We start from the raw sequence: 108,143 nt of genomic DNA on the forward strand, positions 1-108,143 counted from the left end.
ACCAGCCAAAAAAAAAAATGAGTTACCCTGAAAGAGAGAGAGAGAGAGAGAGAGAGAGAGAGAGAGAGAGAGAGAGAGAGAGAGAGAGAGAGAGAGAGAGAGAGAGAGAGAGTCAAAAGTATAAGGGAATCACCAAGAAAGAGAAGAATGATGGTATCCAGCTCAGGACCCTGGGTGTGTCAAGCCCATACTCACCAGATGTGAGCGCCTGAGGTTAATGCACAAAAATTATTTCAAGATGTCTCATGAATAATTTGGAATTTTAAGATGAACAACAAGGGGTTAGAAAAGAAAGAGCATGCACTCAGTGATCACTGAATTATGACCACCCCATCCGTTATACTGCCAGCTATGCCGCATAGACTATGCGGCATAGCTGGCAGTATAAAAAGCTGAACAGATACGTAGTAGTAGTGGTATGTGATGCAAGAAAGCAAATTTATGAGCTTATGCAGCATCAGCCAAAAAAAATAAAAAATATAAAACAATTTCCTCTAAATGTTTGTCCAGTTCCTCCTTAAATTTATTTAACCTGTCAACTTCCACAACGACCGATGGAAGTTTGTTGCAGCAATTAACCACCCGCTGGCTAAAGGCCAATTTCCGAACTCATACGTACTCATAGAAGTAGAAATTTGTATGTGGTCGTGCAAGTCAAGGTGATAATGATGTCCGTCTTTATCACCTACCTGGGAGCGGGATTGCAGGCACTCGCCAGTATTGCACTACCTCTGGCGGGTACGAGATTTTCGGTGGTTCTCACACCGGTACAGGATGACTGTTGACCCAGGCCCCGTGCTAGGGATGGGTACCAGGCAGCAGCTGCCCATACGTTGGCTGCACCCTAGTGGCATAATAGCCTGACACAAACAAAACAATACACATTAATATTGCACACATACACTGACACTTTTCAGACCCATTATGCAGAGTTTCTGCACCGTAACAGAGTACAAAGATGGGGATGGGCTAAGGCCTAGGAGCCATCCTGATATAAGAACACACCCACAGTACCTTGATTACCATTATATAGAATGGATATATATATATATATATATATATATATATATATATATCCTAAGTTTGCAGATGTGGGGCGTAGTAAAGATATCACGAAGTTTATATATATATATATATATATATATCCATAGGTTTGCAGATGTGAGGCGTAGTAAAGATATCATGAAGTTTCAAAAGGGCATAATCGGAGAAGCTCGTACGTAGGATGCTTCCATGTCGGAAACGGTATGTCTGGTTCCACAGCAGACGATCCAAGAGACACTCTCTTCTCTTCGCTGATTATTTGTCGACGGCGAACGACGCGGTGTCAAAAAGACGCTGGTCGGACACTGAATGACTGGAAACGGGTGTACTAGTCGGATGAATCCAATATCTGGTGCCACGCGCCGATAGACGCCTTCATGTGTGCTGAAAGCAATACGAGTCGGATAGCGGGCACCATCGTGCATAGTGCCCACTGTCCAAGCAGGTGGCTGGGGTTGCTTAACATGGTGAATGTTTTGCTGGCAAGAACTAGAACCCCCTGTTCCGTATGGACCAACGTTTCACTGGTGAGGTCTAGCGGCAGCTCTTAGGAGTCCATGTGCATCCTACCCTGTTGAATTTTTTTCCCAGGCAGAAACGGGATCTTCCAGGACGATAATGCTCTGTGTCATCCGGCCCGCACTGTGCACGAGTGGTTCGAGGGACACAGTGAGATGTTACTCATCTTGGTTGGCGTCCAAATTCACCTGACTTTAATCCAACTGATTGCCTGTGGCATGTTTTGGAACAGGAGGTGTGGCGTATGGACACACAACCTTTTTTTTTTTTACATTGTAGAAAGCTTTGGAGGCAGCATGGCTGCAGATCTCTATACATGTCTTTAAACATCTGACGCTGTTATTCATGTAAATGGCGGCCCAACAGGGTAATAGGTGAGTGATCATAAATCAATGATCATTGAGTGTATTGTGAAACAAATTATAGAAAAGAACTGAATTTGATGCTCTAGGGTTCCAGTGCTATCTGATAAGAGTAAGATTGGAAGGTATATTAAATGCATTAGAAAGAAAAAATATACCAAAAAAACACGCCCATGGACATGGGCGTGTACACTGGAAGGACAGAATTCATGGGGCATCCTAGTTCCTGGGCAACGCGACGCTGTCACCCCTCTTGCTAGTGGAGGAACCCACCTCTTGGCAGGTATATAGGTAGACTGCATCACTGCATTTACGTAGACGGTAATTCGAAGGCAGTGGGAATAAACGTCGTGAGTTAACCGACTTTGAAATAGGGATGATAGTGGGTGCCCGAGGCATGGGTCACTCTATCGCAGAGGTGATACAGAAATTGCACTATCCCCGTTCGTCAGTATCAAGAATGTATTGAGAATACGCCATTTCCGGATTAACATCTAATCGTGGACAGCACTATGGGGGGAGAAAGATAATGGATGAACGTGGTTGTTGACACCTGTCTCGCAATGTTTCAGCCAACTGGAGAGCGACAGTGGCAGAAATCACCACCGCTTTCAGTATTACAGAACCAAGAGGACCGTATACTGGAGGAGGAGGGTAGTTACAGGGCACTAACAAAATATGCACAGGACCTCTTTTACAGAAGATGAACCTTCCCTGTGCCACAATCCCAGCAACCACAACCAAAGTAAACCCTAGCTAATTCCCTCAATGAAACCACCAAAGATCACCGGAATCTACCAAAACAACCAGGAATAACCTGGCCATGTAAACCACTACACAATTTCCATGGATGGACACTCAGCCAAATGAACCAAACTACTTAGGATAGGACCACATCCCATTAAAGATAAACACTGATTGGGCTGGACCAGACCCTGGATGTGACAACCACAAGCAAGACCCATGGATTCGACCCAAGGAACTGACCAAAAGCAGACATATTGCTACTACGTGACAATCACGGACTGGACCAAACACCTCGATGCGGTAACCATGGACTTGACCCACGGACTCGACCCAACGATTTGACCAAATAACAAGTATATTGTCACCGAGCCTTATTGGCGATCTGTGCCAGTTCCCTTGCCTGGCCCACTTTAGCCTCCCTGGCGATGGAGAGGTTGACAGGCCTCCTGTCCCCTACTCGCCACTTCTTTTTCTCTCCGTTGGGACATGGGCATGCCCCACTGACATCTGATTGGGGTCGTCTTCACTATTGACCCCATCTTTCTGCCTTTACTCCCCAGCCTTCAGTCTCCCTCCCCTCTCTATCTACATGCTAGCGTACGCCCCACATGTCAAAATCTAACTTTGTCCAAATTACTTTTTGCTCACCTTTTGGCCTCTCAGAATTCAAGCACTCACCCCACGTAATCGATTATTATATTAAATAATCACTATATGTATATATAGATTTATTTTTTTTATTTATTATATATATAGTTTTTCTTTTATTTATTTATTTTATTTTATTATTTTATTTATTTATTTTATTTTATTATTTTATTTATTTTTATTTTTTTATTATTTTTTTTTCAAGGTCCTAGCCACTGAAATCTCAGGAAATTAGGTGGCAGGACCTGCCAAAGTAAATACAAACTATTAGGTACCTGGTCTGCCTCCACGGGGCGAAGTGCGGGCAACGTCGGGCCTCAGTAGAGGTCTGGCGGCTAAATGGCCATAAGAACAACGGTACATGACACCCCACATTCCAAGATCCACACATTTTTAAATCTCTGGCCTTTACAGCGAATTGAATCACACGACAATGTAAACTACGCGGAGATGGGGAAAGCCCCTGGTGCCGTCTGACCCTAAATACACTTTACACCGCTTTCAATGAGGGAGGTGCCAGAAACGTCTCCACCAAGGCCATAAGGTGATCATTAACTGCAATAGGTTATGGGAGCCGCCAACCCACCAGAATCGCTTTGATAACACCATGATACAGGACTATAGGTCTCAATTGGGCGAAAGAACAACTGCACTGGACCTTGGATGATTGGACCAGTCATGTAAACATGGAACTGTTCAGGCAGGTGGGCGGTCGGTAATGGTCTGGGGCGTGTTCAACTGGCACACGTGGGAACTCTGGTCCGTCTAGATGCATCTCTGAACGGTCCAGATTACGTGTCCATCCTTGCAGACCATCTGTATCCGTTCATGGTCATTGTGCAGCTACAGGACAATGAATCTCCCCGCAGAGCCGTGCTGACAAGAACATGGTTCGAAGACCATTCTGCTGATCTTGCCACCATGTAATGGCCTCCTCGTTCATCGGATATGAACCGCGTGGAGCATCTTTGGGATGCTGTGGAAAGGTCCGTTCGAGCTTTGGATTCTCCCCGAGAAATTATTAGTATTATATTAGGGTTATCCGTAATTGACTACATAAACCCGTATTTGTATCTGTAAATTATGTGTGTTCTCTGGTCCATTTGATTGCTTTGCTGGAGGACAAAAAAACCCAGTATTTGGGGGGCGGGGAGGATGAACCTTGCTATCTATACCTGAGATCGACTAACTCAGCCACGGTGTGAAAAAAACTATTAAAATTCCTCGCGTCATCGACGGGATTTGAACCGGGGCCTTTTCCATCTGCTGTAGGGAGAACGGTGACGATACCACTGTGTTATCGCGCAGACACTCCTCCACCGAAGAATGAGACGGAATTATGGACAGCGGTGCAGCAGGCAAGGATGGAAATACCCATTGAACGCTTTCTTGAACCTATGGAGTCAATGCCTCGCCATGTTACTGTCCTTATCCGGGCGAAAGTTGGGCTATCCGTTACTAGGTAGGTATTCGATGATTTCTGTCTGCTTAGTGTATAATACAGTTAGGAAAGGACGTTGTATTGTCTCTGTCCATACGGTAAATTTATACTATATATATTTCATAGTATGAAGAACATATATTTTCTAATCCTGTTGAACCTACAGTATACACGAGAAGTGAATTCGACGAAATGGAGAAGAAATGTAGCGATATATGTTATTATGAAGTGACCAAGTAAGATATGAAAACGGGATAGATAGTTGGCAAAAACTTGAAATAAGAAATGAAAAGGCGGCCCAAAATAAGAATACATTGTAGTGTTTTTCACAATTTCAGTGTCTTCGTCAGAGGTCATCCACCAAAATTGTGAGAAAGACCGCAATGTATTTGCTTCTGATTCAGACACGTTCTTTATACTAAGGAGCACTTGTGCTGTAGACAAGTGTTACGCACGAAATTCAAAATTTTCTGGCTACAGCACACGGGCTCCTTAACATACAGAACATGTCGGAAACAGAAGCACATGATGTTTATGTAGAGTGGTAGAGTGTAGAGTGTGTTTAGTGTCAAAAGGCACCGGAGGGTTCCCCGATTTCCGCGTAGTATACATTGTGGGTGTGAAACAGAACACTGTCAGTGCCAGAGGTTTAAAAGTTCATGGATTACGTATATGTGTAGTGTCGTGTACCGTTGTTCCTCTGGTCATTTAGCCGCTGGGCTCCTAATGGGACCCAACGTTGGCCACACTCTTCCCCCTGGAGGCAGACCATCCAGTAGTTTCGATATTGTTTACTCTGGCAGGTCCTGCCACCTAGTTTCCTGAGATTTCAGTGGCTACGACCTTAAAATTAAAAAAAAAATTTAAATAATAAATAATAATTTTTTTAAAAATAATAAAATAAAATAAAAAATGATTAAATAATAAATAATAATTTTTTTAAAAAATAATAAAATAAAATAAAAAATGATTAAATAAAATAAAATAAAAATAATAAAACAAAATAAAAGATAATTAAATAAATAAAATAAAAATAAATAGAATATAAAATAAAATAAAAAGGGGGTAAACGCTAGAATCGGTAGCCAAAAGTCGTGCCATGTTCAATTTTGCATGATTCAATTTTGATGTTTAGGGCATACTCTGGTGTATAGGTAGAGTGGGGGAGGGAGACTGAAGACTGGGGGGAGGTACAAGAATCGGGATGATAGAGAAGACAACCCCAGTGGTCAGTGGGGCCTACCCAGGCCGCACCAGAGGAAAGAGGGGGTGGACACGGAGAACCGTCTCCCTCCCCGCCAGGGAGGAGGGTATAAAGTAAATCGTGACAGGGAGCTCGATTTAGATCACCAATAAGGCACTTTTCAGCAGAGCTGCACTGTCAAATCCAGTGGTATCCATGTAGCCTCCACAGAGATCTGATCAGGTAGTTGTCGTTCATGAGATTCAGGTCCCGTCCATTCTGTATTGATTGTAGTCTTTGCAAATAGTAGTCACGTCCAGTGTTTGTCGCGTTTTCATCACTCTTTTCTGGGAAGTGGAGTTTACTGGATCTGTTGGTCATCCAGTAGTCGTGTTTCAGTTAGTCACATTTCATGATGACTTGTGGGGGAAGTGGAGACCTCTCCAGGCGTCGTTGCGTTCTGTGGTCAGTCGCCTCCGAATTTGAATCACATCCGGTGATGGATATGTCTTAATCTGGTTTGCTCTGATTTTCTTGAGGGCATCATCCTATCCTATTGTGGTTAGGTGCCTCTGTCCAGGCAACAAGTCATTGCTGCTTGGGTTTGTTGCACTGTAGTTTTCATGATAGCGGGTTGCTGTCTAACCGAGTGGGTTTGGTGGTTGCGGCAGGATCGACCTCTTGTGAAGAGACTTTGGGCATATTTGGAGAATGCTGTGTAGGTGATGTCACTCTCTAGGATGTGGTGCTCTCTGTCTTTAAGGATAAACTGTAGCTCAGTGATGAATAGACCCCGAAGGTCCTCATAGAGTCGGCAGTCATACATCAAGTGGTCCCAGGTCTCCTGTGATCCACATGCGCAAAATGGATTGTTAGCTATTCCAACTGTTAGCTTGCTGCGTATAGCACCGTGTCCTGTTAATAAGTAAATGCAATAGAGTCCCGGGGAGAACCACGAAGGCGATTTTGGATATGTTGTTTGTACGTCTTGAATGAACTTGCGAGTTACCCCACCCTCCTTTTGTGGACTCCATCCAACGTTGTTGCCATACGGATTGGAGGTAGTTTTCTAGTCGTTTCTTTTCTGGAGATCAATTCCCAGCGGGGTCAGTGATGTTTTCCCTGTATGTCGTGCTCTTTCCTCGTCCAAGCTGGTACAGCATGCCTGTGCGTATCACCTCCAGGTCAAGAGGCAAGGTCTTAGTGATCACCTGCAGGGCGTGGGTGGAGACGGTGTTACAGGCACGCATCATGGTAAGAAGAACTTGTCGGTGAATAATATTGAGTTTCCTGCTATTTTCCACTTTTGTAGCCTTGTTAAACCACACACCTCAGGCGTATGTACCTGTTGAAATGAAGACTGCTTTGTAGAGGAGGGCGAGTGTGTGCCTCTTTAGGCCCCACTCCCGGCAGACGAACTTTGCCACCATTGCTGCGTATTTCTTCATCTTTGTTTGGAAGTACTTCAGATGTAGTAGAAAAGATAGTTTACTGTCGAGAACGATTCCCAGGTGCTTTAGTTCGATGACTATGTTTTATGGTTTTGTTGTCAATTTTATTTTGTGTAGCACTTGTGGGTGTTAGGTATCCTTTGAAGAGAATGGATTGAGTCTTGGTTGGAGATATTGGTAAGTGGTGCTTTCTGGTCCATTCTTGAAGGACGGATAGGGCTCCATTCGCTATTGTTTCCATCTGAGCCCTTGAGTCAGCTTGCAAGATTAGGGTTAGGTCGTCCGCAAAAGCCAGTGCCTGGTCGTTCCCACGGTCCATGGAGAGGAACTCATCCAATACATAGTTCCAAAGTAGCGGTCCAAGCACAGAGCCCCGCAGGCATCCTCTGTAGATCTGTCTTTCAACTATAGAGTAAGGTGCCTGGATCACCACTCTTCTCTCGGTGAGATAACTCTGCATTCAGTTGTACAGGTTCGTGGGAAGTTTTGAGCACCTCAGTCGCGTAAGGACGCTCGGCCACCAGAGGATGTCGAACGCTCCAGCAAAATCGACTAAGGTGACGAGGAGATATTTTCTTTGGCAGTTTTCAGCTGCGGTGATGATTCTTTCAAGTGCATCAGTGGTGGATCGGTCTCTCCTAAATCCAAATTGGTTCTGTGCTGAAGCTGTGCTGAGTTGTAGAAGGTTTTTGTCCTTTGACATAGGAGCTGCTCAAAGACTTTGCTTAGTAGAGAGAAAAGAGCGATTGGACGGTAAGAACCAGGCGTGTGTTGTGGCTTGGTCGGGCTTTTCACAATTAGTTTAATTTTGGCAGTTTTTCAGTCTGTGGGGAAGGCGGCTGCTTTGGAGACAGTGGTTGTATTGGTTCAGGAGAAGATTTGGGGCACGCTCTGCCACCTTCTTGACTATTTCAGGTTCTATCATATTCATTCCCGGAGATTTCTTGTTTCTCAGTTTGGCGACTGCGGATATTAGGTCCAGCTGCGTGAAGGGTGCCTCTGTGAGGATGGTGCATTATGTGTCATTCTCCTGGCAGATTTGCTCTTGCTCAGGGGAGTTTTGGCTGTTTACGGTTTTGAATATGGTGTTTAGGATGTTGTTGACCGATTCATTCCAATTTTTCGTCATGCTTCCTTTGGGCGTCCTGGTAGAGGGTGTGACCTCACGTCTGGGCAGTTTGTTCATTGTGATTTTATAGACTATGCCGTAGGGTTCTGAGTTTCCCACGGTGGAGACCAGGTGCTCCCAAGACAGCTTTTTCCGCTGCCTAATCATTGCAATGTAGGCATTCCTGGTTTCCCAGTATTGTTGTAGGGCCTCCACCTCTGGGGAGGCAGGAACGCCTGGCTCTTTGGAATGCTCGTCTGTTTTGGTTGAGTTCCCTGCGCAGGTCATCCAGTTCCCTAGACCACCAGGGAACGGCCCCTGGTCGTGAGGAATTTCTCTTAATGGCCTGGTTTTCGGCGTCGACAATTGCGTTGGTGACTGCACGCTGGTGGAGGTCAGGGGTTTGGGTCTGGTAGTGTTCAGTCCACAGTCTCTGTGCGTTTGTAATGATCGCTTTCTCAAACACATTCTACTCTGCCTTTTCCACAGCGTATCTCTGGAGATTATAGCTGGTGATGGGCTCTAGATGTATTGTTCTGTGCATGCTGACAGTGGCACGGTGGTCGGATGTGGGCCAACCCTCCTAGACCTTCCAGTCCGTTATATAGTGGGTGAGAGATTTTGTTGATAGGGTAACATCCAGAGTTGCCTCCCAGAGTGTAGAGGCAAAGCTTGGAAGGTTGTTTGGACAGTTTAATACAACAATGCCACTGTTTGCCACGAATTCCTTCATTTTTTGTCTGTTCCTGGATCCTCTGTGCTCTGGGGTGGCACTCTGTCAGAGGGGGAGCGACAGTTTACATCAGCAGAGATTAGAATTCTGGAGCCTGGAAGCTTTGCCAGAACTTGATTCAGGTATTGTGTTGCCGGGAGAATGTAGGGAGATATGACATAGAAATCTCCAAGGGCAGAGATGATGTGCGCACAGGAGGCCCACGCCGAGCATAACTGTGAGATCTTTGTGACCGTTAGGTTCGAGTTCCTAACTAGAATGGCTGTCCAGGGTGTTTCGCCGTCCATCTAGACGGTTTTATAGGATGCCAGGTATCTCTGCACTTCGTTAGCTACCGCACAGGGTTCTTGTATGAGTATGATATTGCAATTTTCTTCATTTGCCTTTTTCGTATCTGGTCTACCACAGCTTTGGTCCGTTCTGCATTGATCTGCACGAACTTGATGCACTTCAGGTTATATTATTTAGGCAGAATCCCCATATTCAATTCTTTGCTGGTGGGTAATCGTGGCTTTAAGGTATACTGGGCATTTACTGTCACGAAAGGAATGAGTGTGTGGGAGTTTCAGGCTTTTGCAGTTTTAGCACGTTGGTTCTTGTTCCTTGTTGGGACAGTTTGCAAAGTTGTGCCCTTTCTCTGCGCAATGGCCGCAGGTCAAGATTTGAGCACGCGTGTGGGCTGTGTGTCCAAAGCGACAGCAGCGGAAGCACTTGGGTATTGCTACATGCTCTCTGTACCGGTGCGATCCCCAGTTTATGAATATTCTTGTCTGCCGTGTGAGAGTCTTCCATGCGTCTGGAGTAAGCTGTACAACCCAGTTTATGGAGTTACCATACCTGCTTCTTGTCTGATATTAAGGGATAATAACACTCGCCGGGTCTTGGTTAGGTAGGTCTTGTTGTAGGTTGCGTCTGTATATTTCATCGCAGATTGTGGCTAGACTAAGGTCTTTGCCTACGTCATAGATGGCTATGGAGGGTTCTTTCTTCCTGGGTTGTTCTGCTATGAGGCCAAGTGTTGGGATCTTAGTATTACTCAAGACAAGGTTGACATTATGGCTGGATTCAGTTTCAGTGATCACCCCGGTGGTGCGAGTTTTCCGTATCGATTTTATTTTGGCCGTCCTAAAGTCCTCGGTCACGGAGTCCAACACTGTCTTTTTTACTTCCTCGCTGGTGTGGTGTCCGTCCAGAGTAGTGGGTTTAAGAAACTCTAGGTGAGGTTTGCAGGTGGTAGACTTCATAGTGTCCAGCACATGGATGACTGGATCCAGGGTATCTCAGCAGAACATCCCCTAAATCATGACATCCCGCCACCGGCTTGTTTTCGTTCCAATGTACACCCAGGCGCCATCACTTCCCCAGGTAAACGCCGCGCATGTACCGGCCGTCCACATGGTGCAACAGAAAAGATGATTAATCGGACCAGACGACCTTCTTCCAATCACTTAAGGTCCAGTTTCGATTCTTGCGTGTCCATTGTAGGCGCTGTCGCTGGTGAACCGTGGTCAGCATAGGCACTCAGAGCGGCCTGCGGCTACTCAGCCCCATTTTCAGTGGGGTTTGATGTATTGTGTGTTGTGACACTACTCCCATCACCAGTGTTCCAATTACCGGCGAGTTGCGCCACAGTCACCCTTCTGTTGCCCCGTACCATACAGAGAGCCTTCGCCCACCTCCAGCATCGATGAGCCATGGTCGTCCAACACCTCTCTGGCAGTTCGTGGGTTTTCCCTCATTGGACCACTTTCGGTAGGTACTAACCCTGCCTGACCATGGTTAGTACCACGGTCAGGCGGGGTTTAGTACCACGGCCAGCAGTGCCGTTTCGGAAATGATCTGACCCAATCGTCTGGCCATTACAATTTGTCCTTTGTCAAACTCGCTTAAGTCCGCTGCCGTTCCCATCTAAAGAACAAAAGCAACACTGATTAACGGAGGTCAGTATCAGATGTTTTTTATACCGTGTCCCGACCCGCGCACTCGCCGTAGTTTATTTGCAGTTTCTTCGATTTGCATAGCGACTCGCTGGTCATAATGTTCTGGCTCATCGGTGTATAATTACTGAACTCCGCACACTGAGTGAAAAAGATCTGAATTGGAAAATAGTCGATGACACCAGGAATTCTATTTTTTTTACAAAGTATGGTTTTTGTTTTTGCGCAGCTGAATAGACAGTCTCAAAAACACTTTTGGTTTTTTCCCTTGGAAACTAACGTTTTCTGTCCAGCTAACCTTGAAAATTGACCAGAGAACACACAATTTACAGTCATAATATATATATGGTGCAATATTGTCTAAGTCGTTGATGCACTTAAAAACACTACAACAATAACAATAACTTGAAAAATAAATCCGAAAACATAATTTTGACGAATTACATGAACTGCTTTCGTCTGATGATGTCGAACAAATCCTTGCGTTTCAAGAAGTGAGCACAATGGACGAGGTTTAATGAAACGATTGGTGACTTATTTTGTATTGTATGTCAATTGAGGTTCTGTGGCAAACTGTGATTTGTTGCAAGTTAACCTGTGGCTCCGCAAAAAATAGTAACGTATGAAACACCCATTTATCTGCAATCAGTTTGAATTAGTGCCATTGAAGAGAAGTTTCATATGTTTCGTCACATTTTAAAATGAGTAATTTTACTAATAGTGAATTTGTGTTAAATTTTGTTTCCAATTAAGTAAAGTGTAACCGAAACCTACGAAATGCTAAAAATAGTGCCAAAGAAAATAGAACATAGGGATGTAGTTATCGAGGCAGTGCAATGTCCCACAAATCTTCTCGAAGCACATGTGAAAAAAGTATGAGCATTGCTAAACCAGTTTTGGCTTCGGTGGATACTGGAAAGCAGCCTTCTAGTGATTGTTGCTTTCTAGTTGCAAAGAAGCAAGAAACAAGAAAACTACACAACGCACACTTTGAACAAAGAGTGTGATTTTGTAAATGACTAAAAATGTTAAGAATTTTTTTTCCCCCTCTCTCAGTATGTTAACAAATGATCTACTCATAGGACATGGATCTATGAGCTCTAACTTGTTTGGCTATGAAAATACTGACAAATGCTATTCGTTGAAAAGAAGAGTGGCAGTATAATTTCTATTTCTGCTCATCATACGAAGACCTTGAGAACAATACTTACAACGTACCAAGGTCCATTAAATCATGTTTTTCTTTTGAATAGCAACTTCTTTTCTACACTTCAAAAAATTTATACCAGGACTAAACGCCTTCTCTCGCCTCTCCTAAGAACTTAGAAACACTATAAAACAAAAATAAATTATTTTATTTGAACTTTGTATTATGCTTTTGTAAAACCATCCAGCCATCAGAGATCTTTCAACATTCATTATTGGACTTACTTTTTCACTCATCTAAACATGAAAACTTTGATAAGGACAATATTACTCAGCCTAGGCACAGTGGCGTAGCCAGGGTTGGGTCTCAGCAGATACATTGTATCCCTGACACCGAAATCTGGTTTTGTGGCACTTTTTAGCATTAGACAATTGACTCCTTTTTTTGTGACTGTACCTGTTGACAAAAAATCCTAGCTACGCCACTGCTTAGGCCTTTGACCTAACCGAACCCACATACCTAGGGCATACGTGATTTGGCCACTGCTGTGGTCTCAACATGTTCCAGTCTTGACTGTCGCTTTGACTGGGGAAGGTTCGCAAATTGACCGAAGGCTTTTGTGTGTGTCTGATTTAATATATGTTTTTCCAGTTGTTGAACTTGTTATATTTGTTCTGTCTCCATTTCGCTCTGTGTCCGCTGTGATCCAATAGTAATAATAAATCCAGAGCGCACAGGCCTCTTAAATCATAATATTATTCCTCTTCACTGTTTCTTTTTATTAACATTACTCTCCATAGTATACTTTGTTTTGGCATACTGTACAGTATTGATAAGGGGCATAAATTTGAAATAACACAAGACAGCAAAAATTAAGAGCAACACAACCATTGTTTGTAACGTCGACGTGGTAACTGCTTTATGTTATGAGTCAGTGAGATGCTCTCCATTGAGACGCTGCTTGAACGAGCAAACGCACACAATATAGTATGCAAAGCTATACAATACTACAGTAGTATGTTTTTAGCTACACGGCTTGAAATGCCATATTTATGAATGTTTAGCATGTATTTATTGCAATAAATGTTCATATTTTCGATTTTGTTGATACTTGATCTTGAAAAAATAACTCATAAACCTGGGAACTCGTAAAGTGGGGGAACTGCTTGTATTTATCAATGATATTGGTGAAAGTATATCAGGCTTAATGTCAAAGTTTGTAGATAATACTAAGGTTGGCAGGGTTGTTAATGACAGTATGCTACTGCAACTGGAACTAGAAAATTTGGGCAGATGGGCTGAGAAATGGCAAATGAAGTTTAACATGGACAAATGCAAAGTACTGCATATGGGTAGAAGTAACCCCAGAGAAATGTATAAACTGTGTGGTACTATACTTAGGGTGGTAGAAAATAAAAGAGACTCAGTCAGATATGAAGTTTTCTGAGCAGTGCAGACAGGCTGCCAGTGATAGGGTATTGTAAATGATATACAGGAATTTTGCTATTAGGAAAAAGGAGGTGATTGTCCATTTGTGTAAGGTAATGGGTAGGCCATGTCTTGAGTACTGCATACAGGTCTGGAGGCCTCATTTTAGGAAGGATGTAGAGTTGCTTGAATAAGTACAGAGAAAGGCAACGAAATTGGTGAGGAGAATGTATGATATTTTTTTATCAAGAAAGGCTTAAGTTCCTCAAATTGCAGCATCTGGAGATTAGGCACCTACTAGGTGGTCTCATTGAGGTGCATAAGGCCTGGAATGGTTTGAGCAGGCTCAGTGCTGATGGGATTCTTCCTATTGCTCAGATTACGAACCTGAGGGGAAATAAACTCAAAGTGAGGAAAGAGAGTTGTAGAATGGATGTGCGGAAATTTAACTTTAGCCAGCGTGTAGTTGATCTGGAACAAACTTCTATCTGTTGTTGTGGAAGTTGGCAGCTTAAATTCAAGGTAGAACTGGATAAACTTTTAGAGTGAATGGATGGGTAAAATGGGAAGTTTTTTTTTTTTTTTTTTTGGCTGATGCTGTATAAGCTTGCTTTCTTGCATCATATGCTGCTGCTAATGATAAACTTGTTGCTTTATCCACCTGACTGAGCCTTATACACTCAGTGAGATTTCATTTGACAATGACAGCATGTCAGTGTTTTTAAATTTTTACAACATTAATTTATATACATATATATATATGCATATATGTATATATATATATATATGTGTGTGTTGGTGAAACAGACCCATCCCTTGTTGTGGAAGTTGATAGCCTAAATAAATTTAAGGCTCAGTTGGACAGGTATTTCAAACGAATGGAGGGGTGAAATCGGAGTGGGTTTTTTCTGGCTGATGCTGCATAAACTTGCTTTCTTGCATCATTGCCTCTACTAATGTTAATGCTAAAAAGATAATAACTACTTGTAGGGTTTTTTGGCAACTTAAGTTTTACAAGTCTCTTCATGAACATCAATTGGATATACTGTTCCGGTGCATCATGTGGAACATTTTCCCCTTTGATGAACTTTGAAAGAGTTTCAGTAAATTATATCCTGTGTGCTTCTCCCATTCCTCTTTTACCTCCCACAATCCCCTCTCATATTCTTTTATTACTTGTCCTGCTGGTTGGGTCCCAATAGCATAAGAATTTCTACCACACACAGCACTATTACCTATTGCTGCGGAATTAAGTATATTAAGGACAGTATGCGAACAGTTGAGGCCTGCCTCCTCGGGGCGTGGATGGCTATTGAGAAGTAGCCTTTCTAGTGACCGTTACTTCCTGTAAGTTGCCAGAACAACATATCAAAGCACACAATGCACAAATATAGCACCACACTCATTTCTGGCAATTTTATAGAGTTATGCATCATTTCAGTATATTACAGAAGAGTTGAACTAGCGTTTAGGAGCCAACATACATAAGACACAACACATGTCCATGTAAATGCAAAGTTGTTTAAATTTAATCTCTCTAACACCAATCTCTGTTTATATGGAGTGCCGAAAATCTTTTCATATATTCTACAATAATCCGTACGATAATTTGCGGCCGGGACAGAGCAGTTAGTATAATCGCCATCCTCCCTTCACCGGGTGGAAATATATATATATATCTATATATAGACTAAAAAAAATTTAAAGAAGAATAAAAATAAAGCAATACAGAAATAGAAAGATGATGGCAAAGGTAAGTGGCTGTATATGCAATATCCATATATCCATGATATATGGATATATGGGTTGTGTTAGGGTGGCTAAGAGGAAGAGCAGGTGCATGTATACTTGCGTGTACACCAATGCTAGGAGTTTAGTAAATAAATTTGATGAATTTGAGGTATTGCTCAAAACATCAAAGGCAGATATTGTTGGGATTTCAGAGACGTGGTGTCACACAGATATAAGGAATGCAGAACTGGAATTTGGGGAGTACAATGCTTACAGAAAGTATAGACAGGATAGGAAGGAGGAGGGGTTATGCTATTAGTTAAGAAACACATAAAAACCAAGGAAGTGAAGCCAGTCGACATCGCTGGACAGAGCAGTGTTGAGTCAGTTTGGTGTGACATAAGCATTGGGAGATCAAAATTGAGAGTAGGAGTGTGCTATAGGCCTAATGACTCTGATGAGTATAATAAGAAACTGTACAGAGAAATAGAGTGGGCCAGTAAATCAGAGAGTCTTATAATGGGGGATTTTAATTTCCGAGATATTGACTGGAATTTGGGGGCTGGTCACTTACACACTAGCAAGGCTTTTGTGGATTTATTGGATGATTGTTTTCTACATCAGCATGTTCGGGAGGCAACTAGAGAGAGTAATACTCTTGATTTGATTATCAGTAGTGATTCTTCATGAATTCAGAATCTGCAGATAAATGAACCACTAGGTAGCAGTGATCACAGTGTTCTGAAGTGGGAGTTACTCAAAGAAGTAACTACCATTAGGGGTAAAGGAAAGGGGTGTTGCTTTCGTAAAGGCGACTACGATGGACTGAGACAGTATTTAAATTCTATACAGTGGGATCAACTGATGATGTTACCAACAGCAAATTCAAAATGGGAAGCATTCAAAGAACTTATCTTGGAAGCTACTAGGCTTTACATACCAACTAAGAAATATTGTTCAAGGTTCAGGCCTAAATGGATGTCAGATGAACTAATGAGGCATATGGCAGAGAAGAAAAATGCATGGGATACATACAAATTAACACGTGACACAGAAGCCTATGATAGCATTAGCATTAGCATTAGTAGAGGCATTTGATGCAAGAAAGCAAGCTTATGCAGCATCAGCCAAAAAAAAAAAAAAAAAAAAAAGCCCACTTCCACTTCACCCCTCTGTTCGTTCAAAATACCTGTCCAGCTGAGCCTTAAACTTATTTAGGCTATCAACCTCCACCACAAGAGATGGAAGTCTGTTCCACCAACCAACCACCCGCTGGCTAAAGGCAAATTTCCGCACGTCTATCCTACATCTGTCTTTCCTCAATTTGAATTTATGCCCTCTCAGGTGATTTTTCTGAGCTAGAGGAAGAATCCCATCAGCATTGAGCATGCTTAAACCATTCAAGGCTTTATACACCTCTATCAGATCACCTCGCTGGTGCCTAGTCTCCAGACACTGTAATTTGCAAAACTTCAGCCTTTCTTCGTAAGAGCACCCCTTTGTTCCATTCACTAATCTTGTTGCCCTTCTCTGTACTCGTTCCAGCAGCTCTACATCCTTCTTGAAATGAGGCCTCCAGACCTGTATACAGTACTCTAGGTGTGGCCTGACCATCGCCTTATACAATGGAATAATCACCTCCCTATCCCTGCTGGAAAAATTCCTGTATATCATTGACAATACTCCATGAGCTACTCTTGCAGCCCGGCTGCACTGCTCAGAGATAGATACAAGTTGATCTATAACCAAGTTACAAAGGAGGTTAGGCAGGCGAAGGCAGATTACGAGAGATCCTTGGCAAGGGATGCGAAGAAAAACAGCAAAGAGTTCTTTACTTATGTAAACTCTAGAAGGAAGGGGATGAATCAGATTGGTCCACTTGATATCGATGGGTCAACTGTTGATGACCCTGCTCAGGTAGCTAACAAACTAATGAATATTTTGCATCGACATTCACACATGAGGAGTTATTCAGCGAGGGGAATGCCAGAGGTGTATTCAACTCTAGCAGTAAGCTAGAGAATCTTGTAATAACTGAGAATAAAGTGGAGGAGAAATTGTTGAAGATAAACACAAGAAAGGCACCTGGGGTGGATGGGATCTATCCAGTTATATTAAAGGAGGCAGCAAAGGAAGTAAGCAAACCCTTAGCCATAATTATTAGAGCTTCATTGGACTCAGGGGAGGTACCCATGGACTGGAGATGTGCAAATGTGACCCCAATTCACAAGGGAGGATCAAAGGCTAACACAAGTAATTATAGACCTGTGAGTTTAACTTCTGTTCCCGGAAAATTAATGGAGGCACTGCTTAAAGAAGCACTGCAGGATCATCTAGGCAAGGCTTCAGTTATAGCTCAGACACAGCATGGTTTTGTTAAGGGGAAGTCTTGCCTGACCAATTTGATTGGATACGATGATGCAGTCACAAAAGAACTGGATGCAGGGAATAACTTTGATATTATATACTTGTATCTTAGGAAGGCTTTTGATACTGTTGCACATGGAAGACTGCTGCACAAATTGGAGCAGTGTGGCATTGGAGGCAAATTGCTGCTATGGATAAAGGGGTGGTTGAGGGGTAGAAGACAGAGAGTGGTAATCAATGGACTGCTCATCGTGGACTAATGCTATTAGTGGAGTCCCTCAGGGTTCAGTATTGGGTCCTTTATTGTTTTCTGTATTTATAAATGATATTGATGATGGTATATCAAGCTTAATGTCCAAGTTTGCCGACGATACGAAGGTTGGCAGAGTTATCGAGGACACTACTGACACTATGCTGCTGCAACAGGATCCGGAAAGGTTGAGCAGATGGGCTGAGAGGTGGCAAATGAAGTTTAACATTGAGAAATGTAAATTACTACATATGGGAAACAGCAACCCCAGAGCAACGTATCTACTCTGTGGTACTACACTGACAGTGGTAGAGAATGAAAGGGACCTTGGGGTGGTTGTGCAGGCAGATATGAAGTTCTCTGAGCAGTGCAGACCGGGCTGCAAGAGTAGCTCATGGTGTATTGTCAATGATATATAGGAATTTTTCTAGCAGGGATAAGGAGGTGATTATTCCCTTGTATAAGGCAATGGTCAGGCCACACCTAGAGTACTGTATACAGGCCTGGAGGCCTCATTTCAAGAAGGATGTAGAGCTGCTGGAACGAGTACAGAGGAGGGCAACAAGATTAGTGAACGGAACAAAGGGGTGCTCTTACGAAGAAAGGCTTAAGTTTTGCAAATTACAGTGTCTGGAGACTAGGCACCAGCGAGGTGATCTGATAGAGGTGTACAAAGCCTTGAATGGTTTGAGCATGCTCAATGCTGATGGGATTCTCCCTCTTGCTCAGAATAATCACCTGAGAGGGCATAAATTCAAATTGAGGAAAGATAGATGTAGGATAGATGTGCGGAAATTTGCCTTTAGCCAGCGGGTGGTTGGTAGGTGGAACAGACTTCCATCCCTTGTCGTGGAAGTTGATAGTCTAAATAAGTTTAAGGCTCAGCTGGACAGGAATTTCGAACGAACAGAGGGGTGAAGTGGAAGTGGTTATTTGTTATTTATTTATTTTATTTATTTTATTTTTTTGGCTGATGCTGCATAAGCTTGCTTTCTTGCATCAAATGCCTCTACTAATGCTAATGGATCCATATATCAATATCCATATACAGTATACGTGAGCTTGGTAGTTTATGTGCATATACTTATTTTGTCTACGTGTGTGTTGCGTTGTTGTCACAGGCAATGTATATATAAAATATTTTGTCTAATATTTTGGTAGGTGGTGTATATTTCGCCCTTTATAACTGTTGTTAAATAATAAATGTATTATTTATTTATTTATTTATTGTTTTTTCACCTAGTTTTGATTTTAATGTAAATTATTATATACAGGAAATGGTCTACAATTAAGAATTCTGTTATTAAGTTTCACTTTTATGTTTTAGGTGGCAGTTTTGTGCAGAATTTCCGGTAGCTTTCTCCATTACATTTGTAGAAGGTAGGGCTTGGTTAGGACCAGATGGGGGAATGTGTAGAATATGTGTTATGACGTGACACTGGTGTTATTTGTTTACTGGTTTGCGTGAATATTAAATATTGTTAAGAATAATTAGTTTTCATTGGATGTCTTATTTTCGTTATTTTGACTATATGTGGGTATAAAGACAAGATGAATAGATCAGAAGGACTTGTTTTGCGAAAGAATGCTACTGCAATTAACTCTGAAAGAAATCAACCAAGAGATGAAGAAGACGAACCTAGACGACCAGATGAAAATGACGAGGAAGATGTTGATTCCAAAGAAACACGCTTAACTTTAATGGAAGAAGTTTTGCTCCTTGGTTTGAAGGACAAAGAAGTAAGTGTGAGCATAAATAAATAATCATGTCGTTTTTAGCATTCGTACCAATGTATGATGTAAAGTGAAGCCCCAGCAGTGTAGGCGTATACGTGGATATGATTAAATTGAAATAGTTAAGGGTTTCGTGTTATATGTTTCATCCACACGCTGGTGACGTGTGTTCATCAAGTTAACGTGTATTCCAAATAAGTTGCAGTGCGGAAACATTGAGTAACAAATTTCGGAGTATTTTAATAAATAACAGTTGCAGTTGTAACATCCAGTTGCGCAATATGTACGGTGTACAGTATTGTATAAAATACATATCGTATAAAATACAAAATAAATATCGGTGTATCATCAATTTGTGGATAAAAATTAATTCTTTGAGGTTAATTTATGGTTATACAAAATATGCATATTTTGAATATGAAGGCAAGAGCCAAAGCATTAACTAATTAGAAAAAAAAAAAAAAAAGTTCCGTGAATGGCAAAATTATGCCCCTGGAAGTATTAACCAAAACAAATGGAGAAAAGTATACTTTCTGTTAATGTTCAGTTGTAAACAATAATTGCACTTTTTTGATTTGTGAATAAGAAGATATATGGTAATAGTTGTAATGTTTAAAATTCAGGAAAAATTTATTCTTAAATATAACTTTTCCCATTTGATATATCCATGAAAAAAACCATATGACAGTTATGCCCACCGTCTTTCCTGTTATGGTGTATGTGTAACTATTTCATTATTTTGACTATATGTGGAAAAAAAGACAAGATGAATACATTAGTTGGACTTGTTTTGTGAAAGAATGCTACTGTAATAAACTCTGAATGAAAAAAAAAATATAATATATTTTATTTTGAAATTGTTACAAATTATTTATTTATTTATTTTGTAACAGTTCATTGATTTCAGATTATCTTTATAACTAAATTAAGTTCATTTGAATATTTTAAAAACCAATACACTGTTACAAAAAAATGGTTGTAATTTACTTTATGGTGCTTACCTATGGATCTTTGCGACAAGGGGTAAAGAACTGGCCTAGCTCTGCCCACTGATTTGCAGTGATTGGATGATCTATTCCTTTGCATATCTTTATTTCCCAATTTAAAGCAGCACCAAAGGGGAGACCCCCCCAAACTACTCCTCTCCCATGGCACTAGTTGAAATTGGAAAAGATTCTTCTCCTTTTTGCACCGATTTGAAATCTGGAAATGATTTTCCCCTTTACAGCTGGTCTTAAATTAGGAATAGATTGCCCAATCACTGCGAACCAGTGGGCAGAGCTAGGCCAGCTCTTCACTCTGTGTTGCAAAGATCCATGGGTAAGCACCATAAAGTAAATTTCAACCCAAAAAATAAATAGCAATGTCAAATTAATCACAACACTTGCAATGGATAAAAATTACCCAGTGAATCTTGAAAATAGTATTCTTAGAAACTTTGAAACATGTGGACACAATCTTCCCCACTCTTCAGTTCTTTTCAAGAATACAGTGGACCCCTGCTTTACAGTTGGCTCACTATATGATCAAATCACTTTATGATGAACTCTCCATGATAAAATACCATTCACTATACAATATGTGGTAAGTGCCGATCATTGTGATCACGTTTCCAAATCATATTTTAATTCCATTAAATGGCAATTCTATAAAGTGAAAATAGGAGGAATATTATCCACAGGCTATAAAAGTAAAGATCACAAATTTACACTTTATTACATACCAATTTACAAAATTAATTACGTGAAAATCGGAAGAGTATTTTACACGGGTTAGCAAAATAAAAATAAATTTACTTTTATACATAGCTTAATTATTATGTACATATTAAATAGTTGATATTTCAGTTCACTTACATTTTGGGGGGGGGGATTGTAAAATTTAAAACAGTAAAAAAGATAAGCAATCAATAACAAAGAACACGCCATGCACAAATGGCAACTAATATGATACATACAAGTGAGATAGGGAGTTAACAAGTTTACACAACTCAAAAAAATAGGAATGAAGAGATGATTCTGAAAGTTTGTTTTTTATATGATTGAAAAGGAAGGGGAAACACATTTCACCACAATAATATTAAAAATCACAGAATTCCAGCTATCTGTATTATCACAAATGAAATAAGATCGAGTTTACTACCCATTTATAATAGATTGCACTAACAGAAAAGCCCAATGAATTGGAAACTGCAAATTGTTTTTATTGTTTTATGGTAGTGACATTTTAGAAAAATAACACAAAAGCTTTCAAAATTGATTATTCTAACCAAACATATGATAATGATGAAAGTGTAGTGCATTTTAACGATTTGAATTGGTTTTTTGAAATTAAAGTGGCTGATTCCACTAACCAGTGATCATGTTAACCGGTGCATACTTATTTCACTTTAAGATGGGATGGGCTTATGACTGTCTCCGAACGGACCACGTGGACCTTCCTGTAAGCTGTGTGTTGGCTGTGTGTTTTGTTTTTGCATCCTTTAGTTGAAGTGATTTTTTGTGTTATGCTTTAACCAATATATTAGTTTTAATAAATTTTTTTAAGTGCCTAAGTACAATTTCCATTATAAAAATTACCTTTTAGAAAGATAAATAGCTTAGTTGTACAGTATAGCGAAAATTTCAGCTTCTGATGTCTTGGAACAAATTACCAAAAAATGTGTTATTGGGTTCACATTATGATATTTGCACAATACGATGGTGTCTCTGGAATGGATTAATATCGTAAAGTGCGGGGGGGGGGGGCACTGTATTTCTGTATTTCTTTCTATAACATTGTGAGAGTGGTTTCTTGAGTTACAATAAGAATAAACACCGTTTGATTTATGCCTGTTTGCCACACATATATTGATGTTTCCAATATTTCAATTAAACGAAGTGGGGAAAATACATCTAAACTGAGATAGTGCTTGAAAATGATTTGTAAAGACATTCTGCCATATAAATAAACTGAGATGTACATCCAAGTTTGTTTATTGCAAGTATTTTTTGATTGTTTGTAATGTTCTGTTGCCTTTTGCACGCATCAGTTTATTCCTTCCTATTCCATGGATATATTTTGTAATTTACAACTTCCTGACATACTGATAAATACATTTTATGTTTTGGATAAATTTTTTTACTACAGGCATTTGTTACAATCTCATGGTATGTAAATTATCAGACTACTGGTAGCTAATAAACTAAGGCAGTTGTCCTCCCCACTATGCCCCTTTTTACTCTCTATTGAAAGAAAAGATATTTTAGAAACTATCGTAGACTGCCAAGTAAGAGCTACCTTGATTTCCTTAGGTTCGTGGAACATTTGTGGCCGAATAAATAAGTGGCTAATGTACAGACTGATAATGAAATCCTACTTTGAAATGTTAAAAGATGAAATGTATTGTTCACTTTATGTTTATGAAGAAAGAACAAGCAAAGCATAAATTGGCATGTGGCTATTTTTATGTGACTAATATCTAAGGCTTTTCTAAGACTAATTTGTAATTTAAACCATTTCAAGTTATTTGACAGTAATTTCTTCATAGCTACACTATGACAGTTCATTTCCTTTTATTTTTTATGGAATAAAATTTTTACAATTTCACAGTTGTTTTTGGAGAAGCCACTTGTATCTTTTCCAAGGAAGGTGTGTTCTAAATTCCAGATTATCTATCGTGAACTAATGTTATTAGTAGTGTCCCCCAGGGGTCCGTGTTGGGCCCATTGTTTTCTGTATTTATCAGTGATATTGATGAAGGTATATCAGGCTTATTGTCCAAGTTTGTAGAAGATAGGAAGGTGGGTAGAGTTGTTAATGACAGTATGCTACTGCAGCAGTATATAGAAAAGTTGAGCAGATGGGCTGAGAGGTGGCAACTGAAGTTTAACATTGATAAATGCAAAGTACTGTATATGGGTAGTAACGTACCAACTGTGCCGTACAACATTCAGGATAGTGGAGAATGAAAAAGACCTGGGGATAATTGTGCAGTCAGGTATGAAATTTTCCGAGAGTGCAGACAAGCTGCAAGAATAGCTCATGGGTCTTGTCAATGATATATAGGAATTTTGCTAGCAGGGATAAGGAGGTAATTATCCCCTTGAATAAGGCAATGATCAGTCTACACCTTGAGTAGTGCATACATGTGGCCCCGAGTGCCAAGCGTTTCTAGTGATCAGGCAATTTCTCTGCGATTATAAAGCGATTTCTCTGTGATTACAAGATGAATTATAGAGTCTAAAGCGGATTCTCTACTGTATGTATAAATATATATAAGTGCCTAAAAAGTATTAGCACAAAAGTTCCTAAGAAGGGAAAGACACCTTTCTTTTATTTATATTTTAACTGTACTAACTACCAATCTATTTTCACTTGGTCACTAGGTGGCACTGCTCCTGCCTCCCCATGGTGGGGCCTTAAACCTTGGTGGAAAAGCTCTCATTCCCACGGCTAAAAGGAGCAAACATGAGTGATCCAAACATCATAACCACAGATCCTAAAGATCTGAATCCTTTGAGTCGAAAAAATATGGACAATGAGACTATTGTAACTAAAAGGCAAAAAAAGGACATGACATCACTTCATGCACCTACTTTTATTATCTTTCTTTCTATGACAGAACAGCCATTAGGAAAACTGTTGCCATTTGTCATCCAGAAATGCTTAGAAAGTGTGGCTGGAACACCTAAAAATGTCATGCGACTAAAATCAGCCGACATTCTATTTGAGACAGCAAATGCCAAACATGCTGAAAGACTGCTTCAAATGAAAACATTTGGTAGGATCCCAGTAAAGGTCTCTCCCCATTATACACTAAATACATCAAAAGGAGTAATTTCTGAATGGGACCTTATCAGCGTCTCAAATTAAGAAATTAAAATTAAAATTGAACTGGAAGATCAAGGCATCATAGTTGTGAGCAGGATAAAAGGTACTAGAGATGGGACACTTACCACAACCAGAAATCTCATACTGATGTTTAACACTCCTATACTGCCTACATCTGTGAAGGCTGGATATCTAAATTGCAACATCAGACCATATATCCTGAATCCTCTCTGCTGCTTTAAATGCCAAAAGTATGGTTACTCACAAATGGCATGCTGTGGTGTTGCTATCTGTTCCAACTGCTGGTCTCAGGAACGCAGCAATCAGAACTGTTCAGCTGAGAAACCGAAATGTCCAAACTGCAAGGGTGGGGGGACCATTCCGCCTATTCCAAGAACTGTGAATATTGGAATAGAGAAAAGTAGATTGAATGATATAAAGTAGAACATTCTGTTACACACCAAGATGCTAAGAGAACTGTACTCCCGACTATCTTAAACAGACCTTCCTATGTGCAGGTCATAACGAATCGGCGTATAATCAAAGCCCAAACAGACTTTACAATTCCTCCAAAGAAGTCCATCTCAGACTGTGCACGAGCACTACTTTCAACAAAAGCCAAAACATCAAAACAAACTCGCTAACACACCACTATCCGGAGCTCCCAATGCAAAAAACTCAGAAACGAACGTCCCTCAAGGAAAACGTAATGTCATAAGCCAGAAATCGACCGAACAAAGGGAGACAGAAACGACCAACCAAGCAGATGAATCAGTACTAGAGATTTTCATGGAAGAAGAGATGGACACTGGTAAACCATATTTTCCAAAGGAAAAACTTAAGTTCGAAAAGCATAAAGCACCGTCTAGGAAACAATCTGAAACCTTATCCAAAATCAAATAACGAGAACTATAATCCAGTGGAACTGTAGAGGATTCTACACTAACATAGGTGACATATACGATCTGATTGCACAGTATGCTCCACTATGTCTTTGCTTACAAGAAACCTACTTCAGACCTCAAGACTCTACCTTAATAAAGAACTATACAGCATATCGAAAGGACAGAGTAACAGGTGGCACAACTCCTGGTGGTGTGCCAATACTAGTAAATTCTTGCATTCCTTCTCAGATTGTCCTGCTAAGCACGACCCTTGAAGCGCTTGCAGTTCTCATAGCCACTGGATCCCTCATGACAGTAATAACAATTTATGTTCCACCAAGATTTATTACAACACGATTTAGAAGACATAGTAATGCAGTTAACTATCCCCTTCTGTATACTAGGCAACCTCAATGGACATAGCCCTGTGTGGGGTAACACAACCACAGATCAGAGAGGAAAACAAATTGAAAAATGGATAGATGAGAATGATTTTTAACTTTGTTGAACGATGGCACACATACATATACACATCTCCCAACAGGAAATAGCAACGCTATCGACCTGTTTTTATGTTTTCCAAGACTATTTCCAATACTTGACTGGTCAGTGCACAGTGATCCTCTCAGTAGTGATCACTATCCAGTAATCATCACGATGGCATTAGGAACCACATGCAAGTTACATAAAACTGCTAGATGGAAAATAAATTAAGCAGATTGGGAAACATAAATCTGTTGCAAAACTAAATGTTGATACTATCAAGGAAAAACCGTTAGATTCAGCAGTACAATAATAAAATAATTCAAGCCGCTGATCTGACTATTCCAAAAACATCAACACATCCAAAATTCTGGTGGAATGAAGAATGTGCACAGGCTAAAAAAGAGCAAAACAAAACCTGGAATGTTTTTTGAAGGTATCCAACTATAGAGAGCCTCATATTGTTCAAGAAAGCATGGGCAAGAGCCAGATATATTAGGCGAGCCAGTAGGAAAGCATCCTGGATAAAATTTGTATCTACATTAACAAGTTCTACACCATCTAAAATTGTTTGGAATAAAATTAACAAAATGAATGGCAGATACCAGTTTATTCCAACTCCGATCCTAAACTGGAATGGACAAGTCACTGCAGTCTTCAGAAATAGCCAATGCACTGGGCAAAACCTTTGTCAAAATATCAGTGTTCACATCATATATTTCCAGTTTTCAAATATACATAGCAAGAATAGAAAGACAAACTGAATTTTTCCATAAGAAATGATGAAGAGTACAACATACCTTTAACATTCCATGAATTGAGACATGCTCTATCACAGACAAAGCAAAATGCTGTAGGACCACACCAAATTCACTATATGGTGTTAAAGCAACTCGATGATCAGTCCCAAATGGTATTACTAGAACTATGTAACAGAATCTTCCTAGAAAACCAATTTCCAGACAGTTGGCATCATGCAATGATTCTCTCTTTCCCAAATCTGGGGAAAGATCTCTCAACTATCATCCAATAGCTGTAACAAGTTGCCTGGGAAAAGCTATGGAGAAAATTATCAGTGCTTGTCTAACATGGTTTTTGAACAGAAATAACTGTCTCGATCCAGCGCAGTGTGGCTTCAGGAAAAACATTCAACACTAGATTTACTTATCAGATTATAAAACAGTGTGCAGAATGCCTTTATCCAAAAAGAGCACCACGTAATGATCTGTTTTGATATAGAAAAAGCTTATGATACGGCATGGTGTTATGGAATTATTCAAAACCTACATCACCTTGTCTTACGTGGACATCTTCCTAAATATATTCAAAATTTCTTACACCACAGGTCATTTCAAGTTAGGTCGCAGAATGCTCTTTCCGAAGTCTTCACCCAAGAAGAGGGCATGCCCCACGGGTTTGTGCTTAGCACTACCCTCTTTGCTGTCAAAATAAACTCCATAACTGAACATATACCAAAACCTATAGATACCACTTTATATGTTGACGATTTCAGTATTTCCTATCACTCTCAGAATATGTGAAATATAGAACGGCAGCTACAAGGAGCAATAAATAAAATAAGCAAATGGGTGCAAACAAATGGCTTCTGGTTTTCCACACACAAAAAACTGCATGTATATACTTCTGTAGGAAATGAAACCCACACTCTGATTGTGAACTTAAACTGGACAGATATATGATCCTGGTTGTACCAAGCATAAGATCCTTAGGATCATGGAGCACCTGTTTATGACTCCTCAAGACCAAGTGCACTGAGATGGTTAGATCCCATACACCACAGTGCGCTCTGTATAGAACTTCTATCTTTTCTCACTTTATCTGCACAAAGCCTATATGGAGAAGCCTGTGAACCTTCACTACAACTTAGACGACAGAACTTAGTATTACACTATGCCGTCAAGATAAAATCCATCACTAATCATCCAAATAGAGAAGTTCTGTTTTTATCTTACTGGGAAAACTTATACCATGCCCACCCACAAATGAACCGATGGCGCCTCCATAGCCAGGTGGGAAGGAGCAGCAGTGCGTAGCACACGCTTGTTGATTAGACCGGGGTTCGAGCCCGTCACCACCAAATACGGAGGATGCGGAAAGGTCAGGGAATGACCACTGCATATCCCGGAACAATATGGCCTTAGTTGCTAATGCTCCTAAAAACCAAATAACAACAACAACAACAAATGAACCGACCTGCCAACATCTGTCTAAAAGATTTACTGTTAAGCTGAGAGTGTAATTACGACAGCATAACATAACTACTATGGCTGCACAGATCATTCCACCGTGGATTATAAATTCAACCTGCATTTTCAATCCTTGGGGGAAAACAACTCTCCCGAGAACAAACTAGTAGCTACGTGCAGCATACAAAGAACAATATGAACATCACACTTTCATATACACAGATGGGTCAAAAACAGACTTGTGTAGGAGCTGCAGTTCACTTTCAAGACTGTACTCTCTCATCCAACAACTCCCAAAAGAATGCTGTCTTTATGGCTGAATTATAAGCCATTTTGATGGCCATAAACAAAATTAAACATAAACGGATAGCAGACAGCATAAATTTTCATCAACTTGCTTAGCTCTGTCATTGTCTTGCTGAATGCCAATACCAAAACACACCCAGTTTTACAACAGGTCCAATATTCAGTATCAAAGCTGTTACAAAGAAATGACAAGATCAGATTTTGCTGGATCTCATGCCACACAGGAATAACTGGAAATGAAAGAGCAGATAAAGTGGCAAGAGAAGCTGCTACCTCTGACTAAGCCTTTTGCTCAATACCATATGCCGATTTACAATTCATTAATCCACCAAAGCAGTTCAAAACAATAGCAACAACGCTGGCAAGATCAAACTAACAACAAACTTCCTGTAATTAAACAAACACTTTGACCATGGACTACTAGCTGCCGATTCAACAGACACAAAGAAGTGACCCTTGCTCAATTGCAAATCAGGCATACACACATGACTCATTCTTACCTACTCAGAGGTGAAGACCCTCCTCAATGCCATAACTGTCAGGTTCCACTCACTGTACATCACTTCATGGTGAACTGTCCAAGATTTAATAGAGAACGTATAAGAGCCTTTCAAACGATAATGAATGCACAAAACAACCTAATGCTTAAAACAATTTTAGATGACTGGCCAAATATTAACAACGTTTTCTTTTTCCTTAAGTTAATCGGATACTAACAAAACATATAAAAATTAATAGTATAACATTTACGAAAAAGCTACATAATTATAAAACAAAATCTTGGCTTCCTTCTAAACAACAAGAAAATTGTCAAAATATGAAACTCTCTAACCTAGATTTGGCGCGTTATAGCTTAACCTGCTCTTGCGCCAATAGCTCTCAAAGAACAACAACAGCATACAGGTCTGGAGGTCTTATTTTAGGAAAGATATAGAGCTGCTAGAACAAGTACAGAGAAGGGCACTGAGATTAGTGAGTGAAACAAATTGTTACTGTTACCAAGAAAGGCTTAATTTCTACAAATTACAGCATCTGGAGACTGGGTATCTGCGAGGTGATCTGATTGAGGTGTATAAGCCCTTGAATGGTTTGAGCAAGCCCAAATTCAGTCTGAGGAAGAACCTTGTCAGCATTCAGCTTGCTTAGTTCATTCAAAGCCTTGAAACATCTGAATCAGATCACCTTGCAGATACCTGTTCTCCAAATGCTGCAGTTTGCAGAACTAAAGCCTTTCGTGGAAAGAGCACGCTTCTGTTCCTTTCACTAATCTCATTTCTCTTCTCGGCACCTGGTCCGACAGATCCACATTCTTCCTAAGATGAGGCTCCCAGACCTGTATATGGTACTCATGATGTGGCCTGACCATTGCATTATACAGTAGGATAATCACTTCTTATCCCTGATAGCAAAATTCCTGTATATCATTGACAAAACCATATCAGCTAGCCTAGTAGCCTTTCTGTACTACTCTGAGAACTTCATATCTGATTGCACAATTACCCCTAGGTCTTTTTCGTTTTCAACTACCCTGAGTGTGGTACCACACAGTTGGTATGTTAATCTTGGATTGCTACTACTACCACCCATATGTCGTACCTTACTTTTGTCACTGTTAAAACTTCAGCTGCCATTTCTCAGCCCAACCCTGGGGGCTCACATCTGTTGAGTATGGGCTTGGCAAACCCAGGGTCCTGAGCTGGATATCATCATTCTTCTCTTTCTTGGTGATGCCTTTCTACTTCTCTCTCTCTCTCTCTCCCCCTCTCTCTCTCACACACACACACACAGGGGGGTAACTCGGGAATTTTTTTTTTTTTTTTGGCTGGCGCAGCATAAGCCTCAAGCTTCCTTGTACCATATGGCTAATAATAATAATAATAAAAAAAAATATATGCCTAATTTTTCTAGATCTTGTTGCAGTAGCTTACCTTGATTACTGTCATTAACCACCCTTTCAAGCTTGGTTTCATTTGCAAATTTAGACATGAAGCTTGATATACCTTCAATATCAGTAATAAATATATAAAACAACAATTGGCCCAGAACTGAACTCTGGGGGACTCCACTAGTAACATTAGTGCACAAAGAGCAGTATCCATTAATAACCACTCTCTGCCTTCTCCAACTCAACCATCCCTTTATCCCAATATCCCAAACCCACTAATCCAATTTGTACAGCAGTCTTTTATGCACGACAGTCTGAAGAGCTTTCCAGAAATCCAAGTATGTGATACCAAAATTATTTTTGCATCTGGATCCTTCGTTACTCAATGATAGTACAGCAGACTTTCGAAATAACGGCATCTTCCAGGTTTCAAGGTGCCATTATTTCAATTTTTCCATTATCTAGAAAGTTTTTTTTTTTTTAATGTATTTAATGCAGAAATAATGAGGCCAAATTAGAAATAGAGAGATTACGATTGCCATTTTATTAACTGCACATAAAAAAAAACAAACATGTTGATGATCCAGTGTTATATTCTGCCATTAATACACTTCTGCTTCTTTCTATTTTCTTTATTTTTATTTTTATTATTATAGTGGTATTGTCACCGTCCTCCCCACATTGGGTGGAAAAGGCCTGGGTTCAAATCCCATCAATGGCACGAGGAACTTTTATGGGCATTTTTCTCTCCGTGGCTGGGTTAGTGGGTCTCAGGCATAGATAGCAGGGTTTTTCATCAGAAAAACAGGCAAATCGAGCAAAGAACACGCAGTTTACAGATACAATACACATCGGTATATGAATTAACATTCCGGGTGACCCTAATGTAATAGTTTGGATTGTTATTATTAGCCACGTGGTGCAAGGAAGACTGAGGCTTATGCTACTCCAGCCAAAAATAAAATTTCTGAATTACCCTGGGAGAGAGAGTCAGAAGTAGAAGAGAAGCCCATACTCGCCAGATGTGAGCCCCTGGGGTTCAGGTTTGTCACTAAGCTTTAATGTTGTTCTTCTTTTCTTCTCTATATGAGGTTTATTAACTTTAGGAGCCATGGTGAGAGGTTTTTAATTTAAAATAAATGTAAAATAATGGTATAATCTGTGATATCAGTACATAATTCGCTTTGAAAATGGCAACTGCAAGACATCTGCTCTGTATGTATACATCTGATCTCAATGTGCTGTTATTTTGAGTGTGCCGTTATTTGGGGTGCCGTTGTTTCAACAGTCTACTGTATGCAGTCTGATATACAATCAGTTTAGTCGGACAAGATTTCCCCTTTACTTCTTAATTAGTGATTAAGAAGTCAAGAAGGTTTGCTTACCTCTTTTAATATAATCAGATAGATCCCACTACCCCAGGTGCTTTTTTTTTTTTTTATGTTTAGCTTTAACAGTTTCTCTTCTATGTTCGTCTCAGTTATAACAAAATCATTTAACTACCTGTTAGAATTTTATATACATCTACCCTGATCCTTAAAAAATTCCTCATGGCTGAATATAGATGCAAAATGTCTATTTAGTTTGTCAGCAACCAGAGCAGGATATTCACTAGTTAAACCATTCATATCTAGCAGACATATGATTCATCCCCTTCATTCTAGTGTTTTCATAAGTTATAAATAAGTACATCATATATTTTCAGAAATTACTTACTATTTTCACTTATTTGAGCCCCTTTTTCTCTCTCTCTTTTCTTTTTTTTTTTAATATAACTAAAAGTTAAATTGAGTTCACAAATTTTTTGTAAGATATCCAAAAAGGTAAAAAGTAATAAAAAAGGGCATTCTGAAATGAGCTGAATAAATAATTAGCATCTGCACTTACATATAAAGTTTTTAGACTTTAGGATACTGTCTAGTTAAAATAATACTGACTGAGAGTTAAATGGTGACTGAAAAGGATAGAAAAAGAAATTACTATGGTTAAAAATGAACAAGTCTCCATGAATCTGTCTTGATTCCTATTAGTCACAGGCGTTTTCTGCACTGCTAAGAAAAATATTAATCAACATTGATAAATAATGAAAAATAGAAAGGAAGATAAAGTACATTAGAAAATAGACTAATTATATGCTTCCCTCCTCACATAGATCTCTCTCTCTCTCTCCAGTTGATCTTTAATTACCGTATTTCCCCATGTATAAGATGCACCTTAATTTTGGGGCCCAAAATTTGAAAAAAAAATGTATTAAATAAAGTTATTGAACTCAAGTTTTATTCATCATAAAATTTATACAACTCCTCATCACTGTCAAAACTCCCATCCATTAGCTTGTCCTCATCTGTGTCTGATGGCGAATTACTGTCTTCATAAGCCGACCGGGCTAGCCGAGTGGGTAAAAGTACCTGCCCGGCAACCCAAAGGTCGCGGGTTCGATTCCCGCCTCGGGCTTGGTTCAAAGTACTGCAAAAACCTTGGGAGGTGCAATATGGCCACAGAAGCCGATGTGCCAACAACTACCAAATCAAAAAAAAAAAAAAAAAAAAAACTGTCTTCATATATTGCCTCGTCCTCAGTTCCATTTATGGCATTTGAAATGCCACACTTCTTAAATGACTTTACAACGATCTCAATCTTGATACTATCCCAGGATCTTTTCACCTAGGTACAAACTTCTCCTATAGTTGGTTTCTTCACTCTTCCTGCTGGTGTTAATTATTGTCCCCAGAAGACTTCATCCATTGGTTCCATTCGTCTCTCATGGCAGCTTTGAAGGGTTTGTTAATGCTGACATCAAGTGGTTGGAACTGGGATTTCAAGCCTCCAGGTATGACTGCAAGTTTTGATTTTTGCTCTGCAGCAATCTTCTTTGTGTTTTTTGTTATGTGTGCCCTGAACTGATCAAGCACCAATAGGGCAGGTTTGCGTAAGAGCCCACCTGGTTCCCTCCTCCAAACTTTCTCATACCAGATCTTCATCCTATCCTGATCCATCCAACCATTGTCACGAACATGGACAATCACTCCTTGAGGAATGTCTTCTTTTGGCATTGTTTTGCATTTGAAAATTAGCATGGGAGGCAGCTTGGTTCCGTCGGCACAACAAGCTAGAACAACTATATAATGGCTCTTTTCATGTCCACTTGTCTTCACAGTTACAGTTTTCACCCCCTTCTTATCAACAGTTCTGTTACTTGGGACATCAAATTGAAGGGGGACTTCGTCCATATTTGCAATCTGTCCCAACTCAAACTGATGTCTTCCGACATTGAATGACAAAATGATGAAATTCAAAGACCTTCTGCTCATAGCTTTCAGGCATCTTTTGGGCAAGTCTGGTGCATGTACGCATGCTTAGTCCATTCCGTTTCATGAACCTGAAGCACCAATTGTGTCCTCCTTTGAAATCAGTAACTTCTTTTTCATCAGCAATTCTTCTTGCCTCATGCTGAACCATCTTTGTGGACACAGGAATTCCAATTGCCCTTTTCTCTTCAATCCATATATTCAATTCCCTCTCTAAATCAGGCTATTTTTCTGACTTGCTTCTCATGGCCTTCTTCTGCAGTGGTGTTTTCAGTAGGGTTTCTTCTTCCCGTAGCCAGTCTCGGATTGTTTTCTCAGTTGGAGGAGGACCAAACTTTACGTTCAGCAGCACGATTTCCATTCACTTTTGCTAACTGGATCACTTTTAACTTGAATTCAGCACTGTATGAAAATCCTTTCTGAGCTATTTCTGGGCAGAACGTGGCAAAACGTAACCTAATATACCGGTAACAAGTGCAAAACAATGAGGGCAAAGACAACAAGCGCGAAAAAGCGGGAAATGCAAGTAAAAAAATCTACGACCACTGCATAAGACGCACCCAGTTTTTAGACCCCAAATTTTTTGATAAAAGGTATGTCTTATAGATGGGGAAATACGGTACTTCAAACTGTCACCCTCACTTTCCATCAGAAGTAACTTGTTCCAATAATAAACAACTTGCTAACTAAAAGAAAACTTACTATAATACAGTCTAAATCTCTTCCCCCACAACTTGAATTTATGGCCCCTATGAATTAGTGTTCAGAAATCCTTTATAATAGTGAAAATTTCTCCTTCATTTATTTTACTATCCCTCTCCCAGAGCATTACAGACCTAAATCAGATCTTCTGTTAAGTTGCCAGGCTGGTGCAGGTCATAATCGAAATCTTTTCTCATATGGTTGCTTTTTTTCAGATCTCACCATGTCTGTTACCTGCCTATGGACCCTTTCAAGAAGCTTGATGTCTTTTTTTTAGATGATTTTCTATATTTGTCCACAGTATTCTAGATGCAATTTTACAATTGCTTTATACAGTGGGATTATGACTTCCGTATCGCCTACAGGCTATATTGTTTGATAAATCAGTGATAAGTCACTTTGGGCTTTCTGGCCATCTGTTTTCGCTGCTCAGAGAACTTCACATCTACCCATATCACAACTCCCAGATCCCTCTCTTCCTCTACTGTTTTTAATTCAAAGCTATCAAGTGTATATGTTATTTTAGAGCTGTTATTCCTCAGTTGTAAGGCTTTTCATTTTGATGCATTAAGACATAGCTGCCACTTTTCTGACTTTCCTTGAAGCCTGTCCAAGTCATCTTGAAGGCGCACTGCTTGGCACAGATAAATAAAGGCTCTCCCAATCTTTACATCATCTGCAAAATTTCACATCACATCATCTATACCCTTATCGATATCATTTATGAAAATTGGAAACAACAATGGTCCAAAAACCAATCCTTGGGGCACCCCCACATATGGTAATCTGAATAATATACATTAATCACAACCCTCTATGTCCTGACCTGCAGCCACCCTATGATCCATCTTAGAATCTTGCCTGTAATCCCAACATATTCCAACTTAAATAGTAACCTCTCAGGAGGGACTGAGTCAAATGCCTTTGCTAAAATCCAAATAAACTATGTTGAAATTATTTCCCTACATCCAGCTTATGATTAACTGTGCCAAAATAGCTAACCAGGTTAGTTAAACATGATTTTTCTCTTTAAAAAAAACCAGAATGTCTGTTCCTGACAGGGACATTTGTTTGGAATGTCCCTGAAATGCACCCTTAAATCATTGCCTTCAAAATTTTCCAATCACTGAAGTCAGTTCTAAGAGCAGAGTTGGTAATTCTAGTTACCGACTTTGCTCTTAGAACTACCTTTATGCATTGGTGTTATGTTGGCATTTATCTAAGGAAAATTATGGATTCTGTAGTGACGGATGTAATATGAGGTATGGCTATTTAAATAATGAGACTGCACGCACAGCCACTATACACCACACGCCACCTATGAAACAAAGATACATCAGTTGACCTTGAACCGTTCCTTAGTTGTTGCCATTCACATTCCAACACATTCATTCTCTTTGGAATGAGACAGGTTTTCATTACCTTGTGCGTTTGCAGTTTGCTGGGACGATTGCAGACAAAAGAATCGAACAATGAATCAACCTCAATTTTTTTTAATAAAACTAAAGAACACACCAGCTGAAAGTTGAGTTGTTACATCAAGTTTATGCAGAAGATAGTATGTCAAGAGCTTGTGTTTGAATAGTGTCAAATTTTTTTTAGAAGGAAGTGAGAATGCAGATGATGAATGACAAGGCCATCCAGTATCCATGAAACTGATGAAAGTGTGGACTCTGATTAGAAGTGATAGTTATTTAAGCATTACAATGGTTGAATCAGAAACAGTTAGACAAATTTTAATTGAAAATTTAGACATGATAAAATTGTGTACCAAGATGGTGCCAGAAATTTTGGATGAAAATCAAAGAATGAGAAGATTCCAAGTTTGTGAAGATGTTTTGAAAAAAAAATTGAAGATCAACACTTTCTGAGTACGGTAATTACTTGTGATGAAAGTTGGCTGTTTCAGTATGACCCACAAACTAAAGGACAGTCAATGAAGTGGAAGACAAAATAACCCCCCCCCCCAAAGACCAAAAGGTGAGGAATTTATCTTAATTTAACACTTTCACTGCTGCCTTTTCTGTCAACCTTTTTTAACCCAAGATTGAAAATCATGGGATTGAATCAGTCTGGATTAAGAGGGTAGAGACATTTTTGTTTTGCTTTGCTTTGCTTTCTTTTTATTATGACAGAATTACTCAACCTCTGGTGAAGACTGCTTGACAAAAATATGTGGTTTTTCTTTTGTTAAATTTGAAGGAAAAGTTGTAAAAGTAGGGTGGTTTCCCCTCCAATCAGATTAAAAACCTGATGCTGCATATTTACATAATGAAGCAGTGGACATGTTAAAGAGGGGGTTGAAGTGGTAGAAGGAATAAATAAATGAAGGGAGCAGACAGTTACATATATCTTTTTATATTTTGCTGATTTACTTCATTGCATTATTTTGAGAATGCCAATATGGCTTGCTGTTCTTTTAAATGTATAAAGGCCCGAAGACTTTGAATGGAGACTTTGAATTATCTGAAGTCAAATGAGGTATTCATTGTAGCCTATTCTTTTATAAAATCAGCCATGCTTAATTTTATGCTAACTATAATTATTTATAAATAAATATATGTGGGGGTATCAAAAAGTTTTCCCCTCTGATAGTATTACACGTAATAAGCTGTTTCAGCTGAAACTAAACTACAATTATGGACTTCTAGCCTCAGTACAGACAGAAAAGAAGTAGTAATCCTAGCCAGAACCCAAATAAGTCATACTGACCTCGCCCATCTATTTGTGCTCATAGGAAATAATCCTCCACATGTATGCACTGCTTGCAACCTCTAACAGTACAACATATACCCATTGAATGTACCTTGTTCAACAATGCCCGACAGTCTGCTTTCAGTTTTGTCTCAGACCTACAAGGACAGTTGTCACTCAGCTGCATCATAGATAAGGACATAAAACTCTCCAAATTTTTTTTTGTATCTAAAACAAATTCAAATGTATGACTAACTAACTGCTCACTGGATAGTTATCACATATAACCCCAATTTCTTTGATAGTTGCATTATGGCCTAAGTAGTCCTTTTGCCAGAAACTCCCATAACAACAACTGACCACATTCTTCATATCCCAAGAGTTTGAGATTTGGGACATATTACTCCTTCTCTACAAAGTCACCACCCAAAGTGACATATTTCTCCCATCTTTTGCAGCACTTATGCCATTTTTAGAAGGTCTACTTTGCTCTCAAAACCATGATTCTGTTGCAGAAATTACCTCTGCATTGCCAAACAAAAAAATGCTTTCCATGCAAAAATGATTTCAGCTGGGGAAAGGAGAATAAATCAGTAGGTGCTGTCTAAAAAGGAAGATTATGAGAAATCTTTGGCTTAGAATGCAAAGAATATGTTAACACCAGAAAGAAAGGGATTTTAACCACACTGGTTTAGCAGTGGCAGATGATACAAGAAAGCAAGCTTATACAGTATTAGCAAAAAACAAAAAAAAAAAAAAAAAAACTCTTTCCATTTCACCCATCCATTCCCTCCAACAGTACATCTATTTCTTTGAATTTATTTAAGCTATCACATTCCACAACAAAAGATCAAAGTCTGTTCCAGCAATAACCCCCCCCCCCACTGGCTAAAGGTAAACTTCTTCAACCATCCTTCCTCGATTTGAAATTAAACCCTCTCATGTGCGTAATTTGAGAAAGAGGAAGAAATCTATCAGCATTCTGCTTGCTCAATCCAGTCAAAGCCTTAAACACCCTAATCAGATCACCTTGCAGGTGAATAGTCTCCAGATGCTCTAATTTGCAGAACCTTCCTTGGTAAAAGCAAACCCTTGTTCTGCTCACTAATCTCATTGCCCTTCTCCGAACTTGTTCCAGCAGTTCTACATCCTTCGTGATATGAGGCCTCCAGACCTGAATGCAGTACTCAAGATGTGACTTAACCATTGCTTTATAAGTGTGATAATCACCTCCTTATCCCTTGTAGCAAAATTCCTGTATGTATCATCGACAAAACTCCATGAGTTGTCCTGGCACCTGTCTGCACTGCTCAGAGAACTTCATATCAGACTGCACAATTACCCCCAGGTCTTTTTCATTTTCCACTACCCTGAGTGTAGTACTACACATTTGGTATATTACTCTAGGGTTACTGCTACCCATTACAGTACTTTGCATTTGCCAATGTTAAACTTCAGTTGCCATTTCTCAGCTCATCTGCCTCACTTTTCTAGATCCTGTTGCAGTAGCAAGACATCATTACTCTCAGTAACCACTCAGCCAACCTTCGTATCATCTGAAAACTTTGACATTAAGCCTGATATACCTTCATTATTATTATCATTGATACATATAGAAAACAACAATGGGCCCAACACTGAACTCTGAGGGACTCCACTAATAACATTATTCAGAATAATGCAGAATAATGTTATTCTGCGAAGAGCCGCATCCATTGATTAATATAGAAAACAACAATGGGCCCAACACTGAACTCTGAGGGACTCCACTAATAACATTATTCAGAATAATGCAGAATAATGTTATTCTGCGAAGAGCCGCATCCATTGATTACCACTCTCTGTCTTTTTCCACAGAACCGTCCCTTTATCCATAGCAGGTACCTTTACGTAGTTTTTAAATATTTATACGACTTCCAAATTCCAAAAAAAAAAACTTACTCTGGGTGGTTTTCCTACTATTTAAAAATTATGCATTAAATCCAAGAAAGAGAGCAAGTGTGTCTGTATGAGTTGAAAGCCGATTGTAGCACTGTGACTCGTGCTGTATAATCATAAAGCTTCTCCCTTACATTTTGCAACCCATTCTAACATCAAACAAATCAATATTTATCCTTTTCCACCTTCTCAAACATTTTCCAATTTATTTTGATGGTTTATCAGAGTGGGTAAGTAGAGACAACTTGTAACCAAAATTTTGCAGATGGCTGAGCAGAAATTTTAAGGACTGTATTTCAAATGCAAATAATATAATGGTTATATCTGGTTGTTTATATCCTATGTGTTCTTTGGTTTTTTTTAGATTTCTAAAATGTCAAGCTGCACCTTTAATTCACTAAGGGACCAAAAAACATCTGCTATTCCTTTGCCAATATACCAAGTGCTCTGTTGCATTCTGCCATTTTTAGATAGAATGCAATACAATTGGATTTTATTGAAAAGCATGTTATTGGAAATCATTTGTCTGTAGGGAAGTTAATGGAAATCATGGTTACGTTAAATAAATTTGCATTATTAATCAGACAAGAAATTTCTCTTTAAGTGTGAAAAATCCTTATTTTTCAGTTGTTTTAAATTTTACTTTGTGTAAACCATTTAAGAATTTTCATTCCTAAGGTAGTTTGTTTCTTTTCGGAATGAAAATCAGCTTGATTATTAAATTACTTTGCTGAAATAAATCTGCTGAAAGGTTACGTTGGTGACTAACCCAACGGTTAGTGTTCACTTGTAATGCATATGAAGAGATCAATATACTTCCAAAATTAGTCTATATTAGAATCAGTTAGGTGAGCTTACAGCGAATACAAGTGGTCCATGACCATGGCTGTATACCTATTCTGGGAGTAATTTCATAAAGGTCTTACTGCATCTGCTGTTCATTTATGAACAACTTTGTGAAAGTACTAATTTCTTTACAGATATATATATAAAAGAAAGAAGCTGCATATCATAATTTTTTAAAATGATGGTTTTAAAAACGTTCTTATAATGGATCAGTACTAATAAAAAAAAAAAAAATGTAATGCTAATTCTATACCTATACATCAATTATTAATATTAGTGAATATTAATTTAAATAAATTATAGATTAATTCATTGATTACTATAAAATTAATTAAATTACTTTGTTAAATACAGTAGAGCATCGAAAATCTGAACGTCAATAATTTGAAAAGTAAATAATTCGAATGAACTAGCATTTATTTATTTTTTATGTTGGTGCCATAAAATAATTACAGTAAGCACTGGGTATTGTAATCACGTTTGCAAATTGAATTTTGATTCTATTAAATGGCAATTCTAATAAGTGAAAATTGGGGGAATATTATACACAGGATATAAAGATAAAAGCACAAACTTACACTTTTATTACCTTACCAGTTAATAAAGTTAAATGATATGTGAAAATCGGAAGAATTATCCACAGGTTAGCAAAATAAAGATAAAAATTTATGCTTACATACATAGCATTAGTAGAGGCATATGAAGCTTATATAGCCTCAGCCAAAAAAAAACTTTCCATTAACTCCAAATGTTTGTCTAGTTCTGCCTTGAATTTATATAACAGTCAACTTCTACAACGACAGGTGGAAGTTTGTTCAAGCAATCAACCACCCGCTGACTAAAGGCAAATTTCCGCACATCTATTCTACAACTGTCTTTCCTCAATTTGAACTTATACCCCCTCAGGCAACTAATCTGGGCAAAAGGAAGAACCCATCAGCATTGAGCTTGCTCAAACCATGCAAGCCCTTATACACCTCAGTCAGATCACCTTGCAGGTGCCTGGTCTCCAGACACTGCAGTTTACAGAATTTAAGTCTTGCTTTGTAAGAACAACCCTTTGTTCCATTCGCCAACCTCGTTACCCTTCTCTGTACTCGTTTGAGCTGCTATATATCCTTCCTAAAATGAGGCCTCCAGGCCTGTATACAGCTCAAGGTGTGGCCTGACCATTGCCTTATACAAGGGGACAAGACACCATGAGATACAATTGAAGACATGTCTGAGCTGCTCATATATGTCTCCACAATTACAACCAGGTCTTTTTCATTCTCTACCACCCTGAGTGTAGCACGACACAGTTGATATGTTATTCTGGGGATACTGCTACCCATATGCAGTACTTTACATTTGTCAATGTTAAACTTCAGTTGCCACCTCTCAGCCCATCTGCTCAACTTTTCTAGATCCTGTTGCAGTAGCATACTGTCATTAGTGTCATTAACAACCCTGCCAACCTTCATATTGTCTGCAAACTTAGACATTAACCCTGATATACCTTCATCAATATCATTGATAAATACAGAAAACAACGATGGGCTCAACACCAAACCCTGGGGAACTCCATTAATATCATTAGTCTACGAAGAGCAGTATCCATTGATTACCACTCTCTGTCTTTGCCCACTCAACCATCCTTTTGTCCATTGTAGCAACTTGCCCTTAATGCCATACTGCTCCAATTTGAGCAGTAGTCTTCCATGTGCAACGGTATCAAATGCTTTCCTAAAATCCAAGTATATGATATCAAAATTATTTTTTGCATGCAGTTCCTTTGTAACTACATCATAGTATCCAATCAGATTTGTTAGACAAGACTTCCCCTTAACAAACCCATGCTGTGTCTGAACTGTAATTGCAGTGCTGTCTAGATGATCCTGTAGTGCTTCTTTAACCATTGCCTCCATTAATTCCCTGGAACAGAAGTTAAACTAACAGGTCTAATTACTTCTGTCACCCTTTGATCTCCCTTTTTGAATTGGGGTCACATTTGCACATCTCTAGTCAATGGGGATCTCCTCTAAGTCCAAGGAAGCTCTCATAATTATGCTAAGGGTTTGCTTACTTCCTTTGCTGCCTGCTTTAATATAACTGGATAGATCCCATCCACCCCAGGTGCCTTTCTTATGTGTAATTTCAATAATTTATCATCCACTTTGCTCTCAGTTATTACAAAATCATTTAGCTCCCTGCCAGAATTTGATATACTTCTGGCATTGCTGTCCCTGAATAACTCCTCATGTGTGAATGTAGATGCACAATTCTCATTTAGTTTGTCAGTTACTCGAGCATGGTCCTCAAAAGTCGAACCATTGATATCAAGTGGACCAATCTGATTCACCCCTTCCTTCTAGAGTTTATATAAGTAAAGAACTCTTTGCTGTTTTTCTTTGCATCCTTTTCCAAAGTATTCTTGTAATCTGCCTTCGCTTGCCTAATCTCCTTTGTAACTTGATTACAGACTAGCTTATATCTGTCATAGGCTTCTGTGTCACCTGATAATTTATATGTATCCAGTGCATCTGTTGTGTACCCGCTAGTACACAACAGACCAGATATGTCATCATATGCAGATGACTTGAAGCTCTTAACAAAAATAAAATCAACCGATAAAGCAATAGACACAACAGCAACCATCAATAAGACTTTATTGATACTGTTGCACATGGAAGACTACTGCTCAAATTGGAGCAGTATGGCATTAAGGGCAAGTTGCTATCAGAAACAAAGAGTACCTCATGAGATTTGACCTGCAAGTTAATCCTGCAAAATCCGCCATCATGGTCTTCTCACTGAAACCCACACCAACCATAGGCACCTCCGTAGCCAAGTGGGCAGGAGCAGCAGTGCATAGCACACGCTTCTTGATTAGACCAGGGTTCAAGCCCGTGCCCACCAAATATGGAGGATGCGGAAAGGTCAGTGAATGACCACCGCATATCTCCGGAGCAATATGGCCTTAGTTGCTAATGCTCCTAAAATCCAAATAACAAACAAACACCAACCATAATTCAACCTGCGATAGATGGAGTCTTGGTCCCCTACGTTGAAAAGCAGAAAGACCTGGGTGTGACCTTTGATCGAAAATTAAGATTCTATCATCACATTGATGAACTCTGTGCAAAATTCAACAGGAAACGGTGGATTGCCAAGCAAAACTTGCTACATATTCATAACACCAATCTGATAAGAACGTATATCTGGACAATGAGCTTTGTGGGTATATTGTATGGGGTAGAGTTGTGGGGCTCGGCTGCAGACACAACAATCAAACCATTGAACACCACGGAATACTGGCTGCTGAAGTGGACTACCTGGAAGTGTCATCTTCCTACCACAACTTTACACAACACCAATGGCCAAAGCACTGAATTTAACCATATTCACAGCCTTAATGAATGAAAGAAGACTAATCTTCACCATCAAAATGATCGCTTGGAAGAATATCAGCGCCCAACATTTGGGACACCGTGTGCTGGAGAATCCCTCCCTCCCTTATCAGAAGCTCCATCTAGCTCAGTCCTTGGATGCCGACCTGTGCAAAATCGTCAATGACAAAAAGTACAGACGGCGCATCCTGGATCTGAACGTGTTCCACAACCAGCAACTGTTGTGAGATCGCTCTGGCTCGACAAGAATTTCAGGGAAACTTGAATTCTAGAAAACTGTAATGTGTTATTTTAATTTATTTTATTATTTTATTCTGATGTATTATTGTTATTATATTTTATTTTTAACTAAATTCAATCTGCTGTATGCTCTTTATTTATCCTATTATATATTTATTACATTTCTGGCGAGATGATATCTCTGCCACTTGTTAACCCTAGCTTAGTGCCGTGAAGGATTTGTAAAGGTAGGGTACCTGCGTGTACCTAGGAACCTTACAATAAAGATCATATTTATTTATTTATTTATTTTTCTTCTCTGCCACGAGTCTCATTAGTTCATCTGACACCTACTTAGGCCGAAACCTTGAACAATATTTCTTAGTTGGTATGAAAAGCCTAGTAGCTTACAAGATTACTTCCTTGAATGCTTCCCATTTAGAATTTGCTGTTGCTAGCATCATAAATTGGTCCCACTGTATAGACTTTAAAAATTGTCTCAGACCATTGTAGTTACCTTTGTGAAAACAAAAACGCTTTCCTTTACCCCTAATGGTAGTTACATCTTTGAGTAAATCTGACATCAGCACACTGTAATCACTGCCACCTAGTAATTCCTTTATGTGCAGGTGCCTCCGTAGCCAGGTGGGAAGGAGCAACAGTGCGTAACACACGCTTATTGATTACACCGAGGTTCGAGCCCATCACCACCAAAAACGGAGGATGCGGAAAGGTCAGGGAATGACCACTGCATATTCCCGGAGCAATATGGCCTTAGTTGCTAATGCTCCTAAAAACCAAACAACAAACAAACAAACCTTTATGTGCAGATTCTTAATGTACGAAGAATCACTACTGATTATTAATTGATTAATATACATACAGTACTAACTGAACATAACACTTTGTAATCTGATATGGTTTACCAACAATTTTATTCCGAATGTTTTTTGGTTTACCAACAAAGAAACGAAGTTCAAAAATGGTGCAGCAAAAAATAAGTAATTATTTTCAATAAAGCCTATACATGCATGTTATTGTAGTTGAAAATTCCATTTGTTTAAGTTCAAAAATCTGCAGTCTGAACTATCCTCTGTCCCAATTAGTTCAGATTATGACCCTCTACTTGTATTGCTTTGTCTGCATCCAAGAAAAGAAAAAAAAAATCACTTTTTCGTCAATCAGCAAGTCAGAATGCCTTATGGATGATTTCAATTTATCCCTTATTGATTGGAGCAAGTGGGAGGGAAGCACCGTGTGGGACAAAATGTTTAAATAAACTAGATGGTTATTATTTGCAGCAGCATGTTAGAAAGAATACTAGGAGTAAGAATATTCTAGACCTGATCATTAACCATATACCAGATGATATCACAAGTCTCACTGCAAGAATCATTTGTAGAAAGTGCTAATGTAGTCCTTAATTGGAAGATGGAGAAAAATATTGCAGTTGTTAAAGGTAAAAGTATGGGGGTTTAGTTTCAGAAAAGAGGACAATGACAGTTTAAAAGATAGAGGCCAGTTGGCCTCTATCAACTGGGCAAATAGCAGATGGGAGGGACTAATACATTAAAATTATGGAATATCTGTAAAGCAAGTCACAGAAGCTATAAATGCGTATCTGTCTATACATTAAAAAAGTTTTCCTCCTAGTGATATTTATTCATGCCAATGGGAGAAGAGGGCAGGGCAATTACGTCACTACAAATGTGCAAGTAAGTAATTATACAGGTCATTTCCTGATTAGATTTCAATCAGTGCATTATAATTTTAGTATAATGTTATTATTATACTATACAAATATTTATAAAAAAACTAAACTATTTACAATCATACTTCTACTATATCGGGACGACAGATCTGTTCACTGCTGACAGACATTAATACAGGCACCCCCTGTATAACCCGGTATTTCTACAACACAGTTTTGCTCTAACACAATTGATAAAGTGCGGCAATCTTTGCCTAACACGATACTTGACACGGTTTCACTTTAACACGATTAGAGAATTCTGGCAACCTCACATAACACAGTATTTTTAAGCTTTTATGCAAGGAAAACTCTGCTATTATGTTGAATGTAATTTTTCAGCATTTCCATTCATTTTTGTGAATGGAAATGCTTTTGACTCGCTAATCATTATGCAAAAAAAAAAAAAAAAAAAAAAACACATTGTTGAGAGATCCCCATATTTTCCTTTGTTTGGAAATCCACATGGTCTGTGCTATTGAACTTGTGGAAAAATCTAGATTTCAAAGTTTTTTATTACCATTAGGTAATGTGCCTGGTCATCCAAAAGATTTAAGTTATCCAAATGTTGAAGTAATGTTCCTACCACCTATTACAACTTCTTTAATTAGATCAAGACATTACATCAGAAAAGTTACAATTGATTTTGGAAAAAATTGATTCCAAATTGAATTGATGTGAAATTGAAGTGATTGTGGCATGGAAACATTTTTCAATTGTGGACTGTATTGGAATCATAGCTTCATTACTCAAAGAAGTAAAATCATCAACATTAAATGCATGTTGGAAAAATTTATGGCCAGAGTCAGTTCATTCAGAAAACGGATTCAGTGCAATAGTAGAACTTACTAAGTCAGTAGGAGGGGAAGGTTTTGATGATATGACTAGTGAAGCCCTCCTGGGTAACACAGTTTGTAGGATTGCCGTCCTTCCCACACTGGATGGAAAAGAACTAAGTTTGAATCCCGTCAATAATGGGTGGAATTTTTATGCGTCTTTTTCACAATGTGGCTGAGTTAGTGGATCTCAGGTGGCATAGTTTTTTCTCCCAGAAACTCAGGTTTTTCATCCTAGCAAAATAGAAAATCAACCTAAGAACGCATGCAATTTATAGACAATATACACAGAGCAACATGACCTTGGTCGCCGATGCCTCTTTAAAAAAATATATACGATTTCTGATGACATTCAAGAATTACTGGTAGAAAAAGAGGCTGGTGAAAAGGATTTGGTGGAAATGGCATTGGAGGCAAATCAAATCAATTCAGAGGATGACAGCTTAGTTTCAAATTCTGCTGAACTTCTAAATTTTATACTAAAAAGTATATGGAAATGCATAAAGTTAGCTGAGCAATTAGAATCTTATTTTTTGAATTCAGATTCTTCAACTGAAAGGAGCCAAAAGTTCAACGTCTCCATCTGATAAGTATGCTGCTGCAGAGGTTGAGGGCTGTGGAAATTTAGAAGGGGTTTTTTTCGAACATATCACACAATTTCTCTGCTGCTGCCGAATCGGTACTGGCGACTTCACTGCATACTTTAAAATTGTGGAAACCAGTGCAACGTTTGAACCTATAAAACCACCCATTGCTTTCCACAAACTTGACTTGGGGTTTGCTGCACATTTCCTTAATATCTTCATAAATACTTGTTGCTTTTGCTTAAATGGCCATTAGGCTCAGGGGCACTTTCTTGTGAATCTGATTTTCCGTTCATTTATTAATAGCTTTTTCATCTTCTATATAGCACCTGAATGCTGTTTTGTGATCACTGTTGATGTTAAATGCATTGATCCTTTAACATGTTCTTTTATACATGCACTGTCCTTTTAAATAGTATTCACTGTTGAAGCAGCGAGATTTAATTCCCATGCAGTAGATGACATACTTTGCCTTGCTTCTTTCTTCTTAATCATTTTCATCTTCATTTTTAAATCAATTTTGTTTCGCTTCCTAGCACTGCCACCACTTGCATTTTCCGTTGGTCGCTTTCTATTCATCATTGTAATAAGTAAATAGGAATGAAAGAAGATTCTGAAAATTTATTTATGTTCCTTATACGATGGAAGATTTCAATGAAGGGGAAACACATTTCACCATAATAACATAAAAACCTACACAATTCCAGTTATCAGGATTATCGCAAATGTAATAAGATCGAGTGTAAAAGTAAAGTGCAGCCATTATCAACCCACTGCAGGATGGAAGCCTTCTCAACAATTCATGTTGAGGGAAATGGACCATAATCTGCCACGCTGGTCCAGTGCGGGTTGGCAGATCGACCGTATTCAGCAGTCAGGGGCTTGAACCCCGGTCTACTCAAAGAGCGTATGCTACTGCACTCCCGCTCCTGCCTACTCGGCTATGGAGGCCTTTTGAGTGTACTACCCGTTTATAATTAGATGCACTAACAGAAAAGCCCAGTAAACCGGAAAGTGCAAATTGTTTTTATAGTTTTATGGTTGTGACTTCCAGAAATGTTCTTTAGAAAAATATCAACAAAGCCATTCAGAATTGTTTCTTATAATGGAACATATGATAAGGATGAAAGGGTAGCGCTCCATTATAAAAATGACCTTTTAGAGAGATAAATAGCTTAGTTATATAGTGAAAATGTCAACTTCCGAGGTCTTGGAACAAATTACAAAAAAAAACAGTATTATTGGATTCACATTGCAATGTTTTCACAATACTGTACCTCCATTTATTCCTACAGGATACAAAATATGTTTCCACGATTTTTCAAGTTTACACCAGGTGGCAAAAACTTATGTAAAGTCGAATTTACCGAAGTCGAGTATTACTTAAGTCAGGGAGTGCCTGTATTGCAAATCCCAGAGCCCTTTCCTCATCTACTGTTTCTAATTCAGTCCCACCAAGTGTATAATTTATTTGGGCGTTGCTGTTCTCTAGGTGTAAGACCTTGCATTTAGCAGCATTAAAACATAGTTGCCATTTCTCTGACCATATTTGAAGTCTGACCATATTTCAAGTCATCCTGAAGGAGTGCTACTTGGCAATGATCGTTAACAGCTCTACCAATTCACGTCATCTGCAAGTTTTGACATCACACTTATCTTTTTGTTGATGTCATTTATGAAAATAAGAAACAGCAGTGGTCCAAGAACTGATCCTTGAGGGACCCCACTCCTGATGTTACGCCAATTTGATGTTACGCCATTAATCACAACTCTCTGCCTTTTACCCTGCAGTAACCTAGCAATTCATCTTAGAATCTTACCAGTTATCCTAACTTGTTCAAGTTTACACAGTAACCTCTCATGAGGGACTGAATCAAATGTTTTGCTGGAATCAAAGTAAACTGTGTTGAAATTGTTCCCTACATCCACAACATGAGTAACTGTGTCAAAATAGCCTACTAAAACCGCCTTTATGTATTGGTGATATGTTAGTACTTCTCCAATCCAAAGGAATCAATTCTGAGTCCAAAGATGCCCTCATAATTAACCTCAGTAGTTCAGTACACTCCCTCAAAACTTCTGGGTATATGCCATCAACTCCGGAAGCCTTACTTTTATGCTCAAAAGTTTTTCTAATAAACAATCATATGTAATTACGAAATCACTAATTTAATATGCCTCAGCCTCACTTGCACAGCCCCCTCTCAGCACGAAAGGTCTTTTGTCAGTAAAAAAATATATGCAGAATACCTATTCAATGCATCCACAACATCAACTGGGTTATCTAAGACTTTCCCACACCCAGTGCACAAAGGTCTGATCTGATTAGCTTTCTTCTTTGTTGTTTTCACTTATTTGAAAAATTTCTTGTCCCCATCTTTGCTCTGTTATCCAATGTTTTCTCATACACAGCCTTGGCCTCCCTAACCTTTTTTGTTGTACTATTACAGATCATCATTTACCTGTTGTAGGCTTCAATGATGCAAATTATATATTGTGCCTAAATCTTTATATTCCAATTTATATGCATTCATTATTTTATGCAATGTTTTAATTATACTAATTGGAATGTATATCAGTTTGCGTATAACTCTGGGGCTGTTTATGACAGCTATTTGCAAGCTGAAATGTGAATTTTGAGATTTTGCATGACAATGTAGATGTCCATTTAGAATTTTTTAATATGTGTGTGCACAGCAATTACCAATTTATATGTATTTTTTTAAGTTTGGAATACATTTTTGACTGTGTATTTTTGTGTTTACACTTGTTCACCATAGTTAGAAGTAAAATCCAATAATAGCATCCAAGCAATTGCTTATTATTATGGGAATTTTCTTTTAAGGATTAAAATTCAGTTTTAGGAAAACTACTTCCAGCCAAGATGTTTTCCTACTTCAGAAGTCCATATTGTTTGTCTTTCAAAAACATTGTAAGCAGATTGTAGAATACTGTGCCAAAGAAAGGTTATAATAAATCCTAAAACTTCATTGCATGGTAAAATATGCCATACAGTTACTCACCACAGCTATATGTTAATGTCATTAATCTTAGAATTGCGAACTAGATGAATTCTGCCCCCCCCCCCATCAGTTTATCCACTTGATTGGTTGCTTTTGCTTTATAGTTATTTTATCTTATCATGTATAGAGGAATCTTTCTTACTGGCACTTTACACTTGGGATTACATTCAACCTATTATAAAAAAGATAACTTATCTATCTATAAATAAAGCAAGCTTGTACAGCATAGTTTAGCTGTAAAATCAAAATGCAGTTTATATTTGGGAATGTCAGAGCAAAATAATCTTAGTTGCTGTGTTTTAATATTTCTGGCTCATGAAAAAAGGCATTATTGTAATGATGACCTCAGCATCATGTTGGCAATCTAGTGAGTTGAAATTTCATGTGAATATTTAACATGACAGAGAAATAAAAATTATGATTCTCCTGTAATTTGTAATGTGGAAATAGATATTTTGAACTAATACAAATCGTTGTGTGTGTGTTCAACCTGTATCATTCATTTTGTGCTTCAAACGAGATCAAAAAAAATTATTTTTCATTTGTTTTATTTTATTATTATTAGTTTTTTTTGCTTGGTATATATGGGGTTTGTTTTTTATACCTAGGCAAATGATTCCAATTGAATGTTGAATTATCAAAGCAATGCTTTGTAAACTAAATGAATTATAATGACAGTTAAAATTTTCTGCATGAAATATTGTTCCCATATCTGGAATGGTGACCTCAAAACTTCTCTAAAGCTTCTAGACGCCATTCAAAAAAGGCAGTCAGGTTAATTAATGACCCTTCTCTTACAAAGTCTCTCCACTCTTTGGCTCGTAGATCTGTGATTCTCCCATGCTCTTCCAAAACTGACTGAACATGTGCCATACACAGTCAGTATCCATTCACTGTCCAACTCCAAACTTGCAGAACCAACTTTTCACCTTTCTTATTTATCCCTTCTATTTCTGTTCTCTGGAACAATATTCCTTAACATGTATTTCCTGAAAATTGCTATCTACAGAAATTCAAGTACCTTCTGGCTTTTCAGCCTTATCCATGCACAATATTAAGTACTTTAGGTGGCAATCCTTTCATTTTTGTGATTTTCATAAAAAAAAAAAAATAAAATAAAATAATTGTTGTGTTCCTTAACTTTCTGGTCTATCATCTCTGATAGCTGCAGTTCTTTATTCAGATACGTTTTACAATCATAAAGTAAAGTAATGAGGTTAATTTTATAATAAATATTCTTTTGTTGATATAGATCAGTTAAGTTTACGATGTTTAATCCCCCCCCTCCTGTTATACATATTGAGTTTTGTTATTAAAATAGGTATATAGGATAAACTTCTACCACATTAAAGTGTTCATAGCACCATTTATTTTTGAATATTTTTCAATTTTTTTTGTTTTCTAGAGAATAGCACTTTATAAATAAAATAGTATATGCTTTTATTTAACAGTGGTTTCTTTTGTAAATTAAAAAAAAAAAAAAAAACACTTACTGAAGTCTTACACTAGCTGATTTTTGCACCTAAATTTTTTAAGTGTATAATACACTATTTCAAATATAAAATATCATATTTCGTATTAAACTTTTTTATTAATATTAAAATGCATAAAATATTCAGTATTTGTTAATTTGTGATTTGGTTTATATGCTTACCGTTACAAAACATTCCAACTGTAATGCATTTGACATTTGAAAATTTTGCTGCCTGAGTATGAAATCGTAGTGTTGCAGTGTTAAAAATTTCTGTTGAAGTGACTAATAAAAAAATAAAGTGTAGCCATTATCAACCCACTGCAGGATGGAAAGCCTCCTCAACAATTCATGTTGAGGGAAATGGACCATAATCTGCCACGCTGGTCCAGTGCAGGTTGGCAGATCGACCGTATTCAACAGTCAGGGGCTTGAACCCTGGTCTACTCAAAGAGCGTGTGCTACTGCACTCCCGCTCCTGACCACTTGGCTACCGAAGTGACTATTTGACTTCAAATAGTAACCCAAAACAACCATCGGGTTTCCATAACGTCATTTTATAATTACAGATCCTAAAGTCAATGGAGTTTAGTATTAGTAGTGGCAAATGATATAAGAAAGCAAGCTCATCAGCCAAAAGAAAAAAAAAAAAACAAAAATACCAAACTCACCCATTCAAGGAAGAACTAGAATTGTCTAGTTCTTCCCTGAATTTATTCAAAGTACCCACTTCCACAGTAACAGATGGAAGTTTGTTCCAGCAATCAACCACCTGCAGCCATCCTTTCTCAATTTGAATTTATGCTCCCTCGTGTGTTGTCTCAGCAAGAGGAAAAATGTCATTAACATTGAGCTTACTCAATCCATTCAAGGCCCTAAACACCTCAATCAGATCACCTTGCAGTCTGGAAATTACCTAGTCTCCAGATGCTTCAATTTGCAGACATAATGCACACAACTGTTTCTTGGCATAAAAAAACATGACCAAAAGAATTGCAACAGATTGTTTTTGAAAAACGAAAAGGTCATACTTCGTTTCTTCAATGTGTATTGCATCTACTAACACAAAATTGAGGAAATTCATCTATTGGAAGCCACACTGGAAACGGGAAAAACTGGTGTAAAACTGATAACACTACAATGTGCATTTAATAAAAAAAAAAAAAAAAAGTTTGCTTTATTGTGATTGTTTTTATGGATAAATATTGGTACAGCACCTTTTCTGGATGTACTGTATATTTGATTTTCTAACGAAATTTCAAGAAAATATTTCTATTGATAGCTGCATTACAAACTTTGAAAATTGGTGTCTTTGCATGAGCATTCGTAAAATCAAATGATACTAATCCTTTATTGCACGGAAAGTGTATTGATACATTCCTTCTAAAGGTTTGTCTAGTTCAGATATATCTCTTGGCATAAAGTACATTATAAATATTGCTTCTTTTGCATAAAAAAAACTGGGTGATCTCTTTCACTCTCGGTGTTACTTTTCTTCCAAACAGTTGACTCTGTGGAAATCACAAATCCGGCCTACCATGGAATATTGTTCTCACATCTCGGGCAGTACTCCCAAAACCTCTCTCAGGCTTCTAGATTCCATTCAAAAGAGAGCAGTTAGGTTAATTAATGTCTCATCTGTAACAGAGTCTCTCCACTCTGTCTCAGACATTCTGTTTCTGTCACATGCCTTTACTCAAGATACTTGCATGGGCACTGTTCTTTTGAATTGGCTTCTATAATTTCTGCTCTCTCTCTCTCTCTCTCTCTCTCTCTTTCAAAGCAATCCGAATATGTGCTGCAACCAGTCAACATCCTTTTACTGTCCAAGTTCAATCTCGCAGAACCAACTTTTCTTCTTCCTCATTTATTCATTCAACTTCTGTTTTCTAGAACAACCTTCCTTCATATGTATTTCCTCAAAATTACAATGTACAGAAGTTCATGTCAACAAGTATCTTCTTTCATCTTTTCAACCTATGCACGGTACTAAGTACTATAGGTTCTAAAAAAAAAAAAAAGTACCTAAACACAACAATGATCCTTGAGAATGAAAAAAAATTTAGTGTGGAAAACATATTTATTTAAAAAAGGTTGTTTATGCATAGATAATGCACTTCTATCATTTCTACTGCCCAGGTAGTATATATACATTGTTTGATTATATCTCATATTGTGAATACCTTCACAATGAGTTGCCGAAGTATTGCACTGCTTTGAGTAAGTAACACTTCACCAGTGGAGAAAACTAATGTTGCTTATTCTCAGCAGATACCACCACTCAGAGGGCACCATTTCGAAGCTTGTTAGCTTACTCATCGGTAGGTGGGCAGGTACCCTGTTGTTGCAATAGTGTGACAACCCAGTTATGAAGTATAACTTCACAATATGAGAGATGCTTGATGGTGTGCATTTTTTAATCTAAAATTATTTTGTGACTTTTAATCTAAAATTATTTTGTCTAAGAGTGTGAAAAAGGTTTGTTTATGCATGGATAGTGCACTTCCATCATTTCTAGTACCCAGGTAGTATGCATGCATAGTTTGATTATCTCTCACATTACCTATGCATAAACAACCTTTTTTCATACTCTTAGACATTTAGTCACGAAATAATTTTAGATATTTATTTAACATGATATAGCGTAAGGTAGTAAAGTAATTATAAGGAATTGCGTGAGATGTGGTTTCTTTCTTTGGCAATTCTTTACTTTTTATTTAATTTTATTTTACTTTATTGTTTATTATTAGTTAAATCTTGTAGTTTACACTAATATACCTATGTAAATCTAAGCAGATGCCATTACATAATTTTTAGTGTGAACCACCAGTTGGGAACCACTGGAATAGATGATGGTCGCATGTCCTTACACCCCACTTCCAGCTCCAAAACATCCCACAGGTGTTCAATTGGATTGAGGTCAGGTGAATTTGGAGGCCAATCAAGATGGGTGAAAACTTCAGTGCTCGTCAAACCTCTTGTGCACAGTGCAGGCCCGATAACACTTGTATTATCATCTTGAAACATCCTATTTCTGTCCTGGAAAAAATGCAACATGGCAGGGTGTACACGGTCTCCTAAGGGCTGCCCGTAGACCTCACAAGTGAAATGTTGGTCCATACACACCAGGGATTCTAGTTCTTGCTAGCAAAACATGCCTCATATTATGCAACCATCACCACCACCTGGATAGTAGGCATCATGCATGATGGGTCGATGGACTAGTGTTGCTTGCACCACACATGAATGTGTCCGCTGGTGTGTTGCACCAGGTATTTAGACTCATCCAATCAGCACATTCACTTGCAGTCCTCCAGTATCTAACCAGCATGTTGTTTACACCACATAATTTGTTGCTGACAATGAACTGGTGTGGAGAGGGTGTCTCTTGAGTCGTCTGTTGTTGAACCCCATGCATCTTTATATACAGTGCATTGTCATTTGGGATATTGTTCTTGCATTCCATATATCGTATTGTGATATCAACTGTTGCACAATGACCCTGCCCATACAATGTGCTGCACAATTCACTCACCACGAACATCCTCCGTTGCCTAATCCTTTTTGCATTAACTTTTGCTTAAACATTTCTGTTTTGGCAGGAGGTAGTTGACCCATTTGACACCATTCTTTGTACACCTTAACCACAGTGGGACATGAGCATGCAACAAGGTATGCCATTTCCGATATGGAAGCACCCAACACTCAAGCTCCCTTAGTTGTGCCCTTTTGCAACTCCATATCTTTACTACGTGCCATAACTGCTACTCTATCACTTTGACTTGCATGACCAGATGCAAATGGCCATTGCTCTACCGTATAAAGATGTTTAGTTTTTTATACTGCTAGTTATCTGGCATAGTTTGGGTGATTACTGAGTGTATATGTGTACAGGATGTTTCAAATAAAAGGCACCGTCGTCTGTCTTGCATATTTTTAGGTTTTTTTAAGATATTTGTTGTATGGATCTTTTCTGCCATTTTTGGGCTCAAATTTTAGAATTTGTTTGTTAAAATTGTACTAAATATTACTGTTAAGATTTTGCAGTTTCTAAATTTAAGCTTTGTCTAATCAACTGCTTTTATCTCAGTGGGAAAGTTATCCCTGTCTTTGGTTTATTCTAAAATCATCATCGGTGTACTTCTGAAACAAATATAAAATGATTTTATTTTATATATATAAAAAAAAAAAACCCTCACTTTTCAGTATGTTTACCCCCCCCCCCCAAATAAAATTATTTTATCCCTGTCTTTGGTTTATTCTAAAACCATCATTGGTGTACTTCTGAAACAAATATAAAATGATTTTATTTGATATAAAAAAAACTGTAACAGACCACAACAATTTTATGTGATGCTCACTTTTCAGTATGTGCTTAGTTGTGTAGAATTGCTGGCTATATAAAGGCACTTTGCATCACATTTGTTCATGCTACAACCGTTGTGGGCATTCTGGTGTTTTTTTTTTTTTTCTTCCCCAAAATAAAATTTGTTTATGTTCAATTCAAAAGTATACTGGTGATGTTTTTAGACTAAACCGAGGTTGGGAAACATCTTTCCCACTGAGAGAAGAAAAAAAAGTTGATCAGGCAAAATTTAGAAATTTTAAAATCTGAAGGGCAACACTTAATCAAATTAAAGTATTTTTCAGCACAAATATGATAAAAAAAAGTTGACAATTAAGCAAGATAAACCCTGGTGCCTTTTGAATTGAAACAACCTGAATAGAGGATTATAAACACTACTAAAGTTTTTCAGTTTTCTCAGACAGGTTGTTGAGTATTGAATCTGTTGGATTTTCAATTAATTGAATCAGTGATTTGACTGAATTCCCCACTCTTTGCCTGTTATCCTGAATGATGACTTATTTTAATTTGAGCAAATGGTCATGAATTATACTGTTACAGGAAGACATTGCTGATCTTCTGTTACATCATCTGTATGATATCTGCCCTTCAAAAGAAAGGACATTTTGACACAGATTTTTGTGTGTGTGTGTGTGTGTGTGTGTGCACAGGATAGAGCTCCACCACATGTTGCTCTGCTAGTAAAACAGTTGATTCAGGCCACACTCAAAGATGACCATACAGTTTATTGGCAATTTGCCGGAAGAGATGGGATTCAAACCAACTGAAGAATATATTCAATTCTTCTTCTTCAAGAGGAGTGTTTCCATTTACAATGTGTTTCCTCAGCCTACTTGTTAGGAATTTTTTCCCACCATAAAGTGCAGTTCTGGGTGTCTTGGTTGGTTAAGCCTCAGGCTGTCATGCACTCCCATACTCCATCCATCCATGTCCTCCTAGGTCTTCCTCTTCTCCTTCTTCCAGGAGGTATCCATTCCAGGATAGCCTTTGGATATCTGTTTTCTTGCATCTGTTTTACATGTCCATACCATGTTAGATGCTTTTCTTTGATGGTGTCAATAATAGTCATTTTCACTTCCATTTTTTTCCCTTATGTCTTCATTCCATTTTCTGTTTCTTCTAGAAGTTCCTTCTGAGTGTTTCCAAAAATCCATTTCTGTGGAGAGCAATTTGTTTTCCGCTCGCCTATTCAACGGCCAGGTTTTCGCTCCATACATTCAATTACAGACACAATATATTCAGCCTCATAGCCTTAAATGTTTTATCTCATAGCTCAACACACACCACATCACACTTTGGGTTGTTGGGATCCCCACTACCAAAATTTTGTGTATTTAAAATTTACGTAAGAAGTGAGAAAAGTTATATATGTAATCGCAATACGTTATATTATATTATATTATTTTATAAATTTGTATAGTCTTTAAGATGTAGTATTATTATATAAATTTATACAGAATTTAGGATTTATTTTGCTACAGATAAAAATGTTTTCATTAGCAAAATGCTATGAAAAATCATTATCGTTTAGCATTATACTTTTCTCTTAACTTAAAATGTATAGGCCACATGAAATGAAGATAACCTAATCTAGGCTAACTTGATTACAAAATTGTATGAACAATAATACTTATATGTAAAATACCATTAATCGATAACAATCTACAATTAAACGTGTGTATATATATATAGTGCTTTTTTTGTAAAAAAATAGGTACCGGTACTCATTCTTTGCTATAAGGAAAAATTGAAAATTAAAAAGGATAAAATTTTTTTCCTGATATTGTTACTTTAGTAGTAATGTTTTTGGATTAAGAACAACAAATTTAGTATATTAACAGTTTATTAAGCATAAATTTATTATTCAAGTATATAAAAAAATAATTAAATGTGAGTAAAATAAGTAAATAAATCGGTCAACTACTGAGTGCCAGGCACTCCGGATGAAAGGGTCTGTAGTCATGAATGGTCATTAGTGTAGTATCTCAAATAGAGAGCTTTATGGTAACTGAAAAAAAGTTTCCAGTACCCCGGCTTGGCCTAAAACCAAGGAACTAACGAAAATGTTGTCTATTAGAGTGTTCCAGTTGTTGTGAATGACAAGGGTGAGAGAAGCGATTAAACTCTTGGGGGAGAAGCGACTGGCAGGTGAGGGCCATGCAAGGCTCCATGCAGGTGCCTACCCACCACCGACGCCTCAACACTGGCTCTGAGTACCTCCTTGCCGGGACAACTCTGGCTTTGAAAATTATTAAAAAATACTTTTCATTTCAAAATTTATAAATGACCTTTATAGAATTATTAACTAACTATTTAGCAACCTTTTTATCATCAAAAGGAAAGTTACTTAGTACAAAGAAGCTTGCTATCGAAGTGCAATAATTTTTTTTTTAATTTTAACATAAAAAGTAAATGATAGATTTCAATTGTAATAATTTAGTTTTCCCTTGATAAGGATCGAATAATGCATAGCTAATGTGATTTTTAAATTTTTAGCTCCATTAGTTACGGAAATAGGGGGGGACATGAAAATTACTCACATTTTCCTGTCTAGCGCCGCCATTTTTAATTTTAAAAATATTTTAAACCTACTCGTTGAGCTCTTTCCAACGGTGTATAACAAGCTATAGGTTGTCGACAACATCTTTTGTCCCCCCACATTTTACCCTTCCATTTCTCAGACAAATTTTTGTCAACAATGATCAATATGGCATTATGTTGGCCCACATGATGTACTAACCCATGCAAAATTTCGAGTCAATAATTTGAATGATTCCAGAGATACAATGCTGCGACAGACGGATGTACAGACAGACAACCGAGTGACATTATAAGGGTCTTTCGTTAGACTATGGACCCTAAAAATAATAAGTAAAAATAAATAACATAAGTAAAATTAATTTCATAAAGTTTTTGTAAAATATTCCAAATTTTTATTAAGTTCTCATCTGACACCCTATGCCGACTCCTCCTTTTCTTCCTACTTGTGTGTCAGTTACTGAATGACGTTTCTGAAGCAGCCACGAATCGACGTGTTTTGTGGATCAAAGCAGGTCAGCGGGGGCCTGCAAATTTAAGAAACTATTTTTGTCATCAACGAAGCTCTTGTTGGGCTGGTGATAAGATTCATTTGTGAAAATCCTCATTCACATTGACTCGATGAAATTGGTATCGTACTCAGTGTCCATCAAATGCAATCAGGTATTTCCGAAATCCACGAATTGTATCTCTTTCATTTAATTGTAACCTGATTGACAATTTTCTAACTTCATTTTCATCGAATGGCAACAATTCTTGTTTAGAAGGTTTAAACCTTCGTTGTCCTCGTTTTCCTTCTCTCGTCATCGATGTCATTAGTTCCTAAATTTGAATTTTTTCTTCTTTTTTTTTTTTTTTTTGAAACTGTCCAAAATGTTAGTGTCATTCGGATATTTAGGTACTGTGATCATGTAAACGGAGATAGGGAAAATTTACAGAAAAATATCAATAACGCCCATCTGCCAAAGAACAGATGATTATTTTTCGGGGTAAAAGAAAAAAAAGAAAATCGCTTTCTCCTAATTCTCGAACGGGGCACTTACAATTGATTCACAGCGGTGTCCAACCTATGGTCCGTCAACTAAATCAGCATAAATAAATCTAACTTTGAATTTTTTTTGAACATGGCCCCAGTACAGGAAAGGTTTGAACACCACTAGAAGTAGAAGGTGGACCAGAGCCCATTGGGAATACCCCTTCATCTGCTCATTGTTGAACAGCACAAATTCTCCGTACGTGGGACAGGTGGTCGGATACATTTTACAAGGTACCACTAAGTTTCAGAATGGTGGTAGTAGTAGTAAATTTTACATCTGTCTTTTCTTAATTTGAATTTATGCCCCCTTAGGTTCGTAATCTGAAAAAGTGCAAGGATCCCATCAGAATTCAGCATGCTCAACCCATTCAAGGCCTTATACACCTCAATCAGATCACCACACAGGTGCCGAGTCTCCAGCCACTGCAATTTGCAGAACTTAAGCCTCTCTTGGTAATCCAATCTTGTTGCCCTTCTCTGTACAGGCTCAAGCAAATCTATATCCTTCCTAAAATGAGGCCTCCAGACCTGTACGCAGTACTCAAGGCATGGCTTGACCATTACCTTATACAAAGGGACATTCACCACCTTTTCCCTGCTAGCAAAATTCCTATATATCATTGACAAAACCCCATGACCTGCCCTGGCAGCCTGTCTGCATTGCTCAGAAAACTTCATATCTGACTGCACAATTACCCCCAGGTCTTTTTCATTTTCTACCACCTTAAGTGTAGTACCACACAGTTGGTACGTTTCTCTGGGGTTACTTCTACCCATATGCAGTACTTTGCATTTGTCAAGGTTAAACTTTAGTTGCCACTTCTTAGCAAATCTGTCCAAATTATCTAGATCCTGTTGCAGTAGCACACTGCCACTACTGTCATTCACAACCCTGCCAACCTTTGTATCATCTGCAAACTTCGACACTAAGCCTGATATACCTTCGACACTAAGCCTGATATCATTGATAAATATACAAACAACAGAGGACCCAACACCGAACCCTGTGGGGCTCCACTAATAACATTAGTCCACGAAGAGCAGCACCCATTGATTACCACCCTCTGTCTTTTCCCACTCAACCATCCTTTTATCCATTGTAGCAACTTACCCTTAATACCATTCTGCTCCAATTTGTACAATAGTCTTCCATGCGCAACAGTGTCAAAAGCTTTCCTGTAATCCAATTATATGATATCAAAATTATTTTTTGCATCCAGTTCCTTTGTAACCATATCATAATGTCCTATCAGATTTGTCAGACAAGACTTTCCCTTAACAAGACCATGCTGTGTCTGAATTATTGCTGCATTCTTGTCTAGATGATCCTGCAATGCATCTTTAACCAGTGACTCCATTATTTTGCCCGGAACAGAAGTTAAACTAAGTGGTCTGTAATTACTCATGTCACCCTTCGATCCTCCTTGGTGAATTCCGGATACATTTGCATATCTCCAATCTGTGGGGACCTCCCCTGAGTCCAAGGATGCTCTCATAATTAATCACTTTAGCTCTTTTAATTCACGCAGCAGCACTAATTGCCTGAAGGCCAGAAATGCGAACAGTGTGCACTGAGTTAATTCCTCCTAATCCATTCACTATATGAAAATTTTCTTCGCTCAACGGAAACTATTTTAAACGTTACTTCCAAGTGGAATTCAAAATAATTCACTATAAAAGGACTTCGTTAAACAGAGGTCTGACTGAGTAATTTAGAATTATGAAAATGGTTATACAGTTATGTAGAAAATATCTTAAAAATAGACAGTGAAAAATGCAAATTTAGTTAAACAATTTTAAGCCTATATGAATAGTAACTAAACATGTGAAAAAAAAAAATTTTCGGAATATTACAAATTTTAAAGTGCATTGCATCCAAATGTCACATGTCACTGTTAATAAAAGTGCCGGTACGCTGTACCGTCCCAAAAAAAGTACTGTATATATATATATATATATAATTTAAACAAAATTTCAAAAAACCAGTTCAAGATGTTAAAAGTATGTAGATGTATGTATATATATATATATAAAAAAATAAAATAAAAAAAAGTGTAAAGCTGTACACTTTAGAGAGAAGGGTGAAAGTCAAGAATTCCAATAGCATAAGAAATTAGCTGTTCAATAATACTGCAAGGAAATGGCCCAAGTTCTCTGAGCTGTAACCAACGAGAAACCCCTAAAAATATATATATATATATCTAAATATGAAGTTATATAAAAGAATATAAGAAATAGAAAGGGAAAGAGTTGCAGAACAGATTAATGCCATCAAATTTATGATTGTACATTACATCTGTCTGTATATAACAATATTTTAGTTAATTATAATACCAACTAAAATGGGTTGGTATTATAATTAACTAAAATATTGTTATATATATATATATAATAAAATTATTGCTAATTATTAGTAAAATAATATATTGAATGGCACATTACCAAGGGCCAGCACCATTTGAGCAATACATCCAAATAATAATCAGCAAAAGCTATCTGTTTGTGATTGCTATTTGCCAATAACAGCAGAACCTAAAGACAGTCCAAGAGGCCTTAATGAAGAAATGTTAATAATATATTAACAGTTTAGTAGCTTACTGGCAGAATAACTGCTAGCCCAACACGTAGAAGACAAAACAATTATATACATATGATTGGGGGGGGTTATAAGAGGGTATGTAATACATGCCCCCATCATATGTATATAATTGTGTTGTCTGCTATCTGTTGGACTAGCTGAGGTTAAAGTAGGTGAAGTGAGAGAAGAAATAGGATAGCAGTAGTACTTCAATCATCCCTGAGTACTCTAATAATAATTGGGGTATAAAAATTAGAATACAAAAGCATAAAGACTTATAGAGAAAAGCATAAGCCAAAGGTATTCAGATGTACCAGGAGTGTAACTGCCTGTTTCTTTTTATATATACAGTACATATTTATTATTATTATTAGCCATATGGTATATACAAAGATCTTTGAGATAACAGAAGAGGAGAAAAAAGCAGTATGTACTGGAACTTAAGAACAAGTTTGAGCATCTGCAGACTGCTCAGGACCAAGATATTAACGAGGAATATTACAACTTTCAGAAAGTGATAAACCCCAAGAAACCTATAGGGAAAAAGAAATCCAAAGAAGAAAAAATTAGTCAAGAAACACTTAAGATGAACCGAAGACGAAAAATGAAGAGCAAGATAAACACTGACAAGGAGAAAATTGAGTATACTGAGTTATGCAAAGCCATTAGAAAGAGACTCAGAGAGGACATAAGAAGATTTAACACAAGAAAAGTAGAGCAAGCATTAAGGGAAAACAAAGGATTTAAAACAGCAGCCATGAGCAGGAGTACAGAAAGACAAATGATACTGAAACTGAAGAATAGCGATGGTGTACTTATAAACGGTAGAGAAGGCATAATTCAAATAGCAGAAGATTACTATAGAGAATTATACAAGGAGCAGGGGAATCATGCCAGCAGTGGGGAAGATGGATTGCAAAGTAGCAACACATACGACATACCCGATATTCTTCCTAATGAGGTAGAACATGCATTGAAGAAAATAAAGAATCAGAAAGCCCTGGGGGAAGATGAAGTTATTGTAGAGTTGTTAAAATTGGGAGGAAGAGATATTACACAAAAACTAGCAAGACTCTTCACAAAGTGCATTAGAAAAGATGTGACGCCTAAGCAGTGGAATAATGCAATCATAGTTTTGCTGCATAAGAAAGGAGATAAATTGGAAATTATAGACCAATTAGCTTGTTATCCCACATCTACAAGTTGTTCACAAGGGTTATTACTAACAGATTATAAAGAATACTTGATGAGAATCAACCGAAAGAGCAAGTTGACTTTAGGACTTTAAGAATTCTGTCCTAATTCTCAACTATGGATCACCTTCACGTAATATCACAGCTAATGGAGAAAGCAAATGAATATAAAACACCATTATGCCTGATATTTGTGGATTATGAAAAGGCATTTGACTCCATACAGCATAAGGCAATGATTCGGGCACTGGAAAGACAAGGCATAGATACCCCACATATTATGATTTGGAAGAAAATATATGAGAATGCTACCTCCTTTATTAGACTAGACAAAGACAGTAGGAAATTTAAAATCAAGAAAGGAGTTCGACAAGGAGACAAATATCTCCGAAGCTGTTTACTGCTGCCCTGGAGGAAGCTTTCAGAAGATTAGACTGATCGCAGAAAGGAGTCAATGTGAACGGAGAGTACCTAAACCATTTACGATTTGCAGATGACATTGTGGTCATAAGCCACGATCCCAAAGAATTAGAGGAAAATTTTAATCGGGCATTAGCATTAGTAGAGGCATTTGATGCAAGAAAGCAAGCTTATGCAGCATCAGCCAAAAAAAAAAAAAAAAAAAAAACCCACTTCCACTTCACCCCTCTGTTCGTTCAAAATACCTGTCCAGCTGAGCCTTAAACTTATTTAGGCTATCAACCTCCACCACAAGGGATGGAAGTCTGTTCCACCAACCAACCACCCGCTGGCTAAAGGCAAATTTCCGCACGTCTATCCTACATCTGTCTTTCCTCAATTTGAATTTATGCCCTCTCAGGTGATTTTTCTGAGCTAGAGGAAGAATCCCATCAGCATTGAGCATGCTCAAACCATTCAAGGCTTTATACACCTCTATCAGATCACCTCGCTGGTGCCTAGTCTCCAGACACTGTAATTTGCAAAACTTAAGCCTTTCTTCGTAAGAGCACCCCTTTGTTCCATTCACTAATCTTGTTGCCCTTCTCTGTACTCGTTCCAGCAGATCTACATCCTTCTTGAAATGAGGCCTCCAGACTTGTATACAGTACTCTAGGTGTGGCCTGACCATTGCCTTATACAATGAAATAATCACCTCCTTATCCCTGCTGGAAAAATTCCTGTATATCATTGACAATACTCCATGGGCTACTCTTGCAGCCCGTCTGCACTGCTCCGAGAACTTCATATCTGCCTGCACAAAAACCCCCAAGTCCCTTTTATTCTCTACCACTGTCAGTGTAGTACCACAGAGTTGATACGTTGCTCTGGGGTTGCTGTTTCCCATGTGTAGTACTTTACATTTGTCAATGTTAAACTTCATTTGCCACCTCTCAGCCCATCTGCTCAACCTTTCCAGATCCTGTTGCAGCAGCATAGTGTCAGTAGTGTCCTTGACAACCCTGCCAACCTTTGTATCGTCTGCAAACTTGGACATTAAGCTTGATATACCATCATCAATATCATTTATAAATACAGAAAACAATAATGGACCCAACACTGAGCCCTGAGGGACTCCACTAATAACATTAGTCCACGATGAGCAGTGTCCATTGATTACCACTCTCTGTCTTCTCCCCCTCAACCACCCCTTTATCCATAGCAGCAATTTGCCTCCAGTGTCACACTGCTCCAATTTGTGTAGCAGTCTTCCATGTGCAACAGTATCAAAAGCCTTTCTAAGATCCAAGTATATAATATCAAAGTTATTCCCTGCATCCAGTTCTTTTGCGACTGCATCATAGTATCCAATCAAGTTGGTCAGGCAAGACTTCCCCTTAACAAAACCATGCTGTGTCTGAGCTATAACTGAAGTCTTGTCTAAATGATCCTGCAGTGCTTCTTTAACCAGTGCCTCCATTAATTTTCCTGGAACAGAAGTTAAGCTCACAGGTCTATAATTACTTGTGTCAGCCTTCGATTCTCCTTTGTGAATTGGGGTCACATTTGCACATTTCCAGTCTATGGGTACCTCCCCTGAGTCCAAGGAAGCTCTCATAATTATGTCTAAGGGTTTGCTTACTTCCTTTGCTGCCTCCTTTAATATAACTGGATAGATCCCATCCACCCCGGGTGCCTTTCTTGTGTTTATCTTCAACAGTTTCTCCTCCACTTTACTCCCAGTTATTTCAAGATTCTGTAGCTTACTGCTAGAGTTGAATACACCTCTGGCATTCCCCTTGTTGAATAACTCCTCATGTGTGAATGTCGATGCAAAATATTCATTTAGTTTGTTAGCTACCTGAGCAGGATCATCAACAGTTGACCCATCAATATCAAGTGGATCAATCTGATTCATCCCCTTCCTTCTAGAGTTTACATAAGTAAAGAACTCTTTGCTGTTTTTCTTTGCATCCCTTGCCAAGGATTTCTCGTAATCTGCCTTCGCCTGCCTAACCTCCTTTGTAACTTGGTTGCATATCAACTTGTATCTATCATAGGCTTCTGTGTCATGTGTTAATTTGTAAGTATCCCATGCATTTTTCTTCTCTGCCATATGCCTCATTAGTTCATCTGACATCCATTTTGGCCTAAACCTTGAACAATATTTCTTAGTTGGTACGTAAAGCCTAGTAGCTTCCAAGATAAGTTCTTTGAATGCTTCCCATTTTGAATTTGCTGTTGGTAACATCATCAGTTGGTCCCACTGTATAGAATTTAAATACTGTCTCAGTCCATCGTAGTCGCCTTTATGGAAGCAATAACCCTTCCCTTTACCCCTAATGGTAGTTACCTCTTTGAGTAAATCCCACTTCAGCACACTGTGATCACTGCCACCTAGTGGTTCATTTATCTGCAGATTCGTAATGCATGAAGAATCACTACTGATAATCAAATCAAGAGTATTACTCCCTCTAGTTGCCTCCCGAACATGCTGATGTAGAAAACAATCATCCAATAAATCCACAAAAGCCTTGCTAGCGTGAGTGACCAACCCCCAAATTCCAGTCAATATCTGGTAAATTAAAATCCCCCATTATAAGACTTTCTGATTTACTGGCCCACTCTATTTTCCTGTACAGTTTCTTATTATACTCATCAGAGTCATTAGGCCTATAGTACACTCCTACTCTCAATTTTGATCTCCCACTGCTTATGTCACACCAAACTGACTCGACACTGCACTGTCCAGCGATGTGGACCGGCTTCACTTCCTTGGATTTTATATTTCTTAACTAATAGCATAACCCTTCCCATCCTGCCTATCCTTTCTGTAGACATTGTACTCCCCAAATTCCAGTTCTGCATTCCTTATATCTGTGTGATGCCATGTCTCTGAAATCCCAACAATATCTGCCTTTGATGTTTTGAGCAATACCTCAAATTCATCAAATTTATTTACTAAACTCCTAGGATTGGTGTACACGCAAGTATACATGCACCTGTTCTTTTTCTTAGCTACCCTAACATAACCCATGTGTTTACTTGTACCCCAATGATTCCCAGTAGTCTTTGAAATATCCTGCATCTTATTTTACAGGCTGCTGCTCATTCCAATAGAAGCAGTGAAAGAATCACTTTCACCTCTGCCAGTGGCTACTGTTAATCTATTAGTCCTTGTATCCCCCCAATCTAGCAGTTTTCCGACCCACTTAACACTGCCTCTATAGCATCAGCAAACATTCTTGCACCCTTTCTATTTAAGTGTATCCCATCCCTGTAGAAGCAGTCTCTCCTGTTAACAAGTACAGACCAGGCTGAAAAAAATTCTACCCCTTGAGCCTTTCACAATCTTTCCAGGGCCGAATTGATTGACAGGCCTCTCATCATATACTCCCTCCTATCATGTCTGAGCAGAATGGCAGACACTTTCAAATTCAACCCTAATTCACGGCTTTTTTTCAACAGTGACCTGTACTTGTTAAGTAATTCCGCCAGTCTCCTACTCTTAATATCATTAGTGTCAACGTGTACAACTATATCACCTTTTGTGCCCTTAAAAGATGATATCCACTCTACAACGTCATCAACCTTTGCCCCTGGCAGACATACCCTGTTCCTGTTCCACCTATCTTTTTTTACAAAGCATGTTTCCCGTTTCCCTGACAATAGAGTCACCAACAACTACTAGTTCCTTTGGGACCAGCGCATTCTGCCTTGGGGGCTGCCGCTGTGTTGCGTGATGACCAAGTGCATGTTCTGGCATTGGTGTGAAAGCTGAGAGCTTGATGTGTAATTCTATTTTAGATAAATACTTTATTGCAGGCATTGTCCAAACTAGTTCTCTGAGAGCCACATAAGACACAACCTGACATTCAAGCTAACAATAGCGTACCAGACTTTAGAAGTACAGTATATAAGATTCACGAGAGTGCTGCTTGTTTACAAACATTAATTTATGAACTTTCGATCTTACAAACAAAGAATTTTTGACACCACTTGCTTAATTTACAAACTGATATCTTCATCTCATGAACATTTCTGTGACTTCAGAAAAGCATCACCTTTTGAAAGAAAAATGGGTAAGAATTGAAAACTTCTAACATTTATGTACTGTATTCAACATATTTAATTTGTGCTGTACATGAATTAAACATAGCAAACTATTTAAAATATGTTTTTGATAAAATATACTCTCAAGAACATGATATGCAAATTACTAACAATATCTTTTGTTTTACAAAAGTAATTTCTTTTTAGATTAATTTATTGCCTAAAGATACTGTAGCTATTCTTTGTGAAGTCATTTCATTTTTCCAATACATAAACAGCTTTTTGATAATTTTATTGCAGCTGTATAATTCGCAGAGAGTTTTCATTAAGTTAGGCATACTGCAACTTGACTTGCAAAATAGGAGGGTTGGCATTAACTTATTCTAAGCATGAATCATCTTGCATGAATGTAGTGTTGTAGTGAGATTTATATATATAAAACCAAACCAATAATTAAATAAAGAAACATAGAAGGAAATAAAAAGGGAGGGAGGACTAAATTAAGAGAAAGAGTTTGGTGCAAGGAATACATACCTAAAATTTTGAATACCTTAAAATAAAGCCAATACGGCATAATTTATTAACCAATTATGAAAAATTTAGTGGCATCCCCTTGAAAACTCTAAAGCCAAACAATGTGAAATATCACAACATTAACACTATAAACCATCCACAATTCTGTGACCAAAAAGGAAACAACTAAAATTTAAAAACACTGTGACTATTAAGTCATGTCTTGTTAGAAGGCCACAGGACAACCATAGTTGTGGAATCACTGAATTCTGAACACTTCAACTTAATGTTCTTCATACTTTTTGCAGAGCTTTCCTTTCTAATATATTTTATAATTGGTTTAGAAAGGTTCTCAGAATAAAATATTTTAACAGCCCTTATTTTAGATCTATTTCATGTACTGCAGTACAGAATGTTTTTTTTTTTTTTTTTTCCCCTCTTATGTTATAGGGCTATACATCTTTTTGGAATGACTGTATATCCTCTGGTTTGAGAGGATGTATCCTTGTAGAATTAACACTTAGAGGTAGAATGGAATTAGAACGTGCTGGAATGCGAAGGAGAAGTCTTCTAATGCGGAAAGTTTTGCTGAAAAATGAAGCTCCAACTGGTGACGTTCTTCTTGATGAAGCACTGAAACACATCAAAGAAACAGACCCTCCTGAAACATTACAAAGCTGGATAGACTATTTGAGTGGTAAGTTTTATGAATTGAGGCTATGCCCTACCTGTACAATAATGTTTTTGAGAGGTAGATTAATTTTCATTAATGAATAGATTCTCCTGAAACATTACAAAGCTGGATAGACTATTTGATGGTTAGTTGAACAAACTGAGGCTGTGCCTTACCTGTACAATGTTTTTGAGTGATAAGTTAATTTTCATTAACAAATAAGATTTTCAGTTTGTTTTATATCTTAGTAAACAGTTCACTGTATGTCCATTAATTTATTGTTATCTTCTAGCTTTGTCGGTGCACTAGCAATACACATTTCTGCTTATATTTGCTAAGTGAAAAAGATCTGTTGCAAACAAAAGATTATACAAAATTATGTTCGATTACAGCTATTGTGAGAAGCCAAGCTATAAATGGTTCTAATTGTAGTGTTAATTATATATGTAGTGAAATTTTTGGTGTGACCTTGTGATTTCTTGTGATTTTTATCTGCATATAACAAATTGATACTTCTCTGCAATGAAGTTTTAGCAAGAATCCTCTTTCATTGCTTTCTTATTGCAGCAGGTAGGGGTTAATAGATGCAGTTGAGTCCAGGTAATACTGCCGCTTTGATAAGTCAACACAGATCCAAAAAATATTAAGACTATTAGCAACCTCTGCTTCTTCAACTGAATCACCATGTCATTGTTGTTATTCAGTTAATGCTGTAGTCAATTATATATACAAAGGGTACTAGGAAAGTTTTGCAATACAGCTTTGTTTATTTAATTTTTTCAAAGTAATTTCCTCTACATTCAATACACCTCTCCATCCTCCGAAACCAATCTTTAAACCAGTTCTGCCAAGTTTCACTAGGCAGTAAAGCACACTCGTTGTCCCAAGCCCGGAGAAGCTCCTCATCACTGGAAAACCGCCTCCCTTTTAGCTTCATTTTCACATGCGGGAACAGTGTAAAGTCGCAGGGAGCAAGGTCTGGCCTGTACGGAGGGTGCTCGAGAAGTTTCAGTCCTGTCGTGGTCAAATATTCGGTGCAGGCTTTGGCGCAGTGAGCAAGAGCATTATCGTGATGGAGGTACCACGTGTCCATTCTTGACTTTGGCCGCAGGTTCTTCATAGATCCAATGACTTTAGGCAGGCATTGTTCAGTATACCACTTAGCTGTGACTGTCTTCTGCGTGTCCAAAACAACACGTTCCACAATTCCACTTGATTTGAAAAATACAGCTATCATTTTCTTCTTTACAGATCGGGATTTTCTGACAATTATGGGTGTGTCGTCATCATCAAAGACCCAAACTTTGTTTTGAGCCTTGGTCGGCAGATCGTAATAGTACAGCCAAGTCTCGTCACTTGTCACGATGTTGTTCACACACCGAGATTGTCCCTTATCAAACTTTTTTAACATCTCCCGGCACCAAGTCACACGTCGTGTCATCTGCTCTTCAGTCAGTTGATGCGGCACCCAGCGAGAACAAAGTTTCTTCACGTGCAAATTATCTTGCAGAATCGAACGAATTGCTGGTGCATTTAGGCCCAAAGTATCCTCTATCTGTTGGTAGGTCACTCGCCTGTTTTCGTCAAGCATTTTCCTCACAGCAGTAACGTTTTCCTCCGTAACTGACATTCGTGGCCTTCCCGGCCTCTCAGAATCCTCCAGAGTGAAATTTCCCCTTTGGAATTCTCTATACCACCTGAATATCGTTGTACGATGTGGACAATCATCATCTGGTGCAAGAGTCATTTCTTCTAAGCACTGGTCTATGGTTAAACCACGCACGAAATTATACCGCAAAACTGTCCTTATCTCATTTCGTGACCACGATGCCATCGTAAGCACTTTACACTCTCACTACTAATGAATAACTGAGCCCATCGAGTTGGCGCAGCGGCTACTATGCACGTATGAACATGTCTCAACATGCAGCAACAAGCAGCTTCCTGTGATTCATTGTTGCGTCATATTGCAAAACTTTCCTAGTACCCTTTGTATATATGTGTGCGTGTGTGGTTATTACGTTTAGATGTATGTATTCTTTTAGATTTGCGTGTTCTTCCGTGCTGCGTTAATGCCATTGTATTTTTGCCATAGGCCAATTGTAGATTGTTACTGATTATTGGTGTTTTTCATATAAGTATTAGTGTTCATACAAATTTGTAATCAAGTTATCCTAGTTTGGTTATCTTCATTCCATATGGCCTATACATTTTGAGTTAAGATAAAAAGTATAATGCTAAATGATAATGATTTTTCATAACATTTTACTAATGAAAACATTTTATCTGTAGCAAGATAATTATTAAATCTTAATTTCTGTATAAATTTATATAATAATACTAAAATCTTAAAGACCACAAATTTATATAATAATATAACGTATTGCATTACACCACGTGGCCGTCAATCCCCTACTTCATCGGGGGCTTTGAGTGGATTGACAGCCCTTTTCGATGTAATGCTTCATACTTACTCATTTCTGTCTGTACCTATACCAGTTTTGCTATTTTAGTTTATATTTTCAGGTTCATTTTCTTAAATTTTTTTTTAATAAATTTAAATATTATTTATTTTCCTAATTTCTTCAATTTTTAGGTTAATTTTCTTAAATTTTTTTTAATAAATTTAAATATTATTTATTTTCCTAATTTCTTCAATTTTTAGGTTAATTTTCTTAATTTTTTTAATTAATACTTAATTTTTATTTATTTAAATATTACTAGTTTATTTTTTATCGATCTCTTCAGCAAACTGTGATAGGGTACACAAAGCCCAATACTTAGAATACTTACTCGTTGGGCTTTGTGTACCCTATCACAGTTTGCTGAAGAGATCGATAAAAAATAAACTAGTAATATTTAAATAAATAAAAATTAAGTATTAATTTAAAAAATTAAGAAAATGAACCTGAAAATGTAAACTAAAATAGCAAAACTGGTATAGGTACAGACAGAAACGAGTAAGTATGAGGCATTACATCGAAAAGGGCTGTCAATCCATGCAAAGCCCCCAATGAAGTAGGGGATTGATGGCCACGTGGTGTAATGCAATACGTTATATTATTATATAAATTTGTACAGTCTTTAAGATTTTAGTATTATTATATAAATTTATACAGAAATTAAGAATTAATAATTATCTTGCTACAGATAAAATGTTTTCATTAGTAAAATGTTATGAAAAATCATTATCATTTAGCATTATACTTTTTATCTTAACTCAAAATGTATAGGCCATATGGAATAAAGATAACCAAACTAGGATAACTTGATTACAAATTTGTATGAACACTAATACTTATATGAAAAACACCAATAATCAGTAACAATCTACAATTAAGTGTGTGTGTGTGTATAATATAAAGGTTATTCAAAAGTATGCATAAAAAATTCTGGGACATATTATAAGGTCCAAAACAAGAAGATCATAAATGCGTCCAATGGGCAAGTTTGTGATCTTCTAGTTTTGATTGTAATTTGAGTGGTAATTTTCTAAGTAGTAGCTCACAAGATGCATGTTATGATCCTTTTGTGGGTCACAAAATCATTTTGAGAAATTATGAAAAAAAACTGTGTTGGTGCAGTTGTAGATTAACACAGTGGCCAGAGGGTTTGTTTAACTGTTGTGGTTAATTATGAGGGCATCACTGGCCTCGGGAAAGATTCCTGTGGATTGGGAAACTACCAATTTATAGTCAATTCATAAAGGAGATTGTAAGAGTGAAATTGGTAACCACAGACCGGTTAATCTCACTTCAATGGCAGGGAAAATCTAAAGGCAGTGATTAAGAATGCAATCCAGGAACATTTAGATAGAAATGGCATTCTGAAGGACACACAATATGGTTTTGTTAAAGGAAAATGTTTAACTAACATTATAAGCTATTTTGACACAGTTACTTATCAGCTGGATGTAGGGAACAATTTCAACATAGTTTATTTGGATTTTAGCAAGGCATTTGACTCAGTCTCTCATGAAAGGTTACCATATAAGCTGAAACATGTTGGGGATTACTGGAAAGATTTTAAGATGAATTGCAGGGCTTGAAGGCAGGTGTTGTGATTAATGGATATTCTTCAGATTGGGCTGACATCAGAAGTGGAGCCCCCCCAAGGATCGGTTTTTTGACCCCTATTGTTTCTGATTTTAATAAACTACATCAACGAAGGAATAAAGGGCATGATGTTAAAATTTGCAGACAATGTAAAGATTGGTATAGTTGTTAATGATCAGTACCAAGCAGTGCTCCTTCAGGCTGGTGCTTCCTTAGCCAGGTGGGCAGGAGCAGCAGTGCGTAGCACACGCTTCTTGATTAGACCAGGGTTTGAGCCCGTTACCACCAAATACGGAGGATGCGGAGAGGTCAGAGAATGACCACCGCATATCCCTGGAGCAGTATGGCCTTGCTAATGCTCCTAAAAACCAAAATAATAATAATAACAGCTCCTTCAGGATGATTTGAATAGCCAGAAAAGTGGCAGCGTTTTAATACAGCAATATGCAAGGTCTTACAGTTGGGGAGTAGCAACCCCAAAATAACTTATACACTTGGTGGGGATGAATTAAAAACAGTAGAGAAGGGGATTTGGGAGTTATAATATGGGCAAATATGAAGTTTTCTGAGCAGTGCAAAAAAAAAGTGGGCATGGAACCCATAGTGCTCTGTCGATGATTTATCAAATAATATCTTGTAGAAATAGAGAGGTCATAATCCCACTGTATTAGGCAGTTGTAAGACCCATTTGGAATACTGTGTCCAAACATTTAGGCAGAAATGGCATTCTGAAGGACTGCCATTTGTATCTAAATGTTCTGAAGGATTTCTGATGACGTCTCCATATTTGGAAACAACCTGAAAAAAGACATTGAGCTTCTTTGAAAGGGTTCAGTGGTGGGCAACTTGCATTGTGAGATCGACAATAGAGCGACCATATGAGGAAAGACTGTGTAACCTACACAGTTTGGCAACTAGGCACCTTAGAGGGGACCCTGATTGAAGTCTAAAAGGCTCTGAGAGGGGTCAGTAAAATGAATGAAGGTGGAATTTTCACTGTTATTAAGAATTTCAAAACTAGATGCCATAAATTCAAATTACAGGGAATAGCTTTCGACTACACTGTATGAAGTCTTTTAACCAGTGGATCATTGATTATTGGAACAAATTACCACCATAGTCAGTTTGAGGCTAACAGTTTGAAGAAAGTAAAAGGTCAACTGGATAGTTACCTGTGTGAGGAGGGTAGTGTATAATTTGTTTTATATTTTCTTATCTTTTTGGTGTGGGGGGGGGAGAGTGTAACCATACAGTGCAAGAAAATAGGCTTCCTTGCACTATATGGCTAATACTAAAAACACATTAACTGCACGTTGATGCTTCGTGGGGATTTTAATCCACTTAGAAGGAAATCTACCTTACTCTTAGAACCATTTTCTTCTGATTTAACAAAAGAAAAACCAAATATTTTTGCCAAGCAACCTTTGTCAGCATCTGACTAATTCTGCTCTCCCGAATCCAGATTGATTCATTCCCATAATTTTTGAATTTGGTTTATAAGTTATCAGTAAAGCCAGCAGATAGTACAAAAAAAAGAAAAAACTTTTGAGAACTGAAACAACAAAAAATTTCAGTGTTCATATTAAACAAATTGCTTTTGTGCAGTAGTCAAAAAAAATATAAAATAAATAAATCTCAGGCTATAAACATCAAAAATCTTGTCTTTTCGCCTACAGTGCAATTTTTGAAGGCAGTCTGTGTTTTGCTATTTTCAGAGTGAGAACTTGGATAAGGTTGGTAGATTGCAAAACTATCGTATTGTACTTTGTGGACTCCTGCTGAATGATCAAAGTGCACTAGTATGTTGTTGTTGGGTATTAATATCCATCCATGTGAAGTCCACCATCCTTGGCTTCTCTACTGGCTCTAATCCTGTGAAGTTGTGCATAAATTGTGGGTGTGGGAGAAGTTTACAATACATTCCATTCAAACAGTTCATTGACACTACCTCCCAAGCTGCATTGATGTTATTAATGCTCTTCAAAATGTAGAATGAGTGCCAATAATCCTTGAGAGTTTTGTTTCACCTGTCCAAAACTCACTATTTCCCTGAAGGCTTGGTGGAGGTAATAGGCTTTAAGATTGCTGTTACCCCCTGGTCAATTGGTTGCAAAACTGAAGTGGCATTTGGTGGCATATGGTAGTAATAGTAGTGGCATGTGATGCAAGAAAGCAAGTGCATGAGCTTATGCAGCATCAGCCAAAAAAAAAAAAAAATTACAAAACAATCCCCTCTAAATGTTTGTCCAGTTCCTCCTTAAATTTATTTAAACTATCAACTTCCACAACAACGACATATGGAAGTTTGTTCCAGCAATAAACCACCCGCTGGCTAAAGGCAAATTTCCACCCATCTATTATACGTCTGTCCTTCCTCAATTTCAATATATGCCCACTTTGGGTCGTAATCTGAACAAGTGGAAAAATCCCATCAGAATTTAGCGTGCTCAACCCATTCAAGGCCTTATACACCTCAATCAGATCACCTTGCAGGTGCCTAGTCTCCAGCTGCTGGAATTTGCAGACCTTAAGCCTCTCCTGGTAAGAGGAGCCCTTCATTCCCCTCACCAATCTTGTTGCCCTTCTCTACACGCTCAAGCAAATCTACATCCTTCCTAAAATGAGGCCTCCAGACCTGCACGCAGTACTCAAGGCATGGCCTGACCATTGCCTTCTACAGAGGGACAATCACCTCCTTTTCCCTGCTAGCAAAATTCCTGTATATCATTGACAACACCCCATGACCTGCACTGGCAACTTGTCTGCATTGCTCAGAAAACTTCATATCTGACTGCACAATTACCCCCAGGTCTTTTTCATTTTCTACCACCTTAAATGTAGTAGTACACAGTTGGTACATTTCTCTGGGGTTATTTCTACCCATATGCAGTACTTTGCATTTTTCAATGTTAAACTTCAGTTACCGCTTCTCAGTCCATCTGCCCAAATTTTCGAGATCCTGTTGCATTAACACACTACCATTACTGTCATTAAGAACCCTGCCAACCTTTGTATTATCTGCAAACTTTGATACTAAGCCTGTTATACCTTCATCAATATGATTGATAAATATACAAAACAACAGTGGACTCAACGCCGAGCCCTGTGGGACTCCACTAATAACATTAGTCCACGAAGAGCAGCACCCATTGATTTCCACCCTCTGTCTTCTCCCACTCAACCATCCTTTTATCCATTCTAGCAACTTACCCTTAATACCATTCTGCTCTAATTTGTACAGTAGTCTTCCATGTGCAACAGTGTCAAAAACTTTCCTGAAATCCAAATATATGATATCAAAATTAATTTTTGCCTCCAGATCCTTTGTAACCACATAATAACCAATCAAATTTGTCAGACAAGACTTTCCCTTAACAAATCCATGCTGTGTCTAAATTATTGTTGCAGTCTTGTCTAGATAAGCCTGCAATGCATCTTTAACCAGTGACTCCATTATTTTACCTGGAACAGAAGTTAAACTAACTGGTCTGTAATTACTCGTGTCACCCTTTGATCCCCCTTTGTGAATTGGGGACACATTTGCACATCTCCAGTCCATGGGGACCTTCCCTGAGTCCAAGGATGCTCTCATTATTATGGCTAAGGGTTTGCTTACTTCCTTTGCCACCTCCTTTAATATAACTGGATAGATCCCATCCACCCCAGGTGCCTTTCTTATGTTTAACTTCAACAATTTCTCCTCCACTTTGTTCTCAGTTATATAAACAACATTGACGTGCAGAGATGTTATGACTTCAGCAAAGTTTGCAGGTTGGCCAGAGGCATTGTCCAAGAGAAGAAGAGCCTTGGCCGGTAACTCATTCTCTTGACAAAAATGAAGCGCAGTCAGTTAAAAATAGTTTGTGTACTTAATTATTTCTTGAAGATTTCTTGTCACCCAAGCCCTCCTGTTCCATTTACAGTAAACTGGCAACATGGCTTTGTTTGGATCCTTGAGAGCATATAGCATTAGTAGGGTATATGATGCAAGAAAGCAAGCTTATACAGCATCAGCCAAAAAAAACACCCTTCCCATTTCACCCATCCATTCACTCCAAATGTTTCTCTAGTTCTGCCTTGAACTTATTTAAGTTTCTGACCTCAGTTACAACAGATGGAAGTTTGTTCCAACTGTCAACCACTTGCTGGCTAAAGGCAGATTTCTGGACATCTATTCTACAATTGTCTTTCCTCAATTTGAATTTATGCCCTCTCAGGTGAGTAATCTGAGCAAGAGGAAGAAACCCATCAGCATCGAGCTTGCTCTATCCATTCAAGGCTTTATATACCTCAATTAGATCACCTCACAGGTGCCTAGTGTCCAGAAGCTGAAATTTACAGAATTTAAGCCTTTCTTGGTAACACCAACGTTTTGTTCCACTCACCAATCTCGTTGCCCTTCTCTGTACTTGTTCCAGCAGCTCTACATCTTTCTTAAAATGATGCCTCCAGACCTGTATACAGTACTCAAGATGTGGCCTGACCATTGCCTTATAGAAGGGGACAATCACTCCCTCATCCCTGCTAGCAGAATTCCTGTATGTCATTGACAAGAGCAGTGCAAAAAGGCTATTCTTGCAGCCTTTTTTTCACTGATCAGAAAACTTCATATCTGACTGCACAATTACCCCCATGTCCTTTTCATTCTCCATTACCCTGAGTGTAGTAGCACCCAGTTGATACGTTACTCTGGGGTTACTGCTTCCCATGTGCAGTACTTTACATTTGTCAATGTTAAACTTCAGTTGCCACCTCTCAGCCCATCTGCTCAACTTTTCCAGATCCTGTTGCAGTAGCGTACTATCATTACTGTCATTAACAACCCTGCCAACCTTCTTATCGTCTGCACACTTGGACATTAATCCTGATATACCTTCATCAATAACATTGATAAATACTGAAAACAAGTGGGCCCAACAACAAACCCCAGGGGACTCTACTAATAATATACGTCCATGAAGGGCAGTGTCAATTGATAACCACTCTCTGTCTTCTCCCACTCAACCATCCTTTTATCCTTAATGCCATACTGCTCCAATTTGTACAGTAGTCTTCCATGTGCCACAGTATCAAAAACTTTCCTGAAATCCTAGTATACAATATCAAACTTATTCTTTGCATCCAATTCCATTGTGACCACATCGTAGTATCCAATCAAATTTGTCAGATAAGACTTACCCTTAACAAACCCATGCTGTGTCTGAACTATAACCAAAGTCTTGTCTAAATGATCCTCCATTGATTCCTTAACCAGTGACTCCATTATTTTCGCTGGAACAGAAGTTAGACTAACAGGTCTGTAATTACCTTTTATCTTTTGACACAGATCAAAGGTGACAGGTCTGTGTCACCTTTGATCCTCTTTTGTGAATAGGGGACACATTTGCACATCTCCAGTCCATGGGGACCTCCACTGAGTCCAAGGAAGCTTTCATAATTATGGCTGTGTTTTTTCTTACTTCCTTTGCTGCCTCTTTTAATATAACTGGATAGATCCCATCCACCCCAGATGCCTTCCTTATATTTAACTTCAACAATTTCTCCTCCACTTTGCTTCCAGTTGTTACAAAATCGCTTAGCTCCCTGTTAGAGTTTGTTAAACGTCTAGCCCTCTCTTCCTTCAGTAACTCCTCGTGTGTGAATGTAGATGCAAAATACTCATTTAGTTTGGCAGCTATCTGAGAATGATCATCTACAGTCAAACCATTGATATCAAGTGGACCAATCTGATTGATCCCCTTCCTTTTAGAGTTTATATAAATAAGTCTTTGCTGTTTTTCTTTGCATCCTTTGCCAAAGTTTTCTTGTAATATGCCTTCGCCTGCCTAACCTCCTTTGTGACTTGATTACAGACTAGCTTATATCTGCCATAGTCTTCTGTGTTGCCTGATAATTTATATGTATCCATACATTTTTATTCTCTGCCACGAGCCACATTAATTGATCTGATATCCATTTAGGCCTAAACCTTGAACAGTATTTCTTAATTGGTATGAAAAGCCTAGTACTCTCCAAGATTAAGTCCCTAAAGGTTTCCCATTTAGAATTCACCATTGGTAAAATCATCAGTTGATCCCACTGTAAAGAATTTAAAAACCCTTTGAGACCGTTGTAGTCACCTTTACGAGAGCAAAAACCTTTCCCCTCACCCCTGATGGTAGTTACATTTTTAAGTAAATCCCACATCAGTGCACTGTGATCACTGCCACCTAGTGGTTCCTTTATCTGCAGATTCTTAACGCATGAAGAATCACCTCTCGTGAGCATATCAAGAGTATTATTCCCTCTGGTTGCCTTTCGAACATGTTGCTGTAGAAAACAGTAATCCAATAAATCCACAAAAGTCGTGCGAGTGACCAGCACACAAATTCCAGTCAATATCTGGAAAGTTAAAATCCCCCATTATAAGACATTCTGATTTACTGGCCCGCTCTATTTGTGTGCACAGTTGCTCATTATCCCTCAATCTATGAACCATTCATAGGGTGCTATGTAGCCTTCAGTTGAGTGGCAGGGCAGCTGTTCCTAAGCCCAATACCACATTTTCTTTGTGAAATAGCATTTGGTGTGGTGTCATTCCTGAGATTTGTGGGTACTAGAACAGTGGCAGAGTTGCTGTGTGGTGACAAATCTCGCTACAGTTTCATGTTTTTGGATGAGTTTGGGTGAGGAGATTGTCTGGGGAATGCTTTCTGTCAGATTGTATCATTTTGACAATGATGTGTTTAGTTGAGACAATCTGCTGTGTGGCTTTTTCAGCTGGTTCAGTTTTCAGCCCTTGGTAGTAGTGTCTGAAACCACCATGTATCCTTGACACATTTGGATGTTTTTGGAATTATGCACTTCTACATTGTGGCTGTAGTAGTGAATAAACAGTCAGTAATACAGCCACATTCAGTGGTGTATTTCATTTCATTCAGGACTGGTGTGTGGACAGTGATGTCAAAAAAAGTTGAGCTGTTGGCTCAGAGCCTGGACTTCAACTCCATTGAACACCTGTGTGATAAATTGGAGACCAGGATTAAGTTGCAGCCAAAACTGCCTTCTTCCAAATTAGCTCTGGCACCTGCTTTTTTTTTTTCAGCAGGAATCAAGAAGAATTTTGGCTCACACCTACTAGAACTTGGCAGGAGAGTAGCGGCTGTCATACAGACAAAATGTGACTCTATTTTTGTAACTACTTGTATATACACCCGTATCTTGTCAAAGTACTTTTGTGACATAATATGTATAGGAGAAATTACACCTGTATCTTGTTTAATGTTGTTTCACCTAAATTTTGCTTATTTTACATAGTTGATATTTATCTTTAAATGTGACTTACTGAACCACCTTATATTTCTTTAAATGTCATTATTTACCTGCATGGGCCATTATTATTTTGGCAAAAATTATATTTAAAGAAAAAGTCTGGTTCATTTATGGGTTCAGGGGTCACTCGTTGGTCAGCATTTCACTTCAATGTTTTATTGGTGCACTTGTAGAAGTGTTAAATTTTTCTCAGCAGCATTTTATTTAATAATAATTTAATTTCTTATGTTTAGAAAATGTCTTGAAAAACAGCACTCTGCTGCTGCTGTGCTCCTTAAGAAGAGTGCTATAATTGATGATTGTACACTATCCTTGCAATTAAAGATTATGCACTATAACCAAGTGTTGGTTACATTCCAGTTTTTTCTGTTTCCCAACTTTTTTATATAATTTTTTTAGTTGCTCACTTTAACTTTCACTCCACAGCTAATGTAGCTAGGCAGTGCTACAAGCATTACAGTTACTTCTACTAAATGGCTCAGCTACTTTATCTGTTGTATACTTCATCAGGTATCTGTTTCATGTAACTTGAAACTGTATGCAATGATCACTTTAACATGCAAGTGGTATGCAGCAAAATAATGATTTGTACTCTGTTCAGGTGCAGTTAATTATTGTGAAATATTCATCTCTGAAAATGTGAATTGTTTTATTCAATTACAATACTTTCTATAAATGGTGTGAATTTTTTCTTATAGAATGAAAATCTTATGTACTTGCTCTCTCTCTCTTTTTTTTTTTTTTTTTAAACTTTTATTGCTTTATATATATATTCTGCTTCCTGGGATTTGTGGTAACATTTAATTTTATTTGTTATAGTAAAATAAATTCTGTAGAACAATTTCAAAATTTAAAAACAATCCAACTGAAACAGAAATTCTATTTCAGTTAGATTGATTTTTAATTTTAAGTAGGCAGTGTTTTAAGTTATTTTGATTCTCTTGTATAAATGAAGATACTAATCATATTTGCTATATAGTGCAAGGAAGCCACTGTTGCTGTACTGGGGAGTGAGAAAAAAAAAACACCTAAATTATAAGGTGGTTTAGTGCTACAGTGAAATGTAAGGTGGTTTAGTGCTACAGTGAAATGGTTATGTGACTGAATATTTGCAAAAAATTATAATAAAATATTATTTATCAAAAGTTATCATTTAACATTGCCCAAGAATGAATTATCTGAGGTATTTCAATTAATCCAGTAGCAGTTCCACTTTATAATAAACATAATTGTGTGTGAAACCTGAAGGTATCCTTTTTTTTTTCTGTAAAAGTTTTTGGTTTTTTAAAGTTTGCTTGCAGTGTACCAATTAATTAGCTAATGGATTACAGATTTTTAATAAAAATTTTAAATATTTGAAAAATGCTGTTTTTTATGCAAGTTATTTTTAAAATAATAATAATAATTCTGTTGAATATGAAAAAACAAAGTGTTGCAGTAATAAAATTAAACATGAAATTAATAGGCGCTTCCATTTTTTTCAGTTCAGAGAACTGTTAAGAGCACATAATTTCAAACTTATAATTGTGACACATTGATGTGTTTTGTCAAACAAAAAGGAATAAACAGATCAATAACAATAAAAGCAAATAACCATTTTACATCAGTAATAATAATCATCAAGGTTAATTTAATAATAATAAAGAGAAACACATTTTATATAATTAAACATAAAGCAAAAGGAACTACTTTCTGTAGCAGATGCCTTTACTGCACATTAGTCACTGCACCATTTTCAAACTAATGTGTGAACAATGTATTGTTTATGAGATGTTGAAAGTGACTAGTGCCTTGAAGCAAAAGGCAGAAACAATAAATAGTCCTGCTGCACCTGACAGGTTCTTTGCATTTTTAATTACAAGTAAGCAATTTTTCACATCCAAAACACCTTAAATAAAAGTCTGACTTTATTTGGGAAAATAGAAAAAAGTTCAGATTTTTAATCTGAACTTTTTTCTATATAAACTATTTTAATATCTCCTACTCCTCTTCCCCCTTGAGCAGCAGATACTTTTGAAGGTCATCTGTTAGGTCCTGCATGACTGCTGCTAGGTTAAAGCAAAGTTTAGTTAAGTTAATCTTTTTATTAAAAGAAAAGAAATGGAAGCTCTTGTTGTGGATTCTGCAACTGAATTAAATTTTTATAATTTTTATATAATTCTGTCATATATGACAAAAATAAACTTAAAAAAATAGATTTCATACATAAAAGCAGTCCATTATAAGAATAAAACTGTACGTGTGTAAATACATAAAATACACATCTAGGTACTTTGGTAATGGAAGTTAACTTGGAAATCACAGGTGTCAACTGTATCCATATATGATAGAGATTGTTAAGAGAAAATGGAATGTTGTAGCATACTGATTAATGCCAGTAAAGGAAGAGAAATGCCATTTCTCTTTTTAATATCTCCTGTAGAAACATATTACCCTTTATGTTGTCTCCCCATCATTAATCACCGATGAATGAATGTTTATTGAGTATGTTCTGATACTTTTATCCTTACTAATATTGTGCCTATTGTCTTGAATATAAATGGCTTCTAACTAATGATGGCAATGCAAATTGGAAATTCTGATTATATGGAATGATTAGAAGGGTACTGTGTTGTGATCAAGACAGGATTATCTATTAAACATAGCACCAGTGTCTACAAAAAAGTTATAGGCCTAAAAAATCTGATTAATTCAAAAATGGGAAAAGAAAATTGCATTATTTGACAAAACATTTCTATTATAATAATAATACATCTTCAATGTTGGCGACCAATGATTATATTATCAGTTTTATAAAATTTAAATATTTATCTATAGATGTGTGTTAGAAATATTATGTAATGAATAATAATCATCAAGATAACATATCAATCAGATTTCCATATAACATATACATAAGACTGCCATAAACTTGGGTGTTTGGGGTGAGGGGAATTATGAGTTGGTAAAAGAGGCAGCAAGAAAATTTCATAACATTAATGAGAATGAAACAATGTGCAGTTTTCCCATGATGCCCTTTGAAACTTTGGATACACACACGTGTACAATGTAACCAGACTAAGGCAAGTGTGGCAATGCCCACATGTGCTAAAGGGAGCAAGGGAGTTGAAGGTTTGCAGGTGATACAAAAGTTAGAAGGGTAATTAATGGCCATAATCAGGGCATGCTACTGCAACAAGATCTAGAGAAGTTGGGCTGAGAAGCGGCAATTGAAATTTAACATTACTACCCATATGCAAGGTACTGCGTATTGGTAGCAATAATTCCAGAATAACATACCAACTGTGTGGTTCCACACTCAACAAAGTGGAGAACAAAAAAGACCTGGCTGTAATTGTGCAGCAGTCAGACATGAAGTTCTCTGACAGTGCGGACAGGTCATAGGGCTTTTTCAATGATATGCAAGAATTTTGCCAGCAAGAATAAGGAGGTGATGCAGCTGGAGTAGTACATGCTCTTTCAGTTGGTCATGGTTCAAGCTCATGTGACTGTTAAATATGATTAACAATTGTATTCATGATTTATTTAAACTCCTCTGACTTGGTAGTTGTGCCAGATTATAAACAAGAAAATTATCCCACTATATAAGGCATGGTTAGGCACTACCTTGAGTACTGCATACAGGTCTGGAAGCTTCATTCTAGACAGGATGCCAATCTCTTGGAATGGGTTAAAAAAAAAGGCAACAGCATTAGTGAGGGGAGCAAAAGGATACTCTTACCAAGAAAGGCTTCAGCTCTGCAAATTGCACCATTTGGAACGATAGCTGTAAGGAGATCTGATTGAAGCATTTTTTAAGGTTTTGAATAGATTGAGTAAGCGAAATGCTGATGGCATCCTTCTTTTTGCTCGGTTGATACACACAAAGGGGCATAAATTTAAATTGAGGAAGTATAGTTGCAGGATAGACGTGTGGAAATTTTCTTTCAGCCAGTGGTCAGAGCATTGGAATAGGCTTCCATCTGGTGCTGTAAGTGTGGGTAGTTTGAAAGGAGGAACTAGTTAATTATTAGAGATTAGAGGGATTAGATGTAGTGGTTTTTTTTTTTTTGCACTGATGAGTTTGCTTTCCTGCATCATTTTGCTAATACGGTAGAGCAGGGGTGCTCAAATCATGTCCTGAGGGCCACAAGTGGCCCGCGAACACAACAAAGTTTCCAAAAAATATTTTTAAAAAATATATATATATAATAGCACAAAATGGAGTATAGCAACTCCTGCGTCACCTATCAGTTAAGCAGGAAAGTTCAGCTTCTCAACGAGTGCGCACATGCGGTGCTACTACATTTTTGTGTAATTTTGAGTTCTAGTGTTTACCAGAAAAGTATTCTCGAGTCTCTGGACCTTTTTAGAAACTGTCAAGGTATATATATACTTGTGCTTGCATGGATTTCAGTCATTCAGTCAGTTAGAATGCAATCTTGCGACACGCTCTTTCCGAACTTTAGATTATTAAAGACTAATATTAATAATTCTTTAGTTTTTATTACATTGTTTGAGTGTTATAAAAATAAAGCTAAGTGAATTTAATCATTTAGTGAAGTTTTAATTACCTTTGTTATATAAAAACGTAACAACGGTAATAAGAGGCCCTAGTAAATTCAAAATGGTGGTACCAGAAAAAAAAGTGAAGTTCTCGCTATTTCAATGAAAAATGGACTGATTTATACTTCTTTGTGGAAACTGATGGAAAGCCTGTTTGTTTAATATATCAGGAATCAATATCCGCTGTCAAGGAATACAATTTGAAAAAACATTAGGACACGAAACATGCAAGTCTCCAGGAGACATCAGTCTCCAAGGTCAGGTACTCACAGACAAACTGAACCTTCTCAAAAAATCATTAAAATCGCAACAACCAGTTTTTAAGAAAGTATCAGAGGATGCTGAGAGTTATGTCAAAGCTAGTTATATCATTGCTCAAAAAATTGCCAAAAGTCGAAACCATTTTCTGATGAAGAATTTGTGGAGTACCTTGTAGCAGCAGCTGAAGTTGTGTGCCCAAACAAAGCTTATGCTTTCAAAAAGCTGTTTGTCTGGAATGATTGTTACTAGGAGAGTAGAAGAACTGCCATTGAATGTTGAGGAGACATTGAAAACAAAGTTGCTAGCATGCAAATTTTACTCATTGGCATGGGATGAAAGCACAGATTTAACCGATACAGCTCAGTTGGCTATTTTTATTTGAAGGATCGACGACATACTTGTTCTTTGAAGAACAATTGGCTTTATGTCCCTTGAAAGGAACCATGAAGGGAACAGACGTACTGGAAGCTACGAAAATGACTCTTGCTAGATATCACCTGAGTTTGAAAAACCTCTCAGGGTTGGCGATGGATGGAGCCCCAGCTATGTTTAAAACAAATGCGGGATTAGCAATATTTAAAAAAAAAATAATAAGAAATAGATACTAGCAGATTTACCAGCTACCATTGCATCATTCACCAGGAAAATTTGTGCCAAATCTCTCTGTTTTAAAAATGTCATGAAAGTTATCACAGACATTGTGAATGTCATCCGAACGAAGGGTTTGAATCATCTACAGTTTCAAAATTTTCTACAGTTGGAATGGGATGCTGATCACAGCAATGATGCCTACTTCTCCGACGTGCAACGATGAAACCGTTCAAAAGTGCTCACGAGGATTTTTGAGCTGAAAGATGCCGTCCAAGAGTTCATGGACAGCAAAAGGCAAGCCAGTATCAGAGTTTTGATGATCTGAAGTGGTTGGCCTACTCTGCCTTCCTTACAGACATTTCTTCTCATTTGAATGAGTTAAATTTGAAGCTCCAGTCAAAAGATCAACTGGTGCATGTCCTGTTTAATCATATCAAAGCTTTTCAGATGAAATTAGAACTCTTTAAGTGCCAACTTCAAGACCAGAATTTAACTAATTTCTAAGGAATGTTGAAATTGCAGTCCGAAAAATATGCTCCTCAATATGTGGCTGCAATATCTCAGCTCTAGACAGTTCCAAGAGAGATTCCAAGATTTCCATGCTCAAGAAAGGACCCTGAACGTGGTAACTAACCCCTTCTCTGTGAATGTGATGGAGATTCCGGGGGACCTTCAATGTGACTCAGACCTGAAAATCAAATTTGATGAAGTGTCTCTCCTAGAATTTTACCAAAAATATGTAGAAAAGGGAAAATTTGTCAGTATAAGTATGCAGCAAGAATCTTCTCTCTCTTCAAAAGCACGTACTTATGGGAACAGATGTTTCCTAGAATGAAGCACTCCAGGTCAAAATTAAGGACAAAAATTACTGATTGTCATCTGGAGCACTGCCTCCTGTTAGGTACCACAGAAATAGTTCCTGACATTGAATTATTAGTAAAAAATAAAGAGTCAGTTTCCTCATTAACTGAATTTTTCATTCCTTTCATTGCTATTGTATTGTAATAAAATTTGCTTATAAATGCAGTTGGTTTCGTTCTTTTAAAGTTTAAAATTTTAACAATCCCCAGGTTTACAAAACAGAGTTATTACATGGAGTCGAATTCAGAAACAACTCTCAAGGGCAATATTTTCAAGTTGAAAAATTAAAAGAATCACATTATCGTAAAATACATGGAACAACACTGCAATATTTTAAGTATTTTTACTCAACAAATTTTCCCTTAGGGGTTGCTTCTGAATTCGAACCTAAAAGCGGTATATAAGACTTGTCTATTGTATGACCCGCAGCGTGTACCAAATTTTCAAATTGTCCTGCGACTTCCAAAAGGTTGAGTACCCTTGCAGTAGAGTGTCAGTTATCCGGAATATTTAATCTCAGACCTCTTCCGGATAATCAAACATAAGATAAAATTAAATAAATTCTGTTATATAATGTATTATGGTAAAAGATAGACTTTAAATAGCGTGGGAAAAAAATGAATTTATTTAAATAAAAATAAGAAATAATAACTTATACATAAAAATTTGCACATTTACATAAAGCCATTTTACTGCAAATTTTATGCGGAAAAAAAATTAAAGTAATTTTTTAAAATAATGTTCAATCGTTTTTCTTTCATTTGTTGTGACTTTTTTTTTTTTTTTTTTGCTGCGAAATCTCTCAAGTTCCTTAATGATATCAATTTGATTATATCGCATTCTTCCTGGTTTTCTGCCCATTTCAGTGCCATTTCTTTTCTTTGACATTTCACCGTAAAAAAACTGAGACAAATACAAGTAGTTCTCAACTTTACGAGTTAATTTGTTCCTAGCATGCGCGCATAAAGCGGGAATTTATTTCCCATAGACATAATGTTAAAAATAGGGGTTACGTTATCAACAATGAAATTAGTTAGCTAATTAGTTTGTTTAAACAATGGTTGATTTATCCAAAGAAATTAAAATGTAGCCTGTAAAATCAAGCAAATTATAATAATAGAGAAATTATTTATGACTTACGATTTAATAATTTAATATGACTAAATTTATGATTTAGTCGATGATGATGATGAAGAATGTTTATTCTTCATCATCATCGACTAAATGCACACTCGTTGATCCTCATTATTGGCTCAGCACTCATTGATTTGTTGCACAAGGAGTCGTCTTTTTCAGAAATGCTTCAAGAGGCATTTATTTCCAAGATAATCTTTTTTCTTTATAAATTTCAATAGCATGCATAAGCACTTTTTTTAGCGGAATGCAAAAATTGCAACTAACACGATTTGCATGGAGTAACAAGTTTAAAAAGCAACAAAAAAAAAAAAAAAAGGAATAAAAAGTAGATTCTGAAAATTTATATTTGTTATACAATTGAAGATTTTAGTAAAGGGCAAACACATTTCACCATAATAATGTAAAAATCCAAACAATTCCAGCTGTTGGTATTTTTACAAATGCAATAACATTGAGTTTACGACCCATTTATGATTGCTTGCAGTAACAGAAAAGCCCAATAAACCAGAAAGTGCAAATTGTTTTTATTGTTTCATGGTTGTGACTTCCAGAAATGTGCTTTAGAAAAATATCACAAAGCTGTTCAAAATTGGTTCTTATAACATAATTATGATAACGATGAAAGTGTAGTGCATTTAATGATTTGAATTGGTAACTAATACAATTTGCACTATAAAAATGACCTTTTAGGGAGTTATATAGCGAAAATTTGAACTTCCGAGGTCACGGAATGAATTACCAAAAAACCATGTATTATTGGGTTCACATTACGATATTTTTGCAATACGATGGTAACGGATTAATATTGTAAAGCAGGGTACAGTGTATTGTATAGCTACACGTGTGGTTTGAAATGCAGTATTTATGAATGTTTCACATTCATTTTTTGCAATTAATATTCATATTTTCGATTTTGTTGATACTTGATTAAAAAAAAAAAAAAAAAAAACTTGTAAATCCGAGAACTCATAAAGTGAGAACTGCCTGTAATAAATCGCACAGTTTCCGGTTGATATTATTCTTATTGAATCTGAGCTAAACTAAAGATAATATGAAATGAAGAGAACAAAATTTGTCATGGAAAATTGGGTTCATGGAAGCAAATGACTAAACTGTCACTCATGGTTTCCCGAGAAAACCCATTCATCCTAATCCAAAATTTCACCAGATATACGACATAAAAAAACAGACAGAAATACTCTCATAGCACAATAAACATTTTTCTCAAATACTACCATTAATAAAAAAAATTTTTTAAAAATTAGCCTTTCAAATTATTTCGGATAACTGACTTCCAGATAACTAACATTCTACTGTACAGGTACAGATCGGTACTTATAATTATTGGCCAAAGAAACTAAATTTAATTACCAATAGCTGCTGCATGTATAATTTAGTATTTTAGGCATTATTTGTATATGTATATGTGTATTGTTTTAATCTTATAATGGCATTGGCATGCTTTATGTATACAATTTCTCTTGTATTTATAAAAGAATATGATTTGCTTTACTAGTATCTATGTTATTGTTTGGTGTCTGAGTTACATTCAGTGCAATTTTCCCTTTTTAATGTGTATATGAAAGTTGAATACATTCAACTCTCATATAAAAGGCACCTGTGAGGAGATCTGATTGAAGTGTTTTAGGCTTTGGAAGAATTGAGCTGATAAGCTGGTGGCATCCTTCTTCTTGTTCAGACAACGCATATGTGAGCACATAAATTTAAACTGAGGAAGTGTGATTGCAGGATAGGTATGTGGAAATTTGCTTTCAGCCAGCAGGGAGGTGATTGTTGGAACAAACTTCCATCTGGTGTTGTGGAAATTGGTAATTTGAATTGTTTTCTTGCATCGTTACCACTAATAATACTAATATTAATGTGTATTAATTAACTGTACACTGGTGTTCAAGAAAGTGCATCACCTAGGAATTTCCCATTTCTAACTCTTTTTTGCAATGGTATGTTACCTTAACGACTAGCATCACAAATAGAAATATATAAACAAAAGATATATATTAATAGTTAAGACAAAGCTAAGTAATATTTGACAAGTGCTCTCAAAATATTCCAAAATGAGCATTTGCAACCTTTATACAACAGTTTAAGTAAACATGACAATTATGGCTGGGCGCCTCCGTAGCCAGGTGGGCAGGAACAGCAGTGTGTAACACACGCTTCTTGATTAGACCGGGGTTCAAACCCGTGCCCACCAAATACGGAGGATGCGGAAAGGTCAGGGAATGACCACCGCATATCCCCGGAGCAATATGACCTTAGTTGCTAATGCTCCTAAAAACCAAATAACAAACAAACAAACAAACAATTATGGCTGAAATGTTATTAGAAGCCCTCAATTTGCTTCAGTTAATAATTTTAAATGGAAAACAAAATGAAAAGTTCACCAGGTGTAAACTAATATTTAGTTGAACTGCCTGTGGCCCTGATGACAGCAGCAGCAGCAGCAGCAGCACACCGTCAAGGCATTGACAAGATCAATTTATGAAGATAATCAACTGATAGTTCGTGGTTCCAGACACCACGAATTATAACTTCCTGAAGTCACAAAGGGTCTTTGGTTTCTTTCTGGCAACTGCAGATTCCACACGATGACAACAGTTCTCTATAGGATTCAGGTCCGGGCTGTTTCCTGGCCAGCGAACAGTTGTAATTGACTGTTCTTTCAGTTGTAATTGACTGTTCTGTAACAAATGTAAACACATTACTGTCAAACCTCTAATGCGGAAATGAAGCTAAAGTAACAGAAGAGCCTGCTTACACTTTTCGCCCAATGACAAGGAGCAGAGTCATCACGCAGTTACTTGGCAGGTTGAACTGGTCTCCAATGGTTAATCTCTAATTTGCCTTCCGATATAGCCAGGTATCCATTGGCATTTACGGAACCTTTTATAAACTGCAGGTGACCTACTCCGCGATACGAAATGCACCCCATACCATTCGGCTGGTAGTGAATTTCACTGTAGACACCATACAGTCTGGATGGTATTCTTCACCACGCTTACGGCAAATCGTTTGTCTCCCATCAGAGCCATGCAGGTTGAATTTCTTTTCATCCAAGAATATAACTGACTTCCACTGCTGTGGGGTCCATTTGATATGCACCTTACACCAAATTAATTGGGCCTTATTCATTTTTTGTGTGAGGAAGGGCTTCTTCTTAGGACGACAGGCTACAAGTCCATTTTTGAAGAGGCATCTTCTGACTGTTACTGCACTTGCTACCACTTCTGCATGTTCTTCCCATTCTCTTTTCAGCTGAAACGAAGAAGCTTTATAGTTTTTAAGGCATAAGGCAAAATGCGGTCCTGTTTTGGCGTAGAGACCCGTTTGCATCCTGTTCCTTTTCCCCCCCATCAGCAGAACCAGTATTATTGAGTTTCAAATGAAATCTACTCACTGTCGACTGATTACAAGACACTCTATAAGCAATATGATGGGAAGAACATCCTTCCTCACGTAAAGCAACAATAGCACTCTTTGTTCGTGGCGTCAACTGCATGTAACTTGCCATCCTGACACAAGCAAGGAATGACTGCAACTCTTGCAGAGAGTGATTATATAACTGAGAGTAACAGCTGATGCAATATTATGTCATCACCTATGCTTGTCAGTCTTATCTGATGCAATCTGTAACAAATATTGCCAATATAGGGTTGTTAAAATTAAAGTATCCCTATGTAGAGGGCGCTGGAGCGAGTTCTAAGGCTCATACTGAAGAGAAATTGGGACAACAGGTTCAATAAAGAATGCACTTGCCATTTATTTGGAAAACAATGAGTTACAAAATTTGTCACTATATGGCACTGTGGCAATACAAATCACTTGAACAGCGCTACAATTGTTCAATGTGTCCTCCATTTTGGTCAACAACAGTTTCCTTTCGAAGAACAGCATTTTCTACAGCAGAACGTAACATGTCAACTGAAATAGCCAGCTCACAATGTCTAATGCTGTCCTTCAGATCTGCCAGAGTTTGACATCCTTTCCGATACAGCTGGTTCTTCAAAAAACCCCACAACCAAAAGTTGCATGGGGTGAGGTCCGGTGACCAGAGTAGCCAAGATGTCTGGAAACAACGGCTGATGACCCGTTCGTCTGTTGCCTTAGCAACCTTTGGACACAACGGTGGATGTGGGGTGGCGCACCAACTTGCATGAATATGGTATCCCGAAGGCACCCACATTGTTGTAGCTCTGGTATTGCAAAATTTGCCAATATTTCATAATATCGCTGTCCAGTGACAGAAAAAGTGCAGGATCCAGTCGGTGTTACCATATCAAAAAAATATGGCCCAATCATAATGTGGCTGTAAATCCACACCACACTGTCACTTTCGGAGAATGCAACAGGACCTCTTGGATAACTCGAGGGTTTTCTGTTGCCCAAATGCAACAGTTGTGCGTATTCATTTTTCCATTTAAGCAGAAGTGGGCTTCATCACTCCAAAGGATGTTCCATGGCGAAGTGATATCCACTGTCATTCAAACCAGAAACTGAAGTGCATATGCGAAACAAAAATCTGCATCACCATGCTTTAGCTGCTGTAGCATGTGCATCTTGTAAGGATAGTACCGCAACACCTGATGCATTACAGTGGAATATGACATGTCCACTTCATTAGAAACAGCTGGCACACTTGTGCTACCACATGGAGATTGACTTGATAAATCCACGAGAGTCATAGCCACATCTTCAACAGAGAGGAGTCCACTCGTTTTCGACCTCTACGTGGTTGAACACAAGATGTCCTGTTGCTTCAAATTTTACAATCATTTTGCGGACAGCACAAACAGTCATAGGTCCACGCCTTATGCGCTCCTGATGCCGCAATTCTCTGATAGCTGCAGCTGCATTGTTGCTGTTCTGATAGTACAGCTTCACTAATAGTACCTTTTCCTGCAACGTTGTTGGCATTGCTGCTGTAGTGCAGGCAAACATCTATTGTATGATTTTGAATAGACTGCTTTGCTTTTATACAGTATAGTAGAACTGAGTAGTGACTCTGTGGCAATAGCTTACGATTATGCAAATAACTTATGTTATTGCCACAGACTCACTACTGCAGTCAGCAATGCAGGTGTGGAGGTGATTGGTGTATCCAGATGCCTGATATACTTTTCCATAGTGTCCCACAAGTGCTCTATGGGATTGATACCGGGGGAGTTCGGAGGCCAATCGATATGCTGGAAGTCAGAACTGTGTTCCTCAAACCATTCCTGCACAACAAGTGCCCGATGGCTCGGCACATTGTCATCTTGGAAGACACCATCGCCATTCAGGAAAAGGTATAACACAGCGGGGTGTACACAGTCAGCAAGCAGTTGACAATAGCGAAGACCACTGTACGTTGTTCCACGTGCACCAGGGGTCCAAGTTCCTGCCAGTGAAACATGCCCCACACCCTACAACTGCCTCCACTGGCCTGCACTTTTGATTCCATGCATGATGGATCAAGAGCCTCATGTTGTTGATGCCAAATCCATCCACGGTGTGGAGTAAATAACGTGACTCATCTGACCAGCACACCTTCTTCCAGTCTTCTAACGTCCAACTTGCATGCTCTTTGCATCAGGCGAGTCTTTTATGCCGATGAACCTTGGTTAGGAGAGGATGCCACGGAGGTCGTCTGCTGGTATAGCCCATACGTGCAATGCATGGTCATGCCTGATATTGTTCCAGGTTGGCCTCTGTTGTATTGGGTAGTCAACTCTTCAACAGTGCTGCACCTGTTCGTCTGTACAAGTTGTCAGACCTTTCAAACATGCTCATCTCTAACATCAACTGTTCCCTGACTTTTGCAGTTTTGCCATCAGGTCGTTGTTTGACCATTTCAACACCAATCCTGGTACACTTTAACTACGGCGGCTCTCGAACACCCCGCCAATTCAGCTGTTTGGGAAATCGAGGCACCAGCTCATCGAGCACCCACAATCTGTCCTTTATCAAAGTCCGATAAATTCTTCCTTTTACCCATCGCGCTCGGAATTTTACTACCTACTGAACCACTGACACCTTATCTATGCCACGTAGGTCGACTAACTGCATACTCTCGTACCTGACGTGGTCAGTGGGCCGCATTCAGTTTTCATAGGGATGGTCATAATTCAGTGATCACTCAGTGTATAGTCAGCATCCTCCGCAATCAGTACCTGGTCATCTGCAAACAAAATGTTTGAAAGGTAGATGTTTTGAATCACGCAATTCTATTGGTCTGCATCTTTGGGACCAAGCCGCCAGAGTCACTTCCAGCTACAACTTGAATAATGTAGGGAGCAACCCTTTTTATGTTTTGAATTTCCTTGATATTTCTGACCCAATTTTAATGCAGCAAATGTTATTTTTGTATATTTTTCTAATTATGTCGATCAGTGGTTGTCGTATTGATATTTTTTCCATGGCACTCCACAGCACCTCTCTTGGGACAGGACACTATCATAAGCTTTTTATAAGGGCTGTTCTATCAGAACTGTATTATTAGTTATTAAATTAGAATAATAATCCACTGAATTTCTCATTTTTCATGCCTGTATATTTTGCTAGGTGAATTATATGAATATTTCAAAAAAAAAAAAAGTTACTTGAGAACAAGTTACTATTAGAAAGTTAAGGCAATTTCTGTTCAGATTGTTTTAACCACTTGAACTAAAAGATTTCTTTGTTCACTAACTCCCCCCTTGCATTCACTCTCAAAGTAACTTCTAATTTATATTTGATATTGGAAATAAAGTTGCATGCCATAGCTGTTATTTATGCCTTAAAATATTTTGTTGAATTAAATGAGAAACTCTTATGTAATAGCTTGTAACTTCTTAAATATATCTTGCTGTTTGTGAAATAAAAATTATATTGCCCTTTTCATGTTTAATGTATTTCACTGTCTTTTATTTATTTTAGGAGAGACTTGGAATCCATTGAAACTGCGCTATCAGTTGAGAAATGTTAGAGAGAGACTAGCAAAAAATCTTGTAGAAAAAGGAGTTTTGACTACTGAAAAACAGAACTTCCTGTTGTTTGACATGACAACCCATCCACTTACTGACTCCTCTGCTAAAAGTAAGCTTGTTAAAAAAGTACAAGATGCTGTATTGGGTAAATGGGTCAACGATCCCCATAGAATGGACAAAAGACTACTTGCTCTAATAATCCTTGCCCACGCTTCTGATGTTTTAGAAAATGCTTTTGCACCACTGTCTGATGATGACTATGAAGTTGCCATGAAACGAGTGAGGGAGCTGTTAGATTTAGATATGGAAGCAGAGAGTATGAAACCAAATGCCAATGAAGCCATGTGGGGTGTTTTTGCTGCATTTGTGAAATGAGAAACTAGTAGGTAATACGTGTGTACAGAAGTTTAAAAAGGACGTGGCTAATTTTCTTTGGAGATGCTGAATTTGCACATAATCCAGGACTTGTTTTCTCTTTTTTTTTATTTATTTATTTTTTTAGGGGGAATATTTGGTGCTGGTTAATGTAATTAATACATATTTTGCAAACACAAGCAATGAAAAACAAAAATAGCCTTGCTTTCTTTTGTTTCTCTGCCCCATTTAATAGGTTACTGTGGGATGCAGCACCATTACCCTATATAGTTTTTAAATCTGTTTATATAATTGAGAATGATAAAATAAATCTCTGGTATTGATTACCGGTAATTCCATACTTTCATAGCTTTGTGTATAATTGCTTTACTTGTGTATACATTTAATTGATATATATTGTATGACTTGTGCCACTGAAAATGTTTCATATATATATCATTTTGTAGAATACTATGAAAAAGAAACGTTTATGTATACTGCTGTAAATTTCTGCTTATGTAATCCCACCTAATTTTTACTTATTAACCATATTCTCTTTTTTCCAGTAACAACAACAAAAAAAAAAAAAAAAAAAAAAGAGAAGAAAATATTGACACACACACACACCAGAATAGAGTATTATCCTTTACAGTATTTAATTACTTATTTACTAAGAAATATGCTATATTTAGAAGGTGGATATAATTGATAGCGATTTTAAGTTTACGATAAAAGAAAATGATGAGAGGGTTATTTTATTATTTAGTATGGGAATCAAGCTGTAAAAAGTTTTGGGGCTTGTGTGTCTTGGAAATTCTCAAATATAAATTTCTTACCCAGTGATATTCCTTTTAAGTTACCAGAAAACACTGTGATTAATGCATCATATTTTTTTTTCTTCTTTCAAAATCATTTCAAAGTGGAAATAAACATAATTTTAAATATATTTGGAAAGAAACCATGTTTAGAATGTTTAAACTAGAACTACTGTAGCCAGTAAGAAATTTCTAAGCATTTTATAATCTGAATGTCTAAACACTAACCTGATTTTAATGTTTAACATGTTTCATAAATATGATCAGAACTGATTCTGAAATGATGCTGAAGGGATAACATAATTTTTTGAATAAAACAAATATGGTTAGATTTCGCTACAATTATTCTGACTTTTTGCAAAAACCAAGAAAATTTATTAGACTTCTTTTATGTGGCTAATGTACATAGCATTACAAAATAGGACTGAAAAAAACTTGTCTCCATATTTTAGCTTCATTCTTGAATATAGATTTTTTTTTTACAAGCAATAAAAGTCTCTTATTTTTGTTTGGTATTAGGTCGCTGTGCATTAAGAGTTTAATGAAAGAAAAGTTGAACTAATAAAATAATTATGAAATGTATATTTTCTGCATAAGATTTATTGATATTGTTTCAGTTCTATAAAGACATAAATAAAGTTTCTGTAATTTAGAATTGGTATTAATGGAAATTGAAAAACTAAATAGTTCCACATTAAACTTTGAACTCTTTTGGTATAATAATTGGTACTTGACCAGCTGTAAATTTATTTTTGCAGTAATAGATTTAAGTACATTTCTTCTGCATTGAGTGAGAGCCTTTAATCATTTATGTGAGAACACTGAGTGATAAGGGAAACCACATTAATCAGAGGAACATTTTCTATAAGAAATAATTAACTATCACTGTGGCACTGGTTAGTTCTTCTGGCCTATTTTAATGCTCGGACTCCCTTCACAACAATGTTAAAGTTTTCTTTTTTGTTATCAGTGGACTGTACATTTTTTTTATAGAAATGTACAAACTCAGTCTCACAATGTTCTGTTTTTGTATCTATGTAAAGAAATGTTTAAATCTTTAAAGTACACAACTGTTATACCCTTAAAAATATCCTGAAAAATTCACAGATGAAAGTGTGGTTCTTGCGGGAATGTGTATAGTGCACATTATTTGCTATGAATCAAAATCTGATTGATTAGTGTAATAGAATCAGTGATAAAGACAAAAAAAAAAAATTAAAGTTTGTGTTTATGTAATTGACATTGTGATAACATGTTTTTGTGATTTCTAGGCTTGGGAGACAAATATACAGAGTTGTGCCCTGCTTAGTATGGTTCAATCAATGCTGACTTGTTAATATGACAACAGTCACATCCTGTAGGTCACAATAGTCTGGCCCACTGTTCATGAGGAAGACCAGTGCACTGTATGAGAGATGTTGCACATGAAGTAACATTGGGGTGCTCTAATGGAAAGCTGTCTAAGTGTGTGTCGTTAATGAATTAATGCATGTGCAACATCTCTAGCCGAAATGCAAATGACTCAGTTCACCTCCACGTGGAACATGGTGAGCTACATGATTGTAGATGAGAGGCTGTCTCAGTTTCAACCAGTCCTTAATCATATTAGTCATGCCATGATGAGTCAAATGAAAATGAGATTTTGATCGTCTGTGCACCACTATAGATATAAATTTAAGGAATGGTACTATTGCTTCAGAATAGTAGGGCATGCTTGCTCTTCCTTTTTGCATGGGATATGACATGCAGTGGTATAGGCAACATGATGTTCAGTGATGGATGTGTGTCCAGTGTAATGCAGTGTTACCATGGAGGATGTCTCCAATAGATATTTAACCAACATCTGAAAAAAAAAGTGTGAACAACTGTGTAATACCCACCAATGTGTGAAAGGTTGAATGAGTGAATAATTACCATGAAGAAAAATCTGAAGGAAACCCTAACCAAGGACACGGTCACATAGCTGTCATAAAAAAAAAGGTCTTGGTAGACAATGTCATCAGAGTGTTATCAGTATACAACACTTGATATACCCAGATTTCTGCATATCAGTTATGAGTCTGTCTACACAATCATCCATGACATTGCAGTACTGGATGGTCTGCATGAAGTCTGTTTCCAAGCGTCTCAGTGATGAACATTTGTGAGTGGGATTGTATATGCAAACACCCTGAATCAAACAGTGACAGTAGGTGAAACATGCAAGCACATTGAACCACAGTGGGCAAGCAATGTAGCATGCAGTGAAAACATCATTATATAAAAAATACGTATTAATGGCCCCAAAGTATGTGCCTGTAACCATAAGTGTATTATATCCATAGACGTGTGTGTTCACAAGTAGCTTTGCATGTTGTGCATTCTGAAATAACTTGCGGAGAAAAATCCCATACCCTCTTCCTGAAATTGGCTAACTGCAGATTTGAAAGAAGACTAGAAATTTCTCCAGTCATCTACAAGAATCGAACCCAGACCTATCCAAACAAGTGGCAGGTGGTGATGCATCATGTCAACTAGGATGCCAAGGAATGCAATGGAGACATCAGTCATTACCAGAGCCAAGAAATTTAAGACTTACAGAAGTGCTGGGAAAGCTCTGTGCATGCTAGTCTTTGACTCACAGGGAGGACTGCTTCCATGCCATTTCATGTGTAAATATGAAACAAAGTTACACACCATTTCTCAAAGTTGACACCCAGATATTTGATTGACAGTGTCATTTTATTGCGTACTATGCCACTGTACATAATTCAAAGTTTCATGTTATTGGAAGACTGAAAAATGTGTCAGGATATTCATTCTATGTTGATGAAGTGAAGGAAGCCATCAGACAATGCACCAAGAGACAAGAGTAGGATGTAAAAGAACTGCATGTGGACGGAATAAATGCCTGAACTGGTGATAAACCATTTGAAAAATCAAGTACCAGTTGTTTGTAAAAAGAAAAAAAAGTAATAATTGTGTGACTTGCTTTCTTATAAAATAATCACGCAAAAACATTTTAATATGCATTCAGCTCTTCTCATAGGTAAAGAGAGACTTGACAACTTCCAGCCTTTGAGACCTCAAGACATAATAAAAAAAAATTAATACATGGAAAATGAAACAGGGTACGCTGACAGCAGCAGCAACCAAGAGACTTAGGAATAGAGTATAAAAAAAAATCTGCTGTACAGATTTTTTAATACTGTGTTCCTGAATATCTTTTGCACATTTTATAATATAGCAAGCGCTTCTCTAGCATTTTTCTGTGAAAATTCACTAATTATTGAGCAGAAAACTATTTGAGACCCCTTTTAAGTTTGAGGCCTAGGGTATATGGCCATCATGACCTCTTACCCCCCCCCCAACATTTTTTTTTTTGTATACACCCTTTAAGCCATGGGTGAGCACTTGGGAGTCTGACAAAATTCTTTCGTGCTTTCCAACCGCATTGCTCACACAAAACATAATTTGCTGTGCCTTTCTTTTATTAAAATTCAACAAATAACTAATAATGAATTAAACACCAAATGTTACTGGTGGGAAAAAAAAATTCTTTTTAATGTTTAATTGATTAATCAATTAAATTTTATTGGCAAATTAACAGTCTGCATAACAAGTCATTTTATTTTTCATGGGAAATCAAACTAGTACTCAGAGGCAGACTGGATCAAAAATACTTACTGGGGAAAACTTGTAGCAACCTCATGCTAGTGTTTTTGGCCAAAATTACACCAGCCTCCATTGCCCACCAGGATTTCCACAGTGGGTCTTATGGCCAATCTGCCTCTGGTAGTACTAATAGAGCTGAAAGAGAACTGAATAGGAAACTGATCCGAAAATAGTATTTATATTTCAACATGTGATCACCAAAACCATTTATTCACTTTTCGAATTGCTTTATGAAATTTTTGAAACCTGCACAAAAGGACATTTGCCAAAAGTAGTGAAATACAACCTTTTCAGTTTCTGCATATTCATATAAATCAGGATTGTTAGTTGTTGGCCCACCACTTTCAGGCTGAATTAAAATGTGCAGCCACGAAATGGAAGCATCCTGATTCACCCTGACAAAGTTCAAAACTGCTGTTCACTTGGGAGGGTAATCGTGAATGGTGCATCATACTGCGCTGTTGTTATTTGGTTTTTAGGAGCATTAGCAACTAAGGCCATATTGCTCCGAGGATATGCGGTGGGCATTCCCTGATCTTTCTGCATCCTCCGTATTTGGTGGTCATGGGCTCGAACCCCGGTCTAATCAAGAAGTGTGTGCTACGCACTACCGCTCCTGGCTACGGAGGCGCCATCATACTATGCACTTCTGAAAGAAATCAGTGATTCAATTTTTATAAAATTGCCTGGACTATTGAGATGTGGAGTACTGCTATTCCGTGAAGACAAGACTGTATAGAGCATCGGTAGACCAAATGAGTTAACAATTTGGAGTGGGAATTTTATGTCATCCTTCTGCAGCTTTGTCCTCTCATGTATCAGTTTTCTGTTTGGTTCACTTTAACAACTTGGTGTCAAATGGTTTTCTGATAAAGTAGTGGTATAAGAAGTCAAAATTATGTACGTTTAGGTCACTTTCCTAGTGCTATTTTAGTCATGTTCACGAGTGTTTAAAGTGCTTGTTTACTTCACCATTAACAACTGGACTGCCAGCAGAGATTTTCATGAAATTTTATATTTGGGTCTTAGAAAAATTTGTCAGGCATCCTAAATTTCACTAAAATCAGACAAATAGAAATTCGCTTATTTTTTATTTATTTTTTTATAAAATTTACTTATCACTGTACATAAATGGAAATGTCTTGGCAGTTGGACATTACAAATTTTCTAGGTGGTGTTAGGATTGATGATAAATTCTGATTTGACAGTAGTTCCAGTTCTCCCTCCTCACATGCACAATCACACACTAATAATATCACATTCAAAATGATTATTCTGAATATTCATTCTATTTTTAACAGGCTTGGGACTTTGTCATATTTTCTATAGTGACCAATGTGTTATTAAACTCAACTAAATAGGCATCCTTATTGAGAAGCTGAGCTAGGCGGTCTCACACGAGGGAGATGTGATATATGTGGAACAATATGCTTTTAATTCATTGTTGCTCGTAAAACCCAACAAACCAAATCAGGTGAGGATGGCATATTTTTTCTCTACCAGAAACTGGTTTTTTAACGAGCAAATTTGCTAATCAGCCAGGTAACACAATTTACATACATAATACACTTAAGTTTAATAGCCTGTGTTAACACACCTAAACTTATTGACAAAACCTAACTTTAATACTAATAATTCAGCATTGTTTATAGAGAAACCAATTTACTGTATAGTACAATACAGTACTAGCAACCGCAAGATTAGTTGCATAATCATACCTTACACATACCATTAATAAGATAAATATCACCTTATTACCTATGCCTAGTAATCAGAATGAATAATGCAATCAAGCAAAATTATTCTGAATCGCCAAAATAAAAAATCGGATCAATCACAAATTGTTCATTTCTAAAAAGGCCAATCTGGCTTGAACTTTGTGAGGCTACTTCAATTACCTTGGAAGGAAACTTGTTCCAATGATCAAAAACATGCTGCTGAAAGATGGACGAGATCTTCCAGTACTCCCCCAAAATTTCATGTGACAGCTTATTCTTGTTGACATTAAAATTGTCCCATCGTTAAAAACTACTGATTTTTAAAGACTTGTGCACCTCTATCATGCAATCCCTGACATGAGTGGCCTTCAGACTTTGAATCTGTGTAGTTAAAATCCTCCATTATAAGACATTCTTATTTACTGGCCCACTCTATTTCTCTGCACAATTGTTCGTTATACTCATCAGAGTCATTAAGCCTATAACGTACACATACTCTCATTTTCCATTTCCCCGTGCTTATGTCACACCACTCTGACTCAACACTGCATTGTCCACCAACGTCAATTGGATGCACTTCCTTAGATTTTCCCCTCCTCCATTGTACTCCCCAAATTCCAATTCTGTGCTGCTTATATCTGTGTGACACCACATCTCTGTTATCTGTACTGTAACATCTGATATACTAAGAGAAAATTCTAAATAGGAAGTATTCAGCAATGCATAAAACAGGAAATTTATACCAACTAAGAAATAGAGTTCAAGGCTCATACCTAAATGAATGTCAGATGAATAAGGCTCACGGTAGAGAAAAAACCTGCATTGGATGCATATAAATTATCCGTGATTCAAAAGTCTACGGGAGATAAGACAGTTACTACTACTACTAGTCAGCAATCAGGTCACAAAAGAGATTAGGCAAGCTAAGGCAGATTACAAGCGGTATCTGGCAAAGAAAAGCAGTACTGACTTAAACCGATAAGCCAAACATAATTGCCTACCTAATATGATGTTTGTCTCCATGTGCAGCCAAAATAGCTCGTACCCAACGAAGCGAGGCATAGACGCTACAAGATTTCTAAACGTGTCTTGTATCTAGTAACAACACATAATCAGCAGATCCTTTAATTCCTGTAATGTCTGTGGTTGCGGTGCTGCGCTGTTCCAACACAAACCACGTGCTCAATGGAATTGATGTCTGGGGAATTTGGAGGCCAGGGCAATACCTGGAAGTTTTCCTTGTGTTCTGAGAACAATCCAGGTGGTGTGGCATGGTGCATTATACTACTGAAAGACAAAACCGCCAAAGGGGAAGACCATTGTCATGAAAGGGTGTACCTGGTCAGCAATGATGTTTAAGTAGGTAGTAGACATCAAGGTGCTGGGCACGTGGATGACTGGACCCAGGGCATCCCAGCAGAACATCGCCCAAAGCATGACACCCGTGCCACTGGCTTGATTTCATCCCACGATGCATCCAGGTGCAATCAGTTCCCCAGGTAAATGATGCACGTGTACCCAGCTGTCCATATGGTGCAACAGGAAATGTGATTCGTCAGACCAGACAACCTTCCAATCACTCAAGGTCCAGTTTTAATGGTCGCATGCCCATTGTAGGTGCTGTCACCGGTGAACCATGGTTAGCATGGACACTCAGAGTGGCCTGCAGCTACGCAGCCCCATTTTTAACAGGGTTCGATGTACAGTGTTGGGACATATTACTCAAGTCACCAGCATTTAAATTACCAGTGAGTTGCCACGTACCATCCGGGAGAGCCTTCACTCACCTCGAGCATCAATGAGCATTGGTCGTCCAACACCTCGCTGGTGGTTCATGGGTTTCCCATCCTCTGACCACTTTTGGTAGATAAACCACGGCTGACCGTGAGCATCCCACCAGCCATCTGGCCATTGCAATTTGGCCTTTCTCAAACTCACTGAAGTCCACTGCCTTTCCCATCTGAAGAACAAGAGTAACACTGTTTAACAGAGCTCAGCATCAGGTGTTTTTTATACCGTGTCCTGACCCATGCATGCGCCGTAATTCACCTGCAGTTGTTTCGATTTGCATAACGATTCGCTGGTCAATATTTTGGCTCATCGGTGTATATTGACTACTCTACCAATCTTTACAAAGTAAAGATTGGTAGAGTAGTCAATGATGAGTTCCAAGCAGCGCTCCTTCAGCAAGGGAATGCCAAACAGATGAAAGCTAAATGATCCTGTGATAACTGAAAGGATAGGGGAAGAGAAATTGTTGAATCTAAACAAAACAGGTGCCAGGGGTGGATGGGATCTATCCAATTATATTAAGGGAAGCATCAAAGGAGGAAGCAAATCCTTAGACATAACAATGAGAGCATCCTTGAATTAAGTCATATGGACAAGACATGAAAGTGTATCCCCAATTCAAAAAGGGAAATCAAGAAGGTCACATAAGTAATCTGGAATAACATCTATTCCAGAGAGCTTAATGAAGTCACTGGTTAAAGAAGTAATGTAGGACCATCTAGACAGGAATGAAATTATAGTGCAGCCACAGCATGGATTTGTTAATGGCGGATCTTGTGCCACCAATTTGATTGGATATTACGGTGCAATAACCAAGGAATTGGATGCTAAAAATTATCTTGATACCATATACTTGGATTTCAGAAAGTTTTTGATACTGCTGCATGTAAAACAGGGCTGTTCAATTTGAAACAGTGTGGCATTAAAGGGAGTTACTGCTATTGATAAATGGATTGCTGAGTGGAAGAAGATAGAGACATATTAATGGACATTGTTCTTCATGAACTAATGTTATTTGTGGAGTCCTCAGTGTTCAGTATTAAGTTTATTGTTGTTTTCTATATTAATGGTATTGATGCAGTCCTATCAAGTCTAATGTCGGTAGAAATTTACTTTTTGGTGCTTACCCATGGATCTTTACAGAATGGGGTGAAGACCTAGCCTAGCTCCGGTGTGTAACTGTTTCCTGAATTAAAAACCAGAGCCAAAGGAGAAAAAAACCTCTAAACTATTTCCCCATTTTGCGCTGGGTTAAAATCGGGAAAGGTTTTTTCCCTTCTGGAGCTGATTTAAAATCGGGAGACAATATTTCCGCTTTTCGGATGATTTTAAATCGGGAATAGATCGTCCGATCATTGCGAACCAGTGGGTGGCGCTAGGCCAGCTCTTCATGCCTTGTCACAAAGATTCATGGGTAAGAACCATAAAGTAAATTTGAACCTTAATGCCTACGTTTACAGATGATGCAAAGGCTAGCAGGGTGGTCAATGACGGTAATTTATTGTTGCACAACTGCAACAAGAGAGGCAGTGCAGTAACATAATGCTACTGAATCAAGAAAAAAATTAGGCAGAATGTTGAGAAAGAGTAATTGAAGTATAACATCATCAGATGCAAGGTTCTGTATATGGGTAGCAGTAATTCTAGATTAATCTAACTGTGTGATACTTCACTCGGGGTAGTGGAAAAAGAGAAGAAACTGGTGGGTAATTGTTCTGTCAGATATAAAGTCCTCTGACAGTTCAGATAGGCTGCCAAAACAGCTCGTACGGTTTTGTCAATTATATACAAGAATTTTGCCACCACAGATAAGGAGGTGATTATCCCATTGTAGAAGGCAATGGTTAGGTGACATCTTGAATACTACGGTCTGGAGGCATAATTTTTGGAAGGATATAGATTTTCTGGAACGGGTGCAGAGAGAGGCAAAGGGATTGATGCACGGAACAAAAGAGTGCTCTTACAAGTTCTGTAATTTGGAGACTAGCCACCTGTGAGATGATCTAATTGAAATGTCTAAGCCTTTGGATGGATTGAGTAAGTTCAAAGCTGATGGTGTTCTTCCTCTTGCTGAGACTACACACATGAAGGCATAAATTAAAATTGAGAATGGACGTTTTCTGAATATTTACGTGAAGGTTTGCTTCAGCCAGCAGGTAGTGGATTGTTAGAAAAAATTCCATATCTTATTTTGAATGTGGGTAGTTGAATAAATTCAAGGAAGAACCAGAGCTGGCCTGTCCATTAGGCGGTCGCCTAGGGTGCAAAGGTCCTAGGGGGTGCGTTCCAATGTAATTGTTATAGTGGTTAAATTTTTTTTAAAATTAAATAAAGTAATAATTATTTCTAAATAAAGAAATAACATTATCTAAATATTTTATCAAATATTTTTAAAAAATATTGATTTCCAACATAATCCTCTTTATGGTTTCTTGACATTTAAACTTTATGACTTTTAAAAAATTCTAGTCCTTTGTGCTGTTCTCATCCCTATTAGCTATTTCTTTCAGCGTAGTAAATAAAATATTGTAACTCCTGCTGTGGCAATGAATTTGATGATCCTTATTAGCTATTTCTTTCAGCGAAGTAAATAGAACATTGTAACTCCTGCCGTGCCAAGGAAAAGACTCGCTTAGGGCGCCTGAAACCCTTGCGCGCTGGTTCTGGAAAGAACGGTTGGCTGGATGGTCAAGTGATGTGAGAGGTTGTTGGCTGATGCTGTATAAACTTGCTTTCTTGCATCATTTATCAATGCTAATTGTAATACGTCTGTTAGTGAGCACTGAAGCATGTGGACTCCAGTCTTTGCAGCAGAAGCAAAACTATAAATTTTGTATTCTCACTGCCAGATTTTTGAATGGTCCGCCTATATAAATTTTAATAACTATACCAACGCAGTTATCTTTCTCTCCCCCGAAGTCGCGCACTTGCTTTTATCACCGCTAGTCTAAAGAAGCTACTTTACATACACCTAATTTCAAAAGATGAGCTAATGAATACAACAGAAATTAGGCCGGGAGTTACCAACTACATGTACTTAATTTTAATTTTTAATTATGCCAGTTTCGGAAGAGTCTGTGTGTAGATGAACTACAGCTCACTGAACGCCTGAAAACAAAAGGTTAACAAAATAAAATAAAAAAATTTATTTTCTATTTCTGAAGATGTACCATCTTTAATTTCGTGTACCATTGTCTGTAGCCTAGGTGGCCACTTTATTATGCGCACTTACTTATTTTCATGAGGAAGTGCTCTTTCAGTAACAGTAATATATGTTTGTGTCATTACATGTTCGTACTATGGGAAAGGTCAGTGATAGTGAGCTCCGTTAATCTTTCGCATCCGTTGATCTGAGAGGCCAAGGGAGGCTGACAAGGCTGGTGTAGAACAAGAGAAATGCTACATTCAGTTAAATAGCAATCCAGTATAACATAACCAGAGAGCGGTCTGGGTGAAATATTCTTACTGATGAAAACTTGTAGCGGCCTCACTAGTGTTTATGGCCAAAATCACACCGACCTCCATAGGTCTCTGGCCCACCGAGGTTTCCCCGGTAAGTCTTATGGCCAGACTCTGAACATAACTAAAGAGGCATTTCAGAACGCACAACTCTTTGTACCTTCTTACGGTTGGAGTATCTCAACGGATGACCGAACTCGGTTTCACTCCTATCAGGAAGAAAGAAGGAAGTAGTTTTAGCAGGCTCAGGAAAACCAAAACGGAACAAATCCATTGTCTCGTTTCAGGAATCTAATTTCTTGCTGTTTCATGCTGATAGGAGGACCAGAATATGGTAAAATCAGTTTGAGTCTTACCCATACTGGGAGACGTGAATAATACAGGAAGGAGAGGCTTTGAAGTGTTTAGTAAGGAGAGTATTTTTGCGTTGTATTTTGGCCACTTGATATTGGTTAGCCTAAAGTAGCCGAGTGGCCATGAGCGAAGGGCAGTAACACATGCTCTTTGGGTGGACTATGTTTCAAGACCGTGACTACTAAATATGAAACGATTGTATGCATGATTTATTGTAAACTCCTCTGATTTGGTGGTCTTGCTGGGGTATAAACAAGAACAGTTATCTATAGCAACATTTGGATGATACAGGTTGTATAGTAGACATGTATAGTGTCTTATGTAGGATGGCACCTGAACGTCAGTTCAACTCCGCTGGATGATACAGGTTATCTGGGAAATTTTTCCGACCAAGGATGTTCCTCAATGCTATTGTATATCTATCTGTGAATTTGTTCTTCCAACAGCATAACGCGCCATGCCACAAAGCCAGAATTATACAGAACTGGTTCTGCGGACATGAGAGTGGATTCAGTCTATTGCAATACCCTCTACAGCACAGATCTTAATTCAATTGAGCTTGTGATATGAGATGGTACGAGCTCTTTGGAGTAGAGATCTGCAAACATTCATTTTGCAACAAATGTGGGAAGTAGTCGAGTTAATGTGAACCAGCATCCCTCTGACACGCTTAGACGTCTAATTGAGTCCATGCCACGACGAATATAAGTTTTTGGGAAAGCTAAAGCGGTGAGACCAATAATGAAGTCCCCCAATTAATGTATTTCCCCATATTTTAAATCTACTTTAAGCAGCATTAAACTTCGTTGCATTTTTTAGGCCATATGTGTAACCAATTCTGAAGCAACGTAGCCACGTCCCGATTGTTTGCTATCCTATCCACCTTTAAATAACGAGTACCCATTAACAAGCTCCCTGTATTCCCTCATCAGTATCATTAAAGAAAATTGAAAACATGACGGTCCACAACACTGAACTATGAAGAATTGCTGTACTAGTCCACTTTAAAAAATGGCCGTTAATTACCACCTTCTGTCTTCTTTCATTTAACCCACCCTTGATCAAAATTTTCAGTAATCCCAGCGCACTTTCTACAATAACTTATCATAGGGAACCGATTCAAACGCTTTGTTGAATTCAAGATATGCAATATCGAAATTGTTTTCAGCATCTAAATGCTTTATCCCTTTCTTATCAACTTTATTCTTATCAAGGGAAACTGCATTGTATCCTTAGTGACCAATTCCATTTTCTAACCCACTGGACACACATAGCACTGTAGGAAGTCGCCTCGGAGTTTCTTATTATCAGAGACATGACCTGTGGGAATCGATCTATGTATTATGAGGTTGAAAAACCCCGAAATGCATGGATTGACTTGGTCTCTAGATCCGCTACGCACTTGTATCAATCGCATTGGGAGTTGAGCACGAGCGTAGCCTGTGCGGATGTATATTTTTGCCGCTCCTGGAACAGAGAAGTTTTTTCTGATTTATTTTCTGTTTTATTAGCTTAAATTGGCATATTAACTTATTTTCTAGAGTAGCTTTATATTCCTATTTACGATACTTAGTTTAAAGTAACTTAGATAGAGATTTTGTAGGTATTACTTAGTATCAGAAAGGGTATCAAATCCACGTGTTTACCTTTCGTAATTGCCGCCATTGTTACGCGATAATAGATAGCATAAGCTTAATATAGCATAGTATAGTACATAATATTGTCAATTAATCAGATAATTAATCTTGTTGAACTT

At 37.8% G+C, this 108,143-nt stretch overlaps 1 protein-coding gene across 1 annotated transcript; it reads left to right on the forward strand.

Moving 5' to 3' along the window:
* The first annotated feature begins 19,481 nt into the window (after window positions 1-19,481).
* sau (Golgi phosphoprotein 3 homolog sauron) lies at window positions 19,482-94,722 on the forward strand. The gene is made up of 3 exons (XM_090377205.1): window positions 19,482-19,836; window positions 68,294-68,540; window positions 94,193-94,722. Exons 1-3 carry the CDS (start codon window positions 19,648-19,650, stop codon window positions 94,615-94,617), a joined length of 861 nt encoding a protein of 286 aa, XP_090233331.1. The 5' UTR covers window positions 19,482-19,647; the 3' UTR covers window positions 94,618-94,722.
* The last annotated feature ends 13,421 nt before the right edge of the window (window positions 94,723-108,143 follow it).

This window comes from Mastigoproctus giganteus, chromosome 7 (assembly GCF_048544385.1).
Source record: "Mastigoproctus giganteus isolate SK-2022 chromosome 7, ASM4854438v1, whole genome shotgun sequence".
NCBI lineage: Eukaryota > Metazoa > Arthropoda > Arachnida > Uropygi > Thelyphonidae > Mastigoproctus > Mastigoproctus giganteus.

Excerpts from the sequence above, each read along its gene's own strand:
- sau (XM_090377205.1), top strand. The coding sequence starts at position 19,648 with ATGAATAGATCAGAAGGACTTGTTTTGCGAAAGAATGCTACTGCAATT. Across the intron at positions 19,837-68,293 it reads TTGGTTTGAAGGACAAAGAA|GGCTATACATCTTTTTGGAA; the intron begins GTAAGTGTGAGC and ends CTTATGTTATAG. Across the intron at positions 68,541-94,192 it reads CTGGATAGACTATTTGAGTG|GAGAGACTTGGAATCCATTG; the intron begins GTAAGTTTTATG and ends TATTTATTTTAG.